Below are 141,675 nucleotides of genomic sequence, written 5' to 3'. Positions count from 1 at the left end.
TTAGAAATTAATGTCTTCCACCTGTCTCGCTCGCTTCTCGCGCTGCGGTGCACGATGAAGTTCTTTTTCGTACCTATCCTTCTCTCTTTCTCTCTCTCTCTCTCTCTCTTCCTTGGGAATGGATTTTCCAGGGTTACCGACCGTAATCGGCGCGCCATTGATTTGTGGCGCGGAAGAATTACGCGCCGGCCAAACTCTCCTCTTCCTCGCGACGTTTAAATCCAGTCAACACGTGCACGCTCTTTCCTTCCCTCGATTTCACTTTCTACGTTGGAATTTTTTTATATTTCCGTGATTACGTCACGCGTTAAATCATCAATCAATAACAAAAATTTAACGATACCGAGTTTTCTCAGAAAACTGATTTCCGAACATATAATCGCGAATTGTAATTAGCGTATCGCATTAAATAAATTTTTTTTTTGCGATGATTAATTTGACGTCGCAACGACGACGGTATAAAAGTTATGTTAACAATTACTCTAATGGTACGCCGTGCCGTGCGACGAAGCACCCGCCCCGTTCCACGGAGCGACTTCGCAGCTTTTCACTTTGCTCTTTGTTTCCTTTCTCAACTTGTTATCTATAACAAGGTAGACTCATAAAGGGCGGAGAACGCAAAGCGCAAGGCGGGAAACCTGCAAGGCAGAAATAATGCACAACTCGGCGCGGTCGGCCACCCCCTCCCGAGTGCAACCGCGTTAATTTTCGAGTCGAGTTCATATCTCTTCGCGGCTGAAATTCGGGCAACCGTGCAATGTGCGCGCGCGCACCGAAATTTTCTCACTTTGTTATTAAAATCGCGAGAACAAAGCGGTGAAAACAGACGTACAAGCGGAACAATCCAAAACCACGAGTGAGATTCGGGATATCTGACTGAATTAGGAAGCAAATTCTGGCTAACGCGCACGCGCACGCGCACGAATTTCGAAACTTGTACATTTTGATCTTTTCTTTTTTTCTTTTTTTTTTGCGCGCGCGCGAATTTTTGCTGTTTCTGCATTTTCTCTCTCACTTTTTTCCCGCGCTGCTCGTCTCGCGAATATAAAATCGTCCGCTTTAATACGCACATTAAAATTCGCTTTAGTGCGCGCATTCGAGTCAGAGATGTATCCGTATCGTCCTGCTTTCTCTGCGAAAGCCGAGAGATGTGATATCACCGTGTGATTGGAAGCTCTGATACATATATGTGTATATACATATATGTACATATATACATATACATATATATATATATATATATATATATATATATATATATATATATATAATATAAAGATCGCAGGTTTACCGTACGCAGCGGTAGCGATACGGTCGGATAGAGGGCGAGGGAGATAACGCGGTACATAAAAAACGTACGAGCGGGATCGTGTGTATTTTTAAGGGTACTAACTCCGTCAATGGTCCTTACCGTGACTTACTGCTCAGACACCGAGAGCTTTATGTGGTTGGATGGTCGATTTCGCAGGGTCGACGGGTCAGTGGGTTACGCGACCGCGATACACGCTCGGTGCATCGTCTCGACTCGGCGCGGATTTACGGCTTCAACTTTACCAAGCGAGCGCGACCTTTATTCACCTTATTATCACGAGAGATTTGACACTGTCGCGCGAGTTTATTTCCGGTTTATCTCATGTATCTGTGATGTTACTTTTTTGATGATTTCTTCAAGCGAGAACACAGTAACCCCGCGGAAATAACACGGGGAGTCTTTGTCGCAATGTTTACTAGTCAAAAAATAAAATCTATCTTACTTTCAATAACGTTTGAGTCTAAGGACAAATAAGAAAAATACGATGTTGGTTTCTTGACGTGGTGTTCATCAAAAATTGATAAAGTTTCTTGCGTTACGAACAATTGAACTGAAATCAAATAAAAAGATCGAGACGCGCGTCGAAACCGCGATATGTGTCTGTTTTTCCATCAGAGGCCATTCCTGCTCCTATTGTCTATTTTATCAATTAGATCTATTTATTCGTCTAATTTGCATTCTTTGGATTTATTCCCAGAAGTGTATTTATATACACTTGATTTTGTTAATTTGTTACATCACTTTTAATATCAAGTTAAAAAAAAAAAAAAAAAAAAAAATATTGATATCGCTTTGAGCGCAAAAACCAGTTTGAGGACGACGCGATTGTTTTTGTTGTACAAAAATTCCCCGTGTCCGAAAAGTAGACTATTTCTCGCTTTATTTGTTTCACGTTTTGAAATCGACGAGCAGCCGACGTCAATCAGAGGCGTTTAAAAAAAAAAAAAAAAAAAAGAGAAACAAACGTCTCTCTATTTGAGCGGCATTTAAATGTAATGGGCGCGATGCGTCAAACGGGCCGACAGCTTAAGAGCAGATCAGACTCAGATTTATGACACCGCGATGCGAAATGAACGATAAATTTTAATTCGTTCCCTCACCCCTCACCCGCTCCTCTTCCGAGTTCGGAATCGCCGTCGTGCGAATCCGGATCAATTGCAGTGTTGCAACAACACTATGAATGAACGCGAAACGTTGCGGAATAATTTAAGACGCCGACGTAAATAAAGTTCACATCGGAAAATTTCGCGCGCGCGATTTATCGTTACTCCATGATGCATGTCGCGCGAGTTAGCGCTGATTTATACTTTTGCATTTCAATAAATAGATATACGCGTGTGTGTTGCGCGGCAGTAAATTTAAAACTTGATGTATAAAGATCATATTGTATATTCGGAGAGGATTTCTCCACCGCACCGCGCGATGTTCATCTCCGCGTTACGCGCGCGCGGCACGAAATTACATTTCGCGTATACATATATATATCTAACCGCGTATATACCGGTTGCGCGATGTGTTTTAAAACCGTACTTTTATGAAAATTAATCTCCACGTCGGCAAACGCGCATCAAATTCAATTATGCCGATAAATCCAGGTACATTCCCGACATAATTAGCCGCGCCGGAGTTCTTGTAGTAATTACGGCCGAGTGCGCGCCACTCCGCTTGTTACATTAACCCCGGTGGCACATCGACTCGCAGCGCGCCGGTGAAACACGCGTAATATCGTGCAGTCGCATCGTAATTCCGCGACGAGATATCGATCGTTGCCGTTCACGCGAACAAACAATCGCGCGATGCGCGAATTTTCCTTGAAATCCGCGCGTGAAATTTCTCATCGCGTCGCGTCGCGTCGCGTTTTCGAAAATTGATTCTCAACAACAACCGAGACGATGATTTTGCACCTTGTCTTCTTATGCCGGAAATATACGGCTATTCGTTTGTTTCGATTGATCTTTCAAATTCTCTTCTCTTCGAAATATATGTTGTGAACTAGCCTAACCCACACATTGCTTTTTAACGTGTAAATTAATTTATTTCCATTGTTGTTAAGTAAACTATTTGTGGATAAAATATACATAAATTTCTTATTGGCACATTCGTTCTTCAATCGCGACACGCAGAGCGAGAGGGAATTTCACTTCATACAAGTGACTTTTCCGACCGAGTTCGATCGAGTGATTCGACGGTTTATTTTTCAAGAAAATGTTTCACTTGAAAAAAATATCGAGAGTCGCGCAGAAAAAGATTTTATTTCACTATCCGATAGATATCTGCAGATAGATTAATTATTTTCGCTTTGTGTTTCGCCAAGCACCATCGCGATACGAATAGAAAAGTGAAGTGGATAAACGAGACGCGGAGTTTAGAGTGCGATTCTCTCTCTACTCTCGAGAGCTATGAAGACCCGGGGTAGCTCGATATCCCAAAGACGTCGGTTATCCATCTCCCGGACGGAGGAGACGGGCTCTATCTTTGTCTCTATCCATCTCTCTGTCTCTCTCTCTCTCTCTCTTTCTCTCTCTCTCTCTCTCTCTCTCTTTTTCTCTCTCTTTACGCTAACGCGTTGCTACCACCTGCGTTTCCCCCTGGTAATCCACCAGCGAGGGTTCTCATCCAGCGATCGAATTGGCCGAGATCGGTATCTCACAGCTCGGGATTTGATCGCCAAGTCAATTAAAGGACTTGCGTCGCGAATAGATGGGCGAAAGAGGAAAATAATTTCGTCTTCTTCAATTATTTCTCACACCGTCATACGGGACGATCTCGAGCGATCGCTATGGCGAGAGTGTGCGAGATAACTTGTGCCTCGTCTCTCTTGTGACGATCTTGTCTCTCTCTCTCTCTCTCTTTCAAAAGTTCAGTTTTTTTTGTGTATTAAAAATTTTCAAATATTTTCCAAAATCTTCCTCCACTTTTTACAATTTAAAAACGTTCGCACTCGGGGAAATGCTTTTTGATGAAAAATAGTGAAACAAAAACTATTTCTCTCTTTAAAGTGAGAGAAAAAAAAAAGAATCTTATAAATGTGTGAAAAATTGGCCGCAATAATTCTTGCGTCGCGAGAAGAAAATAAATGCACGCAACGGGGGTGAAAGGACGAGGGTGAAGAACGGGAAGACGGAGAGGCCGCCTCTTTACAACGGAGGGAACGGAGTTGGGCGCCGAATCTAAGTGCGCGCGCTTTTAAATCAGCGTAACGCAACGTATCGCTCGAGGCGTTCACCTGTAGTAATGGCTGCATAAACTGCCGGCTCCGGTTCCCCGTCGGTCCTTTTTCCGTTCCGCCAAGAGGTATTCGCGCGCGTCTTTCTCTCCTCGCCTTTCTCACCTTTCCGGCCGTCTTTCTCCCCAACCCCCGCGTTTCAATTTATCTCTTCGCGTTTATTAAACGCAAAGCACGAGGCAATTCTCCTAAAACGTAGACTTCCGCGCGCTATCTCTTGGGACCGGACTTTTCCCCCCCTCCCCTCTCCCCATGCACAACGTTGTCAATAATTTTGCACAATATAAGATATAAGTTTGCGGCGTGACCTCTTGCTGAGCCACATCTCTCTTGTTTTTATAATGATAAAATATATTCAGTTCTAATATTCCTTGCACTTTTCATTTTTTCTGTTTACCTTCACACGTAAAAATTGTACTTTGAGGAAAACCGGAAAAGACGAAAAAAAAAAAGAGACTCTGCTGATTACTAAATTCCCTCATTATACTCTTTCAAGACATTCGCCTATCGCTATTTAAATTAATACACATTTGCTGGAGAGCTAACAATTGCATTGGAGTAACGATTTATCGAAAATTTTATCTCGCAACGTTAACGTCAATTAACATCTTAATTCAAATCTGAATCGTAAATTAGAAACCGACGTCGAAAAATAGAGCAAATTAACGCACGTTGCTAATTTTCTCTCTGAGGTACGATAGTGTAGCTTATTCAGCAGTTTACTCGGTCATTTCCCAACGCTGTTTTCGAAAGACACAAACCACATTTACACATGGGGAAAACGCGAGCATGCACGGGAACGTTGCTCGAGGGGGTCGTCAAGATTAACTTCGTCCGGCCAAGAGGCTTATATCAAACATTTGCCCTGGATATTCCAGCATGAATTGCACCAAACGGATAGATTTTCTCGGCAGAAAAAATATCGTTCGTTGTATTTAGAAGACAAACAATAATTTCTCACGGAAGAGCGAGAGAGAGAGAGAGAATTATGAGTTTGAATTTTTTTCGAGAAGAGCGAATATAAAATAATAGCGATAAGAGATTTATAGCTGCGAGGCCATTTCAAACGAATAAGCGCAGTATTATTGGAGCGCTTCGTGCGGACAATTGCGATTTACGATAATACAGCTGCGAGGTATAACAGAATAAACGTCGCACCGGGATCGATCCTGTCCCGAAGAATCTAATGGCTTCTAAGCCGCGGAGGAATATACGTAACTTGGCGGACACCGATATTAGTTTATTACCGCAAGTAATAAGTAGATTATTAGACTATTAGATTGCAACTTCCCCGGGAGCCGTTTAGTTCCGGCAAAACTTTCCTCGATATTTATGTCTAACAAGGAGAGAGATCCGAAGGTGGCGCGCGCGCGCGCGCGGTTGCGCGGTGCGGTCGCACGCAGATTTTGCACCGCGATACCATCACGTAGTTACATATAATTGCAAAACAAATACACGTGTGGAGGATTCAGAATTGAAGAACTGGATTTAAAATTGAAATCGAATTGCGATTTGACTCACGGAGCGGTGAGGATTTTACGGTTTGCCGTTTGATCGTTCGCTACTTCGAGTAATAATCGAGAGTTCATCGATATTGATAAAACAGCAGGTGATGGTATCGGAAATTGATAGAAACTGATCGCGCGTTACCGTGAAAAATCACAACAAATCATTGGTAATCAGATAACCGTGGCGCACACGTACACGCACACATACACAAACACACACACACACACACAGCAAAATCACGCCGATCGCAGAATTCACCGCAGGGCGTCACGGATAATTTGGCAATTACACCCTATTAATGTAACGCGTTACACGATCCTCGTTGTTCCGCGACCAACGTAATTAGTGAACTCGGATTTCGAATTGTCGGGTGCATTGTGTGTAAGTAGCTGTGTGAGTTTCGGAAAAACTTATTACATTAACGAGCACGTTTAATGTAACACGCGCTGGTGATTTATAAATATACTCGACATTTATATACTATTTTTAATTTTGAAGGATAGACAAATGTAAACAAATCGTTAGTAAAAAAAAAAAAAAAATAAAACTAATGCAACACTTTTGTTAGAATTTGCAAATGAAGACAACAACTTTCTCAGCTCTAGAGAAAGTTCTGCATTTTGCTCCCAATATTTCGCTTTTTTTTTTTATTTGTTGCGAAACGAAATAAATCACGTGAGCTTGAACGCTTGTTATCAGCAAGCTGTGTTTGATATTCACAAAATAAACTAAGCCAGACCGAAACGACGGAAACGGTAAAGACTGTTGAAACTGTCTGAAAGATCTCGGCTGTGTAGTCGATTTCCGGAATTCACGGGCGTCGAAGTCACGAACGCGTCTCGAGATCAAGGAAGTCGAAGAGAATAGAAGACATCTCGAAAGGGGGGAAAATAAATAAATTTACGGGGCTGCAGTCTCTGTGGGGCCACATCGTCCCCTGCGGGCGGGAAGTGCAGAGAGGATGCTATCAAAGCAAAGGGTGACGGCAATTCACCGTTCAACACTTCGCGATTTCCTTCGTCGCTGCACTCTCTTCGAGAGGGTCTCCTTTTTGTTTCCTCTTTTCTCGCGAATTCGCCCGACTCGTATTTTCACCACTATCCCCGCGCGCGCGCGATATCTTTCTGTCGATTTTTTTGCGTTACGCGCCGCGAGCGAGTCGCGCGAAAATGCGGGCTATGCGCCACCGAGACGCATCGACAAGTAGGTGTCGTCGCGTCGCTAGAATACGTCGCGAGAGAAGAGAATATTATGCTTGCGAGAAGCACGCGGGAAGAGAAGAATAGAAGCTGCCGGGCGGAATTTTCGAAAATTCCAAGCCGAGAAAAGATTTTTCGCGATCGCGCTTCTTTTGACGATCACGTGAGCGCGAATCGCGACTATTTCCGGCAATTTCGTCGGTAAATTTTTTTTTTTTTTTACGCGAAATGTGTCGAATATGAATCTTTTGTAAAAAATAGTAATTCTTATTTCCATGCGCATTTTCAGAATATTTTTTCTTTTCAAATTTTGTTACAATGCGTTGAAAGTCACAATGTTGTGAGATTATGAGAGGCGAGTCTCTGGCGCGAGATAAAATTTGCGAGCCGGTTGGAATTTCTGCACTTACCTCTTTCTCTCTCTCTCTCTTTCTCTCTCTCTCTCTCTCTCTCTCTCTCTCTCACTCTCTCTCTCTCTCTCTTGGGAGGAGAAAAATTTCTATTTCGCACTTGACGGTAGGCGAAATAAATACATACGTCAAGGTGGTGCTTTTTGGCACACTTTTCGCTTGTCATCGTGTTTCGTCGCGTGTCCCCGATTCTCCCGTGTCCTCTATCTGCCATTTTCATTTTCCGCCGGCAACTCTGTCATTGGCGATTGGAGTCAATTCCTGGCACAGCGATCTCTCGAGTCGTGCCAAACTGCAGTCTCCAGAGGAATCGATTGTTAGCTTTCTTTTTTCCCCATCCTCCCTAACGTCTTTTGCCAGTTCCTTTCTTTTTTCTCGCCTTCTTACGTACGTTCTTTTCAATTTTCTTACAAGAATGCTGACGTATCTCTTTATTAGATTGATTTTTTTTTTTCAAAAATAACTGTCTGGTTTAAAATGTAATTGAAGCAAATGCGTTATAAAGCGCAGGTTTATAAATTTATCGATTTGCCAGAATAGCAAACGAAATCAACATAATTATGCAAAATAAGATGGAAAATTAAATGCGCGCGTACGATGTAGAGAACACACCGTACACTTCGGGGCGATGGAACATCCACACGCATTTATCTCTAGTTGCCTCATAATAATCCCTCCCCAGTTTGTGTTCGCTGGTATTAATTAACTGTCAGTTTGTACCGAACACAGCTGCCGAAGAATTGATATTTGAAGGGTAGCATATCGCGTAACGCATGCGTACATTGATTGATCGCGCGGAGAATGTAGACATTTGAGAAGAGACCGCGAAGATGATTAATAATCCAATTATTATAGCTGTTAATGAGATTATATACTAGGCGCTCTCGTTATCAATCTTTCTCTTTCTCTTGTGTGTAGTTATCTCAGTGATTCGCTCAAGTCTAATGTAAATTATCCGGACGGACTTTTGTAACACATTTTGCGTCAGGTACTGGTTCTTTTTTTTTTTATTTAGGTATACCTACGTTTCGCACACAGTTATTGCAGAAACTCAATAGTTTTCTTCGCGGAATGCAATATTCAAACATAACGACCAAGTTTAATTGCGTAAACAGATAGACCGGAGAGATGTGCAAAAGGGATCGGTTACGTATATAACGTGCAATTATAACTTACAATTGTGTCACACGCGCGTCTTGTCATATTACTCGCGGTAACGCAAACGTCTGAACGCCGTAATTATACGCCAAGTAATTATAAATCGATTAATAACAATCAGCATAATTTATCACTTTGCTGTTAATTATTACACAAGCAGATGGGTATCGCGCGAGATTCTTTTCTAACCGATCGCACCACTTTCATACCTCGAGAAACTTTTGCTATTCTAATTCTACGAAGTATCGGCGCTGAGGATGAACTCAAAATAACGCTGAAACGTTTCGGAACGTTATTTATTTTATTTGCTTTTCTTTCTGTTTCTTTATTTATTTGACACTTTGACCCAACCGTTGCTTCGTGTTTGCTCTGTGCGTATATTTGTGATTTTATTTCAGATGAAAAAATAAGAAAATAAGAGAGGGGACACAGTGGATTAGAGAACGAAGATCGAATTATACCTTCGAAAGATCTCTCGGTAAATCAATATAATTCTCCAAGTCGCGCGCGCGCACACATGAGAAGCCGGTTTTCGATTGCCGAAGTGCAACGTCGGAAGATTCTCCTTTGTTCGTTTCCTCGACTGTAAATAACCGCGCGGGGGCTCGGCAAGCACGCGCGGCGCGGCGCGGTACGGCGCGGCGAAAAATCCGACGGTCCGGTTTTCTCGGCGCGGCTCGGCGCCGCGGCGCGCTCGTTCCACCAGATTTATCGATTACAAATTGCACGGCTATCAATCGCCTAATGGTGTATCCTCTCGTGAGCTCGCGCCTCTCGGACCTCTCGCGCGCGAGATGTATTTATGAATCGATGCAAAATATAGCCTTATTAAATCACGTTTCTCTCTCTCTCTCTCTCTCTCTTTCTCTCCTGTCCCCCTCGCAACCGCCGACCCGGGAAGATTCATACGTAACGCGTCGCGTTTAGCGGCGATTAATGCGGTTATCCGCGATGAGAGCGTTATTTCCCAACGCGGTCGTGAGCGAGCGTTTCGCGTCGCGTCATTACAAGGCTCTTTCTCTCTCTCTCTCTCTCTCTCTCTCTCTCGGTTCCGATTCGCGATATCCGTGCAATATCCTTCTGCAAACGTGCGAAAAAACGAAACTTGATCTCACGTCCGTGTGTACACGCAGTTTTTAAACAAATATCCATCGTGCGAAGGAAATGACAACCGTTGTATTTTTCATCACGTCTTCCGCGCACCCTCCTCCCTCCCATCTCCCCGCGAGTGAGAGCGCGGGGATTTGTTTTATTTGTACAAATAGATAAATATTCACGCGCGTGCGGGTAAATAAAAATATATCGCGTCCGCGGCTAAATAAATGTTCAGGCGCGGTAGTAAGTGACAATCGCGTTATTTTTCATAACGTCCTGCGCGCGCCAGCACGAAATGAGAAGCAAAACTTGACGCGCGCGCGCCGCGCCTGCATAATAACGCATTCAAATTTCGCGAGAGCCGCACGCTCTCTCTCTCTCTCTCTCTCTTGTTATCTCTTTTAGAGAGACAAAAGCCGCGCACACGTTAATATCGGACGGTGGCGACGACAACGATGACGACAACGATGACGACGACGAGACGACGACGACGTTTACGCAGCGTCGTTGCCGACTTCGCTAGGCGGATGGCATGCAAAAATTATGCAACCGCGATAAAGCGACGCTCAGTGCTTGATTTAGCGATGAATACTTTATTACGAGAAGGAGAGGACTGAGCGCGGTGTACGTGTACGACGTAACAACCGAGAGACAATTTATCGACGGCGAAAGGTCCGGGATGAAAAGCACACACGAAGCGTCGTCCTTCCGCATGTCGTCGTCCCCATCTCTCTCTCTCTCTCTCTCTCTGTCTCTCTGTCTCTCTCTGTCGTCGGTTGCTTCACAGAATTTATATCGCATTTGTGGAGTGCGACAATTGAAAGTCCGTTTCGCGAATTTATTCACTAACGTCAAACATCGCGTTGCGTTTGCACTTCTCTCTCTCTTTCTCGTGCGCGCATATAAAATGTGCGCTTCCGTCAATCGCAGCATTGTCTGTCGAAAATGAGACTCTCGCGGGAGAGATTCGTCTTCTCACGATCGAACGCGCGTCGTCGCGAGAAAGCGCGAGAATGGAAAATTAGCGCAACACTTTCTCCGAATCGATGGGTCTCTCTCTCATCCCGCTATTGCGCAATTGTACGCGCGGGATCCGTGAAGTTGCCGCCCCGCGCGCGTTTCTCTTTCCTTTCTTCGTCCTTGCGTTTCTCTCTCTCTCTCTCTCTCTTCGTGGTTCAATTATTCCCGCACGCCAGGCGATATGTAAGTTCGTTCGTTTATCTTTATGGATAATCGCGCGCAATAAAGCTCGCGGAGGCACGACGAGCCGTATGGTAATTACGAGGCGGAACGCGCCTGTGAGACGCGCGCTATAAAGCGATCCGCGCGCCCAAAGCCCATACAGTCTTCCTCTTCTTCTTCTTCTTCTTCGAAAGCATGACGAATCCGTTCTCGCATAATAGATATCGACGTACCGAATACGTTCCCGGAAATATCTCGCTCAATTATCCGCGGCGAGTCTTGTTCGGAACGGGACCTTTGAGATACACCATTTTCTTAAATTACACGCGCGCGCGCGAAGTGTTTGCGGAACGAAAAATTTCATTTGTACAATGCAACGCGGCTACTCCGGTTCGTTTATTTTTTTTCCATTTGTTTGTTTGTTTGTTTGTTTNTTTTTTTTTTTTTTTTTTTTTTTNNTTGTACAGTTTGAAAAACGCTCTTTTGTATGTCGCGTATTCAAATGTACAGTTTGAAATTGAAACGCTCGCCCGAAACGCTGAAACGTATTAATACCCCAAATGTATCGATACCTCAAATGTATCGATATCTTCGGGCGCTATAACAATCGATGTCATTCTATGACTATTTCAAACAACTGCACAAGCTTGCTCGCTCGCTCGCTCGCTCGTTCTCTCTCTCTCTCTCTTCCAAAATTGCGAAATTAGCGCGCGAACGGCACCATCAGACCCGGGCCCGCGGTAGGTATTCATTACATTAATATCGCGCGTGATTGCATTGTCGTAAATTACTATTAACTATTCGCGATCGGTCGGGGCTGGCGATAAACATTTCCATATGTCTAGCCGGAATAACATATCGCTCTATTACTAGCGACTGGTAATATTTGTAGTGCGCGGCGCGCAATTATTGCACGGCCCCCTCCGATAAATTGTTAGTTCGCGTAATAATGACGACGTAAGAAGTGCGTGCACATACACCGCTCGTTCTGATACATCTCTGTACGCGCGCGCGAATCGCCGGGCTTTAATTGCGAAATCGTAATTGCTCGCGCTCTGAACATCGCGCGCTTCTCTCGTTTTTTTTCCGCACGTCGCTCTTCGCGCTTATTAGAACTTTGATAAAAGTTTGTAAGAGGGAAGAGTCGATTTCCTTCACGGATGGGAGCGCATATCTGTCCTCTTCGTCTACGCGGAATTTCGCCGCAAATTAATTGCGGAGAAAATATTCGATTAAAAAAAAATACACGCGGTTAAAACCAAAAAATCGTTTCGCCGCTTACGTCGTCGATACACTCGCAGCGTCTTCGACCAATCGGAATTTCGAGGATTATCTTTTTGCCCGAAGTTCCGTTTCAACTTTGAGATCTGAGAGTCCCGTTAATTTATCATAAACATACGCTCGCAAATACAATACGACAATGTCGAATACACCTGATGTCGTTTACGGCAACAATTGCGCGCTCGATGCCGCTGTTAGCGTGTCAGCCGTATTAAATAACGTCGTTTCGTGACTGTTAGAGCGACATACGTCATTATTTAATGCGTGGCATCGACTGTCCTGCAGCGCGAGCTCTTTTCTTTCCTCTGTGTGTGTGTGTGTGCACAGAGCACGTCTTCCATAATTCATTTCCTCGAGAAAGTATTTGTAATACATCGACTTATTGCGAGTTATTCTCAGAGACAGTGTGTATACGCGCGACGTATACACACGTAGAGATTTCCTTACGATAGTTTATTCATAAAATTTTGTGATTCGATTATTCAATCAATTGTTTTAATTGTTTCAACTCTCAAATGTCCGCGAGAGGTTCAGTGTTTCTTACAAATCTTCGTATTAAAGATTTTTTTATTTTATTCTTGAAAAAAAACACTTCACTTATATTTGCGTAAAATTGAAACAAAAAAATTGTTTATCTCTCGTACGACATTTAAGATGACAACGGGATGATATTTACTTTCTTTAAAAAAAAAAAAAAAAAAATCGCGCAAAGATCACAAAAAGAAGATCCGTGTGCAAAGTGTTTTATTACGCGGCTCTACAAAATATCGCGGCGGATTCGCGGTGCCCGGACGTTTGTTATGTATTTATGTGCATATTCGCCTATTTGTCGAGAAATTCCAACGCCATGTCAGCTCTGGGGTGCTCACGACTCGCTCTGGGTCCCTCCTGTTACATGCACGATCCCGGTCCCGAGACGGTGCATTTTTGCCTCCTTCCCCCGTGTGTACAAACACGCGCATATACGTTTCCCGCTCGCATGTGTATATGTGCTACGTGCGCGCATGCAACTCTCGTACGTACATGCTGAAACTCCTCCCGATGCGATACTTCATCGAAATCCGTGCCGAGCGGACACGTCCGAGTCGATCACGCTCTTCAGCAACGGATATATATATCGGTTGAGGACATTTTCGAAAGCTCGAAACATCGCTCGATACTTCCATGCGATTTTTGTTCACATGGAGAAAGTTGTGGTTGGGATTGTGTTTGTATGTATGTGTGTCAAATTATACAAGATATAAAAATTACAAATTTCGTAAAACGTGGCCGCAAACTTTCGAACGTACATTGCACGCAAAAATCTTGCAAACCTTAAAAATTCTATTAAAATTTGTGTATAACATCGCGCAAAATATTTTAATATAAAATTGAAATATGAATATTATATACAGTTACGCAGAAAAAATTTGCGTGCGCTTTTAAATTATTTGTGTGGGATTCCCTTTTCTCCACACACACATTCGAATATAAATTAATATAATCAAGCAAGTTTCCGCATTGCTCGTTCGGTGATTTTTCTTTCCGGCCGGCGCACTTTTGTTTGCGGCTGCGCAAATCGATTCTCCGGCCGGATCGTCGTATGCGGTTTAAGCCTTGACCAAGATCGCGACGGGAATTCCGCGGATTCGGCGCGGTATGACGATCACGTCCGTAATTAATTGCGCGCATAGTCGCGGTCGCGCGTTCGCAATCCTTGCGCACTTGCGAGAGTGCAGCGCGCAGAAAAATTCAAGAGGAAAAAAAAACTGACTCGCATACGCGCGCCGACGATTTTAACGAACCTCGTGTTGCCACGTACCTATGTCGCATAAATAACACAAGCAAAAGCTGAGAAACCAAAAAAGAATTAGATTATTTTGCGACGAAAGAAATTTTCTTCTTTTTTTTTATTTTTGCCGAAATTTATTGACGACGAACTCTGTCTCTTTTATCAAAATTCGAAGAAAAGAGATGGCGCAAACATTTCGTGATACATCCGTGACGGAAAATCTAAGAGGTAATTCGCGAGCGGTAAGAACCATTAACCGTAAGATGTGGAAGAAGCGAACCGGGGATATCGGAACATTTGTAAGGGGCGAGTAAATGCCCGATAAATCCTCATCCTTTCATTACTATAAATTCCCGGGTGTCGGGAATTTTTGCATCGGCCTCTTTCTCTCTCCCGACCGGTCGGTCGGTCGGTCGGTCTGGCCGGCACTAAATGTTATATAGGTGTATAAAATTCAGACTGCGCTATATATAATCACAATTAGCGTCTTATTAGACGGCGGACGCGTTCCTTTATTTATGCCTCGCATTCTAACGTGTTTATTTCCACAATCACGCCTCGCGTCGATAAAATTATGCTAAATTCACAAATCTTTCACGACTCCGCTCGTGCGCCCGTGTGTTCACACAGAGCGACGAAAGTCGACAATGGCGGACCGCGCGAAAAAAAAAAAAAAGAAGCAAATGGACTTTGTGCCGGTCGAATCTTTTGGTCGTCGTACGAGCGCAGAAAGAACCGGAGGTCTTTCCCGAGAGGTCTCTTGCGAGAAGCCCTCGGGGTCATGACCTTGCTCATGGCGCGTCGTGAGGACCCCAGCGGTGTGTCCGCGCGCGTAATTCCATTCGTATTAATAACGCGGCTGGATTTCCGCATGGAAATTTCTCAAGATGTGCTCAAAGACTGATTAAATTCCAGTTGGAATTCTCAAATTTACATTTTTTTTGACAGAATCGAGGCAGAATCTGCGCCGAATTTCGAATTTCAATTTAGATTGCGTAAAGGAGTTCGAAGAAACACAAATCGATTTATTTGAAAATCGAGATTTAATTAAATGTAATTAATAACAATGATATCACACAAACGTTCTTTGCGCTAAACCAGTAAGTATTCGTCCGTGTAGAAAAAATACATATTTATAAAATTTTATTAAATTTTCAAAGAACAGCGGTTTTTATTCCTTAAACTTCTTTTTAAAATATTTTACTCGAAGATTATTTCTAAATCTTTTCTTGCTGCGAGTAAAATTAATCCGACCGGCGTCGTCTCGAACCATTTTGCATTTCTTATCGCGAAAGTGATAGGTTCCGTCACGGCGAGATACCGATCCGATTTATTTCTGTCATTTAATAAATAAATGAGCAACATCGCGCTGAGGCGTGATTAGAACACTGATTTACCGTGCCGAAACTCGCATGACGATCGATAATAAAGCTCAAGCGAATCGGTGTCGTTGCACCCCGCTGAATTTTCATACTAAATTATATTGTTTGGTTCTAGTTTTAGAAAGCGGGCGCCAATATACATGTAACATGCACTGTTTTTATGCTTTTGGGCAGCGAAAATTCAATAGTTTCGCGTCGCGCTATGTTTAACTGATCTCGAACCGCAGCGAGATTACGCGAATTTTGGGATAAATGTGGGAGAATCGACGAGGAGAGAAACAGAGAGAGAGAGAGAGAGAGAGAGAGTAATAAAACACTAATTATCCCGCATTGAACACGAGCTTATTGATTTCTCGCTCAATTACATTTTATGTTTCGCTGTTATTGATTTAAACGATTTTCACAAATTGATTTCATTAAATAACGCAAAAATAACTGCGCGTGGATTTTTACCGATTTTTTTTTTAGAACTAAATTAGTAGATTTAGCGCGCGCGCGTAAACTCTTTTAAATTTAAAAAAACTTATAATATAATATTATATTAAAACTTATAATAAAACTTATAATATTATATTAAAAGACAATATTTTGCCACTATCTATCGTTATTATTCGTGAACATTTGTCGAAAAGAGATCGAAATTTCAATTCTCGCGTCGGTATTTGTTTGCGCGAATTCTTCATGACTCGTCGGATTACGAGTGTCATTTTATTAACCGGCGAATAAACACAGGCGGCAGGTGGCCACCGCGGACATACGCCGGCGAATAAACGTCAACGCCGGCCTGATTTGCAGGCATTAAGTTGTTCAATGAGCCTGACATTAATTTCGGGCTCGTTCGCGGCGAGTTATATCGACGAGCGTGTTTGATGTGCGAGCGATATTTATCTCACGATTAAATCGTTCGCGATTTGTGTGTAAAACTGCCAAAACCAGAGCTCTCTCGATCGCCTCGAGTCATCTGAATGTCAAAACCGATTCCGCTAAATGCGATGGTTTTTGATCATATCCCTCCCCCCCACTTCGGCCGCTTATAAAAGAGATCAACGCGCAATTTAACAAAGTCACCGACAAACATTGCGATTTTCACACAAGTTGTTCGATGACACACTCCCGCGCTTGCCGCCCGTGTTTATGAACTGGCAATAAATATATTGGATAAACTGTCAAAAACCACCCACGCGTTTTGTTTTTCACATTTGACAACAATACTCAAGATAATGACATTAACGAGATTCAAACTTGAAAAATTATTTTCACGCAGAAATATTCAAAATATTTATTAAGCATCTACATTGAAAATAGATAGACTGCCTAATAATAAAATTTTCAAATCCCAATCTTCCCCATACTTCTTTCGTTCTAGTTTTATTTTTATTTCTCTCAAGAATTCTAAAGCAATAAATAGAAAGCAGATAAGAAAGGAGCAAGATGGGATACACCGAAAACGTGTAAAAAAAGAATGACACAAAAAATACGTAAAATTGGACGTTTTGACCTAATAATCGAAAATACTGCGGCGTTGCTCGACGCGATCCTCGGATATATTATTATTATTATTTAATGAAGCAAAGTGTAACCCGTCGCTTAATGTTTGTTAAATATTTCATACAATCAGCGACACATGCGCCATAGTTGTATGTATTCCTATTTGCACCGCAGTGTAAAAACAACCGCACATGTCGCTGTATACGTTAAGGGACGCGTTGTCTTTTCGTTCGAGAAAGCCTATAAAAAATTCAGCGCCTATCGGAGTGAGGCATGACATTGCCATGGCGCGCAAACTACGATATACATAAATCCGCGGTACGATTTATTTTTGTCGGCGAAATATGACGGTACACCGCGAGATTTAACCGCTCGTGATTGGCCATTGCGCGAGTGAAACGAATATATTGCATATTTTTCTCGGCAACAATTTTCGCCCCGGCAAGCGCCATAGGTAATGTTTATCTTCGACGTGCGTGCTCACGTTTATGAGTTCACTCACGACATCGTCCGCGACCAACATCACAAACTGCTGCATTCGCTCTCTCTCGAGAAAGGCTCTTTTATATTATTCAAAATCGGCAAAAAATACACGTGATTTTTGAAAACATTCGTGATTTTAAAAATTAATTCTTTTTTTTTTTTAATGTATTGTTTTATATAAAAGAAAAAAGAAACATTCATCAACGCGGTAATTTCCTCCTCATCTACACATAAATAGATTAAATTAAAAAGTCCGTTTCTTCTTCTTCTTCTCTCTCTTTCTCGTAAAAACTATTAATTCTTTTTTTTAATATATTGTTTTATATAAAAGAAAAAAGAAACATTCATCAACGTGGCAATTTCCTCCTCATCTACACATAAATAGGTTTAAATTAAATCCATCCTTCTTCTTCTTCTTCTCTCTCTTTCTCGTAAAAACTACTCTTTGCATCCTGAAGATTGTCGCGGAACACGCCGGGGAAAGCAAAACAAGAACGAAGAGTCCGCGAACAATCATCAAGCGCAGAACGCAATCGTTAACGCGGTCATTACAACGGTGCAAATTCACGAGGCGGCCAATCGCGCACCTGCGATCCCACCTGAGAGAAAGAAGTTCCATTTGCATCGGACGCATGTTGCGCGCACACAATGAGCGGCGGCTCACGCCCTCGCACATGCACAATTATTAACTTCGCATCTGGCGGGGGTCTCATCTTCGGCGGCGAATGCGCCCCGTGAAGGTTTGCTGCCGCTGATTATCGAAGCTTCGATAATCTCGCACCTCCTTCGATGTTTCGGCACCGATTTCTTTGATATCTGAACATCGTCGGACGATGATCTTTTGTTCTCTTATCTCGAATAATTGATGTGCGTATTCACGAAGTGTTAATTTAATTATTACTCGGAAACTTCGAAGGTGTGGTGCAATTTTTTTTAAATCTCACTCGAGAATAAACAGTTTCGTAGAACTCCGAATAGTTTCATGTTTCCGTTCTATTTTGAAGAAACTAAGAGTTCCTCATGGTCTGTAAAATCAAATTATACAAATTCATCAGAGAGAGAGAGAGAAGTGAAATTTTTATGTTATTCTCGGATGCTAAACTTCGCGCACACGACTAGGCGCCACAGCGAAAGAAGCTGATATTTGTGTCGTCAAGTATCGGCATCGACACTTGCGTATCACTTACCGAGCGCGCGCGCACATAGCCAAGGCTAGGACGGGAGGATACGCGAAGCGCGCGCGGAATGCGCTTGCAACGGCGGCGGCGCGCCTCGAAAAAATGTCCGGTGATTGATGAAGTACGCGCGCGCCGCCGCCGCCGCCGCGCGAGAAAAAAAAAGCGCGCCGCGTCCCGCGCAATTACGCATTCGTATTCGCCATCAATCTTAATTATCGGCCGGCAGGCCGGCCGGCGCACAGAAGTAGTTCATTCGAATGTTAAGCGTGCGGAACTTTCTTCGCCCGAGCTAATTAAAAAAGCGAAATAACGACCGACGCGGTCTCTCGCGGCGAAAATCAAGCGATGACGACCTCCGCGCGATCTCATTAATTGAGATTAATTGACGCGGGAGAGGAAAACGATTCTTCGCAACACTGACGTGTGTTCTCGATCGACAACGCCGCCGCGCGGGAACACACGTGTGACGACGGCGTTGGCTCACATGTGCCGATCAAAAGAATTTAGAAAGTGAACGGGGTTGCGTCTCTCTCTCTCTCTCTTTGTGAAAATTGTGCCGCCGCCCGGCGCGGAAAAGATAATGCCGGTTGTTTGTGTCGCGCAAACGAGCGTACCGATAAATAAGTTTCACTAGTGGAATAAAGCGGCGATCGCCGCTTTTGTACATACGCGACCGATCGCGGCACGGCCGCTAAGCAAAGGCCGATGTCACTCTTGACATCGCAACTGGAGTGATTTGTATGTCGATAGAGCTTATGGAATTACGTGCCGCCGATATATATACATACGACGCCGGTTTACACGCGCTAACGTTAAAGACGCCTAATCACGGTCGTCGACATATTCGTCGACGACGATGACGCCTGTCGATTGGTCGAGAATGGCACAATCAGAGAACTACGTAATCTACGTAAGCAACGCTGATTATTCAAAGCTATGATTATTACCATTGTTATTATTACAGACTGATAAACCGAACGTTAAGAAATTATCGTTTATTTCGTAGCGTTCATTTCTCTAAACAAACTTGTGTTCTGACAGAATCCGCTTGCGTTTGACAATCATATCGAATAACGTTGTCAGTTTCCGTTTGATAATTATATCGAACCGGGCGTCGCCTCGGGCGTTGCCATCGGATCTAACCGGGACGGGAGAGAATCAAAGATAACACACGATACATTCACAAATATAAACAGTTAGTTTCTGTGACAACTTATTAATGTTAGTTAAACGTACGCCAGATTTAGCGAAATTGCATCAGCAATCAATTTTTATACAACGAAGTTCCTCTCGCGAAATTATTTCGCACCTACTTTGTATAAAACTTTGGGGTGACAAGTTTGTTTATTTAATACAATCAATTTCTAAACTCTTCTATTCCGTTATTTGACAGTCACTGTGTGTATAATAATTCCAAAAAATAATTATTATATTCCGGCTTCTGTCGGTCAGTTCATTCCGATGGAAAAATGTTATTGTATTCACAAGAAAGATCTTTACGTTTCACGCGCATTTATTCAATAAAATCAATAAAATCAATTTCATCTAAAGAGACTTTTCTATTTGGTTATTTGACAGTATGCAACCAATTCCAAAATAATAAATACTGACTGGCTTCTGTTGATCATTTTTCCCAATCATTGTTCCATCGGAAAAATGTTATTGCAAAGGAAGACCTTACGTCTCGCGCGTATTGCGCGTTTTATATTTCTAACGCACATTCGAACACGCGTAATAACAAACACGTCCTTCTCATCTTCAAAATAGAGGAAACAGATAAATTGTTTTCAATGACTGCAACACGGTGATAATGGAACGACATTACATTTTATATGATAATGTCGATAATCGAATTAAGAATACGATCGTCGGACGTGACAAACGGCAGCACTTAATGAGAACGCGAAACAACTATTTTTTTCGACGAACGGTAAAATTGTATGCGGCCTGTGGCGCTGTAATAAAAGCACGAGTCGCGAATCATAAAAGGACCCGCTTGTTGCATAAACACCGGGCATTATTCGCTTCTTTCCGTTTCGAACGACCCGGTTTCGAATCCGGTTATTAAGAGCCGCTCTGTGGTCCGCGCATAATATGCGCGAGGCGATGTGCTAACGATCTGTTAAGTTCGTCGACTAATTAGATCAGGTGCTCACTTGAACGCCTAATGCGAGCGAATGCAAATGACACCTAACGAGCGACTTGTAGTCCGAGAATACAATATGAGAGATTTAAAAAAAAAGAAGCGAAATTTTTTCCGGTCACCAATCGGGGGGGCTGTGCGAAGAAGAAGATACATGCCTCCCTCTCTCCTCTTCTTCGTCTCGGAAAGATGTTGAAGTTCATTCACAAAGCAAGTATAAAATTGTCTCCTTTAAACAAACTGAAGGAACAAAAAATTGAATAAGTTCAAAATACAAAAGTCCTAGACAAAATTTTATCCAATAACACATCAGAGTTGAATTAACGTTTTTACGCAATTTTTTTTTTTTTTTTATCTGTGCGAAGTAACTACCTTCTAATATTTCGCGCTCCGCAGCGAGGTCTGTGTTCGAAATGCTTTATTAACAAATGGATAAGGAATTCTCTCCCTCAGAGTCCGGAATCTCTTTCATGATACGCAGAAAGGGGCGCTTTTTTCCGCGCCACTTTACGGCATCCGGGCGTGGGGTCCGGGAAGAGAGAGGCCCCTTCCTCCTCGCTTCTTGGTGTATAATGTCCGCCACCGGTTGGAAGAATAGACGACGTAGCACTCGTGGCAGGCCGAGTGCCATTGTCCTAAAAGCCGCGTTCGTCCCCACAAAGCGCCCGCGGGTTCTCACCCCTCGTTGCGCATTCTCCGCGATTTCCCCGCGAAGATGAGAGCGGAAGGGCTCGGAGTGTCGAAATTCTTAAAAACCGAAGGAGCGGCCGTGAGAACGCTTCAAGAAACGGCGAACGCGGGTTGAAACGCGCGCGTTAAATTTTTCAGAAGCCGGCCTCTCGCCGCCGCCGCCGGGAAAAGTCCGCGAAACGCGAGAAGCGGTCTCGTCTCGCGAAGAAGTCAGCGAGGCTTAAACCTGTCCAGTTAAGGACTTTTCCGACGAATACATTATCCGGGATGATGATTCTTGACACAATTAATTCTACCCCCTGCTATTACGCGGAAAGAAATTAAGCCCAACTTTCTCCGGAGAGATCTTGGCTGAGATATTAATTGGAGATTTAATTCTTGACAAAGAAAGCGAAAGATTCAAGAGCAGCCGTTTTTCGAAACGAAATTCTATTTGAAAGTACAATTGTGTTACATCGATGAATTACATTTATCTCTTCTTTTTTTTTTTTTTTTTTTTTTACAGAACGCGTTTCGATCTTCTCTCATTTTTCCGCGAGATCGTTATACGTGCACGGCGTCGAAAGAACGTTATGATTTTCCGGCAGAGAGAATCCCGGAACGGAACGTAATGCAGCACCTTCCACGCGAACGTACCAAAAAGTTCCGGGAGTGACGATGAAGCTCTTTCCAGTATCTCTCTCCCTCTCTCGCCCTCCCGGCGCCACTCTTCTGTCGCGTTACTCACGGAGATTGCTCGTATCTGGTATCGCGCGCGCTCGGGCCACCATAAAAGCATCCGCGGCCGAGTCGGAGTTGTTTAGAGGTAGTTTTATGGCGCACCTGGCCGAATAGGAGATGCGCCACAGAGAAGCTACGTGATATGACGCGATGCATCAAGGTAGATCGCGCCATCGGAATGACGTCGCTATTCCCTTCGAAACGGAGTTTGTGTACGGCGAGAGAGAGAGAGAGAGGGAGAGAGAGAGAGAGAGAATCGGGAAGCTCGGGAGACTAACGAAGCAATCTCCGAATCCCGATACTCTCAAGTAACAAGGTTACGGATCTCTCTTGCAGAGTACACGAGAGAGATAGAGAGATAGAGAGAGAGAGAGAAAGAGGACAATTGTGTGTATTTAGTAAAAATAAAAACTAACAAAATAATAATAAGGGATAGGAGAGAACGTTTGATAAAAAATAATGTAATAATAAATTAACACGAAACTTTCTCCTGAAAAAAACAACTTTCAATTTTCATCGTGCGTGTTAGTGAATGTAGAAAAGAAAAAAAACCTTAAAATCCAACGAGATAAAAATAAATTGAAATGTGAAATGTGCGCGTGCAAATTAAAAATTACACTTTGCGGAAACCTATAAGAGACTTAAAGCATCGTACCACCGCAAACAGAGCAAAAGTACATCCTGGTGCAACGGCAAAAAGGCGGTACGACGGGTAAGAAATTAAGCGCATTTAGCGCATGTCGATAAAGGGAGGGAGGAGTCGAAACCGCGACATCCGTGAAACCTTCAGGGGAAACAGGGTCGAGAAAAAGTCGTCGACGCGGCCCGGTGATTGCATATCCGTTGCGAAGTCACGCCGAGGCTTCACGAGCGAGAAAGAGAGAGTAGTAAAGAGAGAGAGAGATTAAACCAGTAAAATGCAAGTGCCCATAAAACCGGTAAACGCCGGTGCCCTCATCTCCAGGGCGCCGGGACGTCGGTTTAATGACGGGAATAATTTCGCGACCCCCGGCCGAAAGCGGCCTTTGGAAACCGGTTTCGCTACCGCGATACGTCAATAATACGAACCTGCCAAAGCAAAAGATAGAACGCTTCGCGAGATTTGCGATAGCGGGATTTCGTTCCGCGAGGAACTGTTGCGAACGCGCGCGCTCGAATGTTCGCGCGCGATATAAACTTGAGATAAATTTTATCCGAAAACTAATCAATCTCAGAATGATCAACGAAACGCGCGTTTCGAAAAATATAAATTAATATAAAAATATTAATTTAATTCTTCGGCGGCTAATCTCTTGTGAGTGAAATCTTCAGAACTGACAAGAGAAGGACACAATAAAACTCGCGTATATTTAAATAAAGAAATAAATTTTATCAAGTATGTTTTCTTTTTTAATTGATGTAAAATTCTTAATTATCGTCAAATTAAATTTAATCTCAACTTATATTTTTCTGATTCATATTGGTATAGTAACTGTTTTAACGTGTTCTCTACGGTGTTTAATGTGTTTCTCTATGCGGTGTGGCATTTTGTTATAAGAGAATAAACTTTACGGCATGCAAAACACCCGGCAATGTATGCAAGCATCCACGGCTCGGTATTGCCATAATTCGGCCGCCAATCAAACTCCGGCGAATCATCGTTATGCGCGCGGTTCGAATAGCCGCATCACAGAATCCATCATTCAAGCAAGCACAAAAATCGGTTATCTTCGGAGATAGCGCGAGCGAAGCGCCCATAAATTCCCTCGGGGTGAGGGGGGAGCCACTCTGATAAATCGAGAATCAAGCTCAAGCTCCGGGGAGATTATGGAGGTAATATACTTTGTATCTATGTTAACGATATGTAATCACGAAAGGATATCAATATTTTTGCTCGGATATCGAACGAAGCCAACTATCGATCGCGTTTCGCTAATATTTCGCAGCGCGGCAAAATATTTATTATTCAGGTGAAATATTGTCAGACTAATCGCATTTGTTGAAAACAAGATTCGAATGTCAAACTCTCTCTCTCTCTCTCTCTTTTTCTCTCTTTCTCTCTGCGCGTTTGTTTTATTTTTAATATTATTAAAACAAAAACAGTAAAATTCTTTTTTAAAAGCACACACCAGCTATGGATGGCGCACCACTCCTATTATTAAAAAACATTTCTACACAACACCAAATGTTGGATTTGCGCAAACGCTCGCGACTGCAAGCTCCCGGAAAATGAAAATAACTTAAAAACGCATTCAGCACACATGATGTTATATAATTTGATACATTCCCTTACTATTCGTGGTTTGATACATTGTTGGTCGAATCTGTTTGTGTTAATTGTCAATCCAATTCATTTCAAATAAAATCATTATCTCTATGTTAAAATTATGCGGAACATGTCTCTCTTTTATATTTTACATTTTTTTGAATATAAAATCTGTGAAATACGTACAGAGTTAAGATAAACAAAACGGAATCTGTTCAGGATTTCAAGACAGTGAGTTTAGATTTTCAATTTAGAATCTAACGTTTCAAAGCGTGTTGCGACACTGTTTAGAATCTGCTGAGATTTTCCAACAAGAGTCAAGATTTATTTGAAAAATTTTATTAAATTCCAATTAGATTCGAGACAAATTTCTGTGCGGCGAAAATAATTAAATATTTCTCCTCTCTGATCACACACACACACACATATATATATATATATATAATATATTTCTTTAAGTATTATAAAGTGCGGTAAATATTTGCGTTAGCGATATAGAGGCCTGAAGTACCAAAACTTTGTGTAACGGGCCTCTACACACCTCGAATCGAACATCGGGGCTGAAATTGGACCGCCTCTCTCAGCCGCTTTGTAAATATGTGCACCTCTATGCACGCAAATGCTCTCGCAAACATCAATCGACGTATGCAACGCTTATATACGATGGCTCCCTCAGAACATCGACGTCGATGTGTAATATGAGAGAAATGCATTGGACGCCCGTTGCGACGCAGGGCCGCAAACAGCGTCGGTTTAACACGGTCGCGAAAGAACCATTAATTGCTGCCTGCTCTGACACCTTTCTCACCTCGTTACAAACCCCCGTCCATTTTCTCAAGAACATCGACATCGGCGAGACTCATCGGCGAACTTTATATTTTTCATATTTTTCTCGCGCGCGTTGTTCGATAATAAAATTCAAAATATGAAAACCGTGTTTGGACAGATATTAGAGCACGCTGCGTCCCCGTGTCGCGATGCCACTTAGATGTGAATAAATTTCTCTCGCGCACGATCTCCGAAACTACCGTCTCTAGCGTGGCGGAAGCGCCGACCCTGGGCGGCGCATCTAGCCGGCATTAATGCACGAATCGATCATAACAACCTATCGGTATTACTGGGTAAATCATTCGCTCTCTCGTCGACGGTGGTTGCGCAGAATGTTGTTGCCGCTCGGTCGTTCGATGTGCGGGCAAGTAGCTATTGCCGCTCATTTGTCAGCCGCGCCGCTGAAATATCACGCTCCGGAACGTTGCACCCGCCGTGTTGCACTTCCGCCGCAATTTACCCTTTACAACGAGCGCGTTACACGATTCTTATCTCGCTCGCTGTGTGTTTACTCCCCCCTCCCCTCTCGCGCGCATCAATCTTTTCGCACTTATTTTTTTATTTATTCGGCGCGCTTTGTTGCGCGCGCCAATTTTGATTGATTTTTTTTTTTTTTGTTTATTTCGCAGATACGTCTCGTGAAATTTGCGAAGGAAGTGAAGAATTATAATTAAGAGAAAACTGGAATGACATCGGAGAAATCGTTGATTGATTTTTTCTATTCGGTTTACCCGCCAACAAACTTGTGAGAAATTAAACAACGCACGGCGATTAATTCTGTACATGTTTCGAATCAGTTCTCCCTCTTCTCTTCGGATGTGTCTCCCCCCTCCGCCGTCTTATTTTTTTCTCATCGCGTCCCGGCATCGCGCGGACATTCCGAGTGGTCTGTACTTTGAACCCATTTCGAGTGAGTCGTCGGCCGAGCTCTAATCCTTAGACAACTCTCCATACCACTCGACGCTGAAGAGGCTGAAGGATTCGAGGATCCAACTTGTGCAAGTGAAGCCGGAGAACGCGCGCGCGGGAAAGAGGAGAGCGGCGAAGATCGTCATGTCGAGTGGGAACCATTAGGACATTCTCTAAGAGATACATCCGAAGAAGTACCTAAATGCCTGTGCGTTTAATCCCGCCAGGTGTGTCGGCAGTTTCTCTCCCTCTTCTTCCCTCTCTCTCTCTCTCTCTCGCTCTCTCTTCTCCACTTTTGCCAGGGAGACGATACTCGCTCAAGGATAACGTCGAGTGCAATACAGAACATTAGCAGAAGCCGGGGTCAATCTGGATTAGCTCGAATGGCTCTTGATACCTTCGCACACACGCGGGGTGGTCGCCCGACTAGTAGTATAAAATTCCTCGCGGGGAAGGGTGATTAAAATACTCTCTCGAAAACCTTCGCTAATTCGCTTCTCAACGACATTTTAAATAGTCGGATATATTTTTTTACGCAGATGAATTTAAGCTCCCGACAAAACACTCGGCAGTTTTTTTATCTTCGAGAGTTACTCTCCCGGTCGTTAGAGTGACATTCGCGGAAACCAGTTTGAGAATCACTTCTCTCTTCGTTCCGCGAAGAGTTTTTCTTATCATAAAAAAAAAGAATCATTCTTTTGAATATTTGATACAAAAAGCTCTCTAAGATCGCGCGCGCACACCCACGGCTCGGCTGTGTGCGCGTGTGATTTTCGTTCTAACACAACCGTACCGGATGAATGATTGCTTCGCGATGAGATATCGATCCATCGATCACGTTTCGCGCGGGGACGTCAATGCGGTCGAGAATTGCAGTAAATGCGCTACTTCGACATCGGGCCGAAGAATCGACTTCGTTACTCCCGTCCCGGCGAGAATTTCACGGACCGAGCGAACGGGGCGATCTTGTATCGCGACGATAAAAAAAGCGCCGTTCATTAGCTCCGGCGAAACACTTTCGAGCTCAAAAGGGAAACACGCCGCGTCCGCGTACGTACGTAAGTATGTATGTACGCGTACACACGCCGACGATTTATGACGAGACCAAACCTCTCTGACGCTCGCGAGATGCACACGACGCGAGAATCGATCGGCGCAAGTATTCGCACTGTCTTTGTCAGAGCGATATGATCGATTTGTTTATTTGTGACTATTAATATACGCACCTCACGGTGCAATTTTCGCCTCGGACAATTTTTACAAACATAAGTGCTGCTTCCCCCCCCTCCCCCGCGAGAATCTACCCGTTCGCGGATAATTGCCGCGCAAATGTTGAAATAATGGCGGTGTTTAATTGTGTAAACAGATACCGGAGATGAACTATAATTATAAGTTATAATTGATACAGTGTATATACATATATATATATATATATATATATATATATGTACGTATCTCTTTGACATGTCAAACTGTAATAATAACTGTTTACATATAATTATTCGCCAAGTAATTATGGACGGAATGATAATAATATTATTTATTGTTTTATAAAATATTAATTAAAAGTAAATGTTCTGGTAAAACGTGTTTACGTTGTTTATACTCGCTCTAATTTGCTTTCTTATATTTCGAGGTTTTCTTTCTCTTTCTTTCTTTCTCTCTCTATAAAAACAATCTTTTTTTCAAAACGCGTCACATTCAATACTCAATAGAACGCACATCAGAACATATCTCTGATATAAGGTAAGTGTCCGTATTTCTGAGTCTGTCCGTATATATCTGTGCCTTTTTATTACAATCGTGTAAAACAAAAAAGATATTAACATAATTAAATGAGAGATGTATGTTTGCAGAAATCATTTTTTAAGTAAGTTAAGTAAGTAAATTTAAATTAAATAAATACTAGCACAACACATGCGCGCGCTATTATTATTCTTATTTTAAAAATAATAGTGTCAGTAAACACAACCTGTCACCGCGATGATAGATAGTATATACGTCTTAAAAATCACATAACACACATGATGTACATATAAAAGATGTGTGTGTAAACATCTTTTGTTTTATACACGATTTTGATAAAAAAAAGCACAGCTTATACAGGTTCAGAAATACAAAGAGACATTATTTCAAAAAACAAGAATTCATGAAATACACATCTGTCCTCGTTTCCGTGAATAACTTTGTATATTTTCAAAAAAAACCAAATTACTCAGTAACAAGTTATTATTAACAGATAAATCGATTAAAAAACGAGTGTTGTTTTAACTGTGAGACAGTCACAGACGCGCGATAGATGTCGAATTTATAGACGGCCGTTATTTCGGATTCTCGACGCGACAGAAACGTTTGCCCGAGGAGGGGGATGACGAATTATCACTTATCAGTTTCGACGCGGAATCGACGAAAGCGGATCGCGATCGTCGTAAAATGCAACGCGAAATCCCGCCCGTTTCGGCAATCGCGCGCGCGCGCGCGCGCGCGAGTTTGTGTTTTGCAAATGGATAACGGCCCGACTGTTTTCTTCGTCGGGCATCCTGAATTATACGACATTCGCCGTACGATGTACACGTGGGTGGAGGTATGTGTCAACAGCCTCGTAAAGCACGGGACGTGATCGATCGGCCGCCTCGTTTGATCCAATACCAATCAGGGCTCGAACAGCGCGCGAGCCTGCAACGCGCGCGCCTCTCCCCGCTCGTTTATCTTGCAGAATATCGTCCTGAATTTCGCGCCGTTGTATACCGAACGGCACGGAATCCTCCTCCCTCCCCAAAAACCCTCCCCACTACTGATCTCATTCATTGAAATATTAAAAACAAAAAATATCTCGAGGCAGTTGCGTTTTGTAACACGTCGTTAAAGAATTTCTCAACTGAAAATTGAAAGTAAAATATTAAACAAGTGTTTTTAACTCGCAGCAGATCGATATCTTTTTTTTTACACGCGATCGAGCTACGTTCGCAACAAGTTATCGAACGATATTTTCCGATATATTTTACCGAGCTCTTTTCAGACGTGCAATTAGTTATTCAGTCAATATTGCGATTACATATGGTTGTATCATATATGTAATCGCAATATTGACAGAACGCGTCGATCGATTTCGTCGCGAGCGCGAGATCTACATGTTTGCACCTACTGTGCATCTATGCGCGCGTCGAACATACGCTGTCGATTTGAAGCGCTCTCATAAAGCAACGTGCCGCGCGGTGATCGATCGTCCGTCTCGTTTGATCCAATTCCAATCAGAACTTCGCCCGCGAACTACAATCCGGTCGTCCATCTTGCGCGCATCCGTCCGTAAAACTGATTAAACCTGTCCTCGCGTTTTTATTTCCCCCCGCTGTGCACTTTTCGAGCACCGTTCGTAATAGTCCGATCGTTCGGTAGGAACCTAATCGTGACGGATTTTGTGAACGTAAACAACGACATGGAGAGATTAAAGCGAGGAATAATCGAGACAGAGACTTTTCGAATTTTGCAATGTAAATTATAAATAATATTTGATTCCGTTAAACAGCTTTGAGAGCTGCGAAATATTTCTTCCATTTTCTTTCATCCCGTCAATTTTCTCGATCGCTTTCAAAATACACGGACAACACGTTACAATTTCACTCTCGTTCGCGCTCTACACGTCACTTGGATTACACGTCCGCAATGATTTACTTCCATCCGGTTCTCTCTATGTTTGCCTATTTATATCGGTCTGTTTGCTGTTTGTCCAGCAAGTATACCGCGAAAATGAATTAAACCAATTTCAATGAAACTCGATGCAGAAAGAGAGAGAGAGAGAGAGATCAATTATTGACAGTAGGGAATATGCAGTATATAATCAAACTGTAAGTATCGAAACATGTACATACATGCACAAAAATGTGATATCCAGTCGCGCGCGCACTGAATGTCAAGCGCGACAGACGTGTGTGTACACACAGAGTCCAATGAATCATATTAATTAATTAGTATTTGAATAAATGAATAATAGTGTAATATATATAATATATTGCAAATCCCGCAAAATTCTGTCATGACTTTTCCACTGATCCAATCTACCGCTTGATGTGTCACAAAAAGTTTCGAACACCTTGTATACGTACTTTCGATTGTGTGACCGAAATCTCTGAAACACAGATCGCTTATTCGCACACGATGCGGATTTACTCGAAGAAAATTCACCGAGGGCAAGTTTATTCCGAGTCAAGTCGCGCGAGAGTAACGCGCGCAAAGAGACGGATGACGGGGAGCGCAACGTGGGGTGGTCCGTGCGTCTATGCGAATCGTTTTTTGCGTCTATCGGACCGCACGGCGATTAGCGCACGGGGAGGCCCCGGATACACGGGCTAGGAATTCGCGAAATTCGAACGCAACTGGCAAATTGCCCCGGTCGAGAATCCGACCGGGTGGAATTCCATTGAACGAGACGCCGAATCCTTGCGACGTTCTTACCTGGACGCGAAGGAATGGGACCTCGCGGGCGCGGATTTCGGCGGGCCCCGTTCGCCGCAGAGAGAGAGAGAGAAAGAGAGAGAGAGCGGCGGCACAAATGAGGAAACGTGACGATCATCGAGATTCATCTCTGTGCGTTATTATATATCGAGTTTCTTCCTCTTCTTTCCCTCCCCCCGCTGTGTTTCTTCCCGCGTTTCGCGATAATAATCTCCGGCCACCGTTCGCCGGGTTCTTCTCCACGAGTATATAACGAGAGTCTTATCTCGAGGTGCCTCGTTACATTACCCGTCGATGCATATACCGTTGTGATACCGTATATATCGCAAATATTGCAAAACCCTTTCTAGCCCCGAGCCAATATTTGTATGAAAAAAAAAAAAAAAAAAAATACAAAATTTCAAAGATTCGAAACAAAATTCTATCCGCTTTTATGTTTAGCGCAAAGAGCGATTCGCTGCGGGACGTAATAATGGGAGGAACGCGATAATCCGGGCACACACATTCCGTCTCGCGTCTACGAGAATCGAGGCGGTAATCTCCACGTTCGGCCGCGAAGATACCCCACTGCTAGCATATAATATTTTAATGACCGATCGCGGCGTTGCGAAGGGTTATGATACGCGTGTCAAATTCGGACGTGGCCCCGAGAGAGAGACCGCCCACGCGGTCGAAGAACAGCCGAGAGGAGCGAAAAGAGGTTCGCGATCGAAACCGGGTATACAGACCCCGCTTCTCGCTTAATTATTGTACCTGTGCCACATCCATGCGCGTAAATCACTTGACGATGCTCTCCGAGACGGCAAATCCTATCGCTAACTCCTTCCTTCCTTCCTTCCTCTCTCCCTCGCTCCTTCCCCATACCTCCCTGCGAATCTTTTCGTCCTCGCATCTTTGGCTTCGGGACTGTCCAGGGCCGGCTGACAAAGAAGACGCGCGCGTTTGTCTACTCGCTCGTCTAACCACGACAAAACCAGCTCGCAATCAGACGCGACAATGAAAGAGAAAAAAAACATTTTACGGGAAACTCTCTTTCTCTCTCTCTCTCTTCCTCCTTCCGAATTTTCGGAGATTTTTCACGAAAATTCGAAAGAACGCGCGACATTTCGCGCGCGCGAATTTCAACGCTCCTCTCGAGAGAGCAGGGAATATTCTTATCCCTGGCCCTCCCTCCACTTAATTCCGTGGATTTCGTTTTGTCCGATCCGGCGTCTTAACCCCTTTTCACCGCAGAAATCCCCGTCCCCACCCGGAGTCTGAAATACGACGGGCCTCAGAGTTAATACGGCATTTAATCGGCGATGTGTGGGCACAACATCGTGGCGTGCCGTGATGGGGAGGACGCGCCGCGCACCTTGCGTGCACGCACTCGCGTATACGCACGGGCCTCAAAGCTAATTATGAAATATCGCCTGGCCATTGGCAGAGACCACCACTGCTCGCGCGTGTGTCACGTGCGTGACCTCCCCGGGTCGTTCTCTCGGGGAAAAGAAGGACTCTCTCTCCTCTTCTTCTTCTTCTTCTTCTTCGAGCCGAACGCAACGTTCGCACGATCGGGATCCCCGCATTGCGACGCGATAGAAAATACACGAGATATATGGTATTTGCCACCATTTAAACAAAATGTTCCGAGACATTTGATACAAAGGTGAAACAAAACACCGACGTTCAAATTGTTCGCACCGCTCGAGATACGATCGAGAATGCAATCTCGACGCGCGATATCTTGTAAATTTGTTGTTTGTTTATTTTTCTCATCTTCTAAATCATCTCCTTAATAAACGAAAGAATTAAAAATGACATTGTGTTAATTAAGTGGCAGATGATAACTTATTCGTGTGTACTAATTGGCGCGCATTCAGAACGTGTCGATTAAACAAAAATGGGCGACACGGCCGCGGACGATTGTTGTCGAGTGTATCTCGCGAAAATTAACTGCGCCATTAATTCCACCTCGGGTATTAAACCGAGAGCGCTCTAACGCGACTCTAATTAAACGATCGAGGCGATCGCCCTATTTACACACACCGACGATTCTTGCGCGCGTCGTCGCGCAAGAACCGGCTGCCGCGAAATAACAGGCGCAAAAATAAAAGAAAGGAAAAAGCGGCGACGCCGCTTAATGACGGGAATGAAGTTGTGCAACGCGGACACCCCGGAGGGCTTGCGCCGTCCGTATGCATCCCTCGCCGGATGCATGCGATGTTGCGGATGCGGCAAAAACGGCGCGACGCGCGCTCGCGAGAGCCATTAATACGCGCCCGGTTGCTCTTTAAACGGCGTCGCGCGATGTTCTGGCACCGCGGACACGGGACAAAAACTGAAAGAGAAAATAAAATCAACGAGAAAAAGAGAGAGACAGAGACAGACGTAACCATAATATCACTAATAGTTCTTTTAGCGTTTTGGCGAATTAAAAACAAAAAAACAAAAAAACACGCTTTACTACTCGCGCTCAAACGGGACGAGAGAAAACTTCAAGTGTGTGTACTCATCGAAAAATATTAACAGACGTAATTGCACGCGTATATATAAAGAAATAAATAAATAAAAAACTGGAATACACAAATTAGACGAATCTCTTGCTCCTTAGAATCTCGCGTCACGTTAATTGGATGTATTTTCTTGACGAGATCTTGTCGGAAATTAAACCGAAACGTTTGAATACTGTTTACGAGCAGCGTGGTACTGCGAACAGATGCATTATTAAAGTGACGTGTCCTGTTATTAGCTTTACCGAAGTTTGCAATTAGCAAAATCATCAGTACGAATAATAATGTCGTATAGCGACCTCGTTTTTTTTTTTTTTTTTTTTTATTGTCTGCCAACAGGTAAAACAACATCCGTTTATTAACCGATACATGGAACGAATTAAATTTCGCGATAACGAATGAATAATCACGTTCCGTGAGAATTTTTGTATCTTTTCTGATTTTTAATTTGTCGTTAAATTTTAGTGCCGACACTTTATCGTCGTTATTAAATGTGTCGCTCGACTTGATGAAACTTTATTTTCCGAGAATCGCGTTTCTCAGAAGAATTAACGCGATAATTTCGCGATTGAAAACAAGTTCACATGTGTTCCCGTAAATTCGTGTCCCGGCGAAAGCCGTGCGCGAGCAAAAAGTGCAAGTCCTGTTCTACACGATTCCGAACATCAAAGGACCAACGCGCGCGGCCCGACGTAATGAATTGGCCGGCGAGTTATCGGAACGCGCGGGCCCGCGAGATAAGCGAGAAGAAACCAGCCGTTTTCCTTTTTATTATTTCTCTACCGCCATTCCATTACGGCGTTATTTCGTTCGCAACGGTAGTCCTACCGAGGAGACAGCGAGAATTCGCATTAAGGAGCATCGCCGAGCGACCGTCGTGTCCCGCAATGGACACATGGTTCTGCCGCAGTAACGTATTTATTTGCAGCATTTTACGAAAAACGGCGAAATCATTTTGCACTAAACTCGTCGCGATAACACTTAATTTTCAAGTAAACTTACAATTTTTATTTTGTTTAATTATTTTTTATTTTTTTTCTATTATTATACGGTACTAAATTCGATTTGAAAACAATTTGTATATTTAAAAAAAAGTTCTTCTGCTGTAATTCAGAGAAGATACTTTATATTTAAAATAAAAAAAACCACAAAATAAAATTATATAAAATCATATTTTTTAATACGATAAAATATCAAAAGATCTGACGTATGCAAAATCTATTATGTGCCTTTGCCTTTGTCGACAAAAACATTTATTTGAGAAAAAGAGATGCATTTTGAAATTCAGTGTTGCGAGCAGCAGATCAACGTAAGGTTCCGCAGAGCGCAAATGCGTCACTGCGCGCACGCTCTTTTATCCGGCTTTATCCTCGAAAGCTCGCCGGGACCCATAAAGCGCGCGCGGGGCCAGAGTCGAGTTAAATCAAATTCGTTCCGCGAAACGGTCCTCCCTGGGAAGCGCGTTTCGCGCACGCAAACGAGATTCCGCGGCGACATTCCCAATCACTCTTCTATACGGTGTGCGAAAGGGTTATAAGGCCGACCACTCGTATTTCGAATGGTGTACACGTGTAGTCGAAATCCCCGACGTGCCAAAGGCTCCGCGAGGCAAAAGGAGAGACACGGGGGCAACGCGGCGGGGCCTTTAACCCTTGTACGTACACGTTAAAAGCGGATCGCAGGATGTATACCTGAATATATGCCGCTGCTTACCTATGTATTTAAAAAAATATTATATTGTAAGGACTCACTATTACGAAGCAACATCTAATCTTGACGAAGCGTTTCTATTTCAAAGCTGCATTTTGGATGAAAGATCTGGAACAAAACAAATCGATCTATTAAAGGGACGGAAAATATTTTTCTCTTTAATAAATAAATAAATTTACTTTTTTGCGATAAATATGTACGATAGAGTGGCTCTTATTTTCAACTTAAAAATTTTTTTTGCGGCACTTTCTAAAATGGTTCCAATCGCTAAAAAATAATCTGTGAAAAAGTTCAGCTCGATTGGATAAAAAAAAAGAAGCGCCTGGGTCCTTAAACATAAAAATTTTTTACAAAAATTATTTAAATTCACAATGAATCGATTTTATTTGATTATCTTTTAACTTATTGATCATATCAAAAAACACCTTAAACAAAAGTTGTAGATCCGAGTCAGAAGTGCATTTTCTGTTACTTTCACTATCTATTACTTTTTCATCAAGAGTAAATAAAAACCACTCTAATGTACAATATTTTTACAATATTTTTGTTCGCAATAATATGATAATCTAATACTCAGATGTTCTCTTTTTTTCCCTCTAATATCTCTTTTCCAAGAAGCGACAGAGCTTCTTCGCGAACGAAGTCTATTCTCTTCGAAATATTCCGTAAGCTCGAACGCGATTCCGATCTAAATGCAAGAGACGATTTCGTTCAGAGAACGTTCGCGGATCTTAATGGTTGATCTCTACCAGTAGCGAGAGAGATTTACTAGTAAAGCGTGATTTTGCTGTTCTCGAGTTCCATCGCGATTTATCCGCGCATTACCAATCGCTTGATCAAAACAGGTTTTTTTCTTTTTTTTTTTTGTAAGTAATGCAAGTTCCCCCACATCCATCTTGATAATTGTTCGTAAAATTCTTCAGATAAAATGTGTCTTCAGTTTACAAGATAAACTTACAATTAACAAGATAACTACAGTAGCTTTTTTTTTTTTCGTGAGAAATGTGTTTGTGTCCGAAGACGCGCGGCAAACCGCCTCGAAAGAGCAAGTTAAATCCGAGAAATTACGTAACAAGAGCAGGCATGCGAAAGAATATCGAAAGAATATCGCGCGCGCAAAAAAAAAAAAAAAAAAAGAAGAGAAGACACCGATAAGGTCGCAGCAGGCAACAAAGTTGCCGCCGCCGCCGTTGCCCTCCGGGCTACGAGATATTCTTTAACTGTGTTTACGACACACAAATATCGGCGTGCTTCAGGTGTAAGCTTCTTTTTTTTTTTTTTTTTTTTTTTTTATCTTATCTCACTTTTAACGCATGCTTTTCACGTGGAATTTGCCTCATTCCCGCGATTCGGAATCGAAGGATACTTCGATCGTCTTCAATCTGGCGAAAAACATTTTGCAAACAAGTACAAGATGTGTTTTTGAAGGTCATTAAAAAAATATGAAATTCCATGATAATAAATTAAAATTTCTCAATTATAAATTCTTGGATAAATCAGAGGCAAGATAAACTTGTTCAATCGAAATAAATAACTTGTGCGTATATAAATAAATGCGCGTGTGAGATGCGAGTTGCGAAGACCGAGATTGTCATGGGAACACGTCGACGTTATTAGACTCAGCACTTGCGATCGCTCGCTTGCTGACGCGTTTCTCTCGCCACGCGGGGGTTCTGCGGGATCGGAGCTTTAATTCCGCGTGCAAGACATTGTCCGGTTTAATTACCCTCTCGTCGTCGGTGGCCCGCGAAGGGACCAAGAGAAAGATTCTGCAGACTTGGCGGTTGCGTCATGTGAAAGAGAGAAAGGGACCGCGCGAGGTTCCCCCTTTCGCGCCAAAGAGAATGGACGAGGTTATATTGCGGCGTATTGCAACGCGGACCATTACCATCATCCGACCACCCTCTCTCTCTCCTCCGTTGCTCGCGTCTGCACGCGTGGATGAAGAAAGAACAAATTACTTAGTAATACTCTTCACCCGAAAATTCCTCCTGCTCCAGCCGCCTTGCGGTTTTGCGGTGCTGCTCGACAAGAGCGAACGCGCCCGGCACCGTCACTCGCGGTTTTTCTGCGGCATTTTATTTGCCCGAAATTTACGAATGTATTGACGTCATAAATATACTGCAGATAAACTAACTACGTCCTACTTGAACATTCTCGAGAAGTAGTTTGGAGAAACTTGCAGACCTTTGGAGAAGAGATTGACTTTTAATTTCCACGGGATTACATGTAAAAGCGCGCGGTTGAAATTCAAACTTCAAAAGATCCACGACTTCGATAAAGAAAGAAAGAACGTTGAGACCGAAATACTTCGCAAAATTTACAGATATGCTAATTTTTAAAGGTGCGCGTAAAATATATTACATCTCTCTAAAGATAAAAATGTACTTTTTTTTTATTATTTTTTTCTCTCTTCGTAATTTAATTTAAATTTTTCTTTGTATGCAGCTACTACGTTCTAACTCTCTCTCTCTCTCTCTCTGGCATTGTAAAAACGCGCGCGAGAAGTTTCGTAAGCGGTTAATCCGTGTAAACTTATTTTTTCCGCAATTACACACGCTCCGCAATAAAAAAAAAAAAAAGACACACACACACAAACACTGATCGAAACGAGCGGTACGGAAAGGACGGAAAGAACACGCGCGTTCTCATCGCATCGGCGATTCCGTTCCTCTCTCGTCTCGAGTGACGCGAGATAAAGACATAAAACGTAACGGACGTTCGTGAAGAGTAGCACGGTCAGGAGTATATCTTTTACGTAGAAATTCGCGTTATTCAATTTGGTGTCTTACGAAAGTTCCAATTGTTTAAACAATTCGAGTTATACGGAGTAAAATTGTTTTTACATAACACGGTTTTGTAAATTTCTATTTCTCTAACATTTATATTTTACTAATTTATATTTCTAAACATTTAAATTTCAATTAATATTAAAAAAACCAAAAAAAGATAAAAATAGAAGACAGAATATAACTATCTTTTGAAATTTTATCTTACTAACACGCTAAGAGTAAAAACCTTAATTAAATCGATGGAATTAATAAAATATTACTTTAAAATTGCACGGATTCAAGAATCTTAATGGCTTTCGTATTATCTAAAGTTGTTTTCTCACGGGAATGAATAATATACGTGAACCGTATATAGTCTACTCGAAGTGATTAAAAGTCTTGCACACTTGGTAATGTGTGTGTGTGTGTGTGTGTTTGTGTGCTGTTCTACAATTTCATATTTAAACCCGGTGAATATATTATGAACATATTTCGAATAATGTCTGAAACGTCAATCACGATTTATCTTGATTGATATCATTTAGATTTATATTTCTAAAATAAATTCTTATCATACTAACTCAAAGATAACTTATTTTATCGATCTTATTTTTTTCTCGAAACAAAACTCCGGAATGTAAATAAATTAAAAATATCAGAAACGTGACAAGATAAATTTCGAATTAATTTTTACGTTTAACACGTGAGAGCAGCGTTATCACAAATTACAAATTAAATAATACATGCACACGTTAAAAATTAAAAATAACACAATTAAATACCTTCGATTATTCTCGACGCTTTGCATAATAATATAATAATGTAAACTAATATTAAATTGGTCAATAAGAGCCAATAATGGATGTTCGTGCAAAACGAATATATAAATATATATATATATATATATATATATATATATATATATATATATATATAAACACATATATATATTTTTTTTTCAATGTAAATTATACATATGAATTTTGGAATTTAAATTTCAATTCCTAAGTTCATACAGAATATGCATCACGTATATGAAAAATACCCGTTTTCCCCTATCTAATTTTAAAATATTGCAAAAAAAACACCTCGGCCAAGAGTCGAATCTGGAATTTGTCGCTTTCTGTGCGATCGCCTTCCCAATTTGGCACTGAAAAATATAAATATTTATATACATTTATATATTCGTTTCGCACGAACATCCAGCGTTGGCTCTTATTGATCAATTTAATGTTAGTTTACATTTTCAAGAGCCTTATTTCTTGTTCGTTTAATATAATAATGATTCCGTCATTATTATTCCGACAGGTTCTCGTATTTAAAACAACCCTGGACGGAAAGGGAGAAAGGAAGGATGGAAGAGAGAAAGAAAGAAAGGAAGGAAGAATCAAGAGATTCAGGGACCACGCAACGGCCGCGTACGTTTGTCTGCCTTCTCTTCTCTTTCTCCCGCTTCTTCCCTCTCTTCTCCTTTCTCTTTTCGTTCCTCTATTCTTCTTCCTCCCCGTCTCCCTTTTTCTTTATCTCTCCATGCCGCTCGCTATCTCTGCTTCTCCCTTTTCGCGGCGCGACGATGTGTGTGGTCCGTCGTGGCAGCCGCCAGGGTCGACTCGCTAATAACACTCTCCGGCCCTTCCGGTCTCCCGCCAACCCGTCTTCTCCTCATCCTTCGCGCCCTCACCCCGCCGAAGGAAAAGGGTAAAAAGGTACCGAAGATCCAGAGCCCCGGTCCGCAAATCGTCTTCTATGAATGCCTTCACGTCCCCGTCGGCCCTATAAGCAAGCCCCCTTCCCACCCATTCTGCAATCCTCCCCCCACGAACGTCACTCGTCATCCGCGATCACCTTCGGCAACCTCCTCAGCGGGACGAGAGAAACACTCTATTTCTCTCGCGCGCGAGAGAGGTTTAACTGCTCGAAAAGCGCGAAATCGCTGCCTGACGTTCCACGTTTGTCATATTTTTTTCGATCGCAATCAACTCCTCGTAATCTTCGGTATCTGTCGGATATTAAAACTGATACAATTTCAATTAAATGCTTTTCTTTCTCTTTGCTATACGCACGGATGGGTATCCGAATATAATCTTCGTATTAGTGCGTATCTTTCTTTCCTTATATTCGTGTTTCGTACAAAAATGTTTCTTTCCGGATATCTCGATAAATAATTATTATTTAAAATAATTTTTTAATTCTATTTCTTTTTGTGTTTTACATTACGCACAATATATATATATATATAAAGTTGACCAAAAATATTGGTCGCACGGACGATAAATATGTCGTCGTTTTATTGCGGAGATTCGTAGCGGCTACCTTCCTTCTCCCACCTGACAGTGACCGCCTTTTTACGATTCGTCGAGAAGCAGCACGAGAGCTTGTCGTGTTCGAGAATTTTTCGCATTCTATCGCTTCATTATAAGAGCCGATCTTCTCGTATTCGGCTCCCGAATTCGAAGAGCCGACGCGCTGCCCACGAAGTCGAATCACGCCGTTCTCTTAGAATGTAAGAACCTGTTTTCGCGATTCCCCTTACTACAATTTCTCCTTTGAGAGAACAAACGCTATCCTCGACGGACGATTGTTCTTCTTTTCATTGTTCTTTCTCTATGGCGCACATTAAAAAAAAAAAAAAAAAAAAATTATATAACGCAGAGAAAACTGACTTATTTAAATTTATTGATGCAAAATCGAATAACTAAAAAAAAATCAAAATCTAATTAATTTAACATTTTATTTTTCAAATCTCTGATAACGTGTAGGAGATTGTGAGAAAAAATATCGCCAAACAATTTTTGAGAAAAATAATCGTTGCAAAATTTTGCACGATAAATCGAACCAATGTACACGTTTCGCGTTCTGCGAGTTAAATGCGAGAGAGAAGAAGAGAGAGAGGAAGGTGAGAATGAATTATGGCGTCTTAAAAGGCGTCACTTCGCGAGGACCATTCGTACTTTATCGTTCTTGCTGGAGCATCCGTGCGAGCACAAAGTAATAATCGATTGTCGGCCGGCCTAAACGTCGAAAATTTACGTTCGGTTTACGAGTACGCTCCCCCCGCGTCATCTCCGCCCTTCTCACCGCCTTCTCTCGCGCGCAAAATGCCGCGTACGCGGCGTAACAAAACGCGCGACCGCGAACGCAAAAAGATCCCTAAACCCAAAATTTAGAGTCCCAAACTATGATTTATCGCGCTCTTAAACTTCCGTTTTTCACTTCGCCGCGAGCGATGTTTACGACGATAGAGATTACGAACAATAAAAATCCGTATACACAAGAAATTCGTTGCGGTCCGAGACACTCTCTCGAACATATCTCGCGAGAGAGCTACTTTAAAAACGCGCAATATTGTTTCCGAGAAACGTTACACACATTCTAGTTTTTTACACCCTTTGGAGTCCCCGTACAAACGCAATTTATTACCGCGTAAATACGGCTTATTCTTTTTTACCAGCGATTGCATCCCTTCTGGTGTGATCAGGTGTAAAATCACAATTTACTGGCCTTTTTTTCTTTCGTAGTAAAGTATGCGATTCGAAATATTGTTACATTACATTAAGTTCGCGCAGAAGAGACGCGCGCTTCTCTTCTACAATTTTTTTTTTTTTTTTTAATTAATGAGCGTAAAATGATGAGGATTTAAGATAAGCAAACTATACATTGAGATCGCGCATACATTCTATGCGCCGAGAATCGCCGCGCGGTTTTGATAGCGGAACGCTTTTGATCGGAGTCGCTCTCCTGATCGAGCATTTAAGCCAATCGATAGCGGAATCAAAAACCGATCGTGACTCGTCGGCGCAGCTTCGATCTTCGAAGCAAAATAATATCACCAGTCATCGAAGACAATGGCGCCTTATACGTGCATCTGACTACGCGGTGCCGACGCTGCACAAAGTCGCGTATTCCTGCCCGCAAACAATCAGGCAAGCAAATACACAGGCCGAATCTACCGGGTGTGCCTGATCAAATCGTCAGACGAGTGATGAAACAGAAACGGAAATTTTGACTGCGTGTCGCAATCGGAAAAGAAAATATAACACAAAACTCTGATGGAATTATTCAATTCCCACGCATCAATTTTGATATCGCGTCGAAAAATCTAGTTTGAGTTTTTTTTTTCGCGTGTAGTTTGAGAAATGCAAAAATGTCAATTATCGCAGTTTTCGCAGAAAAAGAAAACTGATCGCAGTGGCGTATAATTTCTTTAAACATCGGCATACAAGTTCTGCGGACAAATAATAATAACATACATTAGTTAAATAATAACAATATGTATATTTTTATTATTGTTTTCATAAAAAACAAGACAACAAGGCGTCACTGTCATCGTGTCTGTACAGCAAAGTGAGCATCAATACGCGTTAGATGGAATTGCGCACTTTCGACGTGGGACACCCCGTATGTGTAAGAGAATCGAAGACAAAAGTGCGGTGTCCCGCGTGCAATCTGCGTGCGCGCGTTCGCATCGCGCGTTTCTCACGGTGCGACAAAAGGCACGTGTATCATAACGGTGCCGTTTTAGTCAAACACATGTTAGAAGACTGCGTGTGCGCGCGCGCGCGCGCGGCAAGACGTTTTCAAAAAGCCGATCGAAATGATCGATACGCGATGATCTATTATACAGACAAAGATAAACAATTATGCGATATGTTAGCGACTCTTTCGTGCTGAGAAATCTGACGTCGATCGTGTCGAATAATGAATACTCGAGAGGTGCGTGTTTGACACATTTTCCTCTCAACATAAAAAAAAAATTTATCACATAACATCGTAGTAACATTGCAGAGAGATATTTTCTTGTCATTGTAGCGTAAAGACGACGTGTATATATATATATATATATATATATATGTGTTGTACTTGTGTGCCGATTGAGCGAATGTAGCGCGTGTTATTAAATTTCTTCAAGTAGACGGAACTGATTGACACATTCGCTCATTTATCATTTGCGATTACGGGTGCCGCAGGTGGCCGGGTTTCTTCTGTTGCGCTATACACGTTGTCGTGTAAAAAAGATAATACGTCAAGCTCGAGATATATATTTCACGGAGTTACATATATCCGAGAGAGAGAGATGTGCTCACCTTCCACCTAATTAAATCCTTTCAGAGACTCAGGTTCGGGTTCATTGGCGTGTCCGTCATCCTGTCAAAATTGATGAAATACATCGCAGGTAATGCAGACAGAGAGAGAGAGAGAGAACGGAGCGTGCGAGAGTATACCGGTATTTTCACGGACGATTAGCGACGTCGATTGCGCCGTCCGCGTAACTCGAGTTGCGCATTAATGCGCGAGTATCGCCGCGCGTAATTGGCGACGGACGCGTCTCCGTCGCGATTAATATCGACGGCGGCGCGCGGTGGCTCGATCGGCGACAATTTATTTCCGAGGTGGTCGAGCAAGCAGCCGCCCCTCGCTGCGTAATTCCCCTTGCTGGAATTGATTCGCGAGAATACGACCGCGTATAATATCCTTCGCTAAAGATGTTATTAGAAAGTGTATCGTATGGAAATTTATATATCTCCGCGCGCACATCGGGAACGCCCATACGCGGTATCTCGAAAATACACCGACACGCCCCGCCTAATTGGGTCGCGTGTACAATGCGCTCTCGCCGCCTCTGCATCTTAATTTTCAATTCGGTTGAAGTCGAGTTTGCCCTTTCCCTCCCTGAATGAAGGGGGAAAGGGATTATAATAGCGCGGGAGAAAAGCGCGTACGTTGAAAACATGAAGTGTATTAACGCGAGATTGTTATTATATAGTACGACTATTATTATACGTGTTGTGGATAATAAAAATCGTGCACACGTAAATATACAATCTTACAAAAAATCGAAACTGAACGCTACGTACACACTAATTTATTTCGCGGCGTAGTCGCGAGGATATTCGTGCTCGGCAATTGTATACTACACAACACACGAACGAGCTGCCGACGCAAGACTGACTAAACCGACTGTTTATTTTGAGATACGCAAAGACAAACTGATATCGAAAGATTTCTTTCGGTTCAATCACGAAAGAAGGTAGCACGCTTCGATACGTGAAAGAAAAACTATGTATAAACACGCGTTTTCAGTCACGTACGAGAATAAGATGTTTTTATTGAGATTTTCCAGAAAGATATATTGATAAAATGTCTTCACACACACACACACACACAAAAAACGCATACAAATAACATTTATTTATATGACGGAAAAATCTACGTACATATTGATTTTTGTATTTTAATAATCGAATTTATATTCCACTTTGAGAAAAAAGACATTCGTTTTTTTGTGCACGAAAAAGATATAAAGTAATAATTAATACAAATATATAAATATATAAATTCCATAAATTTTTCATTTTTTAAATTAAACTACATTAAATATTATTTGTTTTTAATTTAATTTATTTTTAAGTTTCTTTCTTTCGAACATCTATATCGAGTGTCTGATTTTTAAATCACGAATTATACAAAGATCCAATAATTGATTGATTTTGTAATTTAAATAACTCGGTGCAGAACAAGATCGGAATGGAAAAAAACTGATAAGTTACATGTGATTTTACTCAAAAAGAAATTCAACTTTCAATATTATTTAGATTCTAATGCGAGAGAGAAATGCGAGAGAGATTTGCGCGCGTAAGAAAATAATTGTTTATATATCGTCGTAAGAGTGCGCTTATTATTATTATTATTTTTAATTACGTCAAAGGGAATTGATGATTTACGTTACGAGCGGGTCATTGTTAATTCGCAAATTCCGCGAGTGCGGCGTGCCGGCCATTAAAGCTTCACACACAGACGCGAATCATGTGGTTTCAGGAAGTTACCTATTGACGATAAACCGGTTGTACGACCTCGCAGATGAAAGCCATTTGTGCAGTGACACAAATGATTTTGATTAACTCGCCTTGTTACAAGCGTGTCTGCGAGCGACGCAAAGGATAATTAAGTGCACGCCAGACCTCGATTGTCAATTTCCACGGAATGCATTGTGCGTTACTTTCCACGCGTACGAGATGTTATCGTGTCGGCATCAAGTACTAACAATCGTATTCAGGCGAGCGCGAGTCAAACCCTCCCCCCCTCCCCCTTCTTTTTAGTTTTCATCGCGATATGTAATTGCAAACAACGGCAAAGGAATCGTTGGTCTCATCAATATTATCTCACGACCTTCTCCTCAATGTTAAAATAAACGTTATAGAGATAAAAAAAAAAAAAAAAAAAAAATCTGCGTGGAAAAATCCGAGTTGAAGATCAAATCCTCTCTTCGGCGAGCTCAAGTTTGATAGGCAAACTTTTCCGGGAACACTTTTAAAGCGAAATTTGAAGAGAGAGAGGGAGAGAGAGAGGAAGAGCCGGAACTCAACTAAAAAACATCCATTAATCTCCGCGTACGGATTTTTCACAAAGACGAGAGATTCGCGCGCATTAAAAATTGATAAAAATACATATACCGACGAGAGAAGAGGAGAGACCTTTGTTGTTTTCGCAACAACGTGTGTTCGTTAAAATTATGCCGTCCGCGCGTAAAGATTCTCTCGTTCGCAGCTCGGGTTGAATGCAAGAACAGGTGCGCGCGCCCGGCTTTTAATCATCGGACATTTTTTTCCGACGACGACGCATTTTTCGCGACGAAACGCTCAGAGGGGGCCTCCCTCCTCGCGGTGCAATCTACTCTAGTCCGTACAAAAGCGGGTGTAAACTCCAGGGGAAGGCCATAAGGGTGCGCTTTCTAATTTGACCGTGGCCGAAAGCTCTCGCAACGCCATCGCAAATGGCACGCGCGCGCACACACCCACCTTCGACTTCAAAGTCCTCCGTGTATCGCGTAATTACCGCGAAAAAAAAAAAGGAAAACACTCGGTTGTAATTATCGCCGTCAAAGTATTGTCGGGCGTGAAAACTCAAAACGTTAGCAGTTAAACCGCCTGAAAAAAAAACACACATGCGACAAATTAAGTATGTTCTCATTAATACAAAGCGTACACAGATGCGTTCGAAGTCAGTGTTAAGTTTCAATTACCAACGGATTCTCACGGAAATTGTCGAAAACTTCGCGTCGCCGGATAAAGCGTCAAATAAATTTTGCAATGCGCGACGTTGCATAAAAAACAAAGGTGACATTCCAAGACGTTGCAAAAAAAATGCAGCTGCGATTTCCGCAGCGTCGTCGCCGAAAGACAATCGACGGTAAATCGCCCAATCGATTTTGACATTCCGCGGCGTTTTACGATCGCTCGATAGCTCGCGCGGCACTCGCGGAATTTCGCGGCGACACAGTTAAATGTCATTCGTTATCAAGGAAGAAGAGACGCGCCGGGAGAGTCCCGTCTCGTGAGCAAAAGTACCGCTAAGTCCTCCAAGGGTCACGACACGACGAGGAATGCGCGTCCGGCCGAAAGCTTCATTAAAATAAATCTTAATACGCGCGCGTCTCGGTTGGACACCGCGCGTTTCTCTCCGGCGAGCGAGCTAATCGCGCGAACGACGTTGCGCCGACCGCAGAGTGACGTCAAACATGCAACCCCGTGTGTCTCTGATGGGAGTGTCCGTTGATTTATGGACTGTTTGCGGTGATGCTCACCGTATTGAATTTACGAAGAAATAAATTCAGAACGCGCGCGCGCGAGCGTAATGAAGCCTGTCGAAGCGAGCAAAGTAGTTCGCGGGTACTTCGGTTTCAATTTTTTTTTTCTCGTTCCCTTTTAAGGGAATATAAAAGCGGTGAAAGCGGTTTTACGTATCGCGTATATAGTATAATCGTATTACTTTTAGACGCGACGCGCGGATATTGTCTTCTTCTTCCTCGAGACGGTAAAAGCTCTCGTAAAATACTCTTACTTCGCTCATGACATTTGGATATACGTTAAAGATTCATCGATCTTCTCGGAAAAATAAGAATTCAGCGGAACGTGATCTCGAAAAATTTGTGTCGACTTTGAATTTTTCGAATGGCGTTCGTAAGTTCAAAAAATCTCATCCGCGTGTGGCGACGCGTTATTGCCGTCCGCGATACAAAATCGCGAGATAAAAAATTCACGAGTCGCGGGTGAGTTTTAACTCGGGGGAGGAGGAGGAAAAAGATCGACGCGATCAGATAGGCGTGTCATTGTGAAAGAGCTGCTTTTGTTGAAGCGACACCGCTCCTCATTGTTTATTCAGGCCGTATACTTTATTAGGGTGGAACGAGGACAGAGCCAGATTATGAGATCGACTCAACCTCCCCACGTCCGATGTACCGCGGGGACGCGGTGGAAAAGAGATGAGAAGAGAGAGAGAGAGAGAGAGTTGCCGGTGAGAGAGCACGAGAGAGAGAAGACGATGACGACGACGACGACGACGACGACGGTGGCGGCGCGAAAGGGTGAATGTGCGCCGGCGGAGTTGCAGAGGATAACTCGGATACCTTGTATAGAGCTACCGGCGTTTAACTTCTAATTGAATTGTGAATCCCAATGCCGGAGAGCGGCAGCACGGAAAGAGCCGGCAGTTAAATCAACTGTGTGAACCATCTAATTGAATTATCAATCCCCGGGCGCGGAGGAGCCGCCGCGGAAAAGCCGGAAAGATCCGCGATCGAGGTAACCGGATTAGCGGCAAGAAAAATCGGAGAACTCGCGGGGGATCGAAGAGCGAGAGCTGGAGAAGGGAGAGAGGTTTAATTGCCCGCAGATTACAAGGGTGTAAGACCGAAGGTAAACGTTGATGAGAGACGTGATTGTTCGACGCGAGAAGAAGGAGAGAGAAAGAGAGAGAGAGAGAGAGAGAGATTGTAGCGCGCGGCGCGGCCTTTGCATACCCGCGCATGTCTCGCATTACCTGAATTCTCCGAGAGAAGTTTAACGCGAACTTTTATTCGCGACGACTGATACCGCCGCGGAATTTCGGATTTCCGAAATGTCTGCGGAAAACGCTCGTTAAAAGAAACAAAATTCTTCTCAACAATCCCGATGCGATTGTTGTCGATTGCGCGAGTTGATATTAAAAATCTATGTTATGTTAGCGTGCGTTTTAAACTCTGCGTTAAAAAAAAAAACATTAACTGCAGGCAGATTTACAAAGACAAATATTCCGTTAGCGAAATATTTGTTTTTTTTTTTTTTTTTTGTTTTGTATTTTTAATGCGAATTTATTTGTGCCGTCAGCTGTCGAAATTCGCGAGATGTAGTTTCCGAATGCACGCGCGATAAATAACCAACACCAACAATTATTGTTAACTATCGCCGCGATTTATGCCGCGGCGCTGCAAACTGGTTAGATACTCGCTCGTTGCCGCAGCGGCGAAACAAAGTTCGCGGATCGAAAGTCGAGTGTAAGCGGCTTGCCGTGGGTAACAACTCTCACGCTTCCGGGTAATTAATCAAATCCGGATCCGGCGCGGAAGGTAAACTTCAACGAACAAACGATACGTCGGCGCCCGTGAAAATATCACGACCGCATGCGGAAACGGGACTACAATCCCGTCTAGACGACGCATTTAGCGCGCGCTAACTTGTGCCAACACACGAGGCGCAATTTGCATCAATGCGCCAAATAACGAAACTGCGAATATTCGCACTCTCGACGTCCCGTAAAGAAGAACGGACGCGTTTTTGTTGGTTTCCGAACTTCTTGTTACAGTCTTGCCGCTGTGTTAGTGGCAATATGATACACGCACACAAAAACTCAAACAATTACTCTAGAAAATTAGGACCAAGATCAAGCAAAATTAATTTTTTAAATAATACTTGATTTTTAATCACTAATTGATTTTTTGATACACTCAATAAAGTATATTCTTATCAATACCATCATCAGAGTAGGTATCTTATTATTATTTTGATAAATGCGGTATTTTGCAACAAATAGGAGAATTCTCCCACAAACTTGATTCGCATCCAATTTTTCGCAACGACTAAAAATCGATATTAATTCAAGAAGAGGAGAAGGCGAAGGGGAGAGAGGGATTAGCGCGCGAAATATCTCGGCGAAACTAGGTTTCCCGGTCTACTCTAAAAGAGAGAGAGAGAGAGAGAGGGAAGGGAGATAGATTAAAAAACTGCAATTATAGGAAAAGAATGAACTGCTAAGAAACGGCCGTTGAATGCAAGCGTAAAATTAAAATAATTTAGCTGCGGTTTCGCGGCATCGACGACTTCTTAATTCGTCCCAGAAGAGAGGAAAAAAGAGAAGAATGAGGGGGGATAGAGGTTTCTTTCTCCTAACTAATTAAATCCACAGTTCGTTGTGAGATGACGGAATGTAAACCGCGCATTTGCATTAGAAAAAAAAAAAAACAAAAAAAAACAAAAAAAAAACAACTTGATGTGGAAAATGAAATGAAAAGATATTTGGAAAATTTGTAAAAAATCTTTTTTCGGAAAAGTATATAGAACAACAAATTTCTGAAGCAGTAGACGGCGTGACAAAAGACTGATTTTGGACTTCTGAAAAATTTCATATTCAATTTCCATATAGCGGTTCCGATCAAGCTATCTTGTCAAGATCGGAGACGAAGGGTGGAAGAGGGGAGACACGCGTGCGGAGGGCACAATCTCGCAGAAGGAAACGGGGGGGGTGCGAAATAAATGCGCGCGTCTCCGAATTTTCGAGTCAGCTTTTGTCAAACCGGTCACGTAGGACACGACACTCGGCATATGAACTATCGGCCGACATCAAGCAGCTCGCCGGGCATCCGTAACTTCGCCCAGAACCATTCCCGACCCATACACATATACACACATACCCACACATACACACATACACATTCCCCCCGCGGCACTTTGCTCTCGAGGATATAAGCGAACGAAACGAGTTTCATCCCCGAAACGCTCGGGGGTAAGAACGGGACGGGAAAACCGGGCGCGCGATCCGCGATTCCACGTAACCGGGGAAACTTAAACGAGATAAGTCCCGTTCGTCGTTATTTCTCCACGCGGTACGACAAAGCGCACAGCGAAAAGTTGCCCCGCGCAAGTCGCCTCGCCAGATGCAACGAGAAGTTACACGGGCCGATGGCCGCATTCGAGCATTTTTTGTTTTTGATACCGAGAGCGCACCTGGATACACGACAATACGCGATATATGTTTTTGAACAAGGTATATATATTTAAGATAAAATATCTATTTAGAAGATGAATAAAATATTTTGTTTCTCTTTGCAAATGAAAAAAAAAAAAAAAACCAAATATCGATTACAAAGTTGGAATTGAATTGAAACGTCCTTTTATTTTCTAACTTACTTTTGCATCTTTCTTTTATACACAAGATAACTCACGAGCGGGGCGTCGGAGAGAGTTTCAAATGTCCGCGTGGCGATGTCCGCATTTGGGGGACGTCGTTAAGCAAGTCGAGGATAGTCCATTTAAAGAGAAAGAATAAAGGCAAAAAAAAAGAGAGAAAAAGAGAGAGAGAGAGAGAGAGAAAGAACACGCGTAGAAAGAGAGATGGAAAGAAAGTCTCCGCGGGAATCGCTCATTTTGGAAAAGCCTTAATGCAATCTAGGACTGGGATCAGCGCGACGTTCCGCTCGGCGCATTCAGCGGCTCTCCTCGTCGTCAACGTGGTCGTCGTCTTCTTCGTCTTCGTCCGTTTGACAGAAGCCGATGCATTCCGCGCGACATCGCGACTGTCGTCCCGCTCTCCTGCTCGTCTCGTCTCCTCTTATTTATTACCGCGGGATCCCGAACGAGTCCCGGACAAACGGATCGATGGTCCGACGAGTGTGTCCCCCCCCTCCCCCCGTTGTCCTCCCCCGGGTCCTCTTCTCTCCTCCTTCGACATTTGGCATGTGCGTATTCAAATCCGTCTACCGTTCGCGATGCGGACGCGAGAGGCAGGGCGGTCTCTCTCTCCTCTCGCGACATTGATCGAATTAAAAATAACCAGGAGCTGAGCCTTCCACCACTCGCTCGCGATTGCGAGTCCTAATTAGGCGCCGCTCGTAAAAACACCGTTTCTCCCTGCATCCTCGCGTCGGAAGGAGAGCGCGTGATATCGTTTCCGAGAAGAAGACCGCGCGCGTATTTAAAAAAGAAATGTTAAGACGTAAAATGAACAGAGAGATATCGCGCACTAGAATTACTCTTATCTATTTCTAGAAAACATCTTTTCTGAATTTTTTTCGCGACACCTTCGAGAATAATTCCAATTGCTAAGAAAATAATCTACGAAAAAGTTCAGCCCGATTAGATAAGAAGAAAAAGAGATCTCCCTGAGCTCTTAAACATTAAAAACATTATTTAAATGCACGATAAATCGATTTTATTTGATTATCTTTCAGCTTATTGATTATATAAAAAAACATGTTAAACAAAAATTGTAGATTTCTCCACTTTAAAGAAAAAAAGATGAATGATGCAGAAGTTCAGCTAAAAAGAACAGAGACCTATATTCTGTTCATAAGTTGAACTTGTAGAAGAAAGGTATAATGATAACTAATTCAAAGAGGATTAAGCATTACACAATAAATTGCACTACACTAGGAATATTACACTTACTGTACAGGACCAGCGATATATTCGTCGTTAATCGTACGAAAAAAGGAATAGATGATAAAATATGTGTCTTCTGACCCAGATCTACAACTTTTGTTCAACATGTTTTTCGATATGATCAATAAGTTGAAAGATAATCAAATCGATTTATTGTGCATTTAAATAATGTTTTTAATGTTTAAGCTCTTTTTCCACTTATCCGATTATCGGATTGAACTTATTCACAGATTATTCTCTCTTTTAGCAATTCTAACCATTCTAGAGAGTGTAGGGAAAAAAATTCAAAAAAAAAAAGTCGCGCGCTTGCGCGAGAGAAGAATTCCAGCGACGCGATTGTAAGCAATAGAATAAAATAAAAACAACGTGAAAAAGACTCGGGATTGTATTTGTAGGACGCGCTCACGTTAAAAAAAAAAAAATCGCGCATATATCGGCGATCTAGAGAATAGCAAGATCGCGACGTATGCAAGAGGTATGTGTATACGCGGCCGGCGCTTCTGCGCGACGGGTTCCGGACAATTTTACGAGCGTCCGTGGCACTTAAAGATCATACTTTTGCGCGAATTTCACGTGCAACTGATGACGGCACAGCCGGTTAACAATGCCCGGTCATACATCGAAGTCAACCAAGGACGCAGCGCTCTCCTGCATACAAACGGACAGATTTCGCCGATGTCCTCCTCCCCCCCGCGCGTTCGCCGAGAGAGATCGGCCGTGTCCTCTTAATCAAGCGCGTCCGCGCGCGCGCATGGGCACTTACGCGATCACGGAAATATTATATAGCAATGCCGATAGAGAGAAGGCAAGACAAGAAATCTGTCCTGGTTTTCGATAACAGAATCCGCTAAAATACGTAAAAACACAACGCAAGCGCTCTTTTTATCACATTTACGTATAAACTTAATTAAGTTTTCTCAAAAACCGTCTTTGCATCACAGAGAACATTAATTTAACGTAATTGTTTGCGTGCACACGTTTGAGATTATAAATTAAATAATGTCCCAATTAAATAAAAACATTCCTGAATCGACGCGATTCTTTTCAGTCTCAAGAGGAAAGGGAGAAAAGGGAGAAAAGCCCGTTTCGTCGCTGGTTGGAAATGAAATTATGACTCGTTGGTTTGTACGGCGGCACTCGTAGTTACGCGTTCAATCGAAAACAGCGAGAACGTGGAAATTCAGAAATCGGCGTTAACGAGCGGATATTGCGTCAGAGCGGCAATCAAGGAATTAGTTTCATTATGCCGTCTAAGGGCACTCCGATCAATTCGAAAACTGACACGTTCGGACAAACATATTCGAGTGGACGGACTTGCGGAACCCTCCCGTGGCTTGTACATCGCCACCGTGATTCGAAAAGGAGAAAGGAAGATACGGGTGAACGAGATCGCGCGGAGAAAGAGATCGAGAGTCCCCGGATAATTTAATTATCCCGACGCCAGACAACGGGGTTGGAGATGTATAAAGCGAGTCCTCATGACATCGCCGGGATTGACTGACTCCGGAATTCCGATCTCAGTTTTCAACGTTCAGAAAAGCGTAGCGTAGGAATTTATTTTCTCTATACCTCGGGGTGGAGCTGGTGCACACACATTTACCGGCATGCCCGAAAACTCTCTAACGGGGAGTGAGGGGAAGGGAGCATTTCGAGAGTGTTTGACACTCTAAACGCGACGTCAAGACGCAAACTCTCAAAGATCGCCTTTTCTTTCGCGCCCGGAATTTCCCATTAATTAATTTCTTTTCCGTCGGCAAAAAATTTTTTTGCCGACGCCGTTTTAAATCCTCTTTGTATACACGCGCATTCGTTTATACATAATATTCGTATAAAATATGCACTCGATTATTTAATCGTCGAGAATTTAACAAATTTGATTATATTTCACGCGGTTAAATTAATTATGATATAAATAATTCAGCTGTGTAACATGTAAACGAGAGAGATTTTCGTATGCGGTGTTAAACATGTAACATGTGTCTACATATTTCGTTTTGAAATTCGGTGGAAATTTATTTGTAAAATAAATATATAATAAAGCGCATCCCCCGCGAATTATACCGCACGATTAAAAATTTACAGTGTTTTCTTTTTATCTTTTAATAAAAATTGTTATTTAATAAAGAAAAAAAAAGGATAAAAATTGTCTTGTAACTCTTACATTGTCGCGGAAGCGTTTATGCATAGAAGAAATATGTGTATAGGTGAAGTACACAGTTTTCTGATACTCGCGCGATAGCTGAATCCATCCGGGCGAGTATGGAAATCGAGAGAGGGAAGATGTAGCTTCGTCGTCGTCGTTGTCGTCGTCGTCGTCGCTCTTCTATCTCGATTTATACTTTCCATATATTATCTGCACGGTATTCCTCGTAAACCGATACTCTACCTGCGTCAGGCGAATAAACACGTCGCAACGGCTACCAAAGCCGGCATGCAGCCGCCTTTCGCACTCCCCTTCGCGCCTTTCGACGGGCGAGCAGAGGGTTAATAAATTTTATATGGTCGAAGAGAGTCGCGGAGAGACTGTATATACGCCACAAGTCGCAACAACGCGCGCGGACACAAATTTCTTTTCGAGTGCGCACCGAAATACACAACAAACGATATATTTTGTAAATTATCTGTCTCACAAAAGCTCAACAATTCTATCTAGTGGTAATTAATTTTTTAAATGAGCGAAAAAAGGAACAAGAACGCGCAATCTTTTTTTTTTTTGCATTGTTTGCAAAAAACCTGACAAACCTGCAAAACTTATTTACGTCACGTTTATCATCCGCGAAATCGTGGGAAGATATATATATATATAAAAACAAAAGAAGACAGATGATGACATTATCGTTCGAATAATAAACGAACCGCAAAAATATGTTTATCCCGCAGGCGGTCCCTTGCGGTTTGAACTTTCTAACAACTTTTTTTTTTTTATTGTTTATCCGGCGCGAACTTCGCCGGAAGGGGCGGAAGGGTCGGTCCTTGCGCCAACAAGTAGTTCGTTTGTCCGCCGGGACCGAACTGCCAAGGGACTCTCTCGAAAGAGAGAGAGCGTCTTGCGCCAAACGCCGGATTAAAGCCTGCACCGCGTGTTTTCCAATGTCACTCGGTATGAGGGGAATAAACGAGCAAACGCTCAACGAGCCGTAAACGCGTTCGCGATGATTTACATATTTGAAATGACACGAGCGCGAATTTTATTCGCAGATGAGCAAACAAAACGTTTCAAATTTTATGCAGCTAAAAAACTTAAAGCTTAAAATCCACGTAAATAAAACATGTGAAATAATTAATGTTCTCGTAACATTTCATCATCCAAGCGAAATTAATAAGTCCTGAAAAAATCAGTTTAATCACAAAAAAATTGCTTTTTTTCCCGTCAACGCGGACGAATCTTCTTCCCTCCTCTTTTCTCCGATTTCCGCGGGATGATAATGGCAACGGGTATGAGAAAAATCCTGAGGACGCGTAATTCGCGGGCAAAAGGCTTCGTGGAGCCACTTGCGAATATTGGAACGCAGAAACGGACTTTTCTCTCTCTCTCTCTCTCTCTCTTTCTTTCTCTATCTTTCTTTTTCCGGGGCTCGGCAGGTTCAAAGACCGCGTCCTTCCATTTGTTACGGTCTATCCAGCGTTTTATGAGGAATTTAATATGTCCGTCCGAGGATCCCCTCCCGAGATGGGATAATAACTGCGGGTGTCTGGGCCGCGCCGGGGTACACTTGCAGATATAAATTGTAAGATTGCAACAGCGCGACGCGAATATAATAAACGGCTCATCCGCGTATTTCCCTCGCCGTAAAAAAATTCGTCGCATCGCTTAAATCATCGCGCTTTTCTCCCGCGCTCGTAAGGAGGATATTTCCATTCGATGATCATCATCACTTCATTATCCCTCCCTCTCCCCCCCGCGGCTGGTATAAAGCGCGCCGTCTCGATCGCTACCACGCGAGGAAATGTCACGCGAATTAAGTCATTTAATTATTTAATTATCGCAATTAATATTGCGCGCGACGTGTTTATATACGAGCGCGATGTAAAATTGCCGCGGCCGTTATCTTTCACATATTCCACGCGCGAGAAGTGACTCGCGGAATATATGTAATATATAAAATAACGTTGAGAGAAAAACGAGAACGAGAAAGTGCGATTTACTAAATGCCGCTATTTATCGCTCACGTCTCGTATCCTATTCGCGCCGTAAATCACGCGGCTGATCCGTACCCGTCCGAAATAGATTACGTAAACGCGTGATTATTGCGCAAGCCCGATTCGGCATTGTGTTTTCGTGAGACTCGAGCGTCACGATTCCGCAATGAAATTCGCGTGAAATTAGCCGTCAAGCAAATCACCGAGCGATTGAACGTTTCTCTTCGCGCGTATAAACGTGTGTGTGTACGTATCTCCTCGCACTATCAATTTCGACAACGCGTCGGTTGGTTTCATTTCTAGTTTAAATGATCCCACCACGGCTATATATGCGCGATCTCTCAGATATATCCGAAGATATATCTATAGAGAGAACGACGCTTAACACATAAACGTCAGTTGCGTGTTTCGTTAACGCCGCTGCATCCGCGAGAAAAGTCGGAGAATAGGCGAACGCCGACGTTCTTATACATCATGGGAATCAACGCGCAAGGTGCGACGGCCTACATTCTCCCTATTCGCGATGGCATTTTTGAGAAACGTCGGGAGAGAGAGAGAGAGAAGAACACGCGCGGAAGGAAAAGAGAGAGAGAACAGCGAAGAACAGCCGGACCGATCCGCGTACACACCGCGCTCGTTAAGCGGCGCAGCGCGATTCCTCGAGATATCGTGCCGGTCTTAAATCAAGTCTCTCTCTCTCTTTCTGCCTCCCGACTGCTGACTGACTTTGAGCCGAGTCCACGGAGTCCGCGTACACACGTAAAACAAAAGAATCGTTAACGTCCGTTGGGGCCCCGGCGTGGCGCGGCGCGGCGCGCGGCATTCGCATTCAAATGAGCTATTGCCCATTGCAAAAATGACGACGAGAGCGAAACACAAGCGATGTCCGCGCGCGATCCGCTCCGCGTCCGCGTAGAAATGAGAGACCGGTTTGACGATCGCCGGGACCACCTGCGCGAGTTCCACCGCGCGGCAGCTTAATCGTTCGATGCAGATTGCGGAAACGCGCGCGCGGAAAATTGCCCCGTTCTTAGAGCTCGCGTCGACAATCGAGTTTCGGAAAATTCACGTCAAGGTGTAAGCGAAAATCCTTCCGGTAAAAGATTTCCAAAGAGTCGTAATGCGTTACGAAGAATTAAAGTTGGTTTTCGAACGAACAATATATTCCGGGAGAGAGGCGATTTTTACGCCCGGAAAAAGTTCGATCTCTGTTTTACAGAGAAAGGGCGAGAACTGTGTGAGTTAAAGTTAAATAAAATAAAGCTCTTTCTTTTCCTCACCTATAAGTTTGTAATCCTTCTTTTAGTTCGATAATGTTGAGGTTTTTTTTTTGCGGACTCTTCCGAATTTTCTATCGCAAAAAGATATCTTGACGAGTACATGTGTGTGTGTGCGCGCGCGCGCGTGGAAAGAATTCCTTTTTACAATTCGCACGGTAAACGATCGACATCTCCGATCGGGGAAAGTCAGTATAATGTATGCCACCGTGGCTTCAAAGTCTCCCGTGTAGTTAAGGAATCAAAAAGGGTAACGAGCTTTGAGGCAGCGTCTATCAGCGATCGATCCGTTACTAACGAGTGGCGTGTTGGAAAAAGAAATAAACGAAAGGAATTGTGCGAGATCTTCTTCTATCTATATCTCCCCCTTCTCCTCCTCCTCTTCCTCCTCCGCGAGCGGAAGGAATATTCATGAATATAAAACCCAAGTATTATATTCCCAAACTTGCCGGCAATCCCCGTATTACAGCATATTTATTCTGAAAACGCGGTAACGCGGATTTGCGGAAAATCCGATTAGAGTGCATCGTGTGACAATGTTGCCTCAATTTGTAACACCGGTGTGTGTTAAATTAATGGGTTCGTTATCATATTTAGAGTCACAAGCGCGACGTATCACTAAATCGATGTTTTGTTAATTCGTACACATGTGTATATAAATACATATATTTTCGTCCTATTCCCGTCACACACACACACACACACACACACACACACACACGTGGGAAAACAGCAGACGATCAAATTTAACGCTAAATATGACGCCGCGAACTCCTGTCGTGTGTTTCAAACCTGACTTTTAAAATAGGCTCCTTAGCTTCTCTCTCCGCGCATTATTCTTACAAAAACATCCATTTATAAGAGAATTCTGCATTGTGTGTAAAATTACTATAACCCAGTCTGGAAATAATCGACGATTGCGTTGCGCTCGAAATAGGAGAAACGGGAAAATAGAGCGCGCGAGAGAGCGAGCTGAAAGTGTTCTTTGACGATCCGTTCGCTGGTATTCGCGACGGTTTATTTAATTTAATCAAACCGCTTCTCGCGCGCGAGCTGACTGGCGGCGAGTTGGGATGAGTAAAAAGGGTGGTTCGAATGAACGATTCGCGCCGCTCCGCACAGAGGGAGAACTCCGGGATAGAGTGGTAGTCGATGGCACGGCGGAATTGACCGGTGCTCATCTCCGCCTGGAAGCTAGCGCGCCTCCGAATATGATTAGCATATGCATGAGCCGACTGACTGACCGACCGACCGACCGACCAACCAACCAACCAACCAACCAACCAACCAACCAACCGACCAACCAACCAACCAACCAACCAACCAACAGATCAACCCTCTTCCGCTCGCGAGCGAAACTGACCGCTCGCGTATCTGCGTCACCGTTTCTCCGGCTACCTCATACCTCATCGTCAGTATGTGAGCCACCCCCGCGCACCGAGAGCACCGAACTTGGTCACTTTGTGAACTCGAGATTAACCCTAACACCAACCGGAGAGGAGTTTACTTTGCATAATAAGACGGCGGAATTTGCATTATCTTATGCAATAACATAATGAGATTTTTGATGTTGATAACGAAGAGAGAGAGAGAGAGAGGAAGAGAGAAGAGAACGAAGAAAGAATTTATTGTATGCTCTATATAATTATTAGATAAATATGCATCTTAGGTCATACCTCACCGATTTCGGTGCGCTTTAGATATGTTGTAAAGCAGGTTATACTGAGCAATTATCTGAAACAATTTCGCGGGAGACGGTTTTGGTTTCGGAGATATGGCAATTTAAAGTTTCTGAACAATACTACTAGTTTTATGTTCTTTTTGTTCGTGTTGTACGCGAGTAGGCAAAGAGGGCTTTACTCTTCCTCCTGCTCCCCCCTTTGAAAAACCATGTAGACACTTTCGATATGAAGCGACATTTATAATTGGATCCTACGCGTGGAGTGAAGAAATAAGAAAAATAAAAAATGTGTGTGTGACTTATATACAGATATATTTTTTTTTTTCTTATATTGAAGGCGGATAATGTTTTGCCATATAACATCAAAAACACCGCTTGTATACGTTCCCCGGTAAATGCATAAAAAAAAAGCATACGTTCGCGATTTAAATTCACATCTGCTCCACACCGTGAATATTTAATATGTCCATGAATAACTTTAAGATCAACAAGAAAATCTATTAATTTCTCAACAAAACTTGGAAATTCGTGTAGTCGCATGTTGAAAGCTATTAACCAACTGCTAGAAATATTGAAACGGATTCTTGACTAATTATGAATTATACCTTGTAGATAATTCAATTTAATTGCCTTGTAGCTTTAATTTACATTTCTCAACACATCACAGTCCGACATACACAAACTTCACTGTTGTTCGTATAATATCAGCTTATAATATCTAGAGCAACGCATTCAAATTCTGAAACTACAAATTGTCATATCTCCTAAACCAAGACCGTACGTCCCCCGCGAAATGTTGTTTAGATACTCTCAGTATGACTTGCCTTGCGACATATCTAAAGCGCAACAAAATCGGTGACCTAAAATGCATATTATAACCAATTATTGTTATGTACCTTATATAAATTCGCTTTTAATATAGATACATACATATATATCAAGAAATTTAATTTGTCACGTCAATAAATCTAAAAAAAAAGGATAAGATATTTCACTTAATCTGGTTCTTGAAATCTAGAGAGATAAATATCTTGTGTCAAAAAGAGGGAGAGAGGGAGGTCTCCTAAATACACATCATATCTTATTATTAAATCTACTTCGAAGAGTTACAGAATAATTGAACAAGTAAATTCATTAAACTGTGTTGCGACGTGAGCATAACGATCGTTTTAAACACAAAGTAAATTAAATACCCAAAAGCTTTTCAGGTATTTTGCTTGAGAACTTTTCTTCATCGACGATCAAAAAGATTTTCTATAGTCGCGCCCTTCTCGCATCCCCGTGACAAGGGTCGGCCTCATGTACGAGCTCAAGCCACTTACAAACACCAACGTGCAAACAACGAGTCCTGACCGCCCCCATTGCCATCAGAAACTTCAATAATACCTTCCGCGTCCCTCAATTACCTCCTATTTAATTACGCCGCCGCATAATTAACGTCGCGAGAACACCCTCGTTCGACGTGACGTGGCGTAGCCGTGGAGGATGATACGTACCGCCCTGTACCAGGTGACGGTCACCTCGATATTGCGGGGCTCGATAGCTGAATTCTCATCAGGCGAATAAAATTCGCTCAGAAATAGGCAGATATTCCATCGATCAAACGCGATAATTAGTTCAAACCGTGTTTTAAACATTTTTAAGTAAATTTTAAATATTCTCAACGCGCGCGCAATTGTTTTAATAAGAATTTATAGAAGAGATTTGTTTGCATTTTAAATACAATTCTACTTCCTTTATAATTTTCTTATTACCGAAGAAATAAAATTACTCTTCTACTTTAACATAATCAAAAGTCAAGTCGGAATGTCAGAGCAAAGCGCAACTGATTTTTTTCCTAAAAAAATAAAGAATTCTGCTCCAAGAACGACGAGCGGAATAGTCAAGTGTTTTGCCCCGCGCGCGTTTCCTCAACAACTAATTCCGGGATCAGAAAGGGCGGAAATTCATCGAGTGTCTGGCGCACGATGTACGAGATCGCCATTCTTTTTCCGCAAAATACTTGCGCGCATGTATTTCCACGATGCCAGAGAGACCCGAGAGATCTCTCGCACGCTCGATAAAACTTTCAGGGGGTCTCTCTTTCTCGGTAGTTGCATTATGCAGCCGGAAGCGGACGACGACGCGCGGTCGGCCCGCGCGGCTGCGCCGAATCGAGGACTTTCTCACGTTTCTTCCGCGGAATCTCGCCGCATTTCTCGCGTATGCACATCAGACGTGATAAATTCTTACGTCTGCGTAAGATCGAGCGTGCGATCGATCGATGCGGACGCGTGCGGTGTTACATTTCGAAGATTCATTTCGCGGTCTCTCAATTACTTTCATATTTACAGAAAAAAAGCTTAATTTTGTTTTTGTTCCATTGATTTTATATGAAAAGTTAGCGATTAAAAATGGCCATTGATTTTTCGAAACACGCGTGATTGGTCTATTTATTAATTTTTTTTATATTTCTTCAATTTTGAAGATTTTTTTGTATTCAATCAAACATGGCAATTACATTACTTTACAAAGTATCATTGGATTTTTTCGAACTTACTGATAATAAAGCGCGACGATAGTTGAGTTTATCGCTGAAAAGAATTCGGGGTGGAAAAGGTTAATGAGTTTATCATCACTAACCCTCGTAATATTTTCCGAGAAGCGTCACCAACCGAAGAACAGCCGTTCGAATTAACGCTAACTGCGTTACGAGCGCGTATCCGAGTCGGAGATGTTACCGAATTCACTTGGAATAAACGGAGCACGCGTGCATATATGTACAGAGATACAGCGCCGATTGCGCGATCAATGCGCATCGATGAAAAATAGAAGCGCATTCCGGGAACGAGCGAGCAACTGCATTACCGAGGGGAGCGAAGTGGAAGTTAGCGGGGACGGTCTCGTAACGGGAAACGATTGGCCTTTAATTGCCCACATCTGATCGGAAACGAGCCTCGCTCTCGGCCCTTCGCCACTTCGATAGGGCAATAATGAAAGCAACCGGCCGAACGGAAAGCAACGTCATTACAGTAATACGGTTAATGTCCGGAGTTACCGAAAACAAGAACCCTTTGTCGTTTTCTACCCCGAAATCGTCGGAAAGAGCCTCGGAGGAAGATACGCGAGCAATACAGGCCCTCGTCTTTCGCGCTAAAAAAAAAAAAAAACAAAACAAAAAACTCGCATTTACGCAATTTTATATTTTAATCAATTTCGATCAAAACCCTCCCGCGCGACAGCTGACTCAGAGTCATTTTTTACCACTCTTCGACATTAATCTTGACTTGACTTCGTGATTCGATGCGAAAGAATCGAAATTAAGTAAAATGCAAATTGCCGGCAACGATATAAAACGACACGGTTGTAAAACGACAATGGTCGAAGCGAGGCATCGTCGTCGACTTGCCCCAATCCCGACTAATCGATACGAAAGTCGCGCTCTTACTCAATGTCACCGACAGGGTCGACAGGGAACTTTCGACACAACCACCCCTGTTTCCCCCTTCCCCGCGTCGTCGTTCTCCTGTTTCCTGCGGCGCGCAAATTTGTTAAAGTTTCGCTCGCGACGCCGACGACGTACCCTCCGGCCCCCCGTACCCCTCCTCCTCGACAACCCCGCCGGAATCAGATTGCTTCCGCCGAATCTCCGTTCTTCGAATACTTCGTGGGTGCCGCGGCGCGACGTCTCTTTGAAGTTCCTACTCGCTGTCGCTCCTAAGTTAATCTAAGTCCGTCACTATCGGTCCTGCCGATGACTTCCGGAAGGTCTTTCGTCTGTGCGCGCGCGCACACACGCAAAGAAGGATATCTCTCCTTCCGAAGGGTTCTCCCAAGGGAATGAAGGTCGATGGAAATTGAGAAAGAACGACGCGGAATTAGTGATTTGTAGGCAATAAGAGAGCGCGGACGAGAGAGGAGTCGAGTAATTAGGAAGTTAATGAAGTTTAATGACGTCCGATCGATAGTAAGTTTTTCGGAGCTGATCGTTCGTCATCGAGAAAAGCAAATGCGTGTGTGTGTGTGTGTGTACTAACTACGTACACAATGATTTTTTTTTTTTTAACATTTTTATGAGGAAACAAATTTCATCAAAATTGTATGTGTTTAAACACGTAATAATTCAAAAACAAATTTTTTTTAAGCAACTGTTATTGCATAATAAAACGATAATTACGCACACGTATAATAGCAATATGAATTTTCCGGGTTTATTTTCAATCTTTTTACACGAATGAGAAGCATCGAATTACCGTTCATTGTCGCGCGTAATGCAAAATCGAACGTTCCTTTTATCAATATCGAGCGAACTAAAAAAGGTAATCTGCCCCGTTACCCGGAAAAAGCACTGTCGATGCAAATGAAAAACTGATTGAAAAGTGGTAGCTTAACCGCTTTGATAGGCTATCGATCGGCGAAACACGCAAAGGTTCGGTTTTGACCTGGGCTACATACCCGTAATTGTCTCGCGAGATTGGCATACAATTTCCGTCCCCAAAACTCTGCCTCTTTCTCACTCTCCCTTTCTCTCTCTCTCTCTCTCTCTCTCTCTCTCCTCTCTCTTTCTCTCCTCTCTCTTTCTCTCCTCTCGCGACCTATTTCATAACGCTATCATTCTCTCGAAACGAACGCACGTTGCAATATATATATATATATATGTAACGCTATCATTCCTCGCACCGGCGATGCGTAACTTAATTCGAAATTGCATTTTAACAAAAATACAAGCGCGCGCGAGTTCGGCGTTCGCGCGCCAAAATGATTTCAAACGCAAATAGAGAATGTAACACTGAAACGTTATCGTACGTCTCGCACTGAAAATATAAGTTTCGTGCCGGAAAAATGTAGCGGAATTTTTCTTTTCGAATTTCGGAGGTCTGAAATTTTTGAAGTAGGTTCGACAAGAGTTGGTTAGATCCGGGTGTGGATCGGGGGTTGAATAATATTTTTACCGCGTGTCCTGGCGACGCAAAGTGCCACTCTTTCGAAACTAGTTACATTAAAAAATAAGAACATATAAGATACGTAAAAAAATTCGATCCACTTGAATATCACGTACGTTCACATTTCCGTATCGTTGCATTTGTTTCGAGCAATCATCAGTTCGCACAGCGCATCACGTAACCTCTATTTTGTAATCTTGAAACGAATCGCGAAATCATGTATCGGACTATTAAGCTTCTTCTGCGTCTGTTGGAAAACGATGTGCAAAAGTACTGTTTGATGTGGATCTCGTGGGTTCTTCTGACGTACGCGGCGTTGTATCTCGTGTGCGCTGTTATATGTATAATATATTATCACGCGTGTCTGTTGATATTCTGCGCGTACGCGTGAGAAACGATTTCTCAAAGAGGATCGAACCAGAACTGGTAAGCGTGTATCTTATCTCAAGAAAATCAATTTCGGCAAAGTCTCAAAATTTGTTGTAAATTAAACAAAAATTGCACGATACGCGGTTTATATGTTTCTATTCTGAAACTTTGCAAATAAATCACACGACGCATTGATTCCACCCAATCAAGCTTCATATTGATATATATATATATATATTTGTTTTTTTATTTTGAATTACATATGCAGAACTACGAGCACATTATGGAAATATCACGCAAAGAGCATTCATCCTGTCCCCGCCGAAATGCACCGCCAATGCCCGAAAGATTCGCCTTCAACAGAAATTACAACACGAAACTCGTGCAACGAACCCGTCGCTATTTTTTTTTTTTTTTTTTTTTTTTNAAAAAAAAAAAAAAAAAAAAAACAAACGTTTGGAAAAATCCGTGCCTTTGGCTGCGCTGACGCATTGTGCATTTAATCTGAAGCGCGTATCATAGTTTTTGTCCGCCGGTGAATTTTGCCAATGTGTATCGGCGGGTGCACGCCGGAATATTCACCGATTCCCTTTCATTTTCCATATCCACGTCGGGGAGGAGAATTAATATGCAACCCCCGCGAGTTTTCCTTAATGACACAAATATCGACATCGTCTCGAAAGACGAATGGCAAAACAGAAGTTCTTCGATATTGTACTTCTCTCTCTCTCTCTCTCTCTCTCTATCTATCTATCTCTCTTTCTCTTTAATTTAAAAGAAAATGTAAATTATATTTTTATAAAAAAAAATAAGTTTGTTAGATGATATTATGTAGTTCTCAAAAATGTGTATGATTCTGTCCCGACTGTATATGTAAAGTTCAGTTACACAGTATGTATCTCAAAATCTAATCTTTATCTCAAGACGAAATTTTTGTGCTTTTTTTTTCGCAATGACTTCGTACACGCGCGGTTAAAGATCGATCGCTTGGATTTTCCCTCACGTTCGTCCGCGTTCCGATCGCGAGTTAAGAAACAAGTTTGCAGACTCGCTTGAAAGTGCAAAAAAAAGAAAAGGAAATCCATACGCGCACTAGAATTCTCGCCACGTTTGATCCGATTTTTTCCGAAAAGCCAAACACCGAGAAAGCGCGCGCGCAGAGAGAGTAGGAAAACTTTTAAATATCGACGTGGCGCTGAATAATTCATCTCGTGTACATTCGCCAGATATTTCTTCACCCCTCGCGAGAATTCCCGCTCGATCTTCACCCTCCGGATTACGGAATAGATTACGCGGCTCGATCTTAGATCCCTCCCCTTGATGTGCATGCGAGATTAATTTAATAACAAGGATAACCGAATGGAGTCGTAAATGAAGTTGAAGGAACTCGGCAGCTAATATGGAAACGCTTTCATTAGTTAGAACGGGGGAGATCGCGCGGAGAGAATTACGAGATAAGTCGTTCACACTGAAAGTTAATGTAAAAAAATGTTTATGTTTTATAAACACAGTTATATGAATAAAATTAAAAAAAAAAAAAAAACAACAATGTATAAAAGTTTCAATTGACTTGTCACGTCAAGAAATAAATATCGCGTTAACTCTCTTTGACGACGAGATAAAAATGTTTCTCCCGGCATCGAAATTTCTCCGAGTCTCTCGCGTTGTATTTTGCGATGGATCGTGTCTTGCTCCGCGCTCACCCTACATTCTACGTGGCGTGCGTAAAAGCTCCGACCAAGCGGCGTGGCGCGAGGGAGAGAAATTGAAATTTCAAAGAACGAACCGGTCGATAACCACCGTTGACAGCGTCAAAATCGGCGGCTCTTACACGGGGCACCGACCGGTCGATTGAGACCCACACCCCCCTCAACAACAACGCGCGTCGAACGCACAGAACTTAAGTTGTGCGCCATGATCAAACCGGCGCGCGCGATAAGCATCGTTTGTGTGTCCTAACGGCGCGGGCACACGGATTGGCCGCCGCCGCCACACTTGAAAGGATTTACACCCACCACTCGCGTTATCCGCACTAATTTACCGTGCAGGTATCGCGACACCACCCACTCCTCTCCCCTCGGTCCGTCGTCCTTAACTTCGTCACAACGCGTGCGGTACACACGCGTGTTAAGTACACACGGTGTTTGTGCGTAGCTCTGTGTGTTTGCGGACCATTTTCGATGGTCCGTGGTAATTTCCGGTTCGATTGCCGATGGCGCATCGTCATTGTGCGAAGACAAGAGGGACAGCTGCGGGGTGGGACGACGGTAGTGGTGGACGACGCAGGAAATAGATAATCATCGTACGTTTAATTACTTCCTAAACGCCGCTCCCGGAATTAAGTCATCGGGACGAGAGCGTGCACGGATTCTGCTTACGTGGCAGATGAATAGTCCGTGTCTACCATCGCGTGGAATAATTCGAACTTGTGAGAGAAACCACCCCCGAAACAAGAGAAACTTATTTCCGTTATTAAATATTATTTCATAGTTAATTTGTTTCCTCAACATTATAAAAAGATAAGATATAAAAAAAAAAGATAAGATTAAATTGAGAATTGTCGGAGAGATGTGATTTCTTTCGCAAAATAAATAAAACTTGTGTAGCAACTCCTCCCCTCTTGCAAAGACGTCGCGAGAGACAACACCTGTTTCATGAAAAGGAAGTTTTAAAAAACAGGAGAGGAAGTTATATAAAAAAAAAAAAAAAAATCACATTCCTACATTCTCTGTCTCGGGATCACGTTGCAATTTCGCGCGATCGAGCGTGTTCTTGAAATATGGCGTCTTGCAACAAGGCGTTGCTAATTCCCAATTTCAAGTATGAGAAACTATAAATCGACGCGAACGGAGTTACGTAGTCGGGCGAGTAAACCGATCGATGTAGACACACGCTGGCGTAGATACATCGGGAGTGCAAACTCCGCGCACGACGGCGCGTTGTAAGCCTCTAATATGATTGTCTCGCGCCCGGGCACGACTTCCCGTTTGTCACGCTCGCGGGATTTTCTTGTAACGATATTCCGGCACCACCCGTTACGCGGTATGTTTGCCGCTTCTCTAAATTAAATATGACCACCGAACGTGAATATTCGCATTACAGTCTCTACAAACTCGTCCCCGATAATACTCGCCCCCGTATTCGAAACAATCCCGGTATCTCCGCAACCAAGTGACGCCTCAAGTCTCACCACAACGGAATTGCTCCTGTATGGTGTATGCGCGCGCGCGCTCTCTCTCTCTCTCTCTCTCTATCTGATATAGGTATTTGTTGTGTTCTCATCGAAGTAAGTTAAACACAAATATTCTTCTTCCGCTCGAACTTTACAATCTACGTAACAACAATTTTATTTTTTGCAAGAGGTAAACAGTTGTTACGTAATTTTTCAGAACTTTTCTTTGTACCTTGCCACGATGGAACGATAATCGAAAATTGTAATTAATTTGATCGGAATCGAAAAGTGACAAAACAACAGCTACTTCCCCATAATAGCTGCGCGACACATTAATTTTAAGCGTTCGCGACAAAATTTTAACTTGCAAAGAATTTTATATCGAATTCTCATATCGACCCCGGGGACAGGTCCGTAATGTTGTGGCGAGAAAGTGTGTTCAGGTGCGGCGGCATGCATGCGCGACAATGGCCCCGAGAGAGGGTGAGCTGGGGTATAGGATGACTAAAGTACTGAATACGGGGTAACTGGGATAATTATTTCCGCGGCCGGTCGGGCGCTCCATTTAACCTATAAAATTTGCATACACACGGCCGCGTCGCGACCCCTTCCCGAGTCTACCTGTCCCGCCGCCTTGCGTTTTAATCAGAGCCCCTTTCCCGCGCCGCGTCGACTGCACGATACTAAATTACGTTGACGTGATGTTTACCTGGGCTTTTTCTTACGCGAACTGTAAACTACGGTAGCTGGGCGCAAGACAAACGAGCTGGTTTTTATTTCTGAGTTCCGCCCGCGCAAGAAAATACATACTAATCTTGCCTTCCGGTTATGAGTCGATGTTCTTTGTTTTTTTTTTCTTTTTTTTTCTAAGAAAAGAGAAAAGAATGTAATATCTGAGAATTAGTAGGTTCAATAAGTCAAAAATATTTTTCTGGACTAATTTTTAACGGTTTTTTAAATGAAATTCGAAAAAACAGTCACGATTAATCTTCAGTATTTTTTTTTTTTTTAACATTGAAATGAAAAAACAACTTTGAGGTTTTATCAAGCACGGCCTGCACAGATTGCGTAACCTCGGCGCAGGTTAACGTATAAAGACACAGTTTATTACGGCAAATACGCAGAAGACCATTCCTTGCTTACGCGTAAACGTCTAAGACTGGTTTTAATGAAAACTCCGCATCTGGCGGGTCACACATTGTGTGAAATTTATTTCTACGAGTTCGATCGTAAACCGTACGAAATATTGCAGTTAACGTATGTTTCTTTAATTGCTCCGCGACGTTAATTCCAGCTTGTTTGCTCCAGGAATTCTCACGACTGATAACGGTCTCTTGATTAATTACCAGCGAGCAAACTTCGCGCGAAATTGCGCACGACACGTTCAAATGATAATGTTAAAACCCAGTGAATTTATACGAAACGCAAATATTCTCCCGGGATTTTTTTTTACGAAGAATAAAAGTATTAACGAGCTTAAGCTTGTTAAGCTTGTTGTCTATGTTTACTGCGATATTCGGTGGAACAATTTGCCGGGTCAGCAACAAACGCATCGTTTAGTTTCCGAGAAAATGCCCCGTTTTTTTTTTTTTTCACCGACAGCGCATCGAAATTTCTCGTTATTGAATTTCGATTATTCGCGGATACTGCGGTGAAGCAGTGATCGGACGCCGCGAATAAAATTGCCGCGCAAACACATTATCGTCCGTAATTTTCGTCCGTTTTTTCAGATCACATGTAATATATTTATATATTTATATATTTACAACTCGCGTAGAGAAAATGACAAGGTCGGTTCAACATGTCTAATAATTTACGAAATAACGTGTATTTTTCTTTTTTCAGTTTTAATCGGCCGAAATATACGTGTTTGTAAACCATTTAACACGCAAGACGATATTCTTTCTAAAAGAAAAAGCCAACAACCAAAGCCAAAATTTCCGTGTAAATAACGTAGTTTCTATAACTTGTGAGATAATGTCAATTTCCCAAAAGACTGCGACCGTGACGGTTTCATCCACCGCGGCAACAAACACACACGGCAATTCGTAGGTGACCATAATGAATCACCGAGGGACTCTCCGCACGGTGTATATACACATCAGAAGAGCAGACTTACGTTTCGCGGAGCTGGCTTTGCTCGATTTTAATAATAATGCGGTAATGTGTTTCGGGCTTATGGCCCCGTGTACCTTAATTGCGAATTCTAAGTCCATTTTGGCGAGCGGTCATCCTCCAGTAAATAATTCAGGCCGCACATGCGACCATGGCTGCTCGTGCATGGATGTATGCGGGTCGTAACTAGTTTACTGATTATTAAATGGACCGCCCCCGCAGTACCGCGCGGTGCACCCTTTCAGCGCCGACACGTGCTACGACTTTGGCACACTGGCATGTTTCGGCCCCGGACCGAAGAATTTATTCAAGACGTTTAATGTCGAGCTTCCGAGTTTCGAGTTTCACCGCACCTCTCTCAACTCGCTCACTCATTCATTCTCTCATTCTCTCTCTCTCTCTCTCTTTCTCACTCTCTCTCGCTCAACATTATTAACATATTAATTAGCAGCGCGATTATATTCCGGAATACAATAACCACACACACAAATCTGCCCATTTATTACGAAACTATATATCTGCACTTTTTAGCGTGCGAGAGATATTTCAGTAAACATAAAGTGAGAATTTTCGCGAAAAACAATTCAAAATATTTATTTTCTTCTTAAACAACTAGATATAACGTGTTCGTATAAAAATGTAAGGAACAAGTTTTCAAAAAAGAAACGGTGATCGAAAACAACGCAGATCTTTTTTTGAAAAAAGACCTACTTTTATTTTCTTCATTTTCAAGTAACGTGTGTTCTTTATCGCGAGTAATATTTTATTTATTTTTAACGTTTCCAAAGTTTCATTTGTTAAAAAACGCTCCATTTCGAATTGCGAATACAAAATCCGATACGCCTCATATATATATACACTCTATCTATCCGAGTTTTTCCTTAAATTACGGAATAAAGGTTTCCAATGCAAACCGTAGTAAATCCGTTTGGATAAGAGAGAAAATTTCCGTGGGGAAGAGTAAGGGCAAGAAATATACTTTTATCTCGGCAGTTTTCTTTCAGACATCATTACGTTTTTTCTCAAACGATCGTGCCGATAAACACTCGACGGGCAAATTGCTCGTCGTTAACCGGCGCTCGATGCCAACCGAACAAATTACACGAACGAAACAATTTGATGAGCTCGCGGAAAAGAGGAAATGCGATAAATTTGTCAATTTCGAATAAGATTACGGCGTCTAGAAATGCTCGTGCTTAATGGCATTTTTCTGTCAAAAGTGGTACGAGAAAGAACGAAGTTTTATTTACCGGAAGAAAAAAATTTACTTGTTGTTTAAATATGATTTTTCCTGTTATTTTTTGTTTTTTTTTCGACAGATTTGTCTTTCCATTTTTGTCTTATTGTTTGACTTTTAATAATATTTTATTTTATCAGTCGACAGTTTTTTTTTTATTCTTAATTTCTGTCTCTATTCCGTGTGTTTTTCTCCTTCTAACTCTCACCCCTGAATGTTGACTTATATTTGCTTTAACGTTTACTTGTTCTGGGAATTCGCGCGCGCAAAAGTCTGTGTCAACGGAGAATATCACAAAAATTTCTCTCTTTTCATCGGGAATGTCGTCGCGGTTGCCCGAAGCACAATACATATATTTTCGGCAAAGGAAATTACATAATTAAATAAATCGACGGTGTCAATAAACTTCTCGTTGTTTTAATCCAAACTTACATCGCGTTTTATTTTTACAAGTTTACAAGCAATTATTTATTGTCATATTCAAGCACGTTATTTGTGACAAAGAGTATATCTGTTGTCGTCCTTTAAAATGTAATTTTCTCGAAAAGTGTCATATCACACTGTGATATATTAAGGTGACTCTTATTTTCGACTTTTGAATTTTTTCGCGGCACTTTCCAAAATAATTCTAATTGCTAAAACAATAGTCTGTAAAAAAAAGTTCAGTCTTTGGATGGCAGACAAGGGGAAAAAAAGCTTTTGAGCCTTTAAACATTAAAAAAATTATTTAATTATTTATTTTGTTATTGATGAGTCTATTTGAATTTAATTTTATTTATTTTTTTATTTATAATGGATCTATTTTATTTGAATATCTTCTAACTTATTAGTTATATCGAAAAACACGTTAAACAGAAGTTGTAGATCTGGGTCAGAAGTACATTTTTTACTTCTCACTTTCATGTATTACTTTTTTTCGTACGACTAACGGTTTTCGAAAAGAAATCTCAAAAACGAAGAAAATTACTTAATTTAGTTAGCACACCTCTTGACGCTGAGAGACAAAAGAGATGTAAGACAAAGTAATGATAAAACGTACTTCTGATCCAGATTTACAACTTTTGTTTAACAATGTTTTGTTGCAATATATAATCAATAAGTTAAAAGATAATTAACTAAAATCGATTTTTTATACATTGAAATAATTTGTTCAATGTTCAAGAGCCTGGAAACTCCTTTTCTCCTTGTCCGATCTGAACTTTTTCACCAATTTTTTTATTATTTTAACAATTAGAACTATTCTCGTGGGTGCTGCGAAGACAATTCAGAACAAAACTTTCATCAAGAGTGAAATAAGAGCCACCCTAGTAGAATATACGAAAAGCGCGGAACGATAATTATCACCGTCGTGCACAACCATCCTCGATTTGCGCCGCGTCGCATCGGCGGCTTTCTTAGGCCGGGTATGGTTTCTTGGCTCCGCCGATCCATTAATAACTCTGATGTATGTGAGAATTTCTCGTTACGGGACGTTACGCCGCAACTACCGCCGCTCAAGAATTGACAGTTCCCCCCTCGGGGCCTTCGCAATAACTTCCGGGCGCGCAAATTAACGAATGAGTTGCAGTTTGTAGGGTGTTCGCTCAGTAACTGGTCCGCCAGTTTCCCCCGCGCTTTGACAGAAGCGCTCTAACAGATTCTCTCTCTCTCTCTCTCTCTCTCGCTCTCGCCTCGAGACTTCGCTCGGTTTTATCGAAGCGAAGTTGGGTTTCTTCAAATTTGCTTTTACTGACGAGGTCGAAGCAAAACTTCGACCCACTTTCGGCTCGTTCCGGAAACGCTGAGGATTTATAAATGAGTTTCGCGACTGAAATTGCAAAATATTGCACGCGAGGATAGGAAGAACGCTCGCCGGACTTGGAGAATTTTCGGCTCATAATTACGTATCTTCTCGTACCTCCTCTCTTTCTCTCTCTCTTTTTATTTAAGTAACTTAAACTCACCTTCGATGAAAACATTTATTTATAGAGTTTCGCGACTGAAATTGCGCGCAGGAATGTGCTCAGTTTAGATGGGAGCGCAGGAGATTTAATTATAAAGCTTTTTACCGAAGGTGGCTGAAAGTTGTCCGGAACCAGAGTAAACTATCCCATTGGCAGTGCCCGAGCCTTCGTTTCGTTAATTGTCGTCAGACGTAATTCGGGCGAATGGCGCGGCAGCGCCTGAAAGTGCGCTTGGGGGTACAAAAGGCCGAACGGCGAATAGCGAGGCAAACAAATGCGGAGAATACGTCGGGGGGGAAAACACACGGCAGAGGTCTCGTTTGTGTACTGTCGTTCAATCTCTGCTGTTTTGTGCGATTTCTCCCGCGCGCGCAACGCGAACGAACAGTTAACGACGATCGCGAAAGGAAAGGGAACGGGGATTGCGGAAAAACACATCGGCTGAATTCCCTCGCGAAACACGTGGATTATTCCAATACCTCGCGACGAGAACAATCAACGTCATTCTGCGATTCGAAAGTAAAGGGAACGAATTTCCACTCCGGCGTCTCTCTCTCTCTCTCTTTCTCTCTCTCTCTCTCTCTCTCTCTCTCTCTCCACCGCGAGTCGGGAAAATTCACCGTAGTTGTGTCCAAATGATCGATTCGATTGACTTTATAATAAACAGACGCATGCGTACATACGCGTTCATTACTGCAAACACCAACATATGCGCACAAATCCCACAAATTTATCGCAACTATAAATCGATTTTCTATTTCGTAGTTTCGTACGTATCGTTAAATACGTATTGTAGATGCTCTTCGCACGTGTATTGTTTTCGCCGCGTTGCATCTCGGGAGAGGGGGAAGGAGAGAGTTTCACCACAAATGGCAAATCGCACACACTGCTGAATACAATCGCAATTCTTTCAAATTTTGACGTTTTCCGCGCGCTTAGACGCGAATCCGGCGAAGCTTGCCGGAAAATTCGGAGACACGAAGACGAGAGTAATCGTTCCCGCAGGAGAAAAACGAGGGTAGCAATCTCCTATCCCCTTCCCCTCCGTCCGATTTCTTGCGCGAAAGTTGAGACGCGATGCCTAGCGCACACGTCGGTCGATTTAAGCGGAAAGGTAAAACGCGAAAGAGTTTTCCCCTTCCGAAAGTAACACACAGATGCGTTTGCGCCCCTTCCTTCCCGTGCCGTTCAACGAGTTAAGCCGCAAACTCAATTGGACGTCAGAAAGAAACTCTGCAACAAATGGCTCGGAGTCTGGCGCGGACGCGAGCTCTTCTGATCCCTCCTCTCCCGGCCGCGGTCATTTGACGCCTCATTTCTGCCGCCGCAAAAAGCGGGGTAACGACCAGAAGTGACTGCTGAGACCCGCGCGCGCGCGAGTATCGACGTTCAACGTTCACCCCCGGCTCGAGTATCGCACGATGATGGGTGTTCATATGTGGGACGAGATATCACGAGAGAGAGAGAGGAGAGATAGAGAACTGCGCGAGAGAGCTCCAACGATAAAGGTGTCTGCGCAACATCAACTTCGTGTGCTTTAAAAAACACTTCGGGTTATTTTCGTTGCATTTATATCGAATTACAAGTTGATCTCTTCCCACTAAAGACATTCGATAATATAATAAATTGTGGTAAAATATCGGAATCTTTTTTTTTTTTTTTTATTATTATTTTACACCTCACAATCTGCGTTTCAATTAAGAAACAAAATATACTTCATGGAGCAATTAATCAAAATTTGCAAATATTTTCTCACCCGCGCGAGTTAAAAATAACGAGAAAAAAAATAGATCTTACGATAACTGATTAAAATTACGCCACTCGTATAAATTGTTTGCCCTCCAATATCGCAATTAACAATTTTACAAAAGTTTTTTTTTTAATCTTAGATTGCAGGAAAAATCTCTCGCGTTAAACAATGCTGTGTGTGCGTTACCGCGTCGCTTTCCGGAGAATGGAAGGGGAACAGACACGGAAGAAACATGTCGAAACGGGTGTGTTTTGTAATGCGCGCCGCATATAGTTAATCTTTCCGCTGTATGTTGTATTATTCGATTTTTTGCGCGTGTGTAACTACTGCATAGATTACAAGCGTGATATTCATGACGCGCGTATATACTTACATAAGTAACAAACTCGCAACCTCTGCATATGCGCCGTGATATTTTGAGAGACAACACGCGTCTCTACCCTCCCGCCTCTCCTCACCCCCGGACGTGTGTACCAACGAAACGACTGTCTACGTGCTCAAACATCAGATATCTCTCTCTCGTTACGATACCACAGTTTTTTATATATACAATTGCACAAAGCAATCCTATGTTTTTATATTTTAATTCTCTACTTTGCATTTTTTCCCCGCGTGATCTCACGCAACTAATAAACAAGATAAAATATTATTGCAAATATGTAAATATAATCGCTCTTTCTCTCTCTCTCTCTCTCTCCCTCTCTCTCTCTCTCTCTCTCTCTCTTTCTCTTTCTCTCTTTCTCTGCGAGAGAAATAATTCGTTAATTTAACACTCGGCTTTTAAATGAATTCAGTTTTCGAAACAGGAAATGCTAATATTTCGTAACGATTTTAATGGTGGTTTAATTGATAAAAAAAAAAAGAACGTACGAGATTACATTTCCGGAAAGTCTGCTCGCCATGTGTGTCAATTTTACGCGAGCCGAATGCATAAGTTTGTGATTAAAAAGTGTGCGAACGATCGCCCGGTTTAATTAATGTTGAAACATTATCGCGTAATTAGTGTTTCAGAGCCGAAACGCTGAGGCAAGCGCAGCGAGGCATCCGCGCCGCCGGCGAAGTCATTTAAAAATGCAGATCGCGACGCTATGACCTAAGAGTTTAGCAGTCAGCAGAATTCTAAGAGGGTTCGTTCTCGCGCTTAAACTCACTGTCGGCCGCCTCGTTAGCGGCGCTTCTAATGTCCCCGAGCTAACATTCGTACCCGAGACAGAACACCTACCTACCTGTCCCGTAGACAGCGACACGTTTCGCTTTTGAGACAATCTTCGCGAAAATTTCTCGAAAATTTGGCCGCGGTCCAAATACAGCGATCTAATTGATCCAATCGCGGACGATTTCTTTCGCGCAATATCGCCAATTGCGAACTTCAGCAAATATTCTGGTAAAATTAATCGGCGATAACGAGCGAGCGAGGTAGGCCGCAAACGCAACGACACTTCACCTGTTAATTTATTCGTTCCGCGTTTGCAAAGCGCGCGCGTTGCAATTGCGCGTCACGGCACTCCGAAACGTTTTCGAGAGCCATCGCGTTTCCATTGAAAGCCGCAGACAATCGCTACGATTAACATCAACGATGGCTCATAATACGGGTGAGAAATAATAGAAATTGAAGAGAGAATTATTTATAAAACTTGTTGTAAAAAATATAATCGATATATACATCGCGACATATTAATTACGTGTGTGCGCGCGCGTACGTAAATATGCGAGACATTGAAATTAAAAATTGAAATACGGCGAATCGATCTCGTGTAAATTTTAAACAATAACTAATAATAAATCGCAAACAATTCATTTTTTCTCAGTGGCACTTCCATTAGCTTAATCCGTGCTCCCACTTATTTTTAATAAATGATATTTTTTAAGTGTCGCTTCAATTACAATGTCAATCTTCTTTAAAAGATTATTATATAAATTTCAGGTCAGGTTTCTATATCTGACACGCTTCGAAATTATTACACGATCGATGCATTTAGTCTGCGTGCGTAAGCGGATGAACCGATATATACCGCTCACGAGACTTCATCGCCGACCGAGTCCGGCTGACTACTAATTAATCGAGTAAAAAGTGATTTAATTAGCGCAAGGATATACCGTGTTTAATTATCAGCGCCGAAGAATGCGGCGCGTAGGCTCGTGATGTGAAAGTGCGCATCGATAATTTGATACGGTGTACGTGCGTTTCCCAGAATTCTTAGCGCGAAAAAAATGCACGTGTGCATGCGCGACACGTGCATATACGTATACGCGATCTATCACTCCTTTACGCGTTGTGTCCGCATGTCGGTCGATGAATGGCCGAGAACGTGCGCACGTAACACACGTACGGATTCCGCTGTATCGTACGCCAGAGGTCTGTATTCGAGTGTGACGGCCGCTCTTGCATGTAATTTATTATGTGCATAATTAGGATAACGAATAACTTAACAACTTTCCGCTCGCGTAGCTAACGAGGGAGATGCGGGCGACGAGATACGTCGCGACGACGGTTCAAGAAAACCGACACCCCGCGAGAGAGAGAGAGAGAGAGAGAGAGAGAGAGAGAGAGAGGGACAGAAAGAGAGAGAGAGAGAAAAAGAAAGAGAGAGAGAAAAAGAGCAACGGAATTTTTAATTGACAGATTTTAATAATCTATACTGCGACGATACATTCGGTCCATATATCTCCGCCATTAACAACGGCCCTAAAGATCTTCACATCACCGTCGATTTGTCCTCGAATCGTGCGAACGCGTCATATATTTAGACTTTTGAAAAAACAAAAATCATACGTATTGTTTTTTTTTTTTTTTTTTGGTTTTTTGTAATTTTCGTTACAAGCGAGAAAAAACATGAGAAAAGAAGCTGTTAAAATATTTCTCACTCAAGTGCATATTCCACACGTCGCGCGCTTACATGAAAATTCTTATATTTTTCTCCCGATATAAATAAAGATGCTTCTCCATTCTTCTCTCGGTATATAGAAGAGAAAGAAGAAAAAAAACGAAGAAACGCAAAGCGAAACAAAGTATGCGTGCGGAGCATGGGAAGCAATATTCATGAGAGCGCTCGTAAATCAAGCTCTTTCCCTCGTTCCGACTTACGACTGATCGATAACGTAAGCCCGTAATGCGTTGTACATTCACGGTAAACGGCGGACACGCGTTTTAATGGCAAATTTAATCTACTAATCCAGGAGAGAGAGAGAGAAAGAGAAAGAGAGAGAGAGAGAGAGAGTCGTATATATACGCGGCATGGATATCTCTCGCATGTTGGACCATATGCCGCGCTACGGATTAGGAGGCGCGCGCATTACGTGCAAAGTGTTATTACGAGCGGCTGCGAGGCGCCTTAATTAGTATTATTATCGGGATAATAATATGCGCGCACAAGCGGGGAAACTCCCCGACACCTGGAATCCGACGCGTTCTCACGACGCCTTGTAATCGGCCAGCAGAAATAATTGGCGGGTATACCGGCGGAATATTGAAATATTTTAATTACTCGCGCTCGACGCGAAACCACCGGGCGTTTTCCAAGATCCGACCGGGGAAAAAAAAAAAAGTCAACAATCCAATCGCGAGCTTCCGGAGCTGTGTATCGCGTAACGAAGCCGTATTGTGTGTGTGTGTGTGTAATTTTCCCGTTTGACTTTATTAAAGATTTATCGAACTGAATTTTGTGATTTTCATTGTTTTCCTTATGATTAGAAAAGTTAAGTTGTCGGAATCGAACGTGTCGAAGATCAACGTCGGCGCGAAGTAATTCGCGCGACGGAGAATCGTGAAATCTGATCGCGAACCGTTTGTTTGAAGAATAAGCGAGACTTTTCCGAGAAAATATCACGAAAAAAAAGCTCGAGATACACAGATGTATACCGAGAGACGACGATTTTTTTTTCATTTCGTCACCCTCTTTTCCCGAGACCGTCTGGGATTATAGGCTGCGAGAAAGAGATCGGGAGGACGAAATTCTCATCAACGGCGTTCGCGGAACAAACGTTCTGTGTCACCGCGTGTGTACACAGTTACTCCCGGGGCTCTTAAGCAGCTCTCCTTTGACCCTCAGAAATCTGGAGAACTTATACAACGCGCGGCGAGATTCTCCACGGCAACGAAAATTCGTTTCCTGTCCCTGGATTTTATTCGTTTTCCCCTCCTTGAGAGAGAGAGAGAGAAAAAAAAAGAGAGAAACAGAGAGAAACGAAGAAACGACGAAGAGGTCGTTAGTCAAGATAACGAATTAAGGCGGGATGAAAAGTGGACAAGAGAGAAGAGGATTCCCTTTTGCTTCCCCTCCACCCCCCGGCATCGCCTTCACAGAGGCATTCGGTTCGTCGGCAAAACGTCCGATATATCTAATCGTTGAAAATCTGCATAATGGTCAGTTGGCGTGTCGCGAGGGCGCACTCATACCCCTTTTCCCCTCCCTCGTCCTACCTCCCCAAACAACCGGAATTACCGCCCTTGCATATCCCGCCGATTATGCCGGCGGAATGAAAAATTTCTAGCTCCCTCCTCCCCCCCTCCCGCATCGATTACTATTAACCCCTTTAGTCCGGGCGTTACCAGGGGAGCAGGTACGCTTTGTGTTTGCTTATTACGAATATTAAAATTTCATTATGTCAATAGTGCAATAATAATGCCTGTGTAACATGTCAATAGCCTTTCACAAAGCGCCCTTTCACCGGGGGAGCCCCGAAAGCAGAAAGAGAAAGAGAGAGATTCGCAATGCTTAACTGATCTTTATCGTATTAATTAAGTATTTATTAACTTTATAGCATTTGCGCGGTATTAAAATATTTACGATGTTTGCTCGTCTCGGTCGGATATCGAGCGGATATAATTTTGCAAAAACCGGACAAAATGAAATTTTTATCATTCGATTCGATCCGAATGTAGAAATAAAAATTTATTTCAATGGAAGACTGTGTGCTCTCACTTCGGCCAGCAGCAGCTGCTTCCATCCAACACGAATGCACGTACGTACGTATACCCGTACACACCACTCTTGTTCGTTCGTAAATTGAAATTTTATCGATTTAAGATCTCTTACGTTTATCGCATGAATGTTTACAAGAACACAAATATCTGACACGTTCGAAGGTATATTATTTGTTAAAACCATTTGAAATATTTATATCCTGTAGGTTTCATCTCTCGACCGTTTACGTAATAATCGCACGCGGAAAGCGTAAAGCTGTCGCCATCTTACCGCCAACGAGGGAAGTTATTCGACGGTTCGGTAAAGTCACAAGAAAAGTCACGAAAATTCACGTACGTATGTATAAAAATATTTTTGCAAAATTTAAATTCACACAGATGAAAAATTTATCACTCTCTTGGAGTGCAACTTATTTTTACGTGTCTCTCATTGTAATTTAAAATATGATTTAAGTTTGAAATATATTCTCTTTCAATTTTTCAAATAAAACTTTTCAAATGTAAAATTAAAAGCAGCTCGAATAAAAATGTTGTACATCAATTAATTAGATTGTCAGCAAAAATAACTCGCGTGTGGAGGATATAAATTCTCTATTCTGTCGACGTAATTATTTATATATATGTACGTGCCATAAAACTATCTTGTTTTCTTCTCCTTTTATAAAACACGTATCTCTATCCGGTGTCTAAATTATTGCCGCGCCGATGAGGAGGGTATTGTTCACTAATGTTCACGCAGGTGTGGCGATGTGTGTGTGTGTGTGTGTGTGTGTGCGCGCGCGCGCGCGCGTGTGTGTGTGTCGATGTGCGAAGCAGCAAGAAGAAAGTCACATTGTCTAGCTTGGCTCGAACGGGAATAAGACATGCGGCCATTCGTTGCGGCGCACAATGGTGAGCGATGACGGGCCATTATTCACGGTGGCGGGAAAGCCGAGCTTTAAAAGTCTTCGCGTCCAGCGAACCGGCGAAAAACCGTTCCGAAAAATCCGATTTTCCGACCGTCGTCAAAGGCGTCCCCGGAAAATGATCTTAAATAATTACGCGAATCAATCCTGGGGCCCTCCCGACACAAAATCGAAGAATATATTCCGCGCGCTCCGGACTTTTCTTCCCGTATTCTCTCTTTCTTACTCGACTTTTTTATAATGGCCCGGAAAGTCTAACCTTTAAGTACCTCTCGCGCTCCTTAGAAGCTCCCAGCATTATTATTCTCGTTCGTCATTTTGGAACGTCGAACGCGCACGAACTTCGTCGAAGATGTAAATTCAAAAACGCGTCACGTCGATTTTACATTATTAATGTTGGAAAAAAAATAAAAAAATAAAAAAAAAACAAAAAAAAAAATAAAAGAGCACATTGTAGTTTTGCATCGCTCTCTCGATCGCTACGCGCAGTGTATATCGGTCGCGATTATAATGACATCGACTCGGAGCGCAACATAAATCAATAAGATGATAAAAGCGCGCGATACGAGAGAGGCGTATATACACACCGAGTTCTCTCGCCGTGTCGTAAAAGGAAGATGTTTGCTCGTGAGAGGAAGCTACGATGTCGAACGATCGATCGAACGCGGACGGCGGGACATAAATCACTTCGCGGAGTCGTTCGCCCGGAGAGACGTTTCGCGCTGCGCTCTCTCCCCGCTCTACGACGAGCTTAATATGCAAGTAATGCGCACTCGGGAGAGACAGCAGGGCACTGCCAGTCCATATTAAATTCTTAGCGGGCAGCGCGCGTCGCACTTAATGTCGTTCATTAATCAATGGCATTGTGCGCGGTAAGCCCCCGGTCCAAATGTTTCGACTCTTTCTGCTTCGAAGCGAACTCCGTGTGTCAGCCCGAAACACGACTCTCTCGTGCGCACGACACGGTGCATTACCGCGCAGAATGCGCCCGTAAGTTATGGGACGCTCGTTGTGTACTTCAAGCGCGCGGTATGTCACTTTGATTACGTACACGCTGCGTCTTCACTTATATTCGGCATTCCCCTCATTTCACGGCGCAGAAAAATTCTTTACGAGCTGTTTGAAATTACGATGAGGGGAAAAAAAAATGCGCGAAGATGAGTTACAGTTCAAAAAATTGAAAGCAAACTGACGCGCGAGCATTGATTTGCTGTCAATTATTGATAAATTAATAATTCGCAATGTACAAAAAAAAGAAAAAAACTGCACTCTCTACTTCTTACTAAACTGTTTATTTTTATCGAGCGATCAATAAGGAGAGATGCGAAAGAGACAAGATAATATACGACAATATTTTCGATAGAAATAAAATAAAACAAAAATATCGCATTGTGTTTGCAATTTTTTCGCAACCACCGTCGGAAAGAAAGAATTCGACCTCCCTCGAATTTTGCGTTACAAAACCGAAACACGTCAGAACGGGAAGGGGGAGGGGGCGGGGGAGAGACTTTTACATCGTTTGCGGATAGACACCATCTGTTTTTCGCGCGCGAGAGTTCGGGCGCGCGATATTAAATTACCGAGTGTGCGCGGCGGTAACTACAATCGCGCGAAAATGTTTGTGAAACCTAATAATTTACGAAGTGTCATTCGGCGACTCTCGCACTATCATCGTGTGACGCGCGTCGCTGTGACAAAGGCGGACGGTAATTAAAATCGGCTCTGTTGCGTATCTACGCGTGTGCACACGCAACCCCCTGTGTAACCCTCCGGTGTTGGTAGTGTCAGCCGTAACGATCTCTCGCCCGTTCATGCGGAGAGAGTGACGACTATCGCTTGGCGGCGGCGGCGGCGGCGGCGGCGGCGGCGGCGGCGGCGGCGGCGGCGGCGGCGGCGGCGGCGGCGGCGGCGGCGGCGGCGGCGGCGGCGGCGGCGGCGGCGGCAGCGGCGGTGACGGCGACGGTGGCGGCGTATGGTTTCGAGTGCGGACAATACCGGGATGCGGCGCGCGAGTTTCATCCTGTCGCGCTGTTTAGAACAGAAAGTGCGCACAAAAGCCGGGACGCTTTCATATTTCTGGCGCGGCGGCGTAAGTCTCGCGTGAATTCGCGTCGATACGCGCGCACCCGGAAAGTTATTTCTGCAAAGGGTGTGCGGTGCGATCGCGAATGTCTCGCCTCGCTCATTGTCTTCGTCGTGTTTGCGACCGGGCGACTGATTACGGATCTTTTTGCTCTCTCTCTCTCTCTCTCTCTCTCTCTCTCTCTCTTCTCCTGATGTTTTTTTTTAATTTTCAAAGTTGCTTCTTATGGGATCGATGCTTCGAGATATTTTCGAGCTCTCGCGAGAACAAACAATGTACGTAAATTAATTTTTTCTCTAAAGAAATGTGGACATTTTATTTTCAATTGGTTTTGCGTTAAAAAAATCCGCAAAGAAACAAATAATATTTGAAGTGTGTTTACACGTGTTTACGTAAATAAACAAAAATCTTTGATTTTTCCCGCGTCAATAGATACGCGACACATGTTTCGTACATTAATTAATCGTATTACGAGAACGTCTTCTTGTGAACGTCAACGCGTGATAGTAGACGCAATCTCGAAATCATTTATACACGAATCCACGCAACAAGATCAAACAGGATAAATTTGCACAGCTGTATATATAGTTAAAGACAGATTAGTGGACTAATTAGCTTCATGCAGCGACGTTTATTATCCCAAAAGACGAAACGGAGTATCGTTCCCGATTATACAGATCTCTCTTGATACTTGACTGTCACGTGTCTTCGGTTAATTGAATCGCGTCCGCACGACGGTCGATATATCGATCCGGAAGCGCTGTACGATACGAGCGCGCTATTAAATAAATCTCAACTATTTTTCGTGTTAATTAACCGCCACAGTTCCGTGTGCGATTCGCTTCAAGAGTCAGCGATAAAAAAAAAAGAAAAAAATACGTTTTCAGTGCAGTAAGCTGATTCTTCTTTTTTTTCTTCCATTCAGTCGCACGGTACGGTACAATTCCGGCGATTAAACTTGAATTACACACACGTTGGCGAGTCAAATGCACCGCATTCGGCATAATCGAGGTATCGCGTGCCAACGGTACGTACGAATAATTCCATTACGCGATATAACAAATGTATATCGCGGATGTACATGTACGAGACCCTTTTATCAGGCGCGATCAGATAATCCGCCGATCGCGCCGGCCGGCGACGGCGGCAACGGCCGCGAGATACGCGATTAATTCGCGTCGCGTGAAAAACTCGCCGAGCTGCGATATTTAACGCGCACACATATATATGTATATAAAAACACACTGGCGCGCGACACCGCGATATTTTCCCGACGATAAACGAGAGAGAAGAGGAGGCGCGCATCTTGTTGCCTCATTTGGATTACGCGCCTCTCGCTCATTGAAAACTTAATGAGTTAGAACGAATTTTGCGCGTTACTTTGGGTCACGATAATCCCGACGCGATATCTGATTTCAGAAACAGTACCGTCTCACGACACAAGCCGCGTTCTCTCGGGAAACTTAAAGGGCGAAGAACAAAGTTCGGCGTTATACCTTGGTTTACGATAATCCAAAGTAATGCGCGAATTTCTCACTCTCCCATTCGGAGAGCAAACTCGACTAAACGGCATTATTTCACGAAACGAGATGTTAGGGGGGGAATGTTAGACGATTTTACATGGTAGCACAATGCCGCGCGCGCATCTCTTTTGACGCACTAATTTGAGAGACCTTCTATCTGCAGTTTCCGGATCGGATTATTTACTAATCTTCTCCTCCTCCCCTCTTTGTGCTTCGACGTCCAGCTTGAGCCTCTTATCTAATGTCGCCACGGTCCGATTTCGCTTAATAAGATTTTACATTGGACGCTAATAAACAATACAGTGTACACACAACCCACATCGCTATTTTGAGTAAATTACACCTTAAGATTAAAAAACAAAAGATATTGTTTGTATATATATTTTTAAGATGTTGTGTATTTTTGATATATAAAAACATTTAAGTTTTTAAAAACACGATTGAAAAACGTTCTTTGATGGCTAAAGAAGCACACTACATAAATATCTCAATATTTCATTTTTTGTGGGTTGACACTGCATTGCTTATTAGCGTCCAATTATTATATTTTATCAATTAAAAAATAAATCTTCTTAAATCGCTCGCATTTTTTCCATTAAAATAACAAATACGACGCAATTCGAGGGTTCTAAAATATTGATTAGATTTTTTATATATTCAATTTTTGAGCACGAATAGGCGATTGATTAATTAATTAACGAATCATAAAGAGATCTCTATATGTTAATATATTTCTTCTAAACTTTTTTTATTTTTTTTATATTCGTTATTCGTCAATTCGGGGATTTCACTGAACACAAAGTTGCAAAGTGTTCAAGAGCCGCGTAATCCGCGATAAAACCGCGCTATTATAAACAAGAACGAACTTTCTTAATATAAACTCGGAGAGAACACAATTAATGCATCATCCTTCCTCTGACTTTAATCAAGAACTTCATGTGCGTGTGTGAGTGTGTGATCTCTCGCGGAGAATTATCACACTCTCTGCATGAATTGAATAAAAACTGCCGAGATTAGAGAATTATGCGCGTATATATACTCAAAATGTAATAATCTCATCGGTTCTCGCGAAAGTTATAATAAAGATCGCGCCATTATTTGAAACCGAGATCTCGACGTTTTATCCGTCAAAAACATAAATTTCTGACAAATCGCAAATGAAGCAGAAGAGAAAACGATAACGGAGAAACACAGTTCGGGATCGTGAATGACCCGGTTATTCTCGGCTCGCACAGAAAAGGAATTTCGTTTGGGAGTTCTGTGTCGACACGACGCGAAACGCGATGATACGTGCGCGACGCGCATCGAGCAAAAAAAAAAAAAAGCTATAAAAGCTCGTCGTCTGGTGCGACACGCTCTCTCCGCGTCCATTTGCATAGCCCGCGTACACGTTTATAGATCGTTACAACCGGGCGATGTAGCTATTAGCTCATATTTTTCGCATTACTCGCCGCATCGTGAGTTACGGGCATTTCACTTGAGCGACTTCCTGCATAAAGCTTATGAATATATCGCAGACAGAAAGCGAGCGGACTGAAGTTGCGTTGTTCGCGCATTTTCTAGTTACACATTTATCTCCTACTCCATCCTGACGCATTTATATCCGCGCGTGACGACGCGGAAGTCACAACTGCACGAACAATGCTCCTTCCAAAATATAGTAACATGTGCTTGAGACTAATACTTTTGCATACTAAATAACACCTAAGTACACACACACACACACACACACACACACAGATATTTGATTTCTACATAAAATACTAGCTAAATTTTTTATAAAAGTAAACATGACTCTCTCTCCTCGCTTTCCTTGTTTATTTTCTTCTTTATAATGTAAAAAAAATTATATTCATATTTCACACATAAAAAATGACATTCTTATGACATTCTCTAATTTTACTGACAACTTAACATTCCTTGTCATATATGTCTGTATTATATTTTTTCTGTATCTGTATTCATACATAAAAAATGATGTTCATAATTTTACTGACAACTTGACATTTCTTTTCATATATTTCTGTATTATATTTATTATGATTTTTCTGTATCATAAACGCGTTCGAACAATTGTTTTTTCTTCCGCGTACTTATGATCAAAAGCAACACTTTATTTAATAAGTCATGAGGGAGTTGTGCAATATGTTTGTGCTCTCTCTATTCAAATTTACTTGTCGTACTTGTTAGAGTAGTGTCGAGACGGAAACGGTTAATTGCGATCGCTCGGCGACCTCTCGGACGGTGACACGATTGCGAAGGCTCTGCGGTGTCGAGTCGCAAACAAAACGCGCGTTCGACCGCGCGAAAATTTGACGCGCGCGATCCGAAAGCAAAATACGAATTGTCGCGGACAAACGCTTCCTCGCACCCCTTTTTTGCGGCTCGCGCGCGCCGGCGCGTTCGTCTCGTCCGGCTGGCGAAAATATTTCGAATATTTTTGTTGGGAATTAATCCGAACTGTAATACCCGCCAGCGGGTGTGCGAGCTGCAAAATTCTCTCGGCAAACAAACCCTTCCCTCAGGCTCGTCTCGTTCCCCTTCTTTCACGGTTAAAGGACGCGCACGTGTGCAATCTCCATGTATGTTTGTGCCTTGCGAAAAGTGGACGTGTGTTATGATATACGGGGTGCCTTGGAAAAGACAGGGATGTATTTTGTTATAAACTTTGGACACATATGTAGCGTTCAGACACTATATATATATATATATATACAGTCGCACGAGGTAGATCAACTTTCTACGTATCTTCTGAGACATTTTTCCGTGTGTTCTTTAATTAATTTGCATCTCCAGAGCAAATAATTACAAGGTTTGCAATTTCAATATATAATGACAAAAAATAGATATCGAGACTTTCACGTTATATAAAAAACCGTCTCTTAAAACACGAGTGTTCGACATTTCGCACGACTTATCGAAGAGAATAAGATCTTATTGCGTACGTCGTCGTTCACCTCCCTCCCCCCCGAATATTTCACGCCACCTTGTATAAAACTCAACAAATTGCGCAAATGTATCCGATAAACTCGTACGTACGGCTCTCTCCTCGTGCGTTCGACGAGGATGTGGATGTCTGGGATCGCGAAAACGGGGGAAAAGCGGAGGGAGAGGCAATGGTCAGTCGTAATTCTCGACCCGGGCCCCGCGCCATCCCGCGTATCCCTTTCTTTCCGCTCTCGCAAACGCCCGCGGGCGCAGTCTGCGAATTCCTCAAGTTTGCCAAGGGACAGAAATTAGTTGGAGCGATGATATTGCTGGAATGTACGCGTTTACCCGTTAACGTTATGGCGCCCCTCTCATTACCGTCGTAACGACAGCTGACACGAACCTCCGCGACCGTTGTTCCCGAAAAAAAGAAAAAAAAAAAAAGCGAACCGGACTTCGGCACGATAGCACTTTATCGCGTCACGATTCCTGCACTCGCGGCGATTTTATTTTCGCGTGTGATATTTATTGCAAGATATACATACAACGATACATATATAAAAAAATAATGATACGCTCTTTGAATAATAAGATTTACAATAGACGTAACAAATATGACATAAGTCATATAAAATTCTTTGAAACGTTTCAATCTTCGTTTGAATAAATAGGATAACATTAAAAACGCGATGTATTTGTGTGAACGATGTAAATTGTAGACAGTGATTTTTTTTTTTTAAGTCGATAATGAGAGACAAGATTTGAATGATCGAATTTCTCCGTTTTTTTTAGTGACAATAATATTGTGTTGACATTTCCACACAGTTGACTTGGTACATTTTATCACTCGTTTATCTCTCATCCTATTTAGTTTCGTAACAGCCGAATGGAGGTAAATATTAAAGCATTTCGAGAAAATGTGAATATGTTACATGTGTAGAAGAATTTGATTTGCCTTTATACGCTTACATGGATAGTGTTTTTATAGAATGACGAGTTTCCTTAACAGAATTAATTTCTCGGTGATTAACCGGTGACCCGGTAAAATTTTTTATTCGCCCGATCGCTCGCCCTCGGCGATAAATAGCCGAAGTTTCGTCAAACGCAGTTTAATCAACTTCGGCAAGTTTACCGACGATGTGGCGGTTGTCGGCGGTCAGTGCATGCATTGCATACTAGCCGGGGGAATTTTGTGGACATCCGCGCGACATCACTCACTGTAATATTAATGGCTGGACTATGAAATTTACTTAATCATGATTAACGAGATAACCCAATGGAATCACAATGGGTCCCGCGTCAATTCAGACCGATGATCGCCGCAAACTTCGCGTGAAAAATCCATCGCAATTTGCGAAAATCAATTATAAAATCGATTTGAAAACGTTCACTCATTTGGTTCTCTTTTTTTTCTTTTCAAAATTTTTATAAGTTTAAGAAAGAACTTAGAAAGCGTCGAGATGCGCGCGTAGGATTTTTTTCCTTTTTCCTCGCTAGGAATTTCTTCGCAAATATTTTCCTCCGCAACCCTAATGGCCGGTAGCGTTTTCTTGCTTAATTAGCGTGAGTAATGCCGCGCATTTGACCATTTCGTATCCGCGACCACGACGACGGTAAAAAGATACCGCTCGCGAGAGAGAGAAGAAAATCCGAGGAGGATTCAGCTAAAAGTAGGGATGACAAATCCGAGGAGACGGGAAAACAAAGCGCGCGCGCGCGCGCGGGAACAAGAATTACGAAAAACAATGAAAAATGTTCATTAGTTACGGGGGAAAATCAAGTACGTCTACATTTTCTCTTCCCGACACAAAATCGTTCCGGTCATATCTCACGTGCGCGCGCGCGCTACACGCGAAAAACGCATCTGCGCGTTTTCCAACGTGCGGTGCGATATTATTCTTTACGAGACATTAATGTCTTGTATTGACTATAATGACTATATGATATGCATTATTTATTATTTACACGACAAAGAAACTCGCGAATAAAAGGAAAAATTTCCTCACGTATAAACGCGACACTGCGTTTGTGACAAATGAATTGAACTGCATTGTGTGCATATGTATGTACTTTTTTATATGGCACACTTAAATAAATGTTCAACTACTTACTACTTCGCCATCGTCGGACTTAACAAACGGCTGCACTACTGCAAGACGCCTCGGTCGCGCAACAAGGACAGGTCACGTCGAGTTTGCGGCTTCTTTGGGACAAACCGCGGGGTGATGAGACGCGACTCGATAGCCAATCATCATTTGATCTTGCAGAAAAGCAACGTACTGATTGGCGTCGCTTCTACCCGCGCGCGTCCTGTACGCGGACGTTATCACGCGTCGTAGTTTTTGCAGCTTGGTTTTACTTCCTGGAAGCTACAAAAATAAATATGATTAATAAACATGTAATGATAAATATTCTAAGCAAATTTCAACTATAACTATGAATTATCTGTACGATAACTCGTAATAATACGTCATCCGTACGATGAGAATCAATTTCCGCGTATAAAAAAACGACGCGCGACACGATTACGCGAATTGTTGACAAAACACAGACCGATCCAGACCGGACCGATGTGTGCGTGCGAGTTTGAAGAACTCGGTGGCAAAACAATGCAAAGGTATCGAAAAAACAAAAACACAGAGAACGCTTGAAAACAACACCGACTTGCAAAATGTCCGCGCTGAACTCGGCCGATTCTGTGTTGCGCGTTACGATTTGACGCTCGCGAAATAATACTCTCGGATATTCTCGACGAAAATGAACGAATCAAGGGCTTGTCGTTGAAATCGGATCGCGCTTACCTTGATTGCTCGACGATCGCTTCATTCTCGGAATATTTGTCACACGCGCAAAATATCGCGACGAATCGGCGGTCCGTCGCGTGAAAGTAGACGAATTTGAACGAAATACGAGACGGAAATGAGAGAGATTTGAAAAGAAAAATAAAATAGTTTGTGGCGCGCTCGCAACGCGCGTTACCTGTTCGATGATCTTTGCGCGACAACTTCAGCGCGTTGATTGAATCAAATAGGGATGAGAGAGAGAGAGAGAGAGAAAAAAAAAATTAAGTTAAGATTTTTAACAAATGATATTTTTGTGTTAAATAATTTTTCTTCAAATTCTGATTAACTTGTATCTAATTTTACGCGCAATGCGAGTTAATTAAAAATATAACAATTTTCTAAATTGTCGTCGATCGACAAAATAGATGATCGCATTTACCGACAGCGTTTCTTGCGCAAATAAACGAGATTCCGCGTGCGAATGATGTAAATGTGCCGGATGATCTCTTTTTTTAAAGCATGGCATTTGCAACGAGAAGCCTGCGGATTTTGTGTAAAATATACAATGGAAATGCGGGAACGACGTATTGCACTCTTCGACGTGTTAACAATCGGATACCGCTCGTTCAAATAGCACAAAATTATCGTTATACCACACAGAGTGAGTACAATCATAACCTTTTTACACCGAAAGCCTGGTATCATTAAGATAATTAAAATATATAACAATTAAATAATAAACATCACGAATTATGACAGTAAAAAACTTGTGCGAAGGAATAAATGTCACGTCTTCACTCAATCAGAAAAAACTTGTATCGATTACGGAAGCTATTTGTTCTAAAATTTCTTATATATATACTTTATAAAATATTTCGTAATAAAAAATGAAATTAAACTCACACAGAACAAAAATCTTCACTAGACATTTATTGGACATCGCATCAAACTGTTGACATCTAAATGGAATTTTTGTGCGACAATATATAATATATAAATTAACAAAAACCGGGATTTCTCTTTTCTTTTCACGCACACAGCGACAGATCGTCCAAAAGTTACCAGTAATTTAACAAACATACAATCCTCTATAAGCGAAGCTGACGTCTTGGAAACAGCTCACAAAAAACAGAATGAAGAACAAACGCAGGAAGAAGAGGACAAGGCAAATCTTGAAAGATCGAAGAGAATGATGAACTACGGATTTGCGGCTTTCGGTGTGTTCATGGGTATTGGTGTTGCTTATTTAGTGTATGAATTAGGAAGACCTAACTATGACGAGAATGGGAAAGTCATTGAGGATGAATTCTCCCATTTGCCATTCTTTGAGCAAAGATTCAAGAGGGTGAAGAGAGAACTGAATTATTATACAAGAGTATGACACTTTTTTATAACTCATTATATATCAGCATTTTGTTGCGTACTAAAATAATTTGTTTTTTTTCTGCTCAATGTATTTTGTTAAATTTAGTTATCAGTTACATTTGACGTACAAACTTGTGAAAAATTTTATATTTTTACATTTAGTATATGCAGTGCTTATTATGTGTTTCCTAGTTAGTGCAAGAACCCAGCAGAGAAAAGTTATTACCTGACCCACTCAAGTATCCATACATTCAACCACCTTATACTCTAGTCTTGGAACTGACAGACCTTCTGGTACACCCAGATTGGACAGTAAGATTCTAATTTGAAAGACTTCATACATTTTCACATAAATTTAATACAAATTGATTTATTCAAAAAATGTAACGTTTTAGTATCAAACTGGATGGAGATTTAAAAAACGACCTGGAGTAGACATGTTCTTGGAAGCAGTTGCACCACCACAGTTTGAAATTGTGGTTTATACAGCTGAACAAGGAATGGTAAATTTGTTTTTTAAATCTTTTTATATTTCTTCTAAAACACATCTCTCCGACGAAAAAAAGCTTCTCTTAATTTCAATTGCAGACGGTATTTCCTATTTTGGACGCACTTGATCCAAATGGTTACATTATGTACAGATTAGTTAGAGATGCTACACGTTTTGTGGATGGACATCATGTTAAAGATCTTGGGGCTCTTAATCGTGATCTTAGTAAAGTAACTATTGCTGCGTATTAAGAAATACATGATTTCTTTTTTATTGTTTTCTCATATTTCAATTATCAATCATAGGTTATTGTTATCGACTGGAATGAAGATAGCGTGAAGTTGAATCCGGAAAATGCATTTAAAATCCCTCGGTGGAAGGGTAACGATGATGACACTACTATGTACGATTTAGCGGCATTCCTAAAGAGTAAGATTAAAACATTGTTTATAAAGTTTTGCTGCAAATGTCGATTTTATTACATAAAATATTAGCGTCGTTATCTGTAATCTTCACTAACTGATGATAATATGAACACGCACAATTTTTTATTATTTAGCAATATTATCATCGAATGTACAAGATGTGCGAGACGTTCTGAATTACTACAGACAATTTGATAATCCGCTGGAAGTGTTTAAACAGAACGTTCAGAAATTAATGGTAAGTTGTAGACGTAAGTTATAAAACATACGTGTGTCATTTGAAAATAATAAAAATGGACATTTGACAATAATAAAAATGATTGGCAGATCGAGGAAGAACAAAATAAAGCTCAGCAAGAAACCAATCAAGTACTTACATCGAGGTGGAAACCATCTTTCTTACGGAATCGCTAGTCATAAAATAAAACATTTGAAATTTGGAATGTAAATCTTTCTTGAATACACTTTCGCAAAAATAATTTTACCTCGTGAAACATTAAATATAATCACACATAATAATAATAAGTATATTAATAAGTATATTAATGTACCATTTTTATCATAATAAAATAAGTAATATTTCAAAGTCATGTAATTTATTTACACTTTTTTTTGTTTACGTTTATATTGTTTGTATGTTATAAACAATATAAACAGAAAAATTTTGATTATGTACATATGTACATGTCTTTATTATAAAACTATCTGTTCTGACTAAACGTTGCTTGTCTTGGTCCTGATCTAATTCCTGGCAACAGCATGTCTTGCAGCATATCGCTGTCCTCGATGTATGCGAGATTGTATTCCTGAGATACACTGATTAATTCTTGAGTATTGACTACAGGTGTAGACGACTCCTCGTCATCTTGCGACTGCGTAGGTACATTTGCTGTCGACGATTCCAGCCAGTTGATCACCTTTTGATTAAATCCCGTCACTACCGGCGCCGTTAGCTCTTCGCGCATTTCCCAAACCGCGAGAAGCTCCGGCGCTAATAAATCGACATACGATCCCAACATTGACAACGATTGTTTCCAAATCAGTTCGAAAGAATCCGCGATCTCTCGATCGGTTTTCAAACGTAACTTTCTATTGGTAAAATCTGTAAATTTATTTTTCTGTAGTTTGTGTCGCATAAAAGTAGAAAACTATATTTACGAAGATTGAGTTTGTTTCACATACTTTCATATATGTGTTGCATATTGCACTTCTTAGTAAGCGCCAAAGGTACAAGCGGCTCGGATTGACTCGACAGAGTCTTGGCCCATACATCTAAAGCGTAACAAGATTTGTTGTTTACGGGAGAATATTTGTCCAGTGCGTCTTCGTGCGTTATGCACTGATAAAATATATCACCTAAAAATAATAAAAATATATTTTTTTTTTTATAGAAACAAACAAGCATGAAAAACATTAGTGAAAATTACGAAGAAACTATTTTAGAAGAAAAATTCGTACCAATTGAATTTTGAACGAAATAAAACAGTTCTCCTGTACTTGAAACCAATGTGCTACCGGCGTTGCACAATTCAAATCTGTTTTTCAGATATGGATTTAAGCATAATCCTTGAACTTGAGAAGCATTCAGCGTTTCCACGATGCTTGGAGGCACAAAAGGCAAATTAAAGGAATGAGATACTTCCTTGTCTAGCCAAGTATTCAAAATTATTGCGTTCTCGCCGACTCTCTGACTTGATAAGACAATAATTTCGTTATAGTCACTGTAATTGATATAAAAAATACAATATAATAATATCGAAAAATTAATATTAATTAATTAAACGAAATATTAATATGTAATATTACATAAATAAAATATAAAAAAAATAAATATAATTCATACGGTTATTTACTATATTATTTACCTGGTAGTTACGGCCGCTAATAACGGAGTGTCCTTGAACTGATGCGTCCATTTTTGACGTACACACTGATTCGGAGATCGACTGTCATACGTCAGAAAAGAATGAGAAGTACCCAAATATCGGCAATAACCGTTTTTACTCGGTGCTTCTATTGAAAGTATCTCGCAATTTTCCAAATTACCTTTCGGGCACAATGTAAGACATGGCGAATCAACAGCAATCTGTAAAAATATTCAACAAGACAGAGTGATATCGTACAAGCGCAAATATTTAAAAATAGTAATTACTTGTGTTCAACATTTCTTTATTTCTTACTCTGGTATCGAGATAATGTAAACAACATCTGTCCACGCAAATTAAAATATTTGCATCCATTTCCTGATATCTTATACACCTCCAAGGATCATAAATATTCTTCGGTACAGAACCAGTGCTAATAGGAAATCTAAAGAGAGAAGAAACCATCAAAGATATTGAGAAAACACCAAAGAATTAAAAAAACAAAAAAGAAACTTACATTCTGTTTATATCCCATAAAGACAATATTCCTTCTATGTTTAGTGTGCAATGATGGCTGTTGTCAGTCAAGCTCAAATCAGCACTGATATACGGTATTTTAATTGCTTGCTGGTGAATTTCATCAAGTTTTAAATGATCCTCAGAATGTGAGAGCATATACAAAGTGCAATAATTTTTATACCTTCCTAAAATTCGGCCTAAATATGTATGTGAATTATTTTTTCACATAAAAAGAGTTTTTAGAATATATTTGCACGTTTTTGAAATGTAAATATGTGACGCACATATACATGTGCGACGGCAACATACATGTATTATTAACTTTACTCTGTCTAGTTTCATATAATTTCAATCCATTTTTCAATTCACACTTTGCTGAATTTTTCATTATTGGCTTCCATATGAAATCGCCCATGGATGCAATGTGTGCAGCGACTGAAAATAGTTAACTGATAAAGAGAACATTTCATTAAATTTCACTCTTGCAATCACATAAGAATAAATTATATTACGTTTATACTAATTATATTGTGTGCACATGTACCTAATTCTCCCATAAACGGAAATATTAGAACATCCCAGCCATTAAGACAAACATGACTTAATGATCCACCGGTGTAGTACCAGTTATAAGTCTGAAAAATGTTTTATTAGAAATAACATTTTATATTGTAGAAAATACAAATTATTACATTCTGTGTTTATATACTCAATTCTGTGCAAACAAGTCTTATATTTTCAAATAAAGAACATAGCTCTTATAGAATAAAAAACAGTTTCAAAGAGAGAGAGAGAGAGTAGTTTCTTACCCCTTCAAAAGAAGGATCAGGATCCATATCAATTAGTTCTGCTATATCTGCAATATATCTAGGTATCTGTGCACTATATCCATTATGTCCTCTGTTCCATTTTATTCTCTTCTTTATTTTATCAAATTCTATTAAGATACAAATTTATTAAAAAATGTATTATAATAAAGAAAACTTACTTTAGATTTTTTTTTTTTTTGTATGCATCTACCTTGCTTGTGTTTTTCATAATAATTCATTATCCTTTTCAAATCATCTTTTAAATGGCTTTTGACAGCAAGAAGCTGCAAGATTGGATCTTCTTCACTAAGTACTGCAAAATTTTGACATATTATACTTGGTACACAATTTTACATCATATACTCTTCACAATAAAATGTTACATTAAATGTTATATTAATTACCTGTTCTTGGCAACCTTGCTGGGGGCAATAATGGTTTAGGTAATTCACAGCTATATGGAAACTCTTGATAAAACTCCAGTGCAGTTTCTTCATTCCATTGCTTCGTAACTGATAATTTGTTCATGTTGTAACCAGGCATTACATGATGAGGATAATTTTTTAGAAATGTAGCATTCAATTTATTCACCAAATTGTTTGCGGCGCGATTAAATGCTTTTGATCTCAATTCATGTCCACTCATGACTCAATCAAGAAAATAATCACGTGTTTATATGTTGTGTTGTGTACATGCAATACAATCTCATATATACAAGTTTCGACGTACGATGAAAACCAACGATTCTTTTCTTTTGTATTTTTTAATCTTCACAAAAATGTCAAATATTATCAAGAGAAAACCAAGAAGTAAACACTCTTTTATTTTCAAACAAAGTAAAAATATAAGAAATATATATGTAGTACAAGATACACGGTACAAAATGTTCTCCCGGCTTTTTCACACAAACGTACACCAACGTGCGCGTCCATCTTGCTTTGCTGCCAACTTGGGTCTCATCCACAATGGTCACAAGTGGCAAGTCGTCGCAAAACTCCCATCCAATCGATTGATTGTAGGGATTTTGTAATTACAACGATTTGTGGTCAAATGTTTTTTATACGCAGAGAGAGAGAAATCAAATTCACGCTCGCGATTATACTCACACACTTGAAAAAGGTGACTATTTGGACTCGTGCACAGAATAGAACCGCACGCTGTGAACATGGCGTACCGACATGTCGCTCGTGGGCATGCGCTGCGTAGTTCCAGTGCGCACCACCAGCGGACATGCGCTGTTTACGGAGCGGAATAGTGACTACGCATTTTCTTATGGCCGCTCTCACGCTTCTTTCTGTTATCAGTAAAGTGCTTAGGGACAAGATAGGATTTACAGAATGGCGTATGGACTAGCTCTAATCGGTTCAAGAGCCATATGCGCCCCAAACCAACCAAACCGGGACAAATTAGGTTAGGAGTGCACATGTCAACAACAAGAAAGCCGATGTTGTAACTTTTTGTGCTATTTTGTACGTACATTGCTCACTTTTAATTAATAAAACTATTTGTCGAATTAACATGGGATGAACGAATTGTCGTTTGTTTTTAAACAAGCATAAAAATTATCTTGAATTTGATTTTCATCAAGTATCTCTTCGATTAAATGTTTGGAAAATTAAACTTTCAAGTAAGAATGAAAAAGTTTACATTTAAGCGTATTAAATTATTTTATTAAAAAAATTGACATTAACGTGCCAAAAACTCGCTACGATGAAGCTAAAAAAAGGCATGTTAAAAACTTAATCAACGAATTGTTATTTCTATATTTGTATTGTGTATTTTGTTAGAGATTTTTGTAAAAAAGAAAGGAAACACAAGAGAAAGAAAGAAAACTGTTTTGTGGAAAACATGAGAAATGCGATAAATTTCGCAAATAGGCGAATCGGCGAGTTCGCGGCAGCGTGTCGCACGTATTGTAGACGATATTGCACCGCCAATGAGGAGGAATACAGGTTACCAAAAAAGAAGAAAATAATTCATCCATACCGCCAGATTCATCCGTGGGAGTCAAAAAAGGAATTTGCAGATAACTTAGTGAAGAATGTTATTTACAATAAGGGTAAATAATATTACTTTTACAAAACATATATATTCTTTTTTATAATATAGCGCACTCTGAGTTGTAACAAGAGATTGAGAAACTGACATCAGTTTGATGACACATTATTTATATCAAGTTATTTAATATTAATTTTTTTATGTGTAAGAATAATATTGTATATATATTAATAATTGATAAAAACACTTCACGTATATATATGAGACATTTCTGTATTATTAACATGCAAATGTTCTTCAGATGGATTAATTGCAATAAACAAACCATATGGCATAGCTGTAAGTAATATCCAACAACAGAACCAACTTGAGAACAAGTCAAAAAGGTGTCACATGATTGTGGGAGAAGTAAATTATAGCATAAAAGATGTTCTCCTATATCTTGCAAAAGAATTAGATGTACCGCAACTAATACCCTGTACAGGAGCAGAAAAGTATATCGAGTTCATTTTTCTTTTCTTTCTTTTGCTGAATTTTTGTTACAAACTGCTTGTGTTCTTAATACAGATATATGACTGGTATCTATGTCTTTGGAACTGATGACAAAGTGTGCAAGCAAGTAGACAAAGCAAAAAAACGAATATCACATGGGCTATACAGAAAGTACTGGGTGGTTACAACTAGAGTTCCAAACACCATCAGTGGAAAGCATCACTTGGCAATGATTTTAAAAACATCGCCAAAAGGAGGCAAAAAGGTAATATCGTTGTGAAAGTATGCGGTACAAATCTGTTTTGTGCGTATAATTGTTTGCAAGAATTGATCGATATTTCAGCCCGTTATCGTTACAAAATGGTCCAACAACGCAATCAAAAGAGATGACGCTAAAATTCTGAATATAAACTACAAGATTCTATCCAATTCAACGTACAATCTGAGTTCTCTGATAGAAATCGACGCGTCTACAAGAAAGTGGCATAGCATCAGACTGTTCGCATCCACTATGTTGTACAGTCCGATTCTTGGTGACAATTATCACGGATCGCGAGTTTACGAAATGATGGGAACGTGGATGAAAGTTGATCCGTTCGCTGAATCCACTCTGAATTTTCCGAAGATAAACAAAGAATTGTTAAATTTGCTGAACGTGAGAGAAAGTCAACAAGAGATTATTCCAACTCACATTCATATGAGAAGCATGATTTTACCTTCCTTCGGCGTGAAGAAGGAGGATTTAATATTGGAAGCGCCGATAATCCATCCTTTCGATTGGACTTGCAAACAATTGATGTTCAAAAATGTGTCGTACGCGGATGATGGTACGGAGCAAGAAACAGTAAATAATAACGAAGTAGTAACAAAAGCAGAGACAATATGTGGATAACACACGAAACAAATAGGTAGTTAACACACAACAATTGTTTCGTTATAAGTTACAATTGTAATAAAAAAACGATATTCAATTGACTAACAAGTAAATGTGTATTTGTTGTTACGTTCTCATATTAATTGCATAAATAACATGTGTAATGTGTGTGATCAGTGACTGAGCACATGTTTGCCCTTTAAAATTCGTCTTTGGAGGATTTTTCTGCCGCCTGGTGTTTTTAGCCTGGCCAACCAACCGTGTCTCTTGATACGTTTTCGTTCGTTCGGGTGAGGAAAGTGATATCTCACGATATTTCTCACAGACGTCAGACTCCACGGGTTCCAAATTTGTGTTACGTTCGCAGCGGTGATCTGGCTCGAAACGCCTGTCCGTCTGAAACAAAAACAAAAAAAAACAATTGTACGCTACGGATAAATCGCGTTCATTGAATGACGACTGATTCGACTTTTGATAAAAAGTAATAATTTACATTTTTTTTAAATTGTTTTAATAAAAATCAATAAAATTGCGTCTTTTATTACAAATACATATCTGATTTAAGGTTATTCTGAAATAACATAAAACACACGTGTAAAGACCCAGGTACTTACGGTATGGATTGGAATATACCGGAGATCAATCTACCGAGCATGTTTGTATTTTTCGCGAACGAACAAGATTCACAGAATATGACGAAAATCGTTCGATTTCGTAGTACTTGGAACAATTTCTGACCACGAAACTCGAAGTCATATGAGCAGAAAGCAGAGCGGTCTTGGGTGCGTTTTATACGTTCTTGTCCAAGGCTCCAAATTGCGATTGAACATTGTGGATCCGGCCTACGATTGCGAATCGTCGCGAGAAATTAACCTTAAAAAGGAACTTAACCTGTGCGAGTTGTCAGATAAACGCGGGAAATCTTTCAACTGCGCGTTATTGCGCGTAGTAAAAAAACCAACGGCGCGACAATGACACAGCGTCGTATAGAGTGAGTAAAATATTGCAATAATAACGCATTTGAACGATTATTCAAGATCGCATTAATAACAGTTAATAATTGCGACAGTGTGATATTCCGATAATTTTTTTAATCAATTTTGTTGTGCATTCGTTCGATCCTTTTTTTTCAGTTCCTTCTTCAGTAGAATATCGTCCAAGGAGAAGATTTCTAATCAGGATAACTCAGAGAGGTAAATTGCTCTATAATAATTTATTATTATGTTAAAAACCCTCGCGACTTGGTCGCACGTAACGTGGTCGCTGGCTTTGCGGACTCGACGTCTCGAGTTTGCGGCCGCGGCTCGCAGCCGATTTACTGTCATATTTAACCGGATACATACAACCAACAGCAACTTGTCAGAGAAGAAGGACGTATTGGGAAATAGTAAACGTAAGAGAGACAAAAGTATCGAACCTGTCAGGTAATTTATTAAATTCTTTTGAAGAAGAACTTTTTGTCTATTATTGTTGATAATTTTTTTTTTTTTATACAAATATTTATATACTTATTATACTTTTCTGAAAACTGTAGTTCTCCCTTAAAGAAGAACTTGAATACTAATCTTAAGAAACCCAAGACTGCTTCCAAAACTCCATCTCCAGGTGCAAAGTCTCGAGCAAAACCAGGTATTTACATCTCATTCGATTATGTTATGCTTGAAATGTACATACGTCATTTTATTTTTTTTCAACATTTTATTGTAGCATCTAAGCAAAATACTAACGCAAAGGATGCAAAAAAGAGGAAAAAAAATCTTAGTACAGTGAGAGAAAATGATACAGATAATGAAGCAAAGTCTTGCGCAAAATCAGGTATATTTTTATTTCATTCAATTATGTTACGCTTTTAAAATTTATACATATATTACTTTTTTTTTTCAACATTTCACTATAGTATCTGAACAAAATGATAATACAAAAGATAAGGATGCAAAAAAGAAAAAAATAGATCTTAGCACAGCGAAGGAAGATGATACGGAAAATGATTCGGAGTCTTCTGAGGAATCAGGTATATTTTTATTTCATTCAATTATGTTATGCTTGAAATATATGTACATACATGTATTATTTTTTCAACATTTTATTGTAGTATTCGAACAAAATGACAAAGATGCAGAAAATAAAAATGTAAAAGATAAAGATGCAAAAAGCAAAAATGGAAATCTTGGCACAGTGAAAGAAGATAATGCGAAAAGCGAAACAAATGATAAGAAAGCAAATGAAACAAGTAACAATCAATCTTACAATCCTATCGCATCTAAGTACGATCCGATAAATAGTGCGTGTTGGAAACGAGGTGATAAGTAAGTTAAATTTATACAAAGTAGATTTAAGAATTTGCAATTTATAGCAAAACGTTTTTGGATGTGACAATTTTTTTGAAAATTTGCTTTGTAGAACGCCATATGGCGCGTTCACGCGCACTTTGGAACTCATTGAGGAGACGAGCGCCAGGCTGAAGATAATAGAGATATTGTCGAATTATTTTCGATCTGTCATAGTTCTGAGTCCGACGGATCTTTTGCCGAGTGTATATTTGTGCCTTAATCAACTTGCGCCGGCATACGAAGGTGAGTACTGGCACTATATATATAAGTACATATTTATATTTATATCAATATTTATATTGCACCGTAGGAATTGAGCTCGGAGTTGCTGACACGAATCTAATGAAGGCGATAGCGCAGTGCACTGGAAGAACGCTGGCTCAGGTTAAAGCCGATGTAAAGAGGGTCGGCGATTGCGGGCTCGTAGCCGAAGGCAGCAGATCCAATCAGAGAACCATGTTCCAACCAGCGCCGTTGACGGTTTCCAATGTATATTCCAAACTGAAAGAGATCGCTCAAATGACTGGGCAAGCGGTAATTTTATTTTTCTTAGAATTTAGAGTTTTTTTTGTTGTTGCATACAATAAAACAGAATGTTCTTGAACTCAATGTCACAATTAAAACCACATGTTTTGAAAAAAATCAAGCAAACATTTTTTTTTTATAAACTCACAGATTTCTTTCAGTCTTTAGGAAAAAAGCTGGACAAGATTCAGACCCTATTTATGGCGTGTCGTAATAGCGAGGCGAGATATCTTATTAGATCGTTAGCCGGGAAACTTCGCATCGGACTGGCAGAGCAATCCGTTTTGCAGGTAAGTCTCTCGGACTGTTGCTATTCTAATCGATGTTATTAACGGATATTTTTCGTTGCTCTCAGGCGTTGGCTCTAGCTTGCGTAACTACACCACCGGAACAAACTTACCCACCAGAAAATCTGGACATGAGTAAAACAATGTCGAAGGATCGCTTCAAAGAGCGATATGACGAAATAGCGCTTATACTGAAGACAACCTATTGGTGAGATTTACTTCGGAATTTGTATTCGAAGTATTTAAAAACGTATCATTTTTTAAAAACTGATTTTGTTGACAGCGAATGTCCAAACTACGACATTATAATTCCTGTTTTGCTGGAAGACGGCGTTAAAGCTCTACCCAACAAGTGCAAGCTCACTCCTGGAATACCTTTGAAACCTATGCTGGCGCATCCCACAAAAGGTGTTCAGGAAGTTCTTACGCGATTCGACGGCTTGAAATTCACGTGCGAGTGGAAGTACGACGGGGAAAGAGCACAGGTTTTTGTCGGTTTTTATTTCGGAAGCTTTGCATGTGAAGATTAAAATGTTTCAGAAAAAAATTTATAAAATGAGAGGAAGGAATTAATTAATTATGTTAAAACACACTCGACAGATACACGTTTCGAACGACGGCAAAATTAGTATTTACAGTAGGAATCAAGAGAACAATACTAGCAAATATCCGGATATCATTAATCGATTTAAAAATACTCGCGGCGATTCGGTAAAAAATTGCATACTCGACTGCGAAGCGGTCGCCTGGGACAAAGAGAAGAATCAGATCTTGCCGTTCCAAGTACTTAGCACGAGAAAACGAAAGGTAATGTAATTTGCGAGAAAGGAAATATAATTAAACTTATTGTCATGATTGTCTTAAATAAATTTTAATTGCCACTATTCTTGTAATTATTAAATTTGTAAATTTTCTTTTTTCTACGTCTGATTTCTTATTATTTTGCATAAATAAAAAAACGTTCTTTTCAGGACGCCAACGAGGAGGACATTAAAGTGCAGGTATGCGTGTTCATGTTTGATCTTTTGTACTTGAACGACGAGCCGTTGGTGAAGGAACCGTTCTCGAAACGCCGCGAGTTGCTGAAGGAGCACTTCAAAGAAGTGGAGGGCGAGTGGAAGTTCGCTAATAGCATGGATACCACGACGATGGAGGAAGTGGAAGTTTTTCTCAACGAGTCCGTGAAGGGAAATTGCGAGGGTCTAATGGTAAAAACGCTGGAGGAAGAGGCAACCTACGAAATCGCGAAACGCTCGAGAAATTGGTTGAAATTGAAGAAGGATTACTTGGACAGCGTCGGCGATACGCTCGACGTGGTTGTGATCGGTGGTTACACCGGCAAGGGAAAGAGAACTGGCACATACGGCGGTTTTCTCTTGGCTTGTTACGATCAGGAAAACGAGGAGTATCAGAGCATCTGCAAAGTATGTTTCTCACAATGTCCACGAACGTCATGCAATTGTAACGCAAAATTTTATATCCAAGATCTTATTACAAATATGATAATAAATTTTGCAAGTTAAACTTTGCTTGCTTTACATATTGCATTCTACTTCGTACTAATGTGTGTTGCTTCCTTGCGATCAGATCGGCACAGGCTTTAAAGATGAAGATCTGGAGAATCACACGAAATTCCTCAAGGATCACGTGATACCCCAGGCGAAATCGTACTACCGTTTCGATAGTAGCCACGAGCCGGATCACTGGTTCGAGCCGGTCCAGATCTGGGAGATCAAATGCGCCGATCTCTCCCTCTCGCCCGTTCACAAGGCGGCCGTTGGAATAGTGAGTTGAAGCAAAAAGATCGTGATAAAGGTGAATTTGTAAAATAACAATTTTGTTTCGTTCAGGTTGATCCGGAGAAGGGAATATCGTTGAGGTTTCCGCGATTTATTAGAATTCGCGAGGACAAGAATTGCGAGGAGGCCACTTCCGCCCAGCAGGTCGCTGATATGTATTACAATCAAGAACAGATCAAGAATCAAACGTCGGGATCAAAGGTCACGGAGGAGGATTTCTATTAATCTTTCGCGATTCTATTCATTTCAGAATTGAACGTGGTTTGTGGCTGAGAGCGACAATGGATTTTTGTAATTTATATATTGCCAAGCACAAATTAATCAAAAGTATTTTTATTATTATAATTGTCTGTAATAGATACTGTAAATAAAAAACACGGTTCGATATCCTATTCGGTTTATGCAACCGCGCACGTGTCTTACTCATTGGATTTGAAGCTGATTTAATTTATATCACACTGAATTGTGATTATAGTTTTATATTAATGTTTTATTTAGCGAATCAACATTGTCTTTATCCACGCTGATTAAGAATTGCTGAAGTTTTAGAAAAATTACACATATATCGATACCACGAAAAATGATTCATATCAGAGATGTGTGGTTTACTTTTTATCTAGTACGCCCTTATCCACTTATCTCTGTTTTATATTTACCAGTGATAAACCGTCGCAACGTAAGAGATGATATTACGATACCTGTTCTCGATCGGTGAATTACATTTTTGTTTCATCGTCCCGCAATCCCGAAATAACGGATTTGTTGAAGCGTAAACTTGCGAAAAATCTTCCGCGAGGATGGCGTTAGGCAAAAGTTCGGGACCGCAGCTGGAGAAGCAAATCGGTTGCATCAAGTTCACAATCTTTTGTCTGAACACAATCGTATGGGTAGGTGTATGCGCGGAATTTATCGTTACTGATTGCGTCGTCTTGTGTAGACACTTGTGATAGTGAATAATGTGATATGATATTTTTTTTATGTGAATTAAAAAGCTATAAATTTTTTAGCTACGTGAGTTTTTGAGAATAAACATAAGCAATTTAAATTACGTACATAATAAAAACAAAGAAAATAAATTGAGAGAAAAAAGTGAAATGAGTGAAAAAATATCTTGCGACAAAAATGAAATGTATAATTGTATTTTTTTTCTCTAAGTTTTAATCTTTAACGTGCAATTAACAAAAACTTTGTTTTTTATTTTGCGAAAAGATTCTCGGTTGTGCGATGTTCGTGCTGTCGATTTGGATGCGATTCGAACCAATGCTCGAAGAATGGGTCGAGTTTCTGAATATGTATGAATTTTACATCGGAATTTACGTTCTTATTTTTACTTCCGTTGTTGTCATGGCTATTGCTTTCATCGGTTGCGCCGCAGCTCTTATGGAGAACATACTGGCTCTATTTATTGTAAGCATTTTTATTTTTCAATTTGAAACAATGTTAGAAGAAAATAATAATTTAGAAATTTAGAGTTAAAAAAAAATTTTTCTACTAAATTCATTCTCAAACTGCTTGATCTTATTTTTTTTTAATTAATGCATTATTAAAAACGATTTTTATTTCTCAATCTTATGTAAATTAACTTGATACTGTCACATCTCAAGTATATAATTCAATGATCGAGTCACAACATACTGAATTATAAAACTTGTTTTATTTTTTTTTTTTTTTATAATTAAATAATTTAAAGTTTAAAAATTATTCTTTTCAAGATTTTCGAAAATTGATTTTTCTCGCTCACTTCTACAGCACGTAGGTCTTCAAGTGCTTTCTTTCATCTGCGGTCTAGCTGGAGTTTCTGTTATACTCGATTACTCAACGTATGACAGTCAGATTCAACCAATTATTGCGCGGTCTATGTACACTCTCATTAGTAACTCCCACGAGGAAATGGCCAGTCGCATTCTCAGACTAATTCAGGAAACTGTAAGAAAGACTATTATGATTTTTTTCTTGAAAGAAAAAACTAGCTTATGTATATCTTAATAATTAAATTTTTGTGTATTTCTACGCGACAAATAATATAGATCGGATGCTGCGGTGCTAATGGACCAAGAGACTACATACGATTGCGTAAACCGTTACCGACTGAATGCCGAGATACCGTTACCGGAAATGCCTTCCACCACGGTTGCGTCGACGAACTGTCTTGGTTTTTGGAGGGAAAAACCGCATGGCTTGCTGGTTTGGGGATGATGTTGTGTTTTCTTAACGTAAGAGAGAGAAATATTTGTTTCTATCACAATTCAGTTATTTCTTCATCGCCTTTGCATTAATTATATCTGTTTTTTTTTTATTTATTATTTAGGTGATTATAGCTGTACTAACGTTAACGCTAATACGAGCAATCAAGAAAGAAGAGGACTCCATGCCCTTCAAGCGTTAGATGTTATATGATCGTAATTTTCTTTGTCACAGGTAAATATAAATATAGTAATAGGTATAGTAATTAGTATAATAATAGGTGTAGTGATAGGTACGGTAATAGGTATCGTAATTTAAATGGTTTTATAAACTAAAACGTATCAATTTCACATCTAAAGTGTTTTTCTAAAGTTTTTTTTCAACGCATCGCGAACTTATCTTCACTCATTTACGGTTTTGTACTTTTTTATTCTTCATGTAGGATAACCAAATATATACATTATATCCGTACACAGAACAAAAACTCCACTAGATATCTATTAAATATCGTATAGAGCTGTTAACATCTAATGGACGTTAAATGGAGTTTTTATTCTGTGTTATTTATTCCGATGTTTAAAACTTATTGACTTTTTCTAAGTGTCACTGTTGTCTATGATTACTTTTTATTTGACATTAGTAGAAAGTTAATATGGACTTTTATTATTGTTTTTTATTTTTTAGAGTTTTTTTATTGTCATTCTTTAAAACATATTGGCAGATCTTTAAAATGCCAATTATTGTTTTATTCTACAACCTGCATATTTATATGCGCTATAATAAATGATTTCTTTTTGTTAATTCGTATTTTTGAACGAAATTAAAACGTTCAATTTCGATTATCTCCCGAATAATTAGATTTATATGTTTAAAAAAAAATTTTAACAATAAAAAAATATTAATTTATATAATAGTTTTATATATTAGACTTTAAGATATTAATTAAAACTTAAAATTAATGATAATCAAATAGCAAATATAGATAATAATTGCAGAAATATGAGATATTGTTTTGATATTCGATGTAATCGTAATTATCTCATAAAATAAAAATGTATTGAAAGACAGAAAACAAAAATATATGTTTAAACATTTTTAGAAATCGGCAAGAAATAAATTTCTTACATTTCGTATATTCAGGGGATCTAGATTTGTTAAGTAACACGATGGGAAAATTCATGTTTTTGTTTTATTTATTTACAAAAAATACGCGGTATACATACAAATGTACGATATACAATATAATATATATAGTCAATAATTTATTTACAATAATTTCCAATGCCATCTGATTGCGATCAATTGTTGTAACAAACGTAAATAAAACCAATGCGTGCGAGATGTACAACATTCATGCTCGAGAATTGAGCAAGACTTAAACATTTAAATCAATAAAACTGTAACGTTTACACTTAAAAATCGTATCAGTTTTATTTTGTACCAAGTCAAACAACTGTCTGTTTCTCTTATTTTTTTAGCACTTATCAAAACTTAAAATTTAAATCTCTCAAAGAGAGATGAATCTATAACTGGCGATCGATCGCAATCAAAGCAGATTGCGAAAATCTCCGAGGAATCTCGAAAATCAGATCGAGATCTAACCGACGAAGGGGTAAGGTGGATAGGGCACCGGTGGCGGATAGTACCCGGGGTACGCCGGAACTGTCGGCTGTACCGGCACCGTGTTGGTAATGTAAGTGGTGAGCTCGGTCGGCACCACCTTTGTAGAGAAGAGCGTGGTATACGCGGTCTTGGCGCCGAATGTCAGCTTCAAAACTCGCGACTCCGACACGGTGGCGAGGGTCTGAGTGATCAAGGGTGCGCTGGTCACCGTGAACTGCGGCTGTTGCGGGAACAAGGGTATCTGCGGTACCTGTGGCACCTGCGGTTGTAACACCTGCGGGCTCACCGTGGACGTACCGTACTCGTAGGACGTTCTAAAACAAACATACAGAGAAATAATGAGAATATACGGAAAAGGACGTGGAAATGCAAGCATTATATGATACTTAATTAGTATTTTATTTCTTTTTTAATATTAAATTAATATTAATATTAAATATATTAGAAAAAACACACTTGAATATTGCGAGAATACCCACCTAGGTACGGTGCCAACCGGTCTGGAGAGCGTCGAATAAATAGTGTTTCCCGCGTTCACCACAGGAATCACGTGCGACTCGTACAACGTCTCCAAGACGATCACCGGTTTGGACGTGGTGATGACCTGTGGCTGCGGCTGACCGAAATACTTGAGCAAAGCAAGCTGCTGAGCTTGTTCCGGAGATATCTGCGGCTCGGGGCTGCTGCTGGTTGCAACGTCGTTCTTGACTTTAGACGGAGACACCGACTTGAAGACATCGAGATCGGAATCGGCGTCGTTGCTGGGCGCCACTACTCGCTTAGGCACGTCCTCGTCGTCGCGATCGTCGTCGCTGAAATCAAGCTCGAGATGCAGCTCGCTTCCGGCCTCGTCGAGCTTCGAATTGAACTCGTTCAGCGTCTTGCTGGGAATAAACTGGTAGATCTCCATCGGCGGCAGCGTTTTCGTCGCCGTCACCATTCGGGCGATATTGTACGTTTGCACGAGAGTCAGTCGTGTCGTGCTGTTGCCGCCGTAGATGACCGGCAGCAGATGGGTCTTCAGTAACGTCTGCGTCGTCGAGAACGTCTCGGTCAGCGTCTCTAAAGGTGGTGTTGCCTGGGCGGCGTCCAGCGAGATCGCCGGCAGTGTCGCAACCGACGAGTCGAGGGGCAAAGTCGACTCGTAGGCGGCTGCGGTGTTCGCCAAGATATTTTCTGTAAGAGGTTCCGTCGGCGAGACGGAACTGCTCGGTTCGGCCGTGGCGAAGGTCTTCTTGATAGTGGAGGTCACCGTGATGTAGCGGGTATTCCGCAAAGTTCCAACCTGAAAGAAGTTATCAAGTTAATATAATATTAAAAATGAGACGCGAAAATATAAACTTTGGACAATTTAAACAGAGAACACACCTGGAAAGCGTATGGCGACTTGATAGTGGCAATTTCAAAGTAGACGCTGTCGAGATTCGCCGCGGTGGAGATCTCCACGTTGAGCGTCTCCAACGGCAGAATTTGTTCTCCAGGATGCTGCTGCTCCTGCACGCTGACGCTGGCCACGTCCTCGCTCTCGCTAGGATCTAACTCGTCCTCCGTCAAGGTCAGCTCCTTCCTCTGAGCAACATTTACGCTGTTCGGAGCTGTGCCAATTGTCGTCGCGGTTGTCATCTTGTCCTGCTCGTCCGAAGTCACAGAGAATGACTCCGATACGACGGGCTCGGATGTCGATGTTCGCGCATCTTCCTCGTCCACCTGTTTGCGAATCATAACCCTCGGCTTCGGCGTGGTCTTGTACGACCAGCGACCCTGCGTTCTAGGCAACTTCACCTTGGGCGGTGGAAGACTGGACGGCGTCGACGGCGGCTGGTCGCTGCTCTTCGACCTCGCCGGTTGCTTCGAGGGTAAACTGATGGACTGACTGCTCGGTCGAAAACCGCTGCGACGACGAGTCAGCGGTGTTTCTGTGGTGGTGGTGGTAGCCGGACGATTTCTGAAGAAATAAAGCAAACAATTGTTTAATAAAGTAAAGTCATGAATATATTACATTTGTTCTGATTGTTCTTATCAGAGAGATACTCACTTATAATTCGGCCGGGCGGTCGTCCCAGGAAGGCGATTTTTCCCAGCCCTCGCTTGTTGTGACTCGTTACTGTCGTAATCATCGGCGATCTTGTTACGGAATTTGGGTCTGAGCTGATTGTTGGGAACCGAATGTCTTCGCGTCGATTTCACCGAACCTGATAACAACATTTATATCGGAGAAATATTATATATATATTCTTTTTTTCTACAAATTTATCACATTTTGACTTAAAAAATACAACCGTATTTCTAGTTTTTATTTTGCAGATAAAATATTCACCGGAAGACGCGTTGAAAAGAACCTCCAACGGCAACGAGGACTCGTCCTGATACTGATGGGTCGGAGTAGGTTCGAGCTGCGGCTTGAGCTTGCCGTGTTGCGGACCGATGGTCTTCAGAATCCGTTGAGTGTTGGACGGCCGAATTTTACCCTCGGCTACCGGCGCGGCCGGCGTTGTTAGGATTCTGGAAGAACTCTGTAACACCTGGGCGTACTTGCCGTTGATGTAGGTGCCGATCACGCTGGTCTCGTGCACTGTCGTGAGGCCGTCCTTCACGATGGTGCCGCCCAATTTGGTTACCAACCCGGTCGGGTTTTCTTTTTCTCTCCGCGCGGTCGCTCGCGGCTTGTTATGAACCTTCGACGAGGGTCGCAGATTGATCAGCTGTCAAAATCAGAATTGTATTGATTACCAATTACATATTATCAAAAACATTGCAACAATAATGCGCGGGATGTTGAGTGAATTTGATAAATTACGAATATAACTACCAAATAAATAAGAAATTTCTAAATTTAGGGAGCGTCCATAAAAAAATATATCTACTGTTTAAAATCTTCCGTCATTTTCTACGCAACATCGCTGGGAAATATCCTTGGAAAAGCACCGACGCGCTCCGCGAGTGAAACCGATTTTATCGGTGCCGATCGGGTCGGGACTTTCACGCCGATTGTCGGGGAAGGGACCGGGGGAGGGGAAGAGACAGCTGGAAAGGATCGGCTAGGAAATCGATTACGGCACGCGGAAAATTACGCCGACGCAATTATTAGGAATATAATTTTGCGGTAGTTTCGCGCGCAAGAGTTATCGTGAAAGTCGCTTTAGAGATCGTTGCGCAATTTTACGGCAAAATCGTAAGAACGATTTTCACGCGACCTTCCCACCCCTCGCGCGCTGACCGGTTAACCCATTTTTCCCGTGTATCGCGGTTTATTTTCCACGCGTCAAAAAACAAAAATAAAAATCGCTTTTTGCGATCGGAATTCCGTCGATCGAACAGAACTCGTTTTCGAACGAACGTCGCGACGCGATGTCGAGTTCGTTCGTTTGGCAATGCGCATGGTCCGGTTTGGCGACAATTAGCGGAATCGAGAAAACCAGATTCTCAATTTTCATATCTCGCGCAGTTCTCGCGCTCGCGCGCAAAGATCAATGTCGCTTTTGTAAACTGGATATCCGAGTTTTCTGCTTTCTGCACTTTATATATCGTTTTATCTTTGATATTATCTTCGATCCGATGTGTTAATTGTAGGTTTTGCGAGATAAGATCTATAGCGGTGGATTTCGAAAAAAAATAACACACACCGCAATTTCTGTCTATCTTAACCGCAGAGAGAAAGCAGATTCGATCCAGTTTCAAATATATATACGTAAAGAAAATAAACTTTTCCCTAGAAAAGAAAAAGAAAATAATAATAACATTTATCTCTTCTCGATCTAGATTCTCCTACCTTGTACGTCTCGTCAATCACTTCCGTCGGTTGCTTCGAAAGGAAATCGTATTCCGGTTCGGCGAGATTATTTTTCACCGGGGTTTCATCCTTAACGCGCACCTGAACGACCGACGATAACGCGGGTACCTTTGTTTGTTTACTCGCCTCCTAAAACATTAGCGCAGATATTTATTTTTGTCTATATATTCAATTTAAAAATTCATTTTTTTTTTAATAACATAAAATCGTATTGTTCTCCACGGACAAACAGATGTGGAAAACTCTCTTTTCTTCAAACGTTTTATTTTGTTAAATTTTATTTAATTGTCAGTTTACCATTTCCAATCAAATATTGCCATTGTAATTAACAAATTTGAGATAAAATTCTCACCTGATTCTTCGTAGGTTTTAGTTCGGGCGGGACGTTCACGTTTTGCTCGACCACGGAATTTACAACGACTTTCGTGCCCTTTATCTGCTTCTTCGTTTCGCCACCCTGGGCCTCGGCCTTGTGGGTCTTACTGGGCTGAATGTCGGGGACATTCTTCTTCTGTTCCACCGTCGGCTTCGTGTGAATCGCCGACGTCGAGGACGCGGTCTTCTTCTCGGTGTCCCCTTCTGAAAACAAACGACGCATTTGCATACTCGATTACTGTGAAAAGAGACGGCCAACACCCGCACCGAAGGTCTCTCGTTTAATTCTTTATATTGTCCCGCGGACAAAAATAATTCCAAGTATGTGCGAAAACTTATATTTATATTTTCATTATCTTATTTACACATCTTGTTTACACATATATCGGTTGTCGCGTTATTATTTTTTGTCGTTTGTTAACTTTTGTTTTTATTTAATTAGTCTTTTGGACTGTTGTACCGTGTGGATAATATTGATGGCTTTAATTTATTTTAATTTACATTGATTTCGCGCGGTTTGTATTTTACTTTAATTTTACAACAGCTAGTGAAACAACAACGTCGATCTTGAACTGGTGAATTTGTTGCGTAGTAAATTCTGTTTTTTTTTTCTTACGACAATAACCTTCGAAATTCTATCCTCGTTTAAAAGCGAGAAAGAAAACAAACGAGAACAGTTGCATGTTGAGTGGGTGGTTTGAAAAAGTCAAGGAGAAAGGAGATGACAAAAGAGAGACATGACGAGTGAACAATAAGCGCGATCTGTACGCGTAACCGAACGCGCGAAGATATGCTAAGAAGATTGAGCCCCTCGTCAAGGTCCGGAACACTCTTCTCAGAACCTGTCAAGGTGTTCCATCCGGCAACTCGAAGGATCTAAACTCGCGAACGGAGCGCGGAATAACAAAAAGCGTTGGTTGCGCTTAGAGAGTAGATAAGTCGTCTCATTATTTGCCATTCAAACTCATCTCGTGACACCTCATGGTTTATAAGCTCAATTGCGACCCAACCGTTTCGCCACTTGCGCCGGTCTTCGGCGTTTGTTTCTCGGTTAGAATTGCAGAAATGAATTTCAGAACGACGTGTTGAATGAGCGAGCGAGCGCGAGAGAAGAACGCGTTTCGTGTGTGGGATAATTGTGCCAATAATTTGAATGGACGTAAGTAACGGTTGGATTGAATTTCTTCTTTCAATTATTCACGCGTATCTTGAGAAAGAGTGAAATATGACGAAATCAATAATTGTCCGTCACAAAACTTGAAAATAAAAATGTGTTTAGCTGTTACGCAATACTACCGTTAAAAAAAAAAAATAATTAATCGGACATAATTACGTACGCAATATTACCGTTAAAAAAAAAAAATAATTAATCGGACATAATTACGTATTCCACGTGTGTGATTGATCGTTGATATCTCGAAGAGATGTTTACCTGGAGGAGCGCTTTGAGGGCTGAAGACCATCACCGTGTTGCCGATCGTCGTGGTGAAGTCCAAGAATCCGTAGACGGTCTGCGTGATGAAGTCATTATTCGTAAGTGCCGGTTCGACTGGCGCGGCTGCGTCTACGGGCTGGTAAACTTGCGCGGCTGCAACTGCAACAACATCGATTGTGTTTCTGTTGTTTTATTCTCGCGTTGCAACAATATGTCTCATCGAAAATCGGTCGTAAAAACGCACACCCGTGCGCACGTGAAGCAAACTATATATAATTTCGTTAAATCACTAAACACACAATTACAGTAAAAAAAAAAAAAAAAAAATTGATATTTACATTCTCCCTACCGACAAGCAAAATTCGCGAACAAAGCAACTCACAAAAGATTGTTAGTCACTACGGGCCTTGAAAACAAAGGGGATTTTTTTTCTTTAAAATTCTGCAGTTATATTAGCGATGACGTCACGGTTACCCACCATAGGCCAGAGCCGCGGCGAACACGAAGTATCTCGATGTCATTGCGCTCAGTCTGATCTCATCCTATGCGAACGCACGAATCTCAGAATCTGGAAGAAAAATAAATAAAAACGCATATATGAGACAACAACAACAACAAAATTTCTCTCTCACTGATCTTGTACATGACAATCCGACGTGGCGACTAATTTATATATGATCAGTCATTCCAATTTTGTTTCCACGTCGCGTACACGGTATAAAAAAATTAAAAAAGTTATTTTGTTAAAAAAAAAGAATGCGCGACAGCGCGGTATATTGTGCAAATATCAATCACACTTGTAGTAATAATAAACAAAAATGCAAATAAACTGCATAAAACGCGTTGCGGCGCGGCAATATTTCGTCACTTTTTAATTCGCGTGTAATAACTTAACTTCGTGTGTATAATATTGTTGAATTTGCGTGTTATTAACGGCACACGAGAAATAAATTGTCTACTCTAACCATGGGAGATCCGAGTGACGATTCCCAGACGATTACGTTATTATTTGCGCGTGCATTCAGTCACTCGTTCATTTTCTCGAAGGGATTAAAACCGCTTGTTACATCAATCACGCGCGGATACGTTTCATTTTTCACGTTAGAAGCGCCGTTACTTTTCTTCTTAACAGAGAACGATTATGTAAAAAATCCGCTTTATTAAAAAATACCGTTCTGTGTGTTGATTATTACGTCTCGTTCTTTTATGGAAATCGCTAATTATACCGCTCTCCTACGCGAGAGGAGAGATCCATCCTTGTGTTTGCATAGTTACATCTTCGTTGGTTGAGAAAATATTCCGGTATATCGGATAAATAAAACTGTTGACGAACATTTTATATACAAATCCGGAATGACGCTTGCAAGTGACGTGGTTATATCACGCAGGCGCTTGGAAAAGTATTTCTCTCGAGTTTTCCACGAGCGAGAAATGAACCCCGGTTGTCCTTCGATCTTACGTCGTACACACAAGCGTCGTAAATCATTATTTCGATTTTTTTTTACCGCGTGGCGGCTGCAGGCAGTAAAGAAAATTGTTTTTGAAAGAATTTGTAGAAAAGAAAGAAATGATTTGATCAAGAAGAATATATTTAAGCATATTTTTTTTAGCGTATTTTATAACAAATCTTATATTTAATATTAATTTTATTTATAGAATTTTTAACTTCAAATTCTTTTTTTTTTTTAGTTTTTACTTTTTGAATCTAAAAAGATCGTTAAAACGCAAGGCACTGACATTGTCAATCAAAACGTCAAATGTTTGCTGATGATCGATATTGACGATCGCGAAGAAATAAATAAAAAAAAAAGAGCGTTTCGATTTCGCAGATCGTCTGAGGCAATCAAGAGTGTCGCAAGTATATAAAAAATTTCCTTCTCGCCCGATTGCTATCTGTTCGAGTATGAGCATTGTGAGGCATGAGCTCGCTCGGGAAACATCCTGTGTGAGGCAAACGCAACGTCGTTACCACAATCAAAGGAGAGCGCGGTAACGGCGGTAAATCGTTGCGTAACGGGGTGAGCGAGTGTCGGTAATCGTTTAAACCGAAACAATAGTAAAAGGCGCCTTCCTCCCTCCCTCGTCCAAAGACAAGAGCATGACTAGAATCCGTAATTTTAGATTCGATCATATCGACGTCCGATATTCCCGCGAATTTTTTTCGTTCTCGAGAGCGCGTCGCGTTTGCCGTTACAATGATTTCATTATTTTAATTGCAACGCGCGTCATTATTGTCATTATTATTCCGGACGCAATTGAAGTAGATTCTTATTTGGCAAAAATGTTGAGGAGAGAAATCAATATCCGCTTCACTTACTTTTACATATTTTGAAGTTCGAAATTCTTTTATTTTTTTAATCTTCGTATTATTTTAATTACATATTTACAGAGTTCAATTTTTTTTTGTATACATAAACTCGCTCAAGTTTTTGTATTTGTTGTATTACTTTTGTATGCACCGCGACGACGATATGTTGCTTTCGTGGGAAAAAAAAATACTGAAATCTCTCGAGATTTGGATCGGAGAAATTTTGATCAAACGATTTTCCCGCAGCGTCGCAATCGAGGAATAGGATCATCGAGACACACGGCAAAACTCACACAGCATCCCGCGGAATCTGAACTCGCTCCTTTCACCCGTGTTCTCTCTCACGACCGTTGCCGGTTTGATCTCGGCGCGAGACGTATAATATGGCTACGTGAGCTGGAAAAGCACAATATTTCCATCACGAAGTGCTTCTAATGATAGGACACGCGGCAAATTATCGCGAGTCAAATATGAGTGAAAGTCACTCGCGACGAGATCTGTCCGTTTAATTCCAGCAAATCGATGTGTCTTTCGGCTGTTTAAAATTAATTAAACGGCGTGTTCATTTATTATTGAGATAATTCGTGTGCGGTTTTTCTTCTTTTCATTTTGAATAAAAGTCTATCTCTCTCTTGCACATCGAATGTGTGAAGTACTTCGCTTCAGTTTCTCACTTGACAGGCAAACTTTCTGATTAAATTTTCTTCAACGTACAAACGATTTAACGTAAAAAAAAATAATAATAATAAACTAAAGGAAATATATGACGTTGTCTTAGAAGATAACAGCAACATTATAACTCGGCAAAACTTTGACAAGACACGTTTTGATTGCGAAAATAAATACCCAGACAGAAAGCAGCCGAATTATCATCGCGGAGAATTCAAGGTGTACAAAGTAACGATATGAGAATAAGTCACTCTGCTCGACTCACGAAGGAGTGGCTCTTACTCTCTCGCTACTTTTCTACTGTCGTACACGTATACACACACACACATGCACGCACAAAGCACGCGTGTATAGAATGTAATGACCTGAAAAAAAAAAACGTCATGCTGCAATGCGCATAAATCTCGGACATTTGTATCGGAGTGGACTCTTTCCCGCGCACGCGGCTCTTTTTTTGCGATCGAGATGTGTATTCTTGCGGAAAGAACGACGAACTTGTTCTCAGAGATGAAAAAAAAAAAAAAAAAGAAAAACAATTAAAGAATATTCCTGGCTGGAGGAGAGTTCCTTTCGCAATATTTTAAATTAGTTTGGGAAGGGTATTTGAGGTCCTTCATATACGTGATGCAAATCTAGCATCCTATATGATTACAAGAATTGAAATTTCAATTAGAAAAAAACACATGTGTAAAAATTTACATGTGAACACGTATATGCACAGAAAAAAAAATGGAGTTGCTTCAATTAAAGTTGATGTCACGGGCTGCCACAAAAATAAATAGTTCATTCAATTATGCATATGCGATTAATTTAATGTCTAGATTCTTAAAGCAACTATCTGCTGTGTGTAGTGCAATAATATTGATGTTGCATCAACAGGATATATTTCAATTAAACTGATACTGTTGATTCAACATCATTTTTTTGTTCGTGTATATATATATATATATATATATATACACGCATATTTTCCGCACAACATCCTGCGAACGGCTCTTATGACCGGATTTATATTTCTCAGTTTTAAAAAATATGCATTAAAAAATTATGATTCAAATCCAGCAAGATAATCGTTCCGGAAGTGTAAAAATATCTATCGCGGTCACGTTTGCGACAAAGTTTTCGCAAAACAACCGAAAGTCTCTTTTAACAATTTTGAAATAATCAAATGCGCGGATAACAATTTGTTCGAAATGAGCGAGATGTAAATATTTGCGAGTTAACATTTTCAGGTAACAAAGTCGAAAAACGAAAGCGCGTCGACTTTTGCGAAGATCTTTATCTCTCTGACGAAAATTAACTGCCGGTTAAAAAAATCGGTGTATAGCGCGTTACAGACCGGTTAATTTATTATCCGTCCGTGAGTTTAAGTTTCGTGGTCAAGTGTAACGATCGGCGCTCTCGAATACGCCACATGCGAAATATGCTAAAAACCGGTCATCAACGTCGAGAACGTTATTCCCGGTCGATCCGCCAAGATCATGGCCGGGCTCGAGCATCGACCGCGGGTCCAAAAACTGCGCCTACGCGCATTGACAGTTTCATTTTTCGGCTTGATGTTACTTCTCGCGCAATATGCAAAACGTTGCGGAAACGCACATTTCGTTTCTCGAAATTTTTTCGCCGTTTCTTCTTTTGACGCAAAATAAATTTGTCTTGGTGTCAATCGCGAGAGATTCAGTTTGTTTCGTCACAGAAGATTCTCAATATTATCGCGGATTTAAAAGAAGTCTCGAGAAGTGTCTTCCGACACTTTTTGCAATACAGCGGATGCGATGTTTGCTCTGCTGTCGACCAACTTAAAAATTTCTTATTCAACGTATGTTAATCCGTTCCATCATCTCGCCACTTTCGGAAACACACGTGGTCCCCGTGTATGTTAATTTACGAAAGCGACACGCGAATTCAAACTTCCAAAATTCAAAAAACGCAATAAATCAGAAGCCGCGGAGCGAGCCACGAATTGAATCTTTAAACGTTTCGCGACGTTATTCGCATGTTTTTTTTTTTCGGCCGTTTGATACACGGCGACCGTGAGAAAATTCTCGTTTGATTCGAAATCGGAAGGAAACATCGTGATCGATGCGAGGATCGAAAATTTTGATTTCGAAATTCTGAAAATGTTGTCTCTCTTAATTGGGTCTACAACTGGATGTGAAAGAATCTTGCTACAATTAAAAGCAATTAAAACGGCGAGCGGTAATTGAGTGACTCGCGAGTGTGGGACACGACTTGTCGCCGGTAGAGGAATATCCTCGTTGCCTAATGGCCGCGACCACCGACTGGGAAATAATAATTTCGCCGCGAATTTACGCATTTTGCTAGTTTCTGACGCAAGCCGCGGGACGCAATTCACTTGTGTCTCCTACGAGCGCGATTCTAAACGCAAAAGCCCGCGCAGTCACAATCGCGCGGTCGAACAAAACTCTGAGAATCTACGGGAAAACACTTTCCCATGCGTACGCGGAACGCTTTGTCTTCTTCCAATTGGTGCCGGAGACTCCGGTAAAAGGTTAACTTCGAGAGAGTTGTGTTGCGCTCTTTTATCGCATCACCGCCCGGCGGCACATTGTCGCTCGTTTTTGTTCTCAAGAACATAAAACGCTACCGGGTATTATTCTCGCGAATAATCGCGCCGTGCTCGCGCCTGTCATCGCGCGCAACCTGTTTCCGCGTTATTCAGCGTCTGAGGAACGTTCCATTATTTCTCGCCGCGCGAGAATTCGTCGTCGATCGTTGCAAATTGTTGCAAGCAATTTCGTGAAAATATTCTCTCTTCGTATTCTCTCTTGTCTCTCTTATTTCCTCCTCCACGGGTAGCCCCGAACTCCCTCGTCTTCCAGGATCACGGCCGTTCGCGCCAGGTTTTGCCAATCCTGTTTCGCGTTGGTGACTTTTTTACTCGGGCCCCGAGGACGTTTATTTTTAATTGGACATCCCGCAACGCGAGCAGAAGCGACCTTCCGTCTGTTTCCAACCGAGAGATGAAGAAGGAATCTGGCTTCTCTTTCCGCGCTCTTTTTCTTTCCGGGAGAGCTCTGCCAGAGAGTTTATCAATTGTTAATTTATTCCTCCTACCACTATCCGCTTGTTAGTCGGCTCCTCCTTTAAGATCGATTCGAGGCTTGATAAATGTTCCTCTTTCGAGCAAATAAACCGTGGTTTAAATATTTAAAAAAACTATACTACATGTGTGCGTGTGTGTGTGTGTGAGCGCGTTTGAATAACGATCTTAATTAAATCTAAACGCAACAATATATTAAATTGCTATCGTCATTCGAAATAAAAGAATAAATATCATTTGCGACAGAGTAATAGCGCGCCGTCGCAAATTGACAATTTCTCGCCGCTAAAGATGGTCTCTCTATAATCGCTCGATATTCGCCTTCGAAAATTGCCGAGTTTACCGCAAAACCGCGTTCGAATTGAATTCCGACCGTCGTTATTAGACTCGTCGCGCTTGCGAAATATAGCGCGGGAGTTCGCGAGAGAACGAGTTTATGCCGTTTTATACAAACGAGTCTCTTACGCGCATCGAATTTGCAAAACAGATGAACGAGATGAAGTTTAATTTATTGGCAGAATATCTCTCTCGCCAAAAGGTGTAATCATGCAGAAATAATAAAGAAACGTGGTTTAGCAAGAGGGCGCGTGTAAATTTTCCGTTTGCAGAAGACTGGTTGGTTTCCTAATTGCTTCCTGATCGCGCGCGATTGACCCAGATTCCTTTTTTTTTCTTTTTTTTTTTCTAACTCTTCTAAAGCGGATCTCCACGAGCCTCTCCATACGTAAGAGACGGACTCGGAAGCGGAAGCTGCGTCGGTTTCACTCGGAAGAACACTCCCGCGAGTTTATTTTACTTTCCATCAGCGCGAGAGTACACACGTAACGCGCATATAAATGCGCTCTTTCGCGCTCTCGTTCCCGATCGAGAGATTATCGCGCCTGAGAGAAACACGCACGAGAAAAACGCACAATCCGCCAAACGATCGCATTTACTTTTTTAATCGTAAACTAGAAAACGTAAGAGTTCGATGAATAAAATTAGGAATCTAAAGTGCCAATCAAGAGAAAAGTTAAAATTACGCATCGTAAATTCGCGCGCGCAAAAAAAAAAAAAAAAAAAAACAGTGGCGTAAAATTATGCAAACTGGCGTTGCGAGACCGACTCTCGACGATAAGCCCTCGTTATATATTATTTTCTCTTTTTTGTGTTTCGTACGCGAAATACGCGAAAGAGATAAATTATCGAATTTATTCGCTCTGATTGAAGGAAAAACTTAACGCATTAACCGCGTCGCGGTTCAGGGTCAACGAAATTGCGACAGTCTATCCCGCTCGTTAATCACGCCCTTCGCGGTAATCACACGGACTGCCACTATCACGGTTACTCGAGGGAGGGAAACGCGGCGCGCGTTAAACGAGAGCGGTGAACGTGATCTCGCACGCGCTGTCACCGCGCGTGGACCGTGCATGTATACCCTATACAGAATCGTGAAACGACGGTTGCACGTGTCGGGCCCAGAATGTCCGCGCGAAACGGACCCGCGTCGCACGTGACCAGTGTACGCGCGCGCTCGCGCGCGCTTAGAAAGCAAGCTCGAGTCTCTCGAAGGAATGTCCATTTAGCAATCGTTCTCTTCTGGGTCCTCGGAATGGAAACGCGAATGGAAGTGCGAGCTGAGAGAACTACGTCGAGATAGAGCGCAACTTTGCGCGACAGAGCGAAAATTTTTTGTAAACAACTCGGGGATCGCCGACGAAAACGTAAAAATTTTCACGTTCCGTTTCCACGCTCAAGACAATTTAACGACAATTGGAGATTGGGTTTTTTTTTTACGATGAATGGAAAAAAATCAAAAGTAACATCTCGTTATCATTGAAGGAGGGGGAGGGAGTGTTTAAAGCGAGAAGAGGATTTTTAAAGACACCGATATTTTACGTCGCTTTTAATTTCGTCGTACAGCGACAGCCGAATCAATTGTTCGCGACGATAAAAAAACGTCGACGGTTTTGAATCAATTGCATCGAACTACGACCGGGTGGTTTTAGCGATTTGTCACTACTGTGCGCGATTTTGCAAATCACTTTTGAAAATTCAAATCTAAACAAAACTCATTTCGAAACACGAGCGACTCTCGCTTTTTCAAACACGTACTCTATATATATATATATTAGGTGTACCCCGAGCACGTAATATAACGCAATGTAAGCGATATATCCCACAATTACAACCAGAAGCAGGCACAAGGATGCCGTAGGGAACGTATAGATGGTGCAAACAGTTGTACACTTTCACTCGAATCTCGTTCAGCTCTTTAGATACCCCGAGATATTATCCGTGCGCTTTTGCACTTCGTATTTTGGCGATGCGTTTTTCGCGAGAATTTGCGCGTCACCAAAACGTGTGACTGACGAAATTTCACAATTCAGAGAGAACTAATTATGATAACTATATTCTCTTATTTGTTTTTTTTTTTTATTACGACAGCGAACAAAAAGAATACTGGGAATGGTGCAACTTGTTAAAGAAATAAATTTCTGCAAACTTCCCCCCCCCCTCTTCTCTCCCTCCCCCCCAATGTGTATTTATATGTGAGAATTTATCTGTAAAAGTGACTTTTGTCAGTGACATTTCTCAGCATTCAATTTCCAACGTCTGAATAATTTTTTGTTTGTTTCTTTTTGTTTTGTCATTTTGGAATAATCTCATCTTAAATGAGTATATATTACTTTTTAATTAGTATTTATTGCTGTTGTGTAAAGCTTAGTATCAGTCAGTCAATAAAATTCGTTTCGCGCATCTCGTCTTCCGCGACGGCAATTAAAAGGTTGAGAGCGAGCGATCGAAATTTCGCTGCGGGTGATTTCGTCGACGAGATAAAGCTTATTCATCGCTTATGCACATCGCCGCGTCGGATGCAACTGAATTCCCAGGCGTATCGTGAGACGAGGATGACATTCACTCGTCCATTTGCGGCGTTTTAGCCGTTACAAAAGATAAAATTCTTGTGTTATATATGCGTGCTTCTCGTATAATAATGCGCGTCCATTTTTTTTGTTTTTTTTTTTAACGAAAACCCGAAAAAATCGTGTTTCACGAATAGCGAGTTCCATTGAGTTGCTTATTGCGACTACAACGTTGACTAACAAACGTCGCAAGAAACTGTGTGCGCGAAGAGTCAAATTTTGTTCGCTTCTCTTAAATATTTTTATAATTGAGAAATAAATTAAGAGCACAAAATAGAGCGCTTTTTAGTTTTTTTTACCTTTTGTTCTCTCCGGGATCGGATGCAAAATTAATTTTGCGATCAAGAGAGTCAAATTAAAAAGATTGCTCGCGTTGTAGCCATATTGAATTATGACGTCAGAGACGAGAAAATATTCGTTCAAAAATTTCTGTAATTTCTTTTTAAGATCTCACCCAAAAAAAAGTGGGCCGAATCGCTGTTGCGTTAAAGCCTCCAATTTCTTTCAGCACTATAGTTTTATAAACAAACAGAAAGAAACTATCTCCTCTTCCTGTTCTTCCTAGCCGGAATTCAAGTGGAAGATTTTGTCGCATCATCTCTCGTTCACTTCCTATAAATTAAGCGCAGATACGGACGAATACTCTCTCGCGCTTTCTCTCGTATTCGGTTCGTATGAAAGTGACACGACTCTTTATTCATTATCTTGTTCTTCGGTTCTCTGTTCGTTATGTTTGTTTTGTTTCCCTCCCCGAATAAATCTTTATTTCACGAAGAGTCACGCAAGACACGCACGTTAACGATATATGTAGATTTTTCTCTCAAATCGCTGAATAGCAGTGACTTGAAATTTAAATCACTCGGGTTTTTCTTTTGTCATTTTCACTTGTCGGAGATCGTTTCAGTCTTTGAATTTTTACGGATGATAAAAAGAATTACGTCATCATTGTGTAATAATATTGTATAGAAAAAAAAACATATATATATATATAAAATTTATATTTAAAGAAATACAAAAGTTTTTAAAAGTTGTTAAAATTCTTATTATAACAATTTTCAAAGATTTGAAAATTGATTTAAAAAACTTAGTAAAAATATCGAACACTGATATTTATCAGTTAGACTTAGATTAAATTAATACACAAAAATGTTTTAGACTTATATTTTGTCGCCTGACATCAGAGTTGATAAGAATAATAAGAAAAAGGAATATCTATATATCAAATTTGTTGTTCTGCTCACCGGATCGAGCGCGGAATATTAACTTGGGCTTGATTTAGGGATGCTCGACTCGCTGACAACTCACGGTTACTCGACATGCCAGCTCTCAGCTCGCCTCGGACTGACTGCACGGGCCCCCGGGGACCGTCGTGGGCCCCTCTTGATTCTACTCCGCAAACGGACTTTGCTTTCACTTCGCGGTACCGCTAGCGGTACCGCCGCGCGCCAATCATTGATAAAGATAAAGATTCGATCTTGCTGCAAAGCATTCTCAGACGCTTCGCACAGAAAGCGCGAGGTCTTAGAACATCAGAATATTACACACAAGTGATTATTATTGCACTTGTATAATTCGTGGCGATTTACAATTGCGATGATTCATTTTTAATGCAAATAGTTTTTTATCTTTACAATGAAAAATGTAAAGAAAAATATGGTGGCAACCACTGCAGCCGTCTTACTTGTAAGATCCAAGCAGAATTTTTGTACAATACTGACATACATATATACGATAGCAGAGTATAAAAAATGAAATATAAAAACTTTTCGTATCTAAATAATTACAAAAATATTTAATTGGATGAATCATCATCATCATCATCATCATCGTCTTCTTCAATAGTCACATCTTCCCGATGCTGCTTAGGATTCCATCGTCGCCAATGAACTTCTCTTACCGTAAATTCTGAGAGTATATCAGGACTAGTATTGCTAATGTCTTGTGGCACCGATGACGGCCATAAAACTTGCGCGAACAATGTTTCCTGTTGCAAATAGCATTTAATTTATCAAGAAAATTCTTTTTTGTTTTTTTTTCAATTTTTTCTATTAAGTATATTTACATTGTGTATATATGTATATAAATGCTTACCTTAGCAGTAGCTTCTGATTGTCTATTGAATCCATATAATTGCTCCCACGTCATGGTTCGCTTAGTCTTAGCAGTGTCTACGAGCAAAGTGTCTGCATCTACGACTTCGATTATTACAATAAAAGAAGCATGGTGAAAGGGAGGTCCGTGTTTATATAGTACTGAAATATTAAGTTAGTAGATAACACACTTGGATATTGCATACGTTTCTATTCGTACAAAATTATTTCTGCAATAAAAAACAAGCGATACTAACAAAAATCTCCACCATATTTGAAACCAGGCTTGACCACCCATCCTTTACTCCTGTAATAATGGTAAACCACATATTTTTGCAGAAATTCCGAGCTTCTTTTGTTGAAGTACAACCACGTGTCATCGATGTCCATTAGGTTACCGTCAAAATTCACCAGTTGCAGACAACCCAATCCAAAAAGAAGAAAGAAAGTTTCCTCGAAAGTGAGATGCAAAGCTTCACGGACCGGAAAACCTTCGTCCTCGATCCTTGGCTTGATGTTTTCTAGATAATTCTCGGTGTCCGAGTCGCTATCTGGCAAAACCAGCAGCTTGCCTTGTATATCCTCTTCGTTGTTGCGGCCATTTTTGAAGTCGTAATAGTCTGTAAAAAAATTTCATACATAAAAATGGTTTTATCTACTCTCTTTTCTTAATAAAAATATATATAACTATGTTCTATGTCTAAATTATACATATTTTATATAAATTGTACTTCTGTGTGAAAACTTTTTTACCAGACAAGTTGCTCGATTCTTCTTTTTTCTCTTCTTCTATAGAACACTCTTCTATCGATAATTTAGTATCACAATTCTCAGAGTCTTTATTAGCAATGACACATATGTCGTCCTCTTCTGCGGAATCCAGAACGACCTCATCAATGTCTTTTGAAATTGTGTTGATTTCATCTTGTGTTTTGTTCCCATTTTCAGAAGTTGATGGAATTTCAATAATATCATTGCTGTTCTCTTCTTTGTCATTCAAAACAGTATCTTCGTTGTTATATTTGACTTCTTCAACTTCTGCAATCATTAAAGTGTTTCATTACACTTTAAAAATAATTTAGTTTTACATATTTATAATTTTATTTTAATATTATATATATATATATATATATATGTTTTTTTCTATATTAATAGAAATTTTAGTTCGTATGTTACTAAAAATTTTTTTATTTTAAACCTGTTAAAGTAGATGAAGAAGCAGCGTTTAATTCCTTGACATCTTTCATCCATTCTTGTCTACGATACCACTGTCTGTTTTGAACAACTGGAGGCGCTCCAAATCGCGCTTTACCGAAGATGGGATTACCACGCGACAGTGATCCTTTGCCAAAATATCCCTATAGATAAAATTTAATATTTGTTATTATTCTCTTTCTTTTTTTAAAAAAACATGTAATCTTATAACATTCATTTTTATAACACACATTGTTATATACCGCTCTGATCTGGTCAGGTTCAATTATGCAAGCACCTATGTCTGTAAGATGTGCTGTATACATTGGCCATTCCTCTTGTGATCCATTTATTGGAATAGGAAATGGCATCTGCTCCTTCGGTTTCTCTCTCTGTTTTTTCTTCGGTTCTCGTAACTCCATGTTTTAACTATAAAATATAAGATTTTATGTTGAATAGTACATCACATCAGACAGCTGTCAAAATGTTATTGAAACAATACAGAGTCCAATTTAAAGTATTAGTTTTTCAAACCAGATAGAATTATTGACTCTCACATAGAACTTTCCACACAGAAATATTAATCATATTTCTGACATACAGAAATAGTAAAAAAATATTATACACATATTTATGCAATTTATACCTAGTTTATTTGTTATTATCGATTATTAGTGTTTAATTGTAACTTTTTAACGACTCTCAGACTCTTATTACGTCCATAACATATTACACCAGTTATTTACTTCTTCAAAAAATAACCTGCGACTGTTCGTGAGGTTTGATTACATCAGGTAAGTCATGTCAGGTTAAGATCTTTCCACGTGACAAAATTGCGCGTTGCCACCATTGCCGCGTTCCGTCAGTTTCTCGCTAACGGAAAATAATGTTGGTAAGTGATTGGTTGGTTTGCTTACAAATTGTAATGTTTATTCAATTCGAATGTATGTAGTTTTGTAAAGACTATAACGTGATAAATAGGATAAAACTGATATAACACAATATTTGATAAAAAAAAAAGTTTATTAATTTCTGAATATCAAAAACAAAAAGACATATGTACATGTTATATCATACTCTATAAAATATATATTATGCTATATATTATAAATCCTTTCCAAGAGTACACGATTATAAATAAGTGTAATCGATACGCAACAATGACATCGATCTTTTGCAACTTTTAAAGAGGAAAACATCTTTTTTAAGACAATTTTCGCTTACTTCGCAGCAATTTCTAGCATTTCTGATACATCAACAATCTTCTCCCGCGGTTTTCTCAATTGTTTGCCACGCTCTTGTTCAACGCGATCGATTTTTTCCCAATCCCCGTACGAGACAATCTGAATTCCCTTGGAGTCCAGGATCTTACGCAGACCATCACAGCCTGATTTATTCTCGCTCGAGGACGCCAACTCTTTGCAGATCAAGTTGCCGACTTGGAAAGCGTTCGTCATGGTTGACAGAATAACGCCGACCGGTCCAGTAGCTGCCCATCCTGCGCTATAAAGATTGTCGTCGACCTTACCAGAAATGTTCTCTACACGTCCCTTCTTAGCGTCAAACGGAATCGAGTCGTCTATCCGCACGGACCTGTAGCCGATGCTGCGAAAGGCCAGACCGCACGTGATCACATCGAATTCGCCGGTCGCCTCGGCCGACTGATCCTGAATCGTCTCGCCCCGCAGACGATTCACGGTGAACTTGATGCTCTCCAATTCGTTCGCACCGTGAAACTCTACGGGACCTCGCAGGAAGATCGGATGTAACTCTTTAATGTACGTCGAGTCGCTTACGGATTCTTCTAAAGATTTAAGCATAAGTTCTGTCAGTCGTTTTCGAGGCCTTGCTAGAGTCGGCACAATCTCCCGCACACCCTCAAAGTCTTGAGGTCGCCAGGAAGTTTTGCATTTTTCCAATTTGATAAGCTCGCGCAGTTCCGCGATCGTAAGCGCGGCTTGCAAAGGTCCTCTTCGCCCGACCAAAAACACTTTTCGTACTTTACTGCGAGATAATTGTTCCAAGGAATATGACGTGATGTCGGTGTTCTGAAATAATTAACATAAAAGTTTTAAATTCTGATAAATCACGAAAATTATAAGTCGGAAATTAGAGATACTACCTTTAATTTGTCAATCGGCGACAGTAGAATCCTCGCGATATCAACGGCCACATTGCCGTGACCTAAAACAACTACTTCTTCCGTATCCAAATTAATGTCTAGATCTTTATCAGCTGGTACTCCGTTGTACCAACCCACAAAACGACGGCCTGATATCACATTGTTTAAATTTTCCCCTGGTATATCAAGCAACCGATCGTTTTGGGCGCCGTATGTCTAAGAGAAAATATAAAAATAAATATATATATAATTGGTAAATAAATAGTCGATAAATTTTGTTGATATATATAAAACTCTAAATGCTAACTGGAAAGACAGGAAAGGGTGAGAAGTAGAAATTCGATTAATTTTCAATAGAACACGTACTAGCAGCACCGCGTGATATAATTGTCGCAGCTGATCGATCGTAACGTCTGTACCGACGTTGATATTGCCTAGAAATTGAACACGTGGATTGATCGCGGTTTTGTGGAATGTGTTGATGACGTTCTTCACTTCCGGATGATCCGGAGCGACTCCGAAGCGTACCAGACCGAAGGGAACCGGCAGTTTTTCGAGTATGTCAACTTTGACATCATTCGAACACTACACAATCAACAAACGTAAATAACGTAAATTGTTTTTTTACAAAGAGATATAATGAAAAATATATTTTATTATATTGTCGAGTGCTAAGAGTTTTTTTTTTAGTGTTTTACCTTCAGTAACTGCTGTGCCGCGTAAAAGCCAGCTGGACCTGCACCGACAATGCATACTTTCTTTTCTGTGTGCTGTTTGATGGACAACAGACGAGTACAGTTCTTAATCAAGTTGCGTTTCATCTCTACGTGCGTGACAGCGTTGATCTAAAATGTGGCACTGTGTGTGTTTAACAGTTTCGATATATTCTGAAAAAAAAAAAATCTCTTCGCCAAGACCTCGCACAACGCCGTTCTAAGAATTACAGTTGACAGCACAGAAATCGTCCGTGTTTAAGAAGCGAAATTTCGGTCACCGTTCTATGTATTAAACATGACACCAAGACATCCCAATATATCTGTGATAAAGAAACCAAGCGTGACCCAAAATTACCTTCTCGGATCTGCAATTATTTATCAACCCGTGTTATTCGCGATTATTTACAAAAAGTAAAATTACTTGAATCTAAATATATATATATATATTTTTAAAAAGATAAATTTTTTATTTTTGGATATAAAACTATATAATTACCATTTCTGTTTTATATTTCATCCTCCCTTGCGGTTAAAAATTGTCTCATTCATGTGATATAGTATATTTTTCGTATTTACATATTTTTACGAATATATTTTTATATATTTCTATTATCCAGAGCATTAAATACGTAATTAAAATATTTACAAAGACACAAGCGCTATTTACAAATGAGATATAAGTAAAGTGCAATTTAAGATATGAAACGCTCGTTATATAAACAATAATAAGAATAACAAAGGTCAATATACAGCAAAAAACAGATGAATAAATGTATTCAGATAAAAGTGATTACATATGCGCAAAAATATATTAAAATTGCGAAATGTTTTGAGCTCTTACATGAGTCTTCATCAGTCGCGATCGATTTTTTTGTTTTTTACATATAAAAAAATACAAAAAATAAAATTAGAATGTAAATGCGAAGGTGAATTAAAGCTTCTCTCACAGAACGTTCGCTTCTATTACACAAAGATTATATTACATAAAAAAAAACCACAGGGTAGTCCGTGAGAGTTAAAATGTTGTATTGTAAATCAATATATTGATGATCAAAGTCAATTCAAAGTACAACAGTAAGTATAATGTATTTTGTTTTTGATTTTGTTATATAATATATATAATATTTAAAATATATGTTATTCGTATTTATAATTATGTATTTATATGATTATATAAATACATATTCCTTTTCTCATACATATACATGTATATACCTATGTAAAATTGTGTATCACATGTTCACGTAAAAATTATTATTTTATCTTGTCCTTTACATTTCTTCATAACATGCTCAAGGTACTTCTTGATCATCAGATGATTAAGTTCCATTATAGTAGGAAACTCGTCACATTCTGAAAAAAAATATTTGTCAAATACGAACCGTGCTGTAATACATGCTCTATTTTCTGTTGCAGTACGCACTGTTAGTCTTGTAAAGAAAACAAATAATTTGAAGTTTTTAAATCGTTTTGTTAATTGTGTCTCTTATATCGAATAATTTATGTAAAAAACTTAATATATACGCGCGATATTTATACAAATCACATTTAGGTAAGACAGACATCCTCTTACTCTTATATCTTTATGAATCTTACCCTCTAAAAGTATTCCAGGAATTATCGACCAAACCGCTTTATGTTTATTTTGTTCGCTATTTGAAATAGCGAGAATTTCATGCAGAATATTCGATACTTTTTCATTAGGCTGGTAAGTTTCCAGTCTGATGTGATAGCCCTCGTTGTCGCAAATTGTTACAACGACTTTGTCGAAACAATTTCCCAGAAGATATAACAGACCAACATTTAACTGCGTTAACAGAGAGTAGCCTACAAGAGTGAGAGCTTGTCCGGTTCGAAGTTTCTTAAACCGATCGCAAATTTCGATTATCGTCTTATGATTGTCGAAGACGGGGACAAATTGAAAGTTCAATATCTCTTGATTCGGATCCTCTTGCTGTTCTCTCGTAAGGTTTGCGGATGGAAAGCAAATGGTAGTACCAGTCTCTCGTACAATTATCGTGTCGAGGGTATTTAATACGTTAAGACATTGCACGTCAGAAAAGCGCGAACTGCGTACTTTCGTGAACGATTTCCCCGTTTGAATTTCTACGCTTTCCGGTAATATTCGCAGACGCCACTATAAAAAAAAAAAAAAAATTAAGTGCGCTGTAAATACCTCCATCCCCATGATATTTTTTTTTTAGAAAATGCAAAAAAATAAAGACATTTTTTAATTTCTTTAAGACCTTACTATTTAGTTTTGGCTCGAGAAACTTGCTTACGGTGTAAGATCTAAGATTTGTTGGGAAACTGATCCATTCTATCTGTTTCCACAGCAGTAATAAACTCTCTTCTAAATTGTGTCTCTGACAACGTTCGTTGTAAGACTCAACGTGTAACTTTTTATACGTGTGCCAACTTGGTGGTACTTTTTTTATTTTCTTGCAACCGACTATCGAAGACGAGTCATTTAAAGGACCGTCTAATTTACAATTTCTAATATATTGCATAGCAACCAACTGCTTGACGTTAAACAGAATGTTGTAGTTCTTTGCGTGATACGTTTTTATGTTGTCTTCTATGATATGACATTGATGATTTTTGAAGAATACGCTGCACTCCTCAATCCTTTGCACAAAACTCTGCGGAATGTCCTTTTGACTGAACATCGCGTTTTCAGGTGGCGCTTTGCCGTAGTGTTGCCTGAGAATGTCCAAGTGCGCTGCCATGTAATCTTTGCCTCTGAATTTGCGGCAGAAGACATATGTCTCCGAGTTCCCTCCTTTGCTGGTGGCTGGCTTTATCACAGTGACTTCATGAAAAGCGCAAGACAGCAAGTACATGAGGCACACGGATTGATGCTCGAACAGAGTGAAGAGTTTCAGCAAAAAGTTTCCATTTTTCTGTAGAATGTGCATGCAAGCCACAGTCTCGCACAGATGCAACTGTGCCAAGATGCTCTCCTGCTCTTCCGGTACGTTCGTGCAGTCTATACTGCCGTCTGCGGTGACCAGCAAGAGCCGTTTGTCTGCGTCGAATGAGCTGACTCTCTTCACTAGATCGTCCAGATTGTTCAATTTCATGATATCGCCTGTGTTATCCTCACCGAAACACCAGTGCTGAAGAGTGTGCTTGATAAATCTGTCGTCCGCGATCATGCATTCGTAAGGATTTTCCTCCCAGTAAGGATTCAAGCTGTTGGCTAACCAGTCCCACTTCACATTGTGGGTATTTGTTGCCAGCCAATGATTCAGAGCAGCAACAAAAGCACCTGGTGCCTCGCACAAATGTACAGATCTGAAGGAACCTGCAGTGATCGGCAGGTTCTCATGACAGATCTCGTTCAATGGTACTAGTGGGAATTTACTGGCAATTTCGTAAAACTTGAGCCAAGCTTGAGTCAACAGTTCTGGATTTATGTATTTTTTCACAATATATTTCACACTACCTGCTTTGTTCATTTGATTTGTGTGCTTGTGCCATTCATCCAGATTGAAATCATTCAGGCAACTCTTTACTTGATTCAGATCATTTTTTAACTTTTGCAAACTATCAAGTGACCATGGTGGCTCTTTGAACATAAATTCTGATTTGGGTAATGTGTATGATTCTGAGTCTTTTTCTGCATTTGAAATTACAAAGTATTTCTCAAACAATTTGTTTATGTCGTGTGTTGAATCAGCAGAAATCAGTTTTTCATTGTACTTTTTCACTTTCTGTTGCTTTGTAAAATTACTTTGTTTTTCATCCATTATAATGTACCTTCAAATTACAAGCAATTCTATTTATCAACATTAGCAGATATCTTTTTCAGCAATCTTATTTTTGAACTTTTAATATTTTTCTCTTACATGTAATAAGATTTCTATTGTATCTGTTTGTGACATTATTCTTCTTGTTATTGTTGTACATTAACCAAAGTGAATGCTTCAAATAAACAAATAATAATAAAAAGTATTTCAATATTGTCTACATTGAAATTTTTCTTTTTAACTTCTTGCTTAAATTAAAATGCATGTATTCGTTTTAAATATACGAACGTTTGTGCGTTTTGCAAATAAAAAAAAAAATAGTGCAAAGAAAATGTAAGGAAAAAAAAAACGTAACTAGAAGAGTTTGATAAAATCTCGTGAGATAAAAAGTTTCAAAAGAATTTGTTGATCACTAACGTAGACAATGCGGTTAGTTTTTTCGAAATGCTATTATCGGCGTTGTCTCGGCTGGCAATTAAAAAAACAATCGTAAAAACTCACATGTCAGAAAGACTCGCACGTTTAAAAAGTTGGCTTTTTAACGGTTTTCCGGTATTTTTTCATCCATGGGGGGGGGGTGTCGCGGAGTACCGTAAGAATAACGTGAAAAGCAAAGACCGCAAAAGCAAAACATTAAGCCGCATCTGCATTAATCGATTAATCTCGTATCGCAGTCGTAGAACTCGCGATTGATCGATTCTGCGAGTTTCCGCGATAGCTTGCCGTTGTAAATGAGGTCGAAGAAAAGAACGAGCGACAAGCAAACGAGTCAGTTTCGCGATCTCCGGTTAACGATTAACTTGCGCGGTCGATTATTTATTGTTTATTGAAGTATTACTTCACTTTTGTAAGTACACGTTTATAATTCTAGTTATTTGTTGTTGAAACTCAGTAGTTATTTGTTATTTCAATAGTTTTATTTTATATAAATATATACTTTTCTCATATACGCAACAAAAACTGAGCGATTCTAAATAATGAGCGCGCTAAAACTAATTTAATCACACAAATAATCGAATCGATTTTTAAGATCGACGATTTTATTTGCAATTGTTGGGACAAAGAACAAAACACAAATATCTTCTCTTTTAACACATATTTATTTCAAATATCTTTGCAAACGATTTGATTTTATTTACATGGCGCTTGTTACGACAATGATCTAAAAAAAATGTCGTTGTGTTTTTATTAATAATTATATGGAACATGTGTGTGTGTGTGTTTGACAGGAAGCTCGTCTTGCTGCGGTTGTTTTAAACTGCAGTTGAAAACTGCAAGAAGAGGAGAAGCGATCGCGTCGTTTTGGTCTTCCTGCGGGAGGATGCGTTGTTCCGATCGTCGGTGAGTGAGCAACGCTCGTCGCACGTGCGAACTCTTCTATTTTCTGTAGCCCAGCTTGCGTAATGCCTTCAGATCCACGTTGCCGTAGTAATCTTGGCTGAGAAATGTACGAAAATATCGTTTAACTCTCGTCTTTGCCTCGAAATCGAGTAAAGTTGCGCGCATGCGCCAGTGTTGCCGCCATTTGTCGCCGAGTGCTTTGAATCGTCGTCGTCCATTGGTCGTGATGGCGTTTTGCGGGCGCGTATTTTTCTCTCGCGCGCGCACAAACACGTGTTCCGGTTAGCGCGAGAGTTTCGAACGACGACGTCGTGTGTGCAAAAAATATCGGGAGTAAAAAATAAAACTATATGGTGTAAAAGTTCGATTGTTATCGCGGGCGCGATTGATCGGATGTTAAATAAGTACGTGAGAAAGTGGAAACCGAGAGTCAACGAGAGTAAAACTTCGTCGATGGAGCGGTCAAAGCGCGGGAAAGCAGTACAGCGAAAGCAGTATCGTCGAATCGGTGAGTTTGTTTTTCTTTTCGTTTTGTACACGCTGATGTTGATCGGTTATGTGATTCGCGAGTAGAAAATTAATTCGTCAGAAAACAATCAGCGCGCGTGTTCAAGTATTCCAGTTCTTAGCCGACACAATTGCGACATATTATGTACATTGTGTGATCGAGAGAGAGAGAGAGAGAGTTATTGTGTATGTATATATATACATTATTATTGGAGTATATAGCTTTTCAAACATGCAACATGGTGAGTACACAGAGAATGTGCTAAGAAACTAGTAACTGTACAAGTGTATGTATGATCAGAGGTCGAGAATTTTACGATTATCAGATAATTGCTCCATTCTTACCGCACGCGTTCAACGTGGTCGTAAATATATTCTGGCATTCTATAAATATATTAATATAATTAAAATTGACACATACTTATTAAATCGAAAATATATGATATTTAACATATTTCTTTTAGTCACAGAACAGGATTGTAGAAAAAATGCGGTGAAAAAAATAATAGAAGTCAAAATCTCTTTATAGAATGTTTTTTTTTCTTTTTTATTACACGAACTTTTTATACTTAAAACTACATGACAAACCGAAACTTTGCTCACACATTGGCGGCAAGAATCGGAAAGATTATCGAATGAAAATTCATGGCGTATAAATCTCCGAGTTCTGATTCCGTGCGTAAATAAACAAATTCGACACAACTTTTGCTGCTGACTTTGTCGTTTTAATTATGTGTTTTGCACTGCGAGAATTAACAACTGATGTGATTCTCGTTAATTTAAATTCTTCTTCGTATTGTTACATGCAGAAAAATTTTCATTACTTCTATTGTTGTTACAACATTTTTTTTAACGTCTATTTTCGCAGCACAAAGAGAACGGTAAGAGAATTAAAAAAGAAAAATTAATTAATGGGCAAAGAAAAAGATAGATTAGAGATAATAAAGAGAGAGATAGCATTTAGAAGAGACGAAATTATGTTTTCGTATATCTATTGAAAAAAAAAAAAAAAAACAATCGTTATACTTAATATATAAATATAATTATACAAGACATTACAACTAATATCAATTTTTTAGAAATATCAGTACTTTTGAGCATTTGTCAAAAAGAATTTACATCGTATTGGTTTTATATACTTTTTTTTTTTTTTAAAAAAACGTTTTATAATTATTCTTTCTGTATTTTATATTCTATACAAATAACGCGTGTATTTTCCGTGTATTTTGAAATTTATCTACGTAATCAGTACTGCATTTTTCTTAGATTTCTGTGTATGTGTATATATAGCAAAAGAGGGAGAGAGGGAGAGAGAAAGAGAGAAAAAGAAAAAAAAGAGTAAGAAAAAGTAGAGTACGAGAAGACAGAGAAAAAAATAGCGAGCAAGAAAGTATTTGATACAATTTATTGATAAAAATATATTATATTTGCGATATAAATTCGAACAATCGCAATAAGTTAAAAGAGGAACAAAAAAGGAAACGACATCTTTATTGAATTTTAATAAAAATCATGAAAATCTGTTATTTTTTTTTTTTTAAACATAAGTAGAATTCACGTTTGTAAAGAACTACATTTCAATCTCTAGAAGATCTCTATATTTCGTAATTCTGTAACAATAAGTTACAAAACAAAAAAGTAGAATTCAATAAAAATAAGTAATTACACGATAGCAACGAAGAAAGGAGAAGTATAAGAGAAAAAAGAGAAAAACACAGAGATGTGAAGAGTGAAGAAAGGAAAGAGCGAGGTAAAATTCAGGATTTATTCCTGAAGGGGTGAGGAAGGATTCCTCGCGGGCCCTCCCACTGTTGTGGGCCTGGGTTTCAGGACCGCCTGATTCGGTTTTCTGGGCTCGCTCTGGATACCGGTAAGCAGCTCGCTCTTCCGGATGCTCTTCAGGTCCAGGTCACCGTAGTAATCCTCACTGTGAAGCAAAACCGAGAAAAACCCGGGGGTCAGGACACATGCTACGCGGTGCGCGCTACTTTGCGTAAATGGCGGTGCTCTTATCGTTATGCTTGCGAACAAAGATGCACATATAGAAGATACACATAAAGAGCGGAGCATAGTTTCAGAAAACTTGCAGAGACAGATTTTTTAAAAAAAAAGATTAATAACATTGTAGTTACGTTAAACAAAAATTATTTCTTGAATTGTTTGTACGTGAAAAAAAAGCGAAATGTCTGTGTGTGCAAATTTTCGTGACCAAGATCGTTGCGAATCGCTAAGCACAATTGATAGATATCGATTGCTGTAACAGTTTGCATATTGAAAACAAAAAACGTTGAGATACATATGTCATATTTTTTTTGTTTTTTTGTTTTTGCGGAAAGGTTAATTCTAAATTGCAGTCTGTTTGGCAATTTCCGAAAGGAAACGACTAATGGTGTAACAGAGGATATTAGAACGAGATGGCAGAGACACAGAGTTAACATATATATGTAGGTTAGCCACAAAGTTAGAAGAGATTATTAATAAACATCGTCATTGTGTTACTAACCAACACGGATACTAAGTATCTGTTGTTCGATAAACATCGCGTGCTAATTAAGCGTTTGTTCGACTTTCACAGAAAAAAAAAAAAGAAGTTAGTTCACATGGCGGAGCGATTCTTCAATTTTTGCGACTTGCATACACAATTTCCGTTTGGCTGTTATTTTTTTTTTTACATTACGGTTGCGCAAAACGTCATTAACCGCCGCGAAGGCGTGTTCTGCAACGTGAATTATTTCCTTAATTACAGGATCGTCCGCGCGAACGATAATTTCTTCCGAAAGCTCCTCGAACACGATTCCTCATCGAACAAGCTCGAAAGTTTTCCTCACGGATTGTACAATTATCGAGACAATCGAAGATCTTCATAATACCCGCAATTCGTTGAATAACACACCTTCTCGTTGAGTTGCGCACTGCGGCCGACTTTTCGTCGCGCTTTTTGCCGCATCTTTTTTCGCAGATTATTTCGTTAATTCGATCAAGAAATGTTTGTTTTTTATTAGTTTTTTTTAATGTTGGTTTTTCATCGAAAAATCTACTTAATCGATTTTTAATGTTGTTAATGAACAATCTCAGTTTGCACAGAAACTCTATTGGCTGTTGCGATTCTCACGATCGCTATTTCTCGACGGAAAATCTTGATCCTTGAACCCTCGGTCGTTCATTCGCTCTGTTCGCGCGTAATCAGAAAATACAGATTTCTGATCTCGATATGGGAATTATCTGTCCTCATTAAAGTCACGAATAATAATCGTAGTAGTAACATTTATAATAATCGTCTCGAAACTAGGTCACACACACAGTTGTGCAAGAAGAAAACTTAGAAGAAAAATTCGTTTCGAAAACTGTGACATAATTTTCGCGTTTGCGAAACTTGACTCTCTGTGTAAAGTGTGTAGTTTTTTTGTTTTTTAAATCTCTAGTCATTTATACTCCTACTATTGTTTTCTTAAAAAAAAAAAAAAAAAAACAATAACTGTCGAGACTTTTTCTTTGCATTGTCGACGCGTGCGACGTGATAGAATCGTATCTCAAAAAAATTCTATGCTCACCATCCGGGAACGTCCTCGGGATCCTCGCAGGCGCCGCTACCGTCGGCGTCGCCGATCTTGAAGACGGTGCCGATCGGACAACCGTACTCCCTGGCGATACCCTCGAGACATATGTAGTACTTTCTGCAATCCTCCGGATGGGCGTGTCTGCTAAAGCTGCCGGATGCGCCGCTCACTTCGCCCGCGGCCGGACACGTGAAACCTCCGGCGACCTCTGCGCGAAAGACGCAGATATAAATATATAAGATACGTATATATATCGAGAGAGAAAGTCAACGCGCGTAATTGTGTGCTTTACCGATCTCGCGAGATCTCGCGAGTATAAATAACATTAAAAAATGTTCATATTCATGAATTTACATCTTCGTTGTGTATTTCCGTTTTATATAGGACACGGAGAAAGAAAAACTTCTCTTTCTTGTCCATCAAGATTGCGTATGCAAATGTATGTAAAACCTTTCGCGATATTGAGAGACTAGCTAAGAATATTTAATCGGTTCAATCGATATAAAAATCTCAACTCGGCTGAAATGTCCGTCTCGCGTAAGTGAGTCACGGTCGGTCTCGCGCGCACTGCCTCGCCTCTTGTGACAATGCGTTTATTTAAAATAATACCGCTGATATATTTACGATAAATAGACGCATAGAACTGCAAAACATTTGTATGAAAATATTTTAGACAATGTAACAAATAAAAAATTAGATGTAAGTAGGTAAAAAGAGAAGACGGAAACAGTTTTGTGTGTTGATTGCGCACCGTTTTGAAATAGAGAGGCGAGTTTGCGAATCGGTTTGACGCGGTGTACACATTCTATATACATGTCCTATTATCGACGTCAAATCGACCGTGACGAGTTCCTGGGTGACTGGACCAGGAATAATCCGCTCAGATCTTTCTTTGTTATAACGCGCGACTCGATCTTAAAATCGTAATACAGTGACGCAAGAGAACCTCGAAGAGAAATTATAACGATATTATTATTTAATTCGCAGAAAAATTGGAAAAACTCCACTATTAGACAGAAATGTTAAATATTTATTTAAAATTCAACGTTAGATTTTTTTGAATTGTTAGAATCGTTTTTTTTTTTTTATAGAACCTCGAGACGAGAATAAATCAATAATCGGGTGTTGAGACATTTGTTTAATCGAGCAATTCGCGATCTCGTATCTTCGAATTAGTTTCGGACCGAAATCGATACCTTCGTTTCTGCACTCGGGCACCTGATCGGCCCACATGCACACCCTGGCCTCACGGTCGTAGGCCAATCCGGGACTGCATTGGTAGCGGGACGCCTCGCCGTTCCAGCAGTTCCAGAAGACGTCGCACTTCTTCTCGTCGGGGAAGATGCCGTACAAACGGGAGCAATGCGGCGTGCTGATGGGCGGTTCGAGCTGCGTGCGCTCGCCGCAGTCCACGTTGTGCAGATAATCGCAGTTCTCGGTGAGGAACTTGTTGTCGCTGGCGTCGAACGCAAGACCGTTACCGCACGTCTTCAGCTCCGCCACGTTGTTGTCGCATTTCCAATATTTGTCGCACGATATGTGATGAGGATAGAACCCGAAGTCGTCCGGGCATTTGAAGCTCTCCTGAGCGCTCGTTCCTGAAACGATCAAGTTGAAATTTGTTTTTTTTTTTTTTTTTTTTTTTATTCACAGATTTTATTCGAAGTTCCTTCAATTCAATTGAAATTCAAGGAATAGAGAAGCGCCATGAGGAAAGCGCAGATGGCACTTGATTCCGCGATCTTTTGCAGAAAGTCGGAAAGAGCGCGAGACTTTCTTTTACTTTTGAAACTCGCGCTACGTTCCTGAAATCGCGGTTGCGAGCGACTCCGCCTTCGGCGCGATAATCCTCATCATTTCTCGTAGAAAGTCACGAACTCTAAAATTAACCGCTGACCTCGCGAGGGAAAAAAAAAAAAAAAGAAGTTCCTCTCTGTTCCGGTTTCCATCCCTCTCTTTTCTGACGCGGATCGCGAAACAATGAAGCGAGCAAAAAATGTCAGGAAAAACAAGTAAACAGACAAGACCCTTTTCCCTCTTTGCGCTACTTTTTCACGCCGGTCCCTGTGTTAATTGCGCCTAATTACGTCTCTCTTTTTTGTTCACGGCGCACGGCGGCGTCTGAATAAGCTAAAATGTCTTATGTAAGGGGGCTGTGCGCGGGACGGTAACTTTCGCCGGGCGCTTTCACTTTGGGCCCGCAGCCAGGCCTCGGTCCGTGACTGGGGCCCTGCCAGCATCCCGTTCACCCGGTTCACGTCTCTTGTCAATGCGAGTCCCCCTGTACATGAGTGCGTGGAGAACCAGCTATATAGTATTCACTTTCGTTTTCCGCGGGACTGGTCCCGAAAGCGACTTCGAAATATTCAGGGGGACCGCGGACGAGGCCTCGCGCTCCCTTCCTCGTTCTACAGCGAGTTTCGTTCGCGTTTGACTTGTTTCGCGAAATATACGGTGTTAGATTGTTATGTAATTAGATCATACACACACACACACACACACACAGTACGATTATATAAAGCATCCGAATTACATGGCGAAGTGAGAAATTTCCATATCGGAAAAAGTAAGTTCGCGAATTTTATCATACCGGACTGACAACTTGCTTCGACTTGCGTTTCTCGCGTGAATATATTTCAAGATTTGTTTCGACATTCTTCTCGCACAATGTTTTTCTATTTCGAGAACTATTATTGGTATCGTAAAAAAAAATACTTTTTTGTTAAAAATTGTGATTTTTTTTAACAGACTTGATTTTATACGCGCAAAATTTATATGTCAATTTACGAATGACTGAGCAGTAAATTTGTAATAATAATTTTTGTCGCGTTATAAGCATGATCTTTGAATCTTTTTTTTTTTTTTTTGATAAGAACAAAATGAAAAGAAAGGTTTCAAGATCGGGGCCAAGGTTATATCGCAGCCGCAAATAAGAAAGCGTAGCAAATGGTAAAGTTTTTAGGCCACGGAGATGTTTAATTACAACGAGGTGTTAATTAAAGCGACCGTAAAATCGTCAACTCTCTCTCTCTCTCTCATTGAGAAATTGTTCCGGCGCACACGTGTGTTGTACACACATCCTTATTTAGTAATATTTACGTTTCTACAAAACACATGTGGCAATACTACATGTAATTGATAACAAGAGAAATTTTGGAGATACTTAAACAATTTTAAAATTCTGATATGATTATCTTCTAAGAGTTACTTTTTTTTTATAGAATTCATCAACTCGTAAAGAATATTTAAAAAAACGTGAGAAAATAGACACACAATTGACACACATCTCTAAGCACATTAAATGCAAGTAATTTAGAGAGATCAATTTTTTATGTCAATCAGACACACACGTCTGTCAGAAAGTATTGTGTGCACATTTTTAAAAAAATCTATTTTTTACACTGTTTCTAATTAGAATTTTTTCTCAATTTTTTCACATAGAAAAAAAAATTTGTATGTACATTTCTACACTGTGTCACTTTAATTATGTGTGGAAACACATTCTTATAACATTTACGTAATCATTTTTTATAATCTCCAAAAAATTTCAAACTCTATTAATTAAAATAATTGCAACGAAGCGATTCTCTCCCGATGAGAGTCGAAAACTTGTGGTCGCGCGCAACACGTGATTTCGAGAAAGGCCATCAAAGACCATCTCCGGGTTTCTCGTTGCGACGTAAAAATCTCAGTCCCGATCACGACCCGCTCGCCGATGCACGTAAAAGGCGCACTATCCTCTACATGTGTGTTCTACACACGCGCATAACAATCACACACTGACGATGAAAAATTTCCCCGTTCACTTCTATACTCATCATCATTCTACATTCGCGATATCGTCCGAATATTATCGCGTCTCACTCGCGATCTTTTCAACTTCACTACCCTTATCATATACCCTCGACGGTTCTGTTTTGTTTGTTTGTTTGTTTGTTTGTTTGTTTTTTTTTTTTTTTTTTTTACGTACCGGCGATCAGTATGGCGGCTATTACGAAGTACGTCCTCATGGTTTAACTGTGGCGCGGAGCGAAATGATTAACGAAAAAAAAAACAGACACTTTTGTACAAACACCGCCTTCGCTGCGCTGAAAGACAGAACTCTGTGTTTGGACCCCGTCGTTCGCCACCTTTATATAAGTCATTGGTCACGTGTCCACGGCTACCACCTCCTACGGCTATCACCTCTTTCTCGGAGAAGAGGTGCACCTCTCTACTTTTCTTATATTTTCTCTGTCTCACCCGGAGAACTGTCTGTCTTTTTTGTCTTTCTCGCCCCGCGATGATGAGATATCCCCATTCCTTTCTCTCCTCCTCTCTGCTATTTCACCGTCCTTCTGCTATCTTTCTTTTTCTTCGTGTTACGAGAAAGATCTACGGAATGAAGTGACATACACACCTCGTGCGTTCTCGACGATGATTCCATTCTTCCAAGTTGTTCTGTGTTCAGAATTTTGAATGAAAAAGAATTCACGCGCGAAACGCGCGCAATAACGCGATACCAATTGCGCGTCTGTCGCTACTTGGTAATCTCGCTTGAATTATTTGCTCTTCTCTCTTCCTTCAATTATCTTTAGATCGTTAAAATAACTTTCGTTTTTCGCCGTCTACCGATCCGTTCTTTTTTTTCTCTCTCTCTCTCTCTCTTCCTGCATCGGCGTTATATTTTGTCGCGCGACCAGTTTCGGAGCCGAACTGGTTTTCCGGCCGATTTTGCCGCGCGGCACTTCCACGGGCTTCGAAACACCCCGTTTTGTCTCTTTTTTCGCGAGAATCGCAGAATTTCGAGAGAAGAAAAACGACAACGACTGCCCGCGAAGTCGTTTTTAGGAATGCGAGAGAAAGGAAGATTCGAGCCTCGAAAGATCTTCCGTTCGTTTGTAAAACATTTTAATCCTCTTTGTAAAACACTTTTATCCTCGTTAAAAAAAAAAAAAAAAAAAAGAATTATCTTTACTGGCAAAGTAAAATCGTAGCTCGAGCTGTTCTACGATTTGGAATCCTTCGGAATCCTCGGGAAGCGTTTCTCGAGAGATTATAACGTCGTTCGCGGGAACAAAACGAGAGAGAATTTCATTCTTCTACAAAGCGATTCTCCCAATGCGGTAATTACATTGCACAAGGGGAGAGAAGGTGCGGGTGATATTTGCATATTGATAAATTCGTCGAACTGCTTTCGTACGCAGCCGGCGTGTGCCGGCCGGCCATGGTCGCGCGATTTGCAGAATACCGGTCGGCTACGTGGTCGACCATAATAATAATTACACGCGGCTGCGGATACGTGGTTATAATGATAATCGTAAGGCCACGCCGCCGGCGGGAGACTTTTGCAGCGCGATATATTTGAAATAACGGGGAAGGGACGAAGGTCGAGCTTTCCCGAGCGAGTGTCGCGTGACTCACATTTCG

General features: G+C 40.8%; 11 protein-coding genes across 23 annotated transcripts; 4 read left to right on the top strand and 7 right to left on the bottom strand.

Moving 5' to 3' along the window:
- Positions 1 to 89,306: 89,306 nt before the first annotated feature.
- On the top strand, positions 89,307 to 91,678 carry LOC109852576 (mitochondrial import inner membrane translocase subunit TIM50-C-like). Its single transcript, XM_020423839.1, has 8 exons — positions 89,307 to 89,516; positions 89,896 to 90,230; positions 90,413 to 90,532; positions 90,616 to 90,723; positions 90,809 to 90,940; positions 91,016 to 91,139; positions 91,270 to 91,373; positions 91,463 to 91,678. Exons 1-8 carry the CDS (start codon positions 89,375 to 89,377, stop codon positions 91,547 to 91,549), a joined length of 1,152 nt encoding a protein of 383 aa, XP_020279428.1. The 5' UTR covers positions 89,307 to 89,374; the 3' UTR covers positions 91,550 to 91,678.
- An 86-nt stretch (positions 91,679 to 91,764) lies between these two features.
- Positions 91,765 to 95,492, bottom strand: LOC109852575. The gene is made up of 11 exons (XM_020423838.1): positions 94,733 to 95,492; positions 94,540 to 94,641; positions 94,329 to 94,456; positions 94,064 to 94,154; positions 93,829 to 93,954; positions 93,518 to 93,716; positions 93,316 to 93,445; positions 93,001 to 93,221; positions 92,594 to 92,856; positions 92,318 to 92,491; positions 91,765 to 92,237 (listed from the first exon to the last, which is right to left on the bottom strand). The coding sequence occupies exons 1-11, from the start codon at positions 94,971 to 94,973 to the stop codon at positions 91,837 to 91,839; spliced, it is 2,076 nt and encodes a 691-aa protein (XP_020279427.1). The 5' UTR covers positions 94,974 to 95,492; the 3' UTR covers positions 91,765 to 91,836.
- Positions 95,493 to 95,605: 113 nt separating this feature from the next.
- Positions 95,606 to 97,821, top strand: LOC109852592 (RNA pseudouridylate synthase domain-containing protein 4-like). 2 transcript variants are annotated; one of them, XM_020423871.1, is made up of 5 exons: positions 95,606 to 95,797; positions 96,116 to 96,387; positions 96,628 to 96,820; positions 96,894 to 97,083; positions 97,162 to 97,821. In XM_020423871.1, exons 2-5 carry the CDS (start codon positions 96,177 to 96,179, stop codon positions 97,708 to 97,710), a joined length of 1,143 nt encoding a protein of 380 aa, XP_020279460.1. In that variant the 5' UTR covers positions 95,606 to 95,797; positions 96,116 to 96,176; the 3' UTR covers positions 97,711 to 97,821. The 2 variants fall into 2 exon arrangements, with proteins under 2 accessions (XP_020279460.1, XP_020279459.1); XM_020423870.1 differs by having other exon boundaries at positions 95,606 to 95,955.
- LOC109852594 (39S ribosomal protein L34, mitochondrial) lies at positions 97,790 to 98,456 on the bottom strand. The gene is made up of 2 exons (XM_020423873.1): positions 98,307 to 98,456; positions 97,790 to 98,088 (listed from the first exon to the last, which is right to left on the bottom strand). The coding sequence occupies exons 1-2, from the start codon at positions 98,345 to 98,347 to the stop codon at positions 97,866 to 97,868; spliced, it is 264 nt and encodes an 87-aa protein (XP_020279462.1). The 5' UTR covers positions 98,348 to 98,456; the 3' UTR covers positions 97,790 to 97,865.
- Positions 98,457 to 98,577: 121 nt separating this feature from the next.
- Positions 98,578 to 103,305, top strand: LOC109852587 (DNA ligase 1). 2 transcript variants are annotated; one of them, XM_020423856.1, is made up of 16 exons: positions 98,578 to 98,683; positions 98,826 to 98,885; positions 99,045 to 99,116; positions 99,227 to 99,321; positions 99,400 to 99,507; positions 99,590 to 99,703; positions 99,785 to 99,998; positions 100,093 to 100,265; positions 100,333 to 100,556; positions 100,709 to 100,837; positions 100,903 to 101,042; positions 101,118 to 101,319; positions 101,435 to 101,641; positions 101,806 to 102,258; positions 102,422 to 102,619; positions 102,685 to 103,303. In XM_020423856.1, the coding sequence occupies exons 1-16, from the start codon at positions 98,664 to 98,666 to the stop codon at positions 102,856 to 102,858; spliced, it is 2,583 nt and encodes an 860-aa protein (XP_020279445.1). In that variant the 5' UTR covers positions 98,578 to 98,663; the 3' UTR covers positions 102,859 to 103,303. The 2 variants fall into 2 exon arrangements, with proteins under 2 accessions (XP_020279445.1, XP_020279444.1); XM_020423855.1 differs by lacking the exons at positions 98,578 to 98,683; positions 98,826 to 98,885 and having other exon boundaries at positions 98,892 to 99,116; positions 102,685 to 103,305.
- A 30-nt stretch (positions 103,306 to 103,335) lies between these two features.
- LOC109852593 (tetraspanin-2A) lies at positions 103,336 to 105,591 on the top strand. Its single transcript, XM_020423872.1, has 5 exons — positions 103,336 to 103,520; positions 103,843 to 104,040; positions 104,383 to 104,559; positions 104,661 to 104,846; positions 104,942 to 105,591. The coding sequence occupies exons 1-5, from the start codon at positions 103,431 to 103,433 to the stop codon at positions 105,017 to 105,019; spliced, it is 729 nt and encodes a 242-aa protein (XP_020279461.1). The 5' UTR covers positions 103,336 to 103,430; the 3' UTR covers positions 105,020 to 105,591.
- Positions 105,592 to 105,757: 166 nt separating this feature from the next.
- On the bottom strand, positions 105,758 to 122,317 carry LOC109852586 (mucin-5B). The gene is made up of 10 exons (XM_020423854.1): positions 122,229 to 122,317; positions 112,519 to 112,608; positions 112,038 to 112,199; positions 110,583 to 110,809; positions 110,210 to 110,359; positions 108,758 to 109,142; positions 108,476 to 108,632; positions 107,809 to 108,385; positions 106,920 to 107,725; positions 105,758 to 106,754 (listed from the first exon to the last, which is right to left on the bottom strand). Exons 2-10 carry the CDS (start codon positions 112,559 to 112,561, stop codon positions 106,415 to 106,417), a joined length of 2,847 nt encoding a protein of 948 aa, XP_020279443.1. The 5' UTR covers positions 112,562 to 112,608; positions 122,229 to 122,317; the 3' UTR covers positions 105,758 to 106,414.
- Positions 122,318 to 122,758: 441 nt separating this feature from the next.
- Positions 122,759 to 125,115, bottom strand: LOC109852591 (tRNA-splicing endonuclease subunit Sen2). Of its 4 annotated transcripts, none has more exons than XM_020423868.1 (7): positions 125,034 to 125,115; positions 124,523 to 124,700; positions 124,276 to 124,435; positions 123,831 to 124,115; positions 123,335 to 123,697; positions 123,079 to 123,239; positions 122,759 to 122,971 (listed from the first exon to the last, which is right to left on the bottom strand). In XM_020423868.1, the coding sequence occupies exons 2-7, from the start codon at positions 124,691 to 124,693 to the stop codon at positions 122,780 to 122,782; spliced, it is 1,332 nt and encodes a 443-aa protein (XP_020279457.1). In that variant the 5' UTR covers positions 124,694 to 124,700; positions 125,034 to 125,115; the 3' UTR covers positions 122,759 to 122,779. The 4 variants fall into 4 exon arrangements, with proteins under 4 accessions (XP_020279457.1, XP_020279456.1, XP_020279455.1 ...); XM_020423867.1 differs by having other exon boundaries at positions 125,018 to 125,091; XM_020423866.1 differs by lacking the exon at positions 125,034 to 125,115 and adding an exon at positions 124,918 to 125,006.
- Positions 125,069 to 127,772, bottom strand: LOC109852590 (NADPH:adrenodoxin oxidoreductase, mitochondrial). Of its 2 annotated transcripts, XM_020423864.1 has the most exons (7): positions 127,606 to 127,772; positions 127,311 to 127,474; positions 127,092 to 127,238; positions 126,760 to 126,978; positions 126,394 to 126,609; positions 125,496 to 126,319; positions 125,069 to 125,144 (listed from the first exon to the last, which is right to left on the bottom strand). In XM_020423864.1, the coding sequence occupies exons 3-7, from the start codon at positions 127,212 to 127,214 to the stop codon at positions 125,081 to 125,083; spliced, it is 1,446 nt and encodes a 481-aa protein (XP_020279453.1). In that variant the 5' UTR covers positions 127,215 to 127,238; positions 127,311 to 127,474; positions 127,606 to 127,772; the 3' UTR covers positions 125,069 to 125,080. The 2 variants fall into 2 exon arrangements, with proteins under 2 accessions (XP_020279453.1, XP_020279452.1); XM_020423863.1 differs by having other exon boundaries at positions 127,092 to 127,474.
- LOC109852588 (cap-specific mRNA (nucleoside-2'-O-)-methyltransferase 2) lies at positions 127,264 to 131,485 on the bottom strand. 6 transcript variants are annotated; one of them, XM_020423859.1, is made up of 5 exons: positions 131,363 to 131,485; positions 129,392 to 130,871; positions 128,706 to 129,246; positions 128,325 to 128,462; positions 127,264 to 127,280 (listed from the first exon to the last, which is right to left on the bottom strand). In XM_020423859.1, coding segments are annotated over exons 1-4 (2,136 nt in total). In that variant the 5' UTR covers positions 131,365 to 131,485; the 3' UTR covers positions 127,264 to 127,280; positions 128,325 to 128,349. The 6 variants fall into 6 exon arrangements, with proteins under 6 accessions (XP_020279448.1, XP_020279450.1, XP_020279447.1 ...); XM_020423861.1 differs by lacking the exon at positions 127,264 to 127,280 and adding an exon at positions 130,961 to 131,036 and having other exon boundaries at positions 127,857 to 128,462; positions 129,392 to 130,890; XM_020423858.1 differs by lacking the exon at positions 127,264 to 127,280 and adding an exon at positions 130,961 to 131,036 and having other exon boundaries at positions 127,857 to 128,462.
- Positions 131,486 to 132,011: 526 nt separating this feature from the next.
- LOC109852569 lies at positions 132,012 to 140,379 on the bottom strand. 2 transcript variants are annotated; one of them, XM_020423830.1, is made up of 4 exons: positions 140,237 to 140,379; positions 137,463 to 137,864; positions 136,261 to 136,474; positions 132,012 to 132,299 (listed from the first exon to the last, which is right to left on the bottom strand). In XM_020423830.1, the coding sequence occupies exons 1-4, from the start codon at positions 140,274 to 140,276 to the stop codon at positions 132,239 to 132,241; spliced, it is 717 nt and encodes a 238-aa protein (XP_020279419.1). In that variant the 5' UTR covers positions 140,277 to 140,379; the 3' UTR covers positions 132,012 to 132,238. The 2 variants fall into 2 exon arrangements, with proteins under 2 accessions (XP_020279419.1, XP_020279418.1); XM_020423829.1 differs by lacking the exon at positions 132,012 to 132,299 and adding an exon at positions 133,228 to 134,636.
- Between the last annotated feature and the right edge of the window lie 1,296 nt (positions 140,380 to 141,675).

The sequence above is a fragment of the Pseudomyrmex gracilis genome, unplaced genomic scaffold (genome assembly GCF_002006095.1).
Source record: "Pseudomyrmex gracilis isolate BER0280 unplaced genomic scaffold, ASM200609v1 scaffold_31, whole genome shotgun sequence".
In the NCBI taxonomy this organism is placed as follows: domain Eukaryota; kingdom Metazoa; phylum Arthropoda; class Insecta; order Hymenoptera; family Formicidae; genus Pseudomyrmex; species Pseudomyrmex gracilis.
The sequence above is the reverse complement of the archived record's forward strand: the minus strand, read 5'-3'. Positions and strand labels throughout refer to the sequence as shown.

Bases quoted from the DNA above. Each gene is read 5' to 3' on its own strand.
- LOC109852576 (XM_020423839.1), top strand. From the start codon at position 89,375: ATGGCATTTGCAACGAGAAGCCTGCGGATTTTGTGTAAAATATACAAT. The intron at 90,231-90,412 runs GTATGACACTTT...TGTGTTTCCTAG, and splicing joins AACTGAATTATTATACAAGA to TTAGTGCAAGAACCCAGCAG. The intron at 91,140-91,269 runs GTAAGATTAAAA...TTTATTATTTAG, and splicing joins TTTAGCGGCATTCCTAAAGA to CAATATTATCATCGAATGTA.
- LOC109852575 (XM_020423838.1), bottom strand. From the start codon at position 94,973: ATGAGTGGACATGAATTGAGATCAAAAGCATTTAATCGCGCCGCAAAC. The intron at 93,717-93,828 runs GTATGTTGCCGT...ATACATATTTAG, and splicing joins GAGTAAAGTTAATAATACAT to GCCGAATTTTAGGAAGGTAT. The intron at 92,492-92,593 runs GTACGAATTTTT...TATTATTTTTAG, and splicing joins TTTCGTTCAAAATTCAATTG to GTGATATATTTTATCAGTGC.
- LOC109852592 (XM_020423871.1), top strand. From the start codon at position 96,177: ATGAGAAATGCGATAAATTTCGCAAATAGGCGAATCGGCGAGTTCGCG. The intron at 96,388-96,627 runs GTAAATAATATT...AATGTTCTTCAG, and splicing joins GAATGTTATTTACAATAAGG to ATGGATTAATTGCAATAAAC. The intron at 96,821-96,893 runs GTATATCGAGTT...TTCTTAATACAG, and splicing joins CCCTGTACAGGAGCAGAAAA to ATATATGACTGGTATCTATG.
- LOC109852594 (XM_020423873.1), bottom strand. From the start codon at position 98,347: ATGCTCGGTAGATTGATCTCCGGTATATTCCAATCCATACC. The intron at 98,089-98,306 runs GTAAGTACCTGG...TTTTTGTTTCAG, and splicing joins GGTATATTCCAATCCATACC to ACGGACAGGCGTTTCGAGCC.
- LOC109852587 (XM_020423855.1), top strand. From the start codon at position 98,914: ATGTTAAAAACCCTCGCGACTTGGTCGCACGTAACGTGGTCGCTGGCT. The intron at 101,320-101,434 runs GTTTTTGTCGGT...CACACTCGACAG, and splicing joins ACGACGGGGAAAGAGCACAG to ATACACGTTTCGAACGACGG. The intron at 102,620-102,684 runs GTGAGTTGAAGC...TGTTTCGTTCAG, and splicing joins ACAAGGCGGCCGTTGGAATA to GTTGATCCGGAGAAGGGAAT.
- LOC109852593 (XM_020423872.1), top strand. From the start codon at position 103,431: ATGGCGTTAGGCAAAAGTTCGGGACCGCAGCTGGAGAAGCAAATCGGT. The intron at 103,521-103,842 runs GTAGGTGTATGC...TTTTGCGAAAAG, and splicing joins GTCTGAACACAATCGTATGG to ATTCTCGGTTGTGCGATGTT. The intron at 104,847-104,941 runs GTAAGAGAGAGA...TTTATTATTTAG, and splicing joins TGATGTTGTGTTTTCTTAAC to GTGATTATAGCTGTACTAAC.
- LOC109852586 (XM_020423854.1), bottom strand. From the start codon at position 112,561: ATGACATCGAGATACTTCGTGTTCGCCGCGGCTCTGGCCTATG. The intron at 108,633-108,757 runs GTGAATATTTTA...TGTTGTTATCAG, and splicing joins TCTTTTCAACGCGTCTTCCG to GTTCGGTGAAATCGACGCGA. The intron at 108,386-108,475 runs GTGAGTATCTCT...TTATTTCTTCAG, and splicing joins ACCGCCCGGCCGAATTATAA to AAATCGTCCGGCTACCACCA.
- LOC109852591 (XM_020423868.1), bottom strand. From the start codon at position 124,693: ATGGAGTTACGAGAACCGAAGAAAAAACAGAGAGAGAAACCGAAGGAG. The intron at 124,436-124,522 runs GTGTGTTATAAA...TTTTATCTATAG, and splicing joins TCAGAGCGGTATATAACAAT to GGATATTTTGGCAAAGGATC. The intron at 122,972-123,078 runs GTAAGCATTTAT...TATTTGCAACAG, and splicing joins AATCAGAAGCTACTGCTAAG to GAAACATTGTTCGCGCAAGT.
- LOC109852590 (XM_020423863.1), bottom strand. From the start codon at position 127,214: ATGAAACGCAACTTGATTAAGAACTGTACTCGTCTGTTGTCCATCAAA. The intron at 126,979-127,091 runs GTAAAACACTAA...TTGATTGTGTAG, and splicing joins CGGCACAGCAGTTACTGAAG to TGTTCGAATGATGTCAAAGT. The intron at 126,610-126,759 runs GTACGTGTTCTA...ATTTTCTCTTAG, and splicing joins TATATCACGCGGTGCTGCTA to ACATACGGCGCCCAAAACGA.
- LOC109852588 (XM_020423859.1), bottom strand. The intron at 129,247-129,391 runs GTAAGCAAGTTT...TTTTTTTTATAG, and splicing joins CAAATCTTAGATCTTACACC to TGGCGTCTGCGAATATTACC. The intron at 128,463-128,705 runs GTAAGATTCATA...ATTTTTTTTCAG, and splicing joins TCCTGGAATACTTTTAGAGG to AATGTGACGAGTTTCCTACT.
- LOC109852569 (XM_020423829.1), bottom strand. From the start codon at position 140,276: ATGAGGACGTACTTCGTAATAGCCGCCATACTGATCGCCG. The intron at 137,865-140,236 runs GTACGTAAAAAA...TGATCGTTTCAG, and splicing joins AGCCGCCATACTGATCGCCG to GAACGAGCGCTCAGGAGAGC. The intron at 136,475-137,462 runs GTATCGATTTCG...TCTTTCGCGCAG, and splicing joins GCCCGAGTGCAGAAACGAAG to AGGTCGCCGGAGGTTTCACG.